Here is a 144,179-nt window from a genome sequence, read left to right as displayed (position 1 = left end):
ATGGCGGTGATCAACTGGTCCCTAAAGGTCACACCTATAGGATGTGTTTGAGAAATATGGTTATAGAAATATAATCACATTGATGCCTAATATGACTAAACAGTTAGTCAATGTGTTGATGAGACAATTATTTAATAAAGATTAAATAATATTAGTTGAGACGAATTAAATGTCAATTCGTAAATTGAATATAATAAGTTATATTTAATTAAATGTATGTAATGTTAGCTTGGACGAATTAATCTGTTAATTCGTAATTAAATGTAATCAGTTATATTTAATATCAACAAGATGAATGTGTCATAGTGGTAATAGTGAGGGTACACAAACCAAGAGGTCATGGGTTCGATCCTCACTAAATGACAATTTAACACATTTTATACATTTTTGGAATAACCAAAAATAAGGAGATTACACTCCTTATTTCGGTTATATGGCCCGAAATTAGGGAAGATTATATCTTCCTAATTGACTCCCATATTTCGGTGAGAATAAGAAGAAAAAGGGACATCATTATTCTACCCTAATTCCTTTTTAACCTAGCCTCCTCTCTCTCATCAGAAAAATACAAAAACAACATAATTTTATAGAAAATTTTAGATCGATTCTAGCATAATCAGAAGGGCATCTCTCATATCGTCTTGGGTGCAACTGATAGGCGAATATCTACTTTGATATTGTTCTTAGGCCATATTTGCTAGGACTGAAGGTTATTTCTGAATCCTTTATTTTGTTTATGTATTTTATTTATGACTAGTGATCGTCTTAATTAAATTCGTTATAATCCTTCAATTTTAAGGGAAGTATACAGATTATTTCCCACAAATAGCCATAAAATTTTATTAGAACAAATAAAAATATACTTATAGTCTAAACAATCATAAGCAGTACATTTGCAGAATGCAATACCTGAATACCTTAGTTGTCTCTTTGAGCAGTACGAGTTTCAAAACATTGCAGTCGTTTATTCCTGCCAAAACCTTCTTCAGTTGGAAAAACTCGTCAGTATCAAGATAAACAGGTAGCGCAAATAAACTCGTCAGTATCAAGAAAAACTAGAAGTTTCAAAACGAGTCTAGTTCGCCATTCAATTTGAACTTTCTCAAACTTGGAGCATCAATCAAAACATCGCACAAACTGCAGCAATCATTTAAGCGAATATGCTTTTTCTGAGTACTTGATAGTATGATACTCGTCAGCTTGTGACAGCCCCAAAACACCAAATTCTCTAGCGAGGTGAGTTCAGGTCGTAGTTCAGCAAAAGTCTCGTATGTGATATCAACAGTAGCGATGTTTATAAACCTCAAATTTCTCAACGAACCACCTTAAGACTAGAAGTTTTGAGAATGACTTTCCCATCTGTAGGTAAAGTTTCAGATATGTCGCGCAACTCCAGCTTACTAGTACTTGCTTATACAACAAATCGGTACCACCAATCTAATAGTGCTTATCAGTATACAATCTCAGATAAATCACAAATAATAACCAACCAAACAATCAGATCTTAAAAGGACAATCATACCCCCTATTAAGCTAAGCTACATAACAAATTTATTAACTTAAATCCTATTAATCTCTTATGCATCAATACAGGAGAGAGAGATAAGATCTTACCTGGAATTCATTAAGCTCCACAAGATAAATCTGAGCCGGACAGATAAATAATCTATCGTTCTTTCTCCACCGTACCAGTTTGGGGAACATAAATCAGCTCAATTCATGTTTTTCATATAAGCAAATCGTTTTTTTTTTTTTTTTTGTTGATTTCAACTCAAACCAGAAAGATAAAGACACAAATTTGAGAATGATAAAGAAATTTAATAGTGCAACCGATTGACGGAATGAGATTTTGAGCGTTGAGGTTGGTGGAATTAATTGGGTTATTTTGGGGGTAAGTAAAGAGAAGTGGCAGTGGGATTTGCAGGTAAGAGGAAAAGACAAGTCAAAGACGTAAGAAAAATAAGAATTGGGTAGTATTGAAATCATATGTATTTGATAGTAGGATATTACACAAATACGTATTATAATGATAGTATTTTTATACTATTTGAGTTATAACAAGATGTGAGATATTGATGAGATATTGAATTTATCGCGAGATCTTGGTTGGAGATGGAGAGGGTTTTACTTCACCTAGTATGAAAGTTAAGGGGGTGAAATACTACAAAACAAAGTTAAGGGGGTGAATTTCACTAGTAAGCAAAGTAGAGGAGGTTATCTACCACTTTTGCCAGGTTTGTAATTTAAACCCTGACTAGTTTTAAACCCGTGCAAAATTGCACGGGTATGTATTTGGGCCGGTATTAATACTTTTGGATGTATTTTTGTTTTTTTTTGCATTTCTATTGTACTTATCTAGTTGGTCTAAATAAACATCTACATAATTAATGTTTAAACTTGTTATAAATACGTGTTCACATGCAATAGTTTAAGAGGAAATAACAAAGGATATTTTTTTAAAAATATATATCGTACTATCTAGTTTTTAAAAATTATGCATGTAATTTATTTGCATTATATGTAATTCAATCCCGTTATTAAATGTAATTCCTTCTCGTAATTATGTAATTTTATTATTTATTTTTTTTAAAATTATGTAATTCATTTATTTGTAATTAGTTTCATTTATTCTGATTTGTAATTCATTTCGCTTATATGCCATTAATTTCATTTATTCGAAATGTATAAAATTATTTCATAGTATTATTTCATAGTATTATTTCATAGTATTTGTTCTAAGACGCAATTTGTCGCATGTTTGTATAGCCGAAATTCTGAAGAAATAAATACATTGCACACTAACGGATCCCACCATAACATGTATTTCCAAAAAAATAAAAGGTTAAATTAATGATGTGGCACGCCCTGGATTGAGTATTGTCTTCTGAATTAATAAAGATAAGATTGTAAAAAAAAAAAAAAAAAAAATATTGTTGGTAAGATGGAGAAATTACGTGTGATATGTACGAGTTACGATCGATAATTGTTGAACTATTAACGAATTGGTTTGATTTTGAGAAGGAAGAAGGAGAAAACTATTTTAATTTTTTGGGTTATTCTACATGGTAACCCTGTATTTTTTCAAATTCTACATGGTAACCCTGTATTTAAAGCTTAATAATTGTGTTTTTGTTATTCTTATAGGTGAAGAATTTGAAGATGAGTTAGGTGACTCATATGTTGTTGAAGATGAAGAGTAATTTTAGGTTTTAGAAGCTTTCTCAAGTTATTACATGTCTCTTTGCTAGCTTAAGGTAACTATTCCAAGTTACTCGACGAATTAATGTCACATTAGTAGTTGTATTTGTTGTTTGTTGTTGTTTGTTGTTGTTTGTTGTTGTTTGTTGTTGTTTGAGACGATCTTATTGATAAATGAATGAATGGAGTAAGATGAGTATGCTTATGTTTAATTTATGTTACCCATTTGTATATTATTGTTTGGAACAAATTTGGATGAGGAATTATGTGTTGTGACAAGTCCGTGTTTTGGCTGGAACGCATCAGTACCGGACCGAGATGGTTTCCAATGTTTTCAAAAATATGACCGATTGAATGGCATCGAAAAATTAGGTGGTTTAGCCACTTGAATCACTCAATTCGGAGTCCGTATGAGTAAATGGCATCGTTTTATCGATTAAAAATTTATAGAAAAGTTTACCCTTGTGTGAGACGGTTATTTATGCTATTTTATTATGCGAGAATTTTGTGGAATTAGTTATTTTGTAAGTTGGAATATATTTCCTTATGTTAATAGTTTTTCACATGATAGAAATTGGAAATGGTATGAGAATGATATTGTGATGAATTTTGTGATTTGGGCCAAAGTAGGCCAAGACTCTGAGCTGGGCCAGATTGACCGAACGAGTTTTGTCAAACTAGGTTTAAACCGGTCAGCCTCGATTTGACCGATGACCCGTCGCGGGACTCGGGTCAAGGGTTTGTCTTTGAGGTGAGATTGGTTGTTATTGGATGTTTTATGTTATGCCTTGATATTTGTAATTATCATTTCACTTGTTGGTTGTTGGATGCTTTGGATGCCTTATGCTTGAGTCTTGTTGCCTCTCTGCCATTTTAGCTTCTTCTCATGGATTATGGTACTGTTGGTTAGCTGGAATTTAGATTATTATTGATATTGGAGATATTGTTGGATTGTCAGCTGAATATGCTCTTGCGTAGTTTTTCATATGCTAGGGTGTGTATGATCATTTGTGTGTGTACAAGTTTGGACTCTTTGCCCCTCTTATGGTTAATTGGGTGTCCTACTTGTCTTGTGTGGTGTGGGCTAAAGTATTCAAGCTGGGACTAGGTCCTAGGTGAGTATTTCGGCCTTCGTCATAGATAGGCCCTTATAGTCTTTGACGAGTGTCATTCTGACTTAATAGCCTTTGTGTCTTAGCTTGGTGGGCTTATATCCAAGTTAGGGCATGACCTCCTGACATACTCTTAGAAGTATGTGGTCAGCTTACGTACTAGCCAACCCTTTGGTGGACTCCTTAGGGGTACTCATGTGTGTGATCATGGGTCTTGGGTGCGGTACTTTCCGCATGTCGCTAGGTCTGCGCAGGTTTAGGACTAGGGTGTTTACCTTACCTCGTGGTATAGACTCGAGTTACAGAGTGACTATTGACTGTACTAGGAACTTATGCCTGTCTCTAGATATATTGTCCTTTCTTGTTGATGATTCTATGAATCATAGAAGGTGAGATGCAAGCCGGCTATGGTTGATAGAGTTTGGATTCCTGGATGTTATGTGATTCACATGATAGTGTAGTATGAGTCTGGCTAGTATTCACATGCTAGGACTATGTGTTGTTATATTATTGTTCACATGATGAGTACGATTGTCTAGCATCTATATGCTAAGGCTATGTGTTATTCATATTCATATTCTTATGTTTACATGTTATATTAATTATGACATTTCGTGGCTGGGAGAACTCGGAGTTACTCCCCACTGACTGTGGCTTTCGTATTTGTATAAAATGCGATTGACAGGTAGGTGATGCATATATGGGGTACATGGACGAGCTAGCGAGCAAAGTAACCTTGGGACCTAGATTGGCTTTATTTTATTGTAACCCTTAAACACTTTTTATGTTATATACTTTTTAGGGACATATGTCTCCCTTTATCATATTTGGGTTGTATAACTTTGTTTCGCGACTTTAGCGATGTTTTATTATGAGATTTATTTTAGACCTTGCATGTTTGACACCTTCCCATTTGGATACTTTTATAAAAAGTTCAGGTTTTAAAAATTACAGGTTTTTACCCAAATGAACCTATTACAAACATATCCATGCAATTTTATTCTAGAATTACGTGTTTATTTTTCCGCAATGAATGAGGGTGTCACAGTTGGTATTAGAGCATATTTGCTCCCGACGCACGTTTGTGCACCCCCAATATAAATAACTTGACCTTAAAATAATAAACTTGAGAGATGGGTAGGATGGGTAGACTTAGGACCTTATGTTGTAGTCTCTTTGTGTATGCTTCGTGGTAGGTTCTAACATGTTTGTTGATTGTCAATTATTTTTGTACCCTTGGATCAATGACCGCGAGCTTACCTACATGAAGATCAAGATTTGGTGCCTATGGCCGAGGACTGAAGATTTGTTCACCTTTGAAGAATGCTTCTACTTCCTCGAAGATGTTTCTCATTCTTTGTGTATCTTGCCTTATTTTTTCTATCTCTTGGCGCCTATTCTTCTTCTAAACTCCCTCTTCTCTTTCCTTGAAAGTTACTCTTGTACCCTCCTAACTTGTCCATTGTTCCATGCTTATCCTCCCTTAACGCCTTTTGATAGTACTCTTTCTTTTGAGAAATGTTGGCCTTGGTTGGAAAATTCGACTTTTGAGGAGATTGTTTGTGGTTGACCCATAACCCTGGTTTTGAGAGGTTGTGATGTTAGGAAGACTGAGGTAGGATGATGAGACACACTTGGTGATTCCTATACCTAGTTCCTTGATAAAGTGAGTATTCTTGATTGGTGGATTTTGTGTTTTCAAGTGTGAGTTGCGTTTGTTCCTAAGGCTATAGAACTTGGCTTTGTTGTTTAGGTTTGGGATTTGAGAGCCTTGGGGAGTGTAGTGAGACATGTCTTGGGATACTAGTGCTTGGTACTTGACTTTAAATGGATGGAATTGAATGGTAGAATATTTGAGGAACCCTTTCTGGGAATTTATAGCTTGGTATTCGGATCTTTGATTGAGGATTTTACTATTTTGAGAAACCCATGGTTGACACTAGTTGGATATGAGTATAGCTTTGTTGAAACTTTGACCTTGATCTTGTGGAAGTTGTTTGTGGGTGTTTAAGGTTTTGGAGTGGTGAAATCACACTTATAGTGGAGTACCCTGTTTCAGGGAATAGATTAGGATGAAGTAACATGAGCGTTTTGAGGAAATCCTTGGGAGTGATGTGGTTATAAGTTTTGTTGCTAAGAAGTTTTCGGAACCGCTTAGGTTGATGTTGTGTGAGATTTGAGTACCTGGTGTTTCCTTGTTGTCTAATTTCCTTTCTTCTTTGACCATAAGCGTTACCGTTCACACCTTCTTTCCTCGCTTCATCTTGCTCATGATCTTAAATTAGCCGCCGTGGTACATGCCTTGAAGACATGGAGGCATTACCTTATTGGAGTTCATTGCCGCATTTATACCGATCATAAGAGTTTGAGGTGTATCTTCACCCAGAAAGAATTGAATATGAGGCAAAGAAGATGGCTAGAGTTGGTGAATGATTATGATGCCGAGTTGATTTATCATGAAGGAAAAGCAAATGTGGTGGCCGATGCTTTGAGTAGGAAGACTACTCACTCTTTGAGCACTATGCGTGTGTTACCTGACGAACTTACCACGGAATTTCAAAAGTTAGGGATAAGCCTTGTTGGGAAGGGCTTTGACTATCTTAGTGCCTTGAGTGCAGAACCCGATTTTTACCGTGAGATCCATACTTGCCTACCTGAGGATGCTACTTTCAAGTCCATTCAAGCAAAAATCCAACTTGGGCAAGCTAAGGATTGTGTGGTGGATAGTGATGGATACCTTCGTTACCAAGGTAGGATGTATGTTCCGAGAGTAGCCGAGTTGAGGAAGAAGATCCTTGATGAAGCTCACCTTTCTCCTTACTCTATTCATCCTAGTGGTGACAAGATGTATAAAGACTTGAGATTACAGTTTTGGTGGCCTAGGATGAAGATTGATGTCCTAGAGTATGTTAGCAAGTGTCTTACCTGTCAGAAAGTGAAGATTGAGCATCAGAAACCCGGGGGTTTGCTACAACCTTTGGATGTTCCCCTTTGGAAATGGGAGTCCATCTCCATGGACTTTGTGATGGCTTTACCTAAGACTGCTAGCGGAAAAGATGCGGTTTGGGTGGTTGTAGATCGATTGACCAAATGTGCTAGGTTTATACCTATCAAGGAGACATGGAAATTAGATGTCCTAGCTGGTGCCTACGTGAAAGAGATAGTACGCTACCATGGAGTGCCTAAGGATATAGTTTTAGATCGTGACCCTAGATTCTGTTCCCGTTTCTAGACTGCTTTGCAAGAAGCCATGGGTTGTAAGCTACTGATGTGTACCGCTTTTCATGCCGCTACAGATGGGCAGACTGAGAGGACTATCCAGACTTTAGAGGACCTCCTCCGTGCTTATGCTTTAGACTTCCACACTTCTTGGGAGAAATGTTTACCTCTTGTTGAATTCTCCTACAACAATAGCTATCATACTTCTATGAAGATGTCACCTTATGAAGCTTTGTATGGTAGGAAGTGCCGTAGTCCGGTCTGTTGGGATCAGGTCCAAGATGCTCATGTGTTGGGACCCGATTTGGTGACTGAGACCATCAATCAGGTTCAGATCATTCGAGAGCGTATGAAAACCGCTCAAGACCGACAGAAATCTTATGCCGATGTCCGTCGTCGACCACTTGCCTTTGAAGTTGATGATCGAGTGTTCCTTAAGGTATCACCTATGAAAGGGGTGAAACGGTTTGGTGTAAAAGGAAAGCTGAGTCCCAAATACATTGGACCTTTCCGTGTGCTTGAGAAGATTGGTCCCGTTGCTTACCGTTTGGAGTTGCCCCCGAATTTGAGCAAGGTTCATAATGTCTTCCATGTATCTCAGTTGAGGAAGTACATTAGTGATCCGAGCCATGTTATTCAAGAAGAAATCCCAGATTTGGAACCCAACTTGGCTTTGGAAGAAAGGCCGATCCGAATCCTCGAAAGGGCAAACAAGCAACTTAGAAACAAAGTGGTGCCCCTAGTTCGTATCCTTTGGCGTTGTGGAAATGTCGAAGAAGAAACTTGGGAGCCTGAATCCTCTATGTTAGCTAAATATCCCGAACTTTTCTCGTGAGGTAATCCTCTTTCCTTTATCTAATTCTTGTGAGTTTTAGCTACCCTTTCGAGTGTTCCTCTCATTCTCTTAAATACCCTCCGCGTTAGTAGTCCTTGCTTAGTTGTTTAAAAGTCGTAGTTAGAGTTTGGTCATAGCTAGTGGAGTTATTATCCTTTTTATAGAGTTTCGAACTAAAGATTTTTGAAAATGTTTTCTTGTTTTCCCTTTGGTTTTAACGTCAATGAGTGGTAAAGCTCGTTATTGGAGACGTCCGATAATTGGTTTTCTCATTTGTTGGTGTAAAAATATATATTTTTATGTTTTTGATTTGGAATGTTGATGTTCTTGAACGGTAGCGTGAGAATATTCTGTTCCATTGAAAAGACACTTATATTTCATACGTTCATATTTTGAAGACTTTGTTTACTTGATTTTAAAGAGATAGACCTACATATATACAATGTTCCTTCTTCTAAGTTTTGGGGACGAAACTTCTTAAAAGGAGGGATGATTGTAACATCCCGTAAATTTGAAGACCTTTATTATATTTTAAAAGTAATATTTTAATCTATTTTAATTTTATATTAATTTATTTGAAATAAAATTTATTTGATAAAATATAATGTTATTTTATTTTGAAGAAATGTAATTATTTTTGATAGTTTAGAAATGTTTAAAAGTGATTTAAACTATATTTAAACCTTTTCCCTTGATAAAATAGATTTCGGATAAAAGTCGTAAAATTGTGATTTTCCCATTTCTTACGGCCGTTGGGTAAACGAGTTTGGATATTGGGCATATGAGTACTTAATCTTTTAGTAAAATCGTGTTTAAGAACTTTAATTTTCTCGGAAATCGCGTTCGACGAATATTTTAATTTCCGTTAAACGAACCAAAACGTAAACAATTGAAACTCACCCAAACACCCTACCCCAAACCATGCACCCTCCATCCTCCATGGGTCTCCTCTTCATCTTTCATTTCCTCCATAATTCACTCTCTCTCTTCCTTTCATCAAACACCAAAAATCTATCAAAATAACCTCCTTACAATCCCTAAATCCTTCATAAATCCTTCATTTTCCACCAAATCTCATAAAAATTATATGTTTGTAATCCTCTCTTCAATCCTTATCTACTAGTAAGATTTATTTTCATTTCCCCCAATTTTGTTTTAAGACTTATCTTTTAGGGCTTCGAATTTAAAGCTTAATAATTGTGTTTTTGTTGTTCTTATAGGTGAAGAATTTGAAGATGAGTTAGGTGACTCATATGTTGTTGAAGATGAAGAGTAATTTTGGGTTTTAGAAGCTTTCTCAAGTTATTACTTGTCTCTTTGCTAGCTTAAGGTAACTATTCCGAGTTACTCGACGAATTAATGTGACATTAGTAGTTGTATTTGTTGTTTCTTGTTGTTTGTTGTTGTTTGAGACGATCTTGTTGATAAATGAATGAATGGAGTAAGATGAGTATGCTTATATTTAATTTATATTACCCATTTGTATATTATTGTTTGGAACAAATTTGGATGAAGAATTATGTGTTGTGACAAGTCCGTGTTTTGGCTGGAACGCATCAGTACCGGACCGAGACGGTTTCCAATGTTTCCAAAAATATGACAGATTGAACGGCATCGAAAAATTAGGTGGTTTAGCCACTTGAATCACTCAATTCGGAGTCCGTATGAGTAAATGACATCGTTTTATCGATTAAAAATTTATAGAAAAGTTTACCCTTGTGTGAGACGGTTATTTATGCTATTTTACTATGCGAGAATTTTGTAAGTTGGAATATATTTCCTTATGTTAATAGTTTTTCACATGATAGAAATTGGAAATGGTATGAGAATGATATTGTGATGAATTTTGTGATTTGGGCCAAAGTAGGCCAAGACTCTGAGCTGGGCCAGATTGACCGAATGAGTTTGGTCAAACTAGGTTTAAACTGGTCAGCCTCGATTTGACCGATGACCCGTCGCGGGACTCGGGTCGAGGGTTTGTCTTTGAGGTGAGATTGGTTGTTATTGGATGTTTTATGTTATGTTTTGATATTTGTAATTATCATTTCACATGTTGGTTGTTGGATGCTTTGGATGCCTTATGCTTGAGTCTTGTTGCCTCTCTGCCATTTTAGCTTGTTCTCATGGATTATGGTACTGTTGGTTAGCTGGAATTTAGATTATTATTGATATTGGAGATATTGTTGGATTGTGAGCTGAATATGCTCTTGCGTAGTTTTTCATATGCTAGGGTGTGTATGATCATTTGTGTGTGTACAAGTTTGGACTCTTTGCCCCTCTTATGGTTAATTGGGTGTCCTACTTGTCTTGTGTGGTGTGGGCTAAAGTATTCAAGCTGGGACTAGGTCCTAGGTGAGTATTTCGGCCTTCGTCATAGATAGGCCTTATAGTCTTTGACGAGTGTCTGTTCACAGCTTAATAGCCTTTGTGTCTTAGCTTGGTGGGCTTATATCCAAGTTAGGGCATGACCTCCTGACATACTCTTAGAAGTATGTGGTCAGCTTACGTACTAGCCAACCCTTTGGTGGACTCCTTAGGGGTACTCATGTGTGTGATCATGGGTCTTGGGTGCGGTACTTTCCGCATGTCGCTAGGTCTGCGCAGGTTTAGGACTAGGGTGTTTACCTTACCTCGTGGTATAGACTCGAGTTCTGAGTGACTATTGATCGTACTAGGAACTTATGCCTGTCTCTAGATATATTGTCCTTTCTTGTTGATGATTCTATGAATCATAGAAGGTGAGATGCAAGCCGGCTATGGTTGATAGAGTTTGGATTCCTGGATGTTATGTGATTCACATGATAGTGTAGTATGAGTCTGTCTAGTATTCACATGCTAGGACTATGTGTTGTTATATTATTGTTCACATGATGAGTACGATTGTCTAGCATCTATATGCTAAGGCTATGTGTTATTCATATTCATATTCTTATGTTTACATGTTATATTAATTATGACATTTCGTGGCTGGGAGAACTCGGAGTTACTCCCCACTGACTGTGGCTTTCGTATTTGTATAAAATGCGATTGACAGGTAGGTGATGCATATATGGGGTACATGGACGAGCTAGCGAGCAAAGTAACCTTGGGACCTAGATTGGCTTTATTTTATTGTGACCCTTAAACACTTTTTATGTTATATACTTTTTAGGGACATATGTCTCTCTTTATCATATTTGGGTTGTATAACTTTGTTTCGCGACTTTAGCGATGTTTTATTATGAGATTTATTTTAGACCTTGCATGTTTGACACCTTCCCATTTGGATACTTTTATAAAAAGTTCAGGTTTTAAAAATTACAGGTTTTTACCCAAATGAACCTATTACAAACATATCCATGCAATTTTATTCTAGAATTACGTGTTTATTTTTCCGCAATGAATGAGGGTGTCACAGTTGGTATCAGAGCATATTTGCTCCCGACGCACGTTTGTGCACCCCCAATATAAATAACTTGACCTTAAAATAATAAACTTGAGAGATGGGTAGGATGGGTAGACTTAGGACCTTATGTTGTAGTCTCTTTGTGTATGCTTCGTGGTAGGTTCTAACATGTTTGTTGATTGTCAATTATTTTTGTACCCTTGGATCAATGACCGCGAGCTTACCTACATGAAGATCAAGATTTGGTGCCTATGGCCGAGGACTGAAGATTTGTTCACCTTTGAAGAATGCTTCTACTTCCTCGAAGATGTTTCTCATTCTTTGTGTATCTTGCCTTATTTTTTCTATCTCTTGGCGCCTATTCTTCTTCTAAACTCCCTCTTCTCTTTCCTTGAAAGTTACTCTTGTACCCTCCTAACTTGTCCATTGTTCCATGCTTATCCTCCCTTAACGCCTTTTGATAGTACTCTTTCTTTTGAGAAATGTTGGCCTTGGTTGGAAAATTCGACTTTTGAGGAGATTGTTTGTGGTTGACCCATAACCCTGGTTTTGAGAGGTTGTGATGTTAGGAAGACTGAGGTAGGATGATGAGACACACTTGGTGATTCCTATACCTAGTTCCTTGATAAAGTGAGTATTCTTGATTGGTGGATTTTGTGTTTTCAAGTGTGAGTTGCGTTTGTTCCTAAGGCTATAGAACTTGGCTTTGTTGTTTAGGTTTGGGATTTGAGTGCCTTGGGGAGTGTAGTGAGACATGTCTTGGGATACTAGCGCTTGGTACTTGACTTTAAATGGATGGAATTGAATGGTAGAATATTTGAGGAACCCTTTCTGGGAATTTATAGCTTGGTATTCGGATCTTTGATTGAGGATTTTACTATTTTGAGAAACCCATGGTTGACACTAGTTGGATATGAGTATAGCTTTGTTGGAACTTTGACCTTGATCTTGTGGAAGTTGTTTGTGGGTGTTTAAGGTTTTGGAGTGGTGAAATCACACTTATAGTGGAGTACCCTGTTTCAGGGAATAGATTAGGATGAAGTAACATGAGCGTTTTGAGGAAATCCTTGGGAGTGATGTGGTTATAAGTTTTGTTGCTAAGAAGTTTTCGGAACCGCTTAGGTTGATGTTGTGTGAGATTTGAGTACCTGGTGTTTCCTTGTTGTCTAATTTCCTTTCTTCTTTGACCATAAGCGTTACCGTTCACACCTTCTTTCCTCGCTTCATCTTGCTCATGATCTTAAATTAGCCGCCGTGGTACATGCCTTGAAGACATGGAGGCATTACCTTATTGGAGTTCATTGCCGCATTTATACCGATCATAAGATTTTGAGGTGTATCTTCACCCAGAAAGAATTGAATATGAGGCAAAGAAGATGGCTAGAGTTGGTGAATGATTATGATGCCGAGTTGATTTATCATGAAGGAAAAGCAAATGTGGTGGCCGATGCTTTGAGTAGGAAGACTACTCACTCTTTGAGCACTATCCGTGTGTTACCTGACGAACTTACCACGGAATTTCAAAAGTTAGGGATAAGCCTTGTTGGGAAGGGCTTTGACTATCTTAGTGCCTTGAGTGCAGAACCCGATTTTTACCGTGAGATCCATACTTGCCTACCTGAGGATGCTACTTTCAAGTCCATTCAAGCAAAAATCCAACTTGGGCAAGCTAAGGATTGTGTGGTGGATAGTGATGGATACCTTCGTTACCAAGGTAGGATGTATGTTCCGAGAGTAGCCGAGTTGAGGAAGAAGATCCTTGATGAAGCTCACCTTTCTCCTTACTCTATTCATCCTGGTGGTGACAAGATGTATAAAGACTTGAGATTACAGTTTTGGTGGCCTAGGATGAAGATTGATGTCCTAGAGTATGTTAGCAAGTGTCTTACTGTCGAGAAAGTGAAGATTGAGCATCGAAACCCGGGGTTTGCTACAACCTTTGGATGTTCCCCTTTGGAAATGGGAGTCCATCTCCATGGACTTTGTGATGGCTTTACCTAAGACTGCTAGCGGAAAAGATGCGGTTTGGGTGGTTGTAGATCGATTGACCAAATGTGCTAGGTTTATACCTATCAAGGAGACATGGAAATTAGATGTCCTAGCTGGTGCCTACGTGAAAGAGATAGTACGCTACCATGGAGTGCCTAAGGATATAGTTTCAGATCGTGACCCTAGATTCTGTTCCCGTTTCTGGACTGCTTTGCAAGAAGCCATGGGTTATAAGCTACTGATGTGTACCGCTTTTCATGCCGCTACAGATGGGCAGACTGAGAGGACTATCCAGACTTTAGAGGACCTCCTCCGTGCTTATGCTTTAGACTTCCACACTTCTTGGGAGAAATGTTTACCTCTTGTTGAATTCTCCTACAACAATAGCTATCATACTTCTATCAAGATGTCACCTTATGAAGCTTTGTATGGTAGGAAGTGCCGTAGTCCGGTCTGTTGGGATCAGGTCCAAGATGCTCATGTGTTGGGACCCGATTTGGTGACTGAGACCATCAATCAGGTTCAGATCATTCGAGAGCGTATGAAAACCGCTCAAGACCGACAGAAATCTTATGCCGATGTCCGTCGTCGACCACTTGCCTTTGAAGTTGATGATCGAGTGTTCCTTAAGGTATCACCTATGAAAGGGGTGAAACGGTTTGGTGTAAAAGGAAAGCTGAGTCCCAAATACATTGGACCTTTCCGTGTACTTGAGAAGATTGGCCCCGTTGCTTACCGTTTGGAGTTACCCCCGAATTTGAGCAAGGTTCATAATGTCTTCCATGTATCTCAGTTGAGGAAGTACATTAGTGATCCGAGCCATGTTATTCAAGAAGAAATCCCAGATTTGGAACTCAACTTGGCTTTGGAAGAAAGGCCGATCCGAATCCTCGAAAGGGCAAACAAGCAACTTAGAAACAAAGTGGTGCCCCTAGTTCGTATCCTTTGGCGTTGTGGAAATGTCGAAGAAGAAACTTGGGAGCCTGAATCCTCTATGTTAGCTAAATATCCCGAACTTTTCTCGTGAGGTAATCCTCTTTCCTTTATCTAATTCTTGTGAGTTTTAGCTACCCTTTCGAGTGTTCCTCTCATTCTCTTAAATACCCTCCGCGTTAGTAGTCCTTGCTTAGTTGTTTAAAAGTCGTAGTTAGAGTTTGGTCATAGCTAGTGGAGTTATTATCCTTTTTATAGAGTTTCGAACTAAAGATTTTTGAAAATGTTTTACTGTTTTCCACTGGTTTTAACGTCAATGAGTGGTAAAGCTCGTTATTGGAGACGTCCGATAATTGGTTTTCTCATTTGTTGGTGTAAAAATATATATTTTTATGTTTTTGATTTGGAATGTTGATGTTCTTGAACGGCCGGCGAGAATATTCTGTTCCATTGAAAAGACACTTATATTTCATACGTTCATATTTTGAAGACTTTGTTTACTTGATTTTAAAGAGATAGACCTACATATATACAATGTTCCTTCTTCTAAGTTTCGGGGACGAAACTTCTTAAAAGGAGGGATGATTGTAACATCCCGTAAATTTGAAGACCTTTATTATATTTTAAAAGTAATATTTTAATCTATTTTAATTTTATATTAATTTATTTGAAATAAAATTTATTTGATAAAATATAATGTTATTTTATTTTGAAGAAATGTAATTATTTTTGATAGTTTAGAAATGTTTAAAAGTGATTTAAACTATATTTAAACCTTTTCCCTTGATAAAATAGATTTCGGATAAAAGTCGTAAAATTGTGATTTTCCCATTTCTTACGGCCGTTGGGTAAACGAGTTTGGATATTGGGCATATGAGTACTTAATCTTTTAGTAAAATCGTGTTTAAGAACTTTAATTTTCTCGGAAATCGCGTTCGACGAATATTTCTAATTTCCGTCGAAACGAACCAAAACGTAAACAATTGAAACTCACCCAAACACCCTACCCCAAACCATGCACCCTCCATCCTCCATGGGTCTCCTCTTCATCTTTCATTTCCTCCATAATTCACTCTCTCTCTTCCTTTCATCAAACACCAAAAATCTATCAAAATAACCTCCTTACAATCCCTAAATCCTTCATAAATCCTTCATTTTCCACCAAATCTCATAAAAATTATATGTTTGTAATCCTCTCTTCAATCCTTATCTACTAGTAAGATTTATTTTCATTTCCCCCAATTTTGTTTTAAGACTTATCTTTTAGGGCTTCGAATTTAAAGCTTAATAATTGTGTTTTTGTTGTTCTTATAGGTGAAGAATTTGAAGATGAGTTAGGTGACTCATATGTTGTTGAAGATGAAGAGTAATTTTGGGTTTTAGAAGCTTTCTCAAGTTATTACTTGTCTCTTTGCTAGCTTAAGGTAACTATTCCGAGTTACTCGACGAATTAATGTGACATTAGTAGTTGTATTTGTTGTTTCTTGTTGTTTGTTGTTGTTTGAGACGATCTTGTTGATAAATGAATGAATGGAGTAAGATGAGTATGCTTATATTTAATTTATATTACCCATTTGTATATTATTGTTTGGAACAAATTTGGATGAAGAATTATGTGTTGTGACAAGTCCGTGTTTTGGCTGGAACGCATCAGTACCGGACCGAGACGGTTTCCAATGTTTCCAAAAATATGACAGATTGAACGGCATCGAAAAATTAGGTGGTTTAGCCACTTGAATCACTCAATTCGGAGTCCGTATGAGTAAATGGCATCGTTTTATCGATTAAAAATTTATAGAAAAGTTTACCCTTGTGTGAGACGGTTATTTATGCTATTTTATTATGCGAGAATTTTGTAAGTTGGAATATATTTCCTTATGTTAATAGTTTTTCACATGATAGAAATTGGAAATGGTATGAGAATGATATTGTGATGAATTTTGTGATTTGGGCCAAAGTAGGCCAAGACTCGAAAGTGGGCAGATTGACCGAACGAGTTTGGTCAAACTAGGTTTAAACCGGTCAGCCTCGATTTGACTGATGACCCGTCGCGGGACTCGGGTCGAGGGTTTGTCTTTGAGGTGAGATTGGTTGTTATTGGATGTTTTATGTTATGTTTTGATATTTGTAATTATCATTTCACATGTTGGTTGTTGGATGCTTTGGATGCCTTATGCTTGAGTCTTGTTGCCTCTCTGCCATTTTAGCTTGTTCTCATGGATTATGGTACTGTTGGTTAGCTGGAATTTGGATTATTATTGATATTGGAGATATTGTTGGATTGTCAGCTGAATATGCTCTTGCGTAGTCTTTCATATGCTAGGGTGTGTATGATCATTTGTGTGTGTGCAAGTTTGGACTCTTCGCCCCTCTTATGGTTAATTGGGTGTCCTACTTGTCTTGTGTGGTGTGGGCTAAAGTATTCAAGCTGGGACTAGGTCGTAGGTGAGTATTTCGGCCTTCGTCATAGATAGGCCCTTATAGTCTTTGACGAGTGTATCTTCACAGCTTAATAGCCTTTGTGTCTTAGCTTGGTGGGCTTATATCCAAGTTAGGGCATGACCTCCTGACGTACTCTTAGAAGTATGTGGTCAGCTTAAGTACTAGCCAACCCTTTGGTGGACTCCTTAGGGGTACTCATGTGTGTGATCATGGGTCTTGGATGCGGTACTTTCCGCATGTCGCTAGGTTTGCACAGGTTTAGGACTAGGGTGTTTACCTTACCTCGTGGTATAGACTCGTGTTACAGAGTGACTATTGACTGTACTAGGAACTTATGCCTGTCTCTAGATATATTGTCCTTTCTTGTTGATGATTCTATGAATCATAGAAGGTGAGATGCAAGCCGGCTATGGTTGATAGAGTTTGGATTCCTGGATGTTATGTGATTCACATGATAGTGTAGTATGAGTCGGTCTAGTATTCACATGCTATGACTATGTGTTGTTATATTGTTGTTCACATGATGAGTACGATTGTCTAGCATCTATATGCTAAGGCTATGTGTTATTCATATTCATATTCTTATGTTTACATGTTATATTAATTATGACATTTCGTGGCAGGGAGAACTCGGAGTTACTCCCCAATGACTGTGGCTTTCGTATTTGTATAAAATGCGATTGACAGGTAGGTGATGCATATATGGGGTACATGGACGAGCTACCGAGCAAAGTAACCTTGGGACCTAGATTGGCTTTATGTTATTATGACCCTTAAACACTTTTTATGTTATATACCTTTTAGGGACATATGTTTCACTTTATCATATTTGGGTTGTATAACTTTGTTTCGCGACTTTAGCGATGTTTTATTATGAGATTTATTTTAGACCTTGCATGTTTGACACCTTCCCATTTGGATACTTTTATAACAGGTTCAGGTTTTAAAAATTACAGGTTTTTACCCAAATAAACCTATTACAAACATATCCATGCAATTTTATTCTAGAATTACGTGTTTATTTTTCCGCAATGAATGAGGGTGTCACAGTCAATTTTGCCCGTTATGTATGTGACGTGGCCAATTAAATTTTGAGATTTTTCTACAAGGTAACCCTCTGTTTTTTTAAATCCTACAAAATAACCTTATTTTTTTTTTACAAGAGAAACACTCTTAAAAATACTCCCTTAGTTCATAAGTTTATCATTCTTAGTACATTTTTCACTCGATTACTCCAAAAAACGTCAACTCTTAATATCATCATCTCTTTAATCATTACCATAAATTTCCAAAAATCGGGTTCAATAATTAACAAAGAAATCCATTATTAAGTCCAATGTTTACAAATGAGTATCACTCCTTAATTTTACCTAACTTTATTGTGTCAATTTGTCGAATAATTGAAGTAAGTTATTATTGTGTTTACAACATTTTCAATTTTGTCGTATTTCATGAGGTTTTGAAAACAAAAGTTTATTAATTAGATTAACCCTATGAATCAAATTTGGGATTGATTATTATAATGCTCAGAATAGAGTACTTTAACTTGGTATTTAGAATATCTTATTGGAAATTTTTTGATATCGAACAAAGTTCTTATTGGATTTTTCTTTAAAAACTCGGTTAATTAAAGGGTAATGAGGGTGGACCTGACAAATTGGGAGTAATCGAGTAAAATTGTGACAAAAAGATTGATTAAGGGATTATATTTTTATGCACATGTGATATGTAGAAAAATAGGGTTAACTTATAGAATTTTTAAAAATATAAGGTTACGTTGTAGAAAATCTCAAAATTCAATTGGCCACGTCACATACTTAACGGACAAAACTGACGGAAAAAAAGTTAAGGGTCACGACATTGCGTATTAACAGAGTTGAGGGTTACCATGTGTGTTCTCTGAAAAGTAGGGTTATCACGTAGAATTTGAAAAAATATAGGGTTACCATGTAGAAAAACCCAATATAAGATGGAGGGCATTTATGGAATATTAGGAGCAAAGAGCGCGGGATATAGTAAACTTATTCGCGGGACTTAGCAAATACATATGATTATTTCAAAGTGATTAACATCTTATTATCTTAATAAGTTACGAAGTTATACATCTAAGAATCCTAGTTTACTTTAACTTCATAACCACATTACAAAATATAGGAAAATTGAGCATAAAACAATTCAAGGCGTTTTAACTATTAAGTTAGACTAAAGGAATTTCTCTCTCTAAAAATTGAGAGCATTTCTCCCAAGAAAAAGGGGAGCTTTTTTACTATCTTCCTTCGTCCTCTTCCAATCATTGGGTAAAATCCAAACTTTTTCTGAAAAATCTATCCTACCATAAATCATTCCTCTTGCTATTTTTTTTTTCTAGGGTTTTCTTGTGGAATATCTGATTAATGATTGCAAAAGGGGGCATTTAATTGGTTTTTTTGGGAGAAAATCTTCTAGCTCCTTGCTTTTTCTGGGAATCATCCTCAAATCGTTTTACATTCCTTCATCATTCCTCTGTCACCAATTTAATTGGGCCTTTAATTTTGGGTGGCTCGAGTAAATCTCTGCAACTCCCTCTCAACTGTCATTCAGCTGGGATTGTAGAGAAACGCCTTGTTTCTTGGGAACCATTACTACATATAAATGGTACGATGGGTTTCCTCTCTGATGTGGAGCGATGTCGTCGGGTCACATCCAATCAAACACATTTATAATACTCAACATACGACTAGTTAGCGGTAAGTCGAGGTCGATCCATGGGACGGTGTGCTTTGGGTTCTAAGTCTATCTATCTCAATTTATGCTAGTGTCACAATTGATTTGGGTTTGTAGTTGTGTTCTAGACTAATGAAAGCAATAAAGTGAAACAAGCAATAAAAGAAGGATGTAAACAAATGATTAAAAGTGCTAGGATATCATGGGGTCATAGGGGATTCATGGTGTTGATCATACAAACATGTTTACAAGGTTGCAAGCAATTAATGTTGTGGAGGAACCGAGTTGGGTTATATCTTACGGTTCTTAGGAAGAGTTGAGTCCCGGAGCCGAATCGATTAGATTGTACAACACCTACAAGTCGACTTACTTTCCTCCTAATCAACTTCTATGCATGGTCTAACAAGACTCGAGTTGGTTTATATCTTACGAGTCAAGTTGAGTAGATAAGAGATGGTAAAAATGCAAGGATTCATAGGCTTAGCATTTCATCAAACATAACATGTGCATAAAGTTGACATCACAACAAGCAAGCAATTTGATTATGAAAACACATTAGATTAAGCATGAATCAATCCCATGTTGGTTTCCCCTAATTACCCATTAATCCTAGCTAAAGAAACTACTCACTTATTATCAAGTTTAACATGGTAATAAGGGTGTCAATCATCACAACAAGTATAAACATGATAATAGAATGAAGAAATTAACAATAAAGATTAAAGAGTAAAGGAATTATACCAACTTAAGATGATCCAAATAATAAAGCAAAGAATAATAGAAGAACTTGATGATTGATGGAAGGTTGTCAATCTCCCAATAATAACCCAATAATCTTCAATTACCCAATAATAAACTTGAATAATAAACTTGAACAATAATTAAGGAGAGATTAATGTGTAATTTGTGGAAAGATTAAAGAGTAATCTATTCTAATCTACTCCTAATCTAATCTAAGAGAAGGATTTTCTAGCTAAAAAGATGTGTACAAAGGATTATTACAAATGGGGTATTTATAGTGGAAATTAGGTGGATGCATTAGGGTTAACTAAGGGCTAAACTAGTAATTACACTTTTTAGATTGAGCAAGGAGGAGCCGGTATTTTTCGAACGAAGGGCTTCTTTCTTTGTAGCTTGGAGAAGACGAAATTTCGCTGTACTGGAATCCGGGCGGAATAAGGTCGGGACGGGCGGATTCTGGTGATGGGGTCCGAGCGGATTCGAGGGAATCCGGCGGATTGTGGAGGTGGAATCCGAGCGGATTAGAGCAAAGCCGCACGGATTGTAGTTCACGAAGAAAGGAAAAGTTTCCTGTCCAGGAATACGCCCGTCCCGAGCGAAATATGGGCGTCCTGAGCTTCAACCCGAGCGGGTTGAATTTGACCCGATCGGGTTGAGTTGTATCTTGAGCTCGGATTGTAAAACGGACGTTATTTTCTCATCCGGACTCCTATTCGAGTGATTCAAAAGCCTAGATCACTTGATTTTTCGATTCCGTTCCATCTAGCATACTTTCAGAGCCAAAGGAGCAACCCTTGGATCAGTTTTCGAGCGATTTCTTCTTGTAATGCCTTCCCTCTCGTCATTCTTACTTTTAACCCTTTGATCCTTCTATATACACTTTATTCCTACGTCTTTGGCCATCATTCTTGCCTCCTCTTCATACTAGTCCATCTAATATCATCAATAAGCTTCCAAATATGCATGAAAGACGGGAATTTCCGCCTTATTATCTCCTTTTCTACAAAACATATGAAATGCGATAGAAAAGCAAATAGGAAGGTTTTGACGGATAAAATGGCCATGAAATGCTATAATAGTATGCAAAATAGGCTCTTAGGGGACTAAATGTGCGCAAATAATGTTCACATCAAATATCCCCAAACCGAACCTTTACTCGTCCCGAGTAAAGAGGTGACTAAAACTAGACCTTTATTTAAACTAACCTAATAACATAACCGATATGAGACAATTAGCGGGTCTCACTCCGCCCCTTCAACTCACAAAAAGACAACCATGAGGTAGGATGCCTTCTTGCAAGGCAAGGTGGTTCTTGCCAAAATGGCGACACATCCAATCATTAAGCACACAAAATCAAGTAATGGATGCATCTACAAAAGAATAGCCACTTTCCTCATCTAAGTGGCGGAAATTATCTACAAGGGAAGCAATTCAAGGGTACACACTCCTTCATAGATACAATTTCTTCAAACTACTAAGCCTAGAAGGATACCAATAAATCACCTCCAAGTTGTGTCAAGCTAGGGTACCTTTGTCCTCAATCGTTAAACGCTTTTGTCAAGAATAGACTCCCTATGGTGTTAGAAACACTGGAGGATCGCGGAATTCCCCCTCTTGCCTAGACAAGAAGAAGGGTCGTCCCCTCTCTACCATGCACAAAAATGGATACGATGGATAAAGGGATCAATAGATATTTGAGTTTCATTTTGGGAGTTTGCTTTTGTTTTTGTTTTTCCCCCCAATTTCTTGTGGTATATAACATTTGAAAACACTTTCTTGCCATTTCTTTTTTATTTTTGGCATTTCAACACTTGACAACTTTCAACTTTTTGCATTTTTCTTTTTGAACATTTTCAAAGTCACCCCATATGTAGTGAGGGTGGCTTATATTTGAAGCTTTAGGAGTTCTATTTTTGCTCCTCTTTTCATTTGATGCATTTTTGCAAACTTTCTTTTCACTTTTCATTTCATTGAACTCAAATCAATTTCTTTTTGTGCCCATTCCCTTTGATGACAAAAATGTGGTAGAACATGGATGATGGATGGATGCATGGTTTCAAGGGTCACCTTGGAATAAACGGTAGCCAAGGAGTTATCACACCACAAGGTACTCTTGACTAGGCCTTAATCCATGGGTCAAAGAATACTAGCATGACACATCCTAGGGTGTTTTACAAGTATTCTAACAAACAAAGTCTTAAGAAGAAAAAGCATCTACTAGGGCCTATATACACTTGTCAAGCTTCCCAAGTAGACGGTTTCGCAAAATTTTTCTAACATGCAACTACATGCCATGATGCAACTATCATATAAACATCCTAATGCAAATGTTTCTACCAACTAATATGCCAAATAATCTAAATACAAGTCCTAAATTCACATTATTTATACCGCATCAATCAAAATAAAGCCACATAGTCATCAACATAAAGAGGAAAAAGGAGATTGGAAAGATCATACCATGCGGTCTTCAATATCCTCATGTCTCGGATGTGGCGTAGTCAATCAATGTGAACAAGGATAGACAAACATAATATATACAATAATATATATAAGACTACACTATAAAGGAAATGAACATGTTTTTGGATTTTTCAATTTTTCAATTTTTACGGTTTTTGATTTTATGAAATTAAAGGACATATTTTTGTGATTTTTCGAAATTTTTCAATTTTTATGTATTTTTGGAATATAAATTCACATCCCCCACTTTATTTTGGACATTGTCCTCAATGTACATGTGGGAGTAGGAATAAAAAGGAAATACATGTTTTTGGATTTTTTTGATTTTTTTGAAATAAAGTACAAATGCAATGATATGATATGAATGAATGCATGCTCTAACTAAATGCAATTCTATATGACATATATAACAATGAATGCAAACTAAACTATATTAAATGATACATGTTTTCTATTAAGCTATGGTCACCTATGATCAAACCTCCCCAAACCGATTTAGACACTATCTCTAGTGTAGAAAAGAATAGGATTGGTCATTAGTGACTATGCATGAATTCTAATCTATATGCAACTATCTACATGAATCATGTGAGATAAATACAATGCAACTATACTATATGAACTAACTAATTTAAATGCAATCTGAAATATAATACAAATGCAAGCTAAATGTATATGTAAATAACTAAATGCAAGTGGAAATGTAATGCAAAGTGAAAGGAAATGATATCTTACAAATGGTGGTTTGAGGGAGGACTCCACCAAACTCATTCCTTCTTACCATGATTATTGATGTTGTCCATGTTGCTTAATGCTCTCAACAACCGGTCAAAGGCTTTTGAATGGGCTTCATGTAAGACTAAATAGGAGATTGGTGATGTCAAAACGTAGTTTACCCATCTTGGCTTGGAATAGAACTTGCCAAACACTCTCCCATTTGTTTTGCCCTTGGCACTTGACTTCTTCCAATGCTTCAAACCAACAAGCACATGATTCTTGTCAATACAATGTATGAAGTATTGCCCATATTCATCCGGAGGCTTCCACTCTTTACCATCTCTTTCAAATTCTATGATGATAGAGCATTGATTCATCAATCCTTCAATAGTAGAAGGAGAGTTCTCATTTCTTTGATGAGGGGATAGTTGAAGGATAAGATGTGGAGGAGTCAACTTCTCACCATTGAGGTCATTCATGCTTTCATTGTCCTCACTTTCTTCTTGACCCTCCTTAGAACTTGAACCATTTCCAAAGAAAAGAGCTTCAATTTCTTCCAAACTATGATCAAAGATGCCAACATCATAGTTTTCCTCTTGACCTCTCAATTCCCCAAAGATTGCAAGTTCAAATTCATCAACCTCTTCTTTCAAAGTTTTACCTCCACTCCCATAAGTGTCAAGGGAACACACTTCCTCTACATGGGTCATAAAGGGAAATTGTGGTAGGAGGTCTTCCTCATCATCATCATAGGTATCCCAAATTGGAGAAGCAAGGCTAGTGTGTGAGCTAGATTCATTAGACAATTTAGACAAAGTGCTTGTCTCATAATTGGGCTTCAACTCACATTCATCATTGCTCTCCACCCCGACATCATGCTTCAATTCATCATCCACTCTTGGTCCATAATCAATCAAACACTCCCCTTCCTCAAAAGTTACATCTTCATATTCACATCCATCATGAATGTTTGTAAAGTTGGGTACACGTTGGAATATGAAATGTTCAAAACTTATGAATTTAGGAGGTGGTGGGGTATTCACAAGAGTAGCTTCATAATGCCATCCAAATTCTTCTTCACCCTCGTTATCTACCCCTTCTTCTTCATTTAGCATTTGGGTGGCTTCCAATTGGGCAATTTGATTTGCCAACTTCTCACCATTAGTAACAATGTTTTTGGGAACATTGTCCCTAGCTTGGCTCTCTTCTAGCATTTTCATGAAGAGATTTTGTTGGCACCTTAACATTTGGAGAACCACACTTTGCATGTCAAGATTATGCTCATTCTCTTGTTGTGGGTACATGGGAATTTGGTGGTATGGGTGTTCATTGTAGGATGACATTTGGCATTGATTGTAAAGTGGGTTTTGGGTGGGTGGTTGTTGTGGATGTTGGATGTGGGGGCTTTGGTAAGAAAAGTTGGGATAGTGGTTAGGATTTTCATTGTATGAGGTGTAAGGTAGGTTTGTGTTGACTTGCTCCTAAAACTCCCCATACCCATAGTCATACTCAAAAGATCCACCACATACTCCATGCGCCAAGCCTTCGGTCATTATCATAGCTAGGACAAAGATATAACTACAAACATGGAAACTACAAGAAAACGGTAAAAACGATCCTTGAGGAACAAGTTCCTCAAGGTGAGAGCAAAATCAAAATAGACAAACAAGTAAGAACTTAATCACATAGCACCGTCCCCGGCAACGGCGCCATTTTGATGTGGAGCGATGTCGTCGGGTCACATCCAATCAAACACATTTATAATACTCAACATACAACTAGTTAGCGGTAAGTCGAGGTCGATCCATGGGACGGTGTGCTTTGGGTTCTAAGTCTATCTATCTCAATTTATGCTAGTGTCACAATTGATTTGGGTTTGTAGTTGTGTTCTAGACTAATGAAAGCAATAAAGTGAAACAACCAATAAAAGAAGGATGTAAACAAATGATTAAAAGTGCTAGGATATCATGGGGTCATAGGGGATTCATGGTGTTGATCATACAAACATGTTTACAAGGTTGCAAGCAATTAATGTTGTGGAGGAACCGAGTTGGGTTATATCTTACGGTTCTTAGGAAGAGTTGAGTCCCGGAGCCGAATCGATTAGATTGTACAACACCTACAAGTCGACTTACTTTCCTCCTAATCAACTTTTATGCATGGTCTAACAAGACTTGAGTTGGTTTATATCTTACGAGTCAAGTTGAGTAGATAAGAGATGGTAAAAATGCAAGGATTCATAGGCTTAGCATTTCATCAAACATAACATGTGCATAAAGTTGACATCACAACAAGCAAGCAATTTGATTATGAAAACATATTAGATTAAGCATGAATCAATCCCATGTTGGTTTTCCCTAATTACCCATTAATCCTAGCTAAAGAAACTACTCACTCATTATCAAGTTTAACATGTTAATAAGGGTGTCAATCATCACAACAAGTATAAACATGATAATAGAATGAAGAAATTAACAATAAAGATTAAAGAGTAAAGGAATTATACCAACTTAAGATGATCCAAATAATAAAGCAAAGAATAATAGAAGAACTTGATGATTGATGGAAGGTTGTCAATCTCCCAATAATAACCCAATAATCTTCAATTACCCAATAATAAACTTGAATAATAAACTTGAACAATAATTAAGGAGAGATTAATGTGTAATTTGTGGAAAGATTAAAGAGTAATCTATTCTAATCTACTCCTAATCTAATCTAAGAGAAGGATTTTCTAGCTAAAAAGATGTGTACAAAGGATTATTACAAATGGGGTATTTATAGTGGAAATTAGGTGGATGCATTAGGGTTAACTAAGGGCTAAACTAGTAATTACACTTTTTAGATTGAGCAAGGAGGAGCCGATATTTTTCGAAGGAAGGGCTTCTTTCTTTGTAGCTTGGAGAAGACGAAATTTCGCTGTACTGGAATCCGGGCGGAATAAGGTCGGGACGGGCGGATTCTGGTGATAGGGTCCGAGCGGATTCGAGGGAATCCGGGCGGATTGTGGAGGTGGAATCCGAGCGGATTAGAGCAAAGCCGCACGGATTGTAGTTCACGAAGAAAGGAAAAGTTTCCTGTCCAGGAATACGCCCGTCCCGAGCGAAATATGGGCGTCCTGGGCTTCAACCCGAGCGGGTTGAATTTGACCCGAGCGGGTTGAGCTGTATCTTGAGCTCGGATTGTAAAACGGACGTTATTTTCTCATCCGGACTCTTATTGGAGTGATTCAAAAGCCTAGATCACTTGATTTTTCGATGCCGTTCCATCTAGCATACTTTCAGATCCAAAGGAGCAACCCTTGGATCGGTTTTCGAGCGATTTCTTCTCGTAATGCCTTCCCTCTCGTAATTCTTACTTTTAACCCTTTGATCCTTCTATATACACTTTATTCCTACGTCTTTGGTCATCATTCTTGCCTCCTCTTCATACTAGTCCATCTAATATCATCAATAAGCTTCCAAATATGCACGAAAGACGGGAATTTCCGCCTAATTATCTCCTTTTCTACAAAACATATGAAATGCGATAGAAAAGCAAATAGGAAGGTTTTGACGGATAAAATGGCCATGAAATGCTATAATAGTATGCAAAATAGGCTCTTAGGGGACTAAATGTGCGCAAATAATGTTCACATCAAATATTCCCAAACCGAACCTTTACTCGTCCCGAGTAAAGAGGTGACTAAAACTAGACCTTTATTTAAACTAACCTAATAACATAACCGATATGAGACAATTAGCGGGTCTCACTCCGCCCCTTCAACTCACAAAAAGACAACCATGAGGTAGGATGCCTTCTTGCAAGGCAAGCTGGGTCTTGCCAAAATGGCGACACATCCAATCATTAAGCACACAAAATCAAGTAATGGATGCATCTACAAAAGAATAGCCACTTTCCTCATCTAAGTGGCGGAAATTATCTACAAGGGAAGCAATTCAAGGGTACACACTCCTTCATAGATACAATTTCTTCAAACTACTAAGCCTAGAAGGATACCAATAAATCACCTCCAAGTTGTGTCAAGCTAGGGTACCTTTGTCCTCAATCGTTAAACGCTTTTGTCAAGAATAGACTCCCTATGGTGTTAGAAACACTGGAGGATCGCGGAATTCCCCCTCTTGCCTAGACAAGAAGAAGGGTCGTCCCCTCTCTATCATGCACAAAAATGGATACGATGGATAAAGGGATCAATAGATATTTGAGTTTCATTTTGGGAGTTTGCTTTTGTTTTTGTTTTTCCCCCCAATTTCTTGTGGTATATAACATTTGAAAACACTTTCTTGCCATTTCTTTTTGATTTTTGGCATTTCAACACTTGACAACTTTCAACTTTTTGCATTTTTCTTTTTGAATATTTTCAAAGTCACCCCATATGTAGTGAGGGTGGCTTATATTTGAAGCTTTAGGAGTTCTATTTTTGCTCCTCTTTTCATTTGATGCATTTTTGCAAACTTTCTTTTCACTTTTCATTTCATTGAACTCAAATCAATTTCTTTTTGTGCCCATTCCCTTTGATGACAAAAATGTGGTAGAACATGGATGATGGATGGATGCATGGTTTCAAGGGTCACCTTGGAATAAACGGTAGCCAAGGAGTTATCACACCACAAGGTACTCTTGACTAGGCCTTAATCCATGGGTCAAAGGATACTAGCATGACACATCCTAGGGTGTTTTACAAGTATTCTAACAAGCAAAGTCTTAAGAAGAAAAAGCATCTACTAGGGCCTATATACACTTGTCAAGCTTCCCAAGTAGATGGTTTCGCAAAATTTTTCTAACATGCAACTACATGCCATGATGCAACTATCATATAAACATCCTAATGCAAATGTTTCTACCAACTAATATGCCAAATAATCTAAATACAAGTCCTAAATTCACATTATTTATACCGCATCAATCAAAATAAAGCCACATAGTCATCAACATAAAGAGGAAAAAGGAGATTGGAAAGATCATACCATGCGGTCTTCAATATCCTCATGTCTCGGATGTGGCGTAGTCAATCAATGTGAACAAGGATAGAGAAACATAATATATACAATAATATATATAAGACACACTATAAAGGAAATGAACATGTTTTTGGATTTTTCAATTTTTCAATTTTTACGGTTTTTGATTTTATGAAATTAAAGGACATATTTTTGTGATTTTTCGAAAATTTTCAATTTTTATGTATTTTTGGAATATAAATTCTCATCCCCCACTTTATTTTGGACATTATCCTCAATGTACATGTGGGAGTAGGAATAAAAAGGAAATACATGTTTTTGGATTTTTTTGATTTTTTTTGAAATAAAGTACAAATGCAATGATATGATATGAATGAATGCATGCTCTAACTAAATGCAATTCTATATGACATATATAACAATGAATGCAAGCTAAACTATATTAAATGATGCATGTTTTCTATTAAGCTATGGTCACCTATGATCAAACCTCCCCAAACCGATTTAAACACTATCTCTAGTGTAGAAAAGAATAGGATTGGTCATTAGTGACTATGCATGAATTCTAATCTATATGCAACTATCTACATGAATCATGTGAGATAAATACAATGCAACTATACTATATGAACTAACTAATTTAAATGCAATCTGAAATATAATATAAATGCAAGCTAAATGTATATGTAAATAACTAAATGCAAGTGGAAATGTAATGCAAAGTGAAAGGAAATGATATCTTACAAATGGTGGTTTGAGGGAGGACTCCACCAAACTCATTCCTTCTTACCATGATTATTGATGTTGTCCATGTTGCTTAATGCTCTCAACAACCGGTCAAAGGCTTTTGAATGGGCTTCATGTAAGCATAAATAGGAGATTGGTGATGTCAAAACGTAGTTTACCCATCTTGGCTTGGAATAGAACTTGCCAAACACTCTCCCATTTGTTTTGCCCTTGGCACTTGACTTCTTCCAATGCTTCAAACCAACAAGCACATGATTCTTGTCAATACAATGTATGAAGTATTGCCCATATTCATCCGGAGGCTTCCACTCTTTACCATCTCTTTCAAATTCTATGATGATAGAGCATTGATTCATCAATCCTTCAATAGTAGAAGGAGAGTTCTCATTTCTTTGATGAGGGGATAGTTGAAGGATAAGATGTGGAGGAGTCAACTTCTCACCATTGAGGTCATTCATGCTTTCATTGTCCTCACTTTCTTCTTGACCCTCCTTAGAACTTGAACCATTTCCAAAGAAAAGAGCTTCAATTTCTTCCAAACTATGATCAAAGATGCCAACATCATAGTTTTCCTCTTGACCTCTCAATTCCCCAAAGATTGCAAGTTCAAATTCATCAACCTCTTCTTTCAAAGTTTTACCTCCACTCCCATAAGTGTCAAGGGAACACACTTCCTCTACATGGGTCATAAAGGGAAATTGTGGTAGGAGGTCTTCCTCATCATCATCATAGGTATCCCAAATTGGAGAAGCAAGGCTAGTGTGTGAGCTAGATTCATTAGACAATTTAGACAAAGTGCTTGTCTCATAATTGGGCTTCAACTCACATTCATCATTGCTCTCCACCCCGACATCATGCTTCAATTCATCATCCACTCTTGGTCCATAATCAATCAAGCACTCCCCTTCCTCAAAAGTTACATCTTCATATTCACATCCATCATGAATGTTTGTAAAGTTGGGTACACGTTGGAATATGAAATGTTCAAAACTTATGAATTTAGGAGGTGGTGGGGTATTCACAAGAGTAGCTTCATAATGCCATCCAAATTCTTCTTCACCCTCGTTATCTACCCCTTCTTCTTCATTTAGCATTTGGGTGGCTTCCAATTGGGCAATTTGATTTGCCAACTTCTCACCATTAGTAACAATGTTTTTGGGAACATTGTCCCTAGCTTGGCTCTCTTCTAGCATTTTCATGAAGAGATTTTGTTGGCACCTTAACATTTGGAGAACCACACTTTGCATGTCAAGATTATGCTCATTCTCTTGTTGTGGGTACATGGGAATTTGGTGGTATGGGTGTTCATTGTAGGATGACATTTGGCATTGATTGTAAAGTGGGTTTTGGGTGTGTGGTTGTTGTGGATGTTGGATGTGGGGGCTTTGGTAAGAAAAGTTGGGATAGTGGTTAAGATTTTCATTGTATGAGGTGTAAGGTAGGTTTGTGTTGACTTGCTCCTAAAACTCCCCATACCCATAGTCATACTCAAAAGATCCACCACATACTCCATGCGCCAAGCCTTCGGTCATTATCATAGCTAGGACAAAGATATAACTACAAACATGGAAACTACAAGAAAACGGTAAAAACGATCCTTGAGGAACAAGTTCCTCAAGGTGAGAGCAAAATCAAAATAGACAAACAAGTAAGAACTTAATCACATAGCACCGTCCCCGGCAACAGCGCCATTTTGATGTGGAGCGATGTCGTCGGGTCACATCCAATCAAACACATTTATAATACTCAACATACAACTAGTTAGCGGTAAGTCGAGGTCGATCCATGGGACGGTGTGCTTTGGGTTCTAAGTCTATCTATCTCAATTTATGCTAGTGTCACAATTGATTTGGGTTTGTAGTTGTGTTCTAGACTAATGAAAGCAATAAAGTGAAACAACCAATAAAAGAAGGATGTAAACAAATGATTAAAAGTGCTAGGATATCATGGGGTCATAGGGGATTCATGGTGTTGATCATACAAACATGTTTACAAGGTTGCAAGCAATTAATGTTGTGGAGGAACCGAGTTGGGTTATATCTTACGGTTCTTAGGAAGAGTTGAGTCCTGAGCCGAATCGATTAGATTGTACAACACCTACAAGTCGACTTACTTTCCTCCTAATCAACTTTTATGCATGGTCTAACAAGACTTGAGTTGGTTTATATCTTACGAGTCAAGTTGAGTAGATAAGAGATGGTAAAAATGCAAGGATTCATAGGCTTAGCATTTCATCAAACATAACATGTGCATAAAGTTGACATCACAACAAGCAAGCAATTTGATTATGAAAACATATTAGATTAAGCATGAATCAATCCCATGTTGGTTTTCCCTAATTACCCATTAATCCTAGCTAAAGAAACTACTCACTCATTATCAAGTTTAACATGTTAATAAGGGTGTCAATCATCACAACAAGTATAAACATGATAATAGAATGAAGAAATTAACAATAAAGATTAAAGAGTAAAGGAATTATACCAACTTAAGATGATCCAAATAATAAAGCAAAGAATAATAGAAGAACTTGATGATTGATGGAAGGTTGTCAATCTCCCAATAATAACCCAATAATCTTCAATTACCCAATAATAAACTTGAATAATAAACTTGAACAATAATTAAGGAGAGATTAATGTGTAATTTGTGGAAAGATTAAAGAGTAATCTATTCTAATCTACTCCTAATCTAATCTAAGAGAAGGATTTTCTAGCTAAAAAGATGTGTACAAAGGATTATTACAAATGGGGTATTTATAGTGGAAATTAGGTGGATGCATTAGGGTTAACTAAGGGCTAAACTAGTAATTACACTTTTTAGATTGAGCAAGGAGGAGCCGATATTTTTCGAAGGAAGGGCTTCTTTCTTTGTAGCTTGGAGAAGACGAAATTTATTTTGTCTTTGGAATCCGGGCGGAATAAGGTCGGGACGGGCGGATTCTGGTGATGGGGTCCGAGCGGATTCGAGGGAATCCGGGCGGATTGTGGAGGTGGAATCCGAGCGGATTAGAGCAAAGCCGCACGGATTGTAGTTCACGAAGAAAGGAAAAGTTTCCTGTCCAGGAATACGCCCGTCCCGAGCGAAATATGGGCGTCCTGGGCTTCAACCCGAGCGGGTTGAGCTGTATCTTGAGCTCGGATTGTAAAACGGACGTTATTTTCTCATCCGGACTCTTATTGGAGTGATTCAAAAGCCTAGATCACTTGATTTTTCGATGCCGTTCCATCTAGCATACTTTCAGAGCCAAAGGAGCAACCCTTGGATCGGTTTTCGAGCGATTTCTTCTTGTAATGCCTTCCCTCTCGTCATTCTTACTTTTAACCCTTTGATCCTTCTATATACACTTTATTCCTACGTCTTTGGTCATCATTCTTGCCTCCTCTTCATACTAGTCCATCTAATATCATCAATAAGCTTCCAAATATGCACGAAAGACGGGAATTTCCGCCTAATTATCTCCTTTTCTACAAAACATATGAAATGCGATAGAAAAGCAAATAGGAAGGTTTTGACGGATAAAATGGCCATGAAATGCTATAATAGTATGCAAAATAGGCTCTTAGGGGACTAAATGTGCGCAAATAATGTTCACATCTAATATTCCCAAACCGAACCTTTACTCGTCCCGAGTAAAGAGGTGACTAAAACTAGACCTTTATTTAAACTAACCTAATAACATAACCGATATGAGACAATTAGCGGGTCTCACTCCGCCCCTTCAACTCACAAAAAGACAACCATGAGGTAGGATGCCTTCTTGCAAGGCAAGCTGGGTCTTGCCAAAATGGCGACACATCCAATCATTAAGCACACAAAATCAAGTAATGGATGCATCTACAAAAGAATAGCCACTTTCCTCATCTAAGTGGCGGAAATTATCTACAAGGGAAGCAATTTAAGGGTACACACTCCTTCATAGATACAATTTCTTCAAACTACTAAGCCTAGAAGGATACCAATAAATCACCTCCAAGTTGTGTCAAGCTAGGGTACCTTTGTCCTCAATCGTTAAACGCTTTTGTCAAGAATAGACTCCCTATGGTGTTAGAAACACTGGAGGATCGCGGAATTCCCCCTCTTGCCTAGACAAGAAGAAGGGTCGTCCCCTCTCTATCATGCACAAAAATGGATACGATGGATAAAGGGATCAATAGATATTTGAGTTTCATTTTGGGAGTTTGCTTTTGTTTTTGTTTTTCCCCCCAATTTCTTGTGGTATATAACATTTGAAAACACTTTCTTGCCATTTCTTTTTGATTTTTGGCATTTCAACACTTGACAACTTTCAACTTTTTGCATTTTTCTTTTTGAATATTTTCAAAGTCACCCCATATGTAGTGAGGGTGGCTTATATTTGAAGCTTTAGGAGTTCTATTTTTGCTCCTCTTTTCATTTGATGCATTTTTGCAAACTTTCTTTTCACTTTTCATTTCATTGAACTCAAATCAATTTCTTTTTGTGCCCATTCCCTTTGATGACAAAAATGTGGTAGAACATGGATGATGGATGGATGCATGGTTTCAAGGGTCACCTTGGAATAAACGGTAGCCAAGGAGTTATCACACCACAAGGTACTCTTGACTAGGCCTTAATCCATGGGTCAAAGGATACTAGCATGACACATCCTAGGGTGTTTTACAAGTATTCTAACAAGCAAAGTCTTAAGAAGAAAAAGCATCTACTAGGGCCTATATACACTTGTCAAGCTTCCCAAGTAGATGGTTTCGCAAAATTTTTCTAACATGCAACTACATGCCATGATGCAACTATCATATAAACATCCTAATGCAAATGTTTCTACCAACTAATATGCCAAATAATCTAAATACAAGTCCTAAATTCACATTATTTATACCGCATCAATCAAAATAAAGCCACATAGTCATAAACATAAAGAGGAAAAAGGAGATTGGAAAGATCATACCATGCGGTCTTCAATATCCTCATGTCTCGGATGTCGCGTAGTCAATCAATGTGAACAAGGATAGACAAACATAATATATACAATAATATATATAAGACACACTATAAAGGAAATGAACATGTTTTTGGATTTTTCAATTTTTCAATTTTTACGGTTTTTGATTTTATGAAATTAAAGGACATATTTTTGTGATTTTTCGAAATTTTTCAATTTTTATGTATTTTTGGAATATAAATTCTCATCCCCCACTTTATTTTGGACATTATCCTCAATGTACATGTGGGAGTAGGAATAAAAAGGAAATACATGTTTTTGGATTTTTTTGATTTTTTTTGAAATAAAGTACAAATGCAATGATATGATATGAATGAATGCATGCTCTAACTAAATGCAATTCTATATGACATATATAACAATGAATGCAAGCTAAACTATATTAAATGATGCATGTTTTCTATTAAGCTATGGTCACCTATGATCAAACCTCCCCAAACCGATTTAAACACTATCTCTAGTGTAGAAAAGAATAGGATTGGTCATTAGTGACTATGCATGAATTCTAATCTATATGCAACTATCTACATGAATCATGTGAGATAAATACAATGCAACTATACTATATGAACTAACTAATTTAAATGCAATATGAAATACAATACAAATGCAAGCTAAATGTATATGTAAATAACTAAATGCAAGTGAAAATGTAATGCAAAGTGAAAGGAAAGGATATCTTACAAATGGTGGTTTGAGGGAGGACTCTACCAAACTCATTCCTTCTTACCATGATTATTGATGTTGTCCATGTTGCTTAATGCTCTCAACAACCGGTCAAAGGCTTTTGAATGGGCTTCATGTAAGCATAAATAGGAGATTGGTGATGTCAAAACGTAGTTTACCCATCTTGGCTTGGAATAGAACTTGCCAAACACTCTCCCATTTGTTTTGCCCTTGGCACTTGACTTCTTCCAATGCTTCAAACCAACAAGCACATGATTCTTGTCAATACAATGTATGAAGTATTGCCCATATTCATCCGGAGGCTTCCACTCTTTACCATCTCTTTCAAATTCTATGATGATAGAGCATTGATTCATCAATCCTTCAATAGTAGAAGGAGAGTTCTCATTTCTTTGATGAGGGGATAGTTGAAGGATAAGATGTGGAGGAGTCAACTTCTCACCATTGAGGTCATTCATGCTTTCATTGTCCTCACTTTCTTCTTGACCCTCCTTAGAACTTGAACCATTTCCAAAGAAAAGAGCTTCAATTTCTTCCAAACTATGATCAAAGATGCCAACATCATAGTTTTCCTCTTGACCTCTCAATTCCCCAAAGATTGCAAGTTCAATTTCATCAACCTCTTCTTTCAAAGTTTTACCTCCACTCCCATAAGTGTCAAGGGAACACACTTCCTCTACATGGGTCATAGAGGGAAATTGTGGTGGGAGGTCTTCCTCATCATCATCATAGGTATCCCAAATTGGAGAAGCAAGGCTAGTGTGTGAGCTAGATTCATTAGACAATTTAGACAAAGTGCTTGTCTCATAATTGGCCTTCAACTCACATTCATCATTGCTCTCCACCCCAACATCATGCTTCAATTCATCATCCACTCTTGGTCCATAATCAATCAAGCACTCCCCTTCCTCAAAAGTTACATCTTCATATTCACATCCATCATGAATGTTTGTAAAGTTGGGTACAAGTTGGAATATGGGATGTTCAATACTTATGAATTTAGGAGGTGGTGGGGTATTCACAAGAGTATCTTCATAATGCCATCCAAATTCTTCTTCACCCTCGTTATCTACCCCTTCTTCTTCATTTAGCATTTGGGTGGCTTCCAATTGGGCAATTTGATTTGCCAACTTCTCACCATTTGTAACAATCTTTTTTAGAACATTGTCCCTAGCTTAGCTCTCTTCTAGCATTTTCATGAAGAGATTTTGTTGGCACCTTAACATTTGGAGAACCACACTTTGCATGTCAAGATTATGCTCATTCTCTTGTTGTGGGTACATGGGAATTTGGTGGTATGGGTGTTCATTGTAGGATGACATTTGGCATTGATTGTAAAGTGGGTTTTGGGTGGGTGGTTGTTGTGCATGTTGGATGTGGGGGCTTTGGTAAGAAAAGTTGGGGTAGTGGTTAGGATTTTCATTGTATGAGGTGTAAGGTAGGTTTGTGTTGACTTGCTCCTCAAACTCCCCATACCCATAGTCATACTCAAAAGATCCACCACATACTCCATGCGCCAAGCCTTCGGTCATTATCATAGCTAGGACAAAGATATAACTACAAACATGGAAACTACAAGAAAACGGTAAAAACGATCCTTGAGGAACAAGTTCCTCAAGGTGAGAGCAAAATCAAAATAGACAAACAAGTAAGAACTTAATCACATAGCACCGTCCCCGGCAACGGCGCCATTTTGATGTGGAGCGATGTCGTCGGGTCACATCCAATCAAACACATTTATAATACTCAACATACAACTAGATAGCGGTAAGTCGAGGTCGATCCATGGGACGGTGTGCTTTGGGTTCTAAGTCTATCTATCTCAATTTATGCTAGTGTCATAATTGATTTGGGTTTGTAGTTGTGTTCTAGACTAATGAAAGCAATAAAGTGAAACAACCAATAAAAGAAGGATGTAAACAAATGATTAAAAGTGCTAGGATATCATGGGGTCATAGGGGATTCATGGTGTTGATCATACAAACATGTTTACAAGGTTGCAAGCAATTAATGTTGTGGAGGAACCGAGTTGGGTTATATCTTACGGTTCTTAGGAAGAGTTGAGTCCCGGAGCCGAATCGATTAGATTGTACAACACCTACAGGTCGACTTACTTTCCTCCTAATCAACTTCTATGCATGGTCTAACAAGACTTGAGTTGGTTTATATCTTACGAGTCAAGTTGAGTAGATAAGAGATGGTAAAAATGCAAGGATTCATAGGCTTAGCATTTCATCAAACATAACATGTGCATAAAGTTGACATCACAACAAGCAAGCAATTTGATTATGAAAACATATTAGATTAAGCATGAATCAATCCCATGTTGGTTTCCCCTAATTACCCATTAATCCTAGCTAAAGAAACTACTCACTCATTATCAAGTTTAACATGTTAATAAGGGTGTCAATCATCACAACAAGTATAAACATGATAATAGAATGAAGAAATTAACAATAAAGATTAAAGAGTAAAGGAATTATACCAACTTAAGATGATCCAAATAATAAAGCAAAGAATAATAGAAGAACTTGATGATTGATGGAAGGTTGTCAATCTCCCAATAATAACCCAATAATCTTCAATTACCCAATAATAAACTTGAATAATAAACTTGAACAATAATTAAGGAGAGATTAATGTGTAATTTGTGGAAAGATTAAAGAGTAATCTATTCTAATCTACTCCTAATCTAATCTAAGAGAAGGATTTTCTAGCTAAAAAGATGTGTACAAAGGATTATTACAAATGGGGTATTTATAGTGGAAATTAGGTGGATGCATTAGGGTTAACTAAGGGCTAAACTAGTAATTACACTTTTTAGATTGAGCAAGGAGGAGCCGGTATTTTTCGAAGGAAGGGCTTCTTTCTTTGTAGCTTGGAGAAGACGAAATTTCGCTGTACTGGAATCCGGGCGGAATAAGGTCGGGACGGGCGGATTCTGGTGATGGGGTCCGAGCGGATTCGAGGGAATCCGGGCGGATTGTGGAGGTGGAATCCGAGCGGATTAGAGCAAAGCCGCACGGATTGTAGTTCACGAAGAAAGGAAAAGTTTCCTGTCCAGGAATACGCCCGTCCCGAGCGAAATATGGGCGTCCTGGGCTTCAACCCGAGCGGGTTGAGCTGTATCTTGAGCTCGGATTGTAAAACGGACGTTATTTTCTCATCCGGACTCCTATTGGAGTGATTCAAAAGCCTAGATCACTTGATTTTTCGATGCCGTTCCATCTAGCATACTTTCAGAGCCAAAGGAGCAACCCTTGGATCAGTTTTCGAGCGATTTCTTCTTGTAATGCCTTCCCTCTCGTCATTCTTACTTTTAACCCTTTGATCCTTCTATATACACTTTATTCCTACGTCTTTGGTCATCATTCTTGCCTCCTCTTCATACTAGTCCATCTAATATCATCAATAAGCTTCCAAATATGCACGAAAGACGGGAATTTCCGCCTTATTATCTCCTTTTCTACAAAACATATGAAATGCGATAGAAAAGCAAATAGGAAGGTTTTGACGGATAAAATGGCCATGAAATGCTATAATAGTATGCAAAATAGGCTCAATTAGGGGACTAAATGTGCGCAAATAATGTTCACATCACTCTCACAATCATCCTCTTCTTCTTCTACAATCACTACTCATAAAGCATATATTCAATCACTACTTCTCAAATACCTTCAACAATCTCAATCAAATAAAATGGATTTCGAAAATCAATTTGGGCGTTTTGGAAACCCATCTGAGAATATCAATGGAGATATGCATCAGAACATCTACAATCACCAAAATTATCATCAGACACATCCAAATACGGATTTCCAGCCTCTGAACCCACAACACATTAACCTCTGGCGTTTCCCTTGGTCTGGGGGGGTGGTGAATGTTGATCCCTCGCATCTTGGGAAGTCCAGGGAGTTCTGGGGAAAGTGCATTCTGGGTTTTCTCGTTGATTACCGACTCTTTGAAGCAGAGTTGGTAAATGATATCATAAGGAAGAAATGGAGAACTAAAGGACGAGTTAAAGCATATAAAATGGGAGAGATTTACGTTCTCTTTTGTGAGGACGATAAAGACAGGGAGGGGCTCTTGACAAGAAGTACTGCAACTATTGAGGGAGCCATAATGGTTTTTGCCCGCTGGTATGCTGACACTGTCCCAAGAACTGTTAGATTCCCTTATGCTGAAGTTTGGGTTCGCGTTTGCGGACTTCCTTTTGAGTACCTTACTATGGAGGTAGCTAGCATAGCGGGTAAGCTTCTGAGTCAGAGTTTCTTTGTTGAACCTTTCGATGTAATTTCTGAGAACGACTATCTTAGACTTAAGGTGGGTATCAAATTGAATGAGCCCCTAATGCCTGGGTTTTTCCTGGCAATGGAGGGGGGGGGGGGGTACCTGCTCTGGGTTCAATTTCGTTACGAGGAAATTTTCAAATACTGTATAAAATACGGGAAGGTGGGGCACAAAGGGTCCCAATGCAGAAAGAGTGTGGCTACCATTGTTTCAAATGTAAATGGTATGCTGGATAGAGTGGAGCATAAAGGTTTCGTTGTATTTCAGTCTCATAGTAACCATACTATGTTTAATCTCGATTTAAGGGCTACCCCTCCCACTACTAGGTTCATCAATTCCAGAATTCGTTTGAGAAATGGTGTTGATAGGAGTAATAGACAGGGTAGGGAGTCTCCTGAACGTGTCATTGATTTCGATTTAGGAATTACTCCTGGTGGTAGGGTTCTACCAGGAATGATTTTTGCTGTTACGGCCCAGCCTTTTGCCGGGCCTGTTGTCTTTGAAGTGGGGAATGTGGATGCAGGAACTCATGGGCAGGCTCAGGCACAGGAACAAGATCAAGTGATTGGGCAGGTGGGAGATACTGCAATGACTGAAGCTCAGGAGGGGGTTTTTGTTGCTGAGGCTACGGATAAGGCTAATGCTTTGGCACAACTAGACTTGGATATGAATGAAGCTTCTCAGGATGATAACTTAAATCAGGTAGAAGAACTTACTGGTCATGAGGAGCCTGATGGAATTGGAAATCCTTCCCAAACTGGGGTTAATCCTGGAATGGGGGGTTGGCTAGATGAAGATCGCAACCAGAATCAAAATGTTGATGAAGACTACCATAGCGCGGGGGATGAGTTTGATAATCAGGGGGATGTGCATATGGCTTATCTGGATCAACTACATCAACTCCAACAAAATGATCCGTACCTGATTTATGCTGGACAGGGTTCTTTTAGTGGTGCTCTAGACAGGGATCTACGCATCCAAGAAAAGATTCTTAACAGGGTGGAGGGGGACATTGAATGGGCAAGAATGGATGATGATCACAAAGGTTATAATCAAACCTTTGACCCCCCTCCTGGTGGTCTGCCTATACGCTACCATCAACCTGATGGCTCTGTAATTCAAATTGCTACCACGGAACAGACTGAGCATCAGATTATGGCAGTAGCAAATAATGTGGCTGCCCAGGAAGCTTCTGCTGCTGCTGCTACCCAACGTGATCACATGGATAAGGTTAATGGTGCCCCTGCTGGTGGGCTTTCTGCTGCTGTACTTGTTGAGACTGGAAACCCAGATTCTGTGCCTCTTACTGCTGCAAACTCGGATGCATTCAATCAAGCAGATCAATTCCTTAATGATGTTATCTATATAAGTGATTCTGAAGCTGCAACTGCCAGTCCTATACCTGAGGACTCATCTTCTAAAAGCTTTCTTAATTGGGACACAGCAACTCAGGATTCATCTGGGTATAGTCATGCTATCAACTTGATTTCTGAAGAAACTAATAACAATGTATCTAAAGCTGACCTTGGTCCAATAAAGGGATCAACAAGTAAGGTGAATACTGAACTTGTCCTCACTGTGGGATATGATGGTGTGTTCAAGACTGATGGGCCTCTTGATCTCCCGTAACTCAAGCCTCCTAGTTGTGCCCTATCCTCCACAACAATCACCAACAAGGGCAAGGAGCTGGAACTGGGCTCCTCATCTCTACTACCTTTGAAGGATCTCCTTCAAAAATCTGAACTTCAGACAGCTGAACCAAATGCTGCTGCTGTTACGGGTGACCCTAATGGGCTTTCAGGTGATAATTTCTTCACTATTCCTTCTGTTGGGAATAAAGCTCTCTTAATATCAAACATTGAAATTCATGGCTTGTCTGATGGATGTATGGGCCTGGCTGATCTATATTGTCACTCTGAAATGAGTTCTAGCCTAAAGACTGCTGTCAGATTGGCTAAGAAACGCAAGTGTTACACTGAAGTTGCTGATGACCTCATGCACTCTGATTATGTGAGTTTCTTGGGAAGGGCAAAGGATTTTCTGGGGCATCTGGCCAAGAAGAGCTGCGTGAAGAAAGGGACTGGACAGGAAGGTAAGACTATGGCTATCCAAGGCAAGATGGCTAGCTTTTGCATAAAAATTACTGATGATGAGGAAATGATGGATTCGGACTCTTCTGTGAACTTTGATGGCGGCTTTGCGGAGGTTGGGCCTACACAACCTCCTCTCTCGCCATGAATGGACTGATTTGGAATTGTAGGGGTCTAAATAATGCGCTCGCCCCTACAATTCCTAAAATTAGAGCGCTTACTTGTAGTAGTTATTATGATTTTATTTTCCTTATCGAAACTAAGTGTAATGTAAATAATGTTAGTCCTTTATTTCGCCCTTTTGGTTTTGTTATGACCGCCGGCATTGATGCAAATGTTGTAGCGGGTGGGCTATGGGTCGGATGGAAGAAAGAAGCTAAAATGAGTCTTGTGGAGACATGTAATAATTTTATGGTTTTCCTAGTGGAGAAAATGAATGGGCGTTTATGGTATCTTGTGTTGTTCTATGGTGCATCAAAATTCGAGCTAAGGGAGTTGGTCTTTGAGACTTTAGAAGCCTACTTACACAAGCTTAATCGTCCATTTCTCATTGTGGGAGATTTTAACCAAGTGGACTATAAGTGTGATAAATTAAGTGCTTGTAATTCTCACATACGAGGTGCTTGTTCTTTCAATAACTGGAAGCTACGGAATGAGTTTATTGATATCCCTTTCAAGGGGCCTCGATTTACTTGGTGTAACAATAGAAAAGGAAACCACAGAGTTTATGAACGACTAGACAAGGCACTAGGATCTAAGGAGTGGTTTACCCTCTTTCCTGAAATGGGTATTAAGCACCACCCGATTCAGATCTCGGATCATGCACCTATTGAGCTTGATCTTCACCTTACTAAATCTGCTGGCAGTAAGCCCTATAAGTTGGATGCCTGGACTTTGGATTATCCAGAATGCATTCAAATTATTAAGGACGTTTGGACTTTACCTGATTTTGGATCTCCTACATTCCGAGTTGCTCGGAAGCTTGCAAGGGTTCGGCAGCATGTCAAGAGGTGGGCCTTAGATAAAAAGAATGACTGGTCTGATAAATGGGATGAATTTGATAAACGGTTGGAACAGGGTATGGAACTTGCTACTTCGGGTGGTGGAGAGGAAGAATATGAACTTGTGAATATGGAGGTTAGGGAGTTTGCAAGGGCGGTGGCAATTTACTGGAAGCAGAGAGCGAAAATGAAATGGTTGGTTGATGGAGACACTTGTACTAAGTATTTCTTTAACTGGGTCAAGGGGCGCGCGGGCAGAAACTATATTCTTGGCATTAAAAAATCTGATGGAAATTGGACTTATGATCATGAGGAGATTAGCAACTGCTTTCAAGATTCTTTTATCAAGCTTTATTCTAGACCGCACCAAGATCAACAAGTTCAGGGAATCACTCCTTCATCCTTCGATCAAGTACTAAGAAACATTCATAAAAGGGTAATGAATGATGATGCGGACTCGTTGGCTAAGCCCTTTACTGCTAAGGAGGTCCGACAGGCTATTTTCCAAATGGGGCCGATGAAGTCTCCTGGCCCTGATGGTATTCCGGCCGTCTTCTACCAACGTTGCTGACATCTTGTGAAAAAGGATTGTACAAAGGCTATTCTTTCAATCCTCAACTCTGGTGCTGTTTTGAAGGAAATGAATCGTACTTTCATTGTCTTGATTCCCAAATGTGATAGTCCCGAAGCTGTCAAGGACTACAGGCCAATCAGTCTCTGTAATGTATTTATGAGGATTAAAACGAAATGCATTACAAACCGCATGCAGAAAGTCATGGGATATTTAGTAGGGGACTATCAAAATGCTTTTCTGGCTGGAAGAAGTATAAGTGACAATATATTGCTGGCTCATGAAGCGATTCATAAGGTTAACACTCACAAGCACGGAAAATTTGGTAAAGTCGCTTTCAAAGCTGATATGAGCAAAGCTTTTGATCGGGTCAGGTGGGATTTCCTTCAGGCTGTTTTACTTACGTTTGGCTTCCCCTCAAGGTTGGTTAACCTGATCATGAATTGTGTCACGACGGTGAGCTATGAAATTTTATTGAATGGGGCTCCCCTTCATCCTTTCAAGCCGCAATGTGGCCTCCGGTAAGGCGATCCTCTATCGCCATATATTTTCATCCTTTGTATGGAAGTCTTATCCTGCAATATCGAGAGTGCCCAAAGGGAGGGCAAACTCCAGGGTACTCGCCTGTGCCGTGGAGTGTCTCCTTTAACGCATCTTTTCTTTGCAGATGACTCGGTTTTCTTCTTTCACAACAAAGGAATGGCGGTACGCCATCTCAAACGTCTCCTTGTAAATTACTGTGAGGCTTCTTGTCAAGTAATAAATGAAGACAAGTCGGGAATCATTTTCAGCCCAAATACCACCCTTCGGAAGGTAAGATTTTGTCTAAAATCGCTCAATATCAAGCACAACATAGGATTTGGGAAGTACCTTGGCCTTCAAACTGAATTTCAGCAATCAAAAAAGGAGATCTTCATGGGCCTTGTGGAATCTGTAATGAAACGCATATCTTCGTGGATTGGGATCTTTCTTTCTCCAGCTGGGATACTTACCTTAATCTCCTCCGTCCTATCCAATCTCTCCATTTTCTTTCTATCGGCATTTAAAATTCCGGTAAGTGTGACCAAGAAGATTAATGCTCTCTTGTCACAATTTTGGTGGGCTGGAAGTAAAACAGGTAAGTGCCTTCACTGGTGTAGTAGGAATTTCACTAGTCTACCGAAGTGTGAAGGGGGCCTTGGTATTAGGAATGTGGCCTGTCTCAATCAAGCATTATTGACAAAACATGTGTGGCGACTCGTGTCAAATGAGACATCGCTTTTCTGCTCAGTTTTCCGAGAAAAGATTATGGGGCCATTAGGATTAGAAAATCACTCATGGATTTGCAGTAAAAATTCTTTTTCTTGGGGAGCTCGGAGCATCGCCCATGGGTTAAAACTTATTAAGGAACACATTGGCTGGAAACCTGGAATTGACTCTAATCTAAATGTGTGGGATAGGAAGTGGGTAAATGGACGAACACCGGAGCCTAAGGATTGCCTTCTTGAGGAAGGCTTGATTTTCTTAAAAGATCTTCGTGTAAAGGATATCTGCATCAATAATGGAGGGTGGAATGAAGACCTAATCAACTTACTTTTTGCGGAAGAAAGTGTGAACCACATTTTGGCTATCCCCCTTCATTCTTCACAGCCACGGGATGAGATTTTTTTGCCCTTCACTAGCAGTGGCATTTACACTGTTAAGAGCGGATATGGTATTCTTTTCCGCGATTATTTCAATCAACATGGATCTAGAAAGGACAAAGCTCGGCTCCATGCAAATTGGAAGCTCTTCTGCAGAAAGAAATTATGGAATCTGCCGGGACCTCAGACATGGAAAATCCTTCTCTGGAAAATTTTTGCTAGTTCCCTACCGATTGGTAGTGAGTTTGTTAAAAGGGATATGACCTGGGCTTCCTCTTGTGCCCTGTGTAACAATGAAGGTGATTCCGTGGAAACCCTTGATCATCTTTTCCGTGACTGTCCTCTTAGCTCAAGAATCTGAGCCGGATCGGGGTTGGGTATTACTATCAGTCATGCACCTATTATTGATGTTCGTGACTGGATTGTTAACTAGATTCTTTACCTGTCCAAGCTTGAGGATGGGCTTAATCTAGTTTTACACTTTCTAGCGACCTTGGTTAGTCTCTGGACTTTAAGGAATGACATCCGATTTAGGGGTCAAACCTTTAACCCGGGTGTCTTTTACTCCAAGACCCGCCAACTTTTTAAGGAAGTTCTTCAAGCCAACGATAAAATTAATAATGATCCTCTACATCCGCCTGGTTTTGAGCCTGGTGTCTTGGTTTCTTCCTCGGAAGATGATATCGACTATCAGATGCTCCGCGCGGGACGACCGTTTTATTGTATTGGAAGTTCCCCGTCTTGCGCTATGGTACGTATCTATGTTGACGCCATCTAGAATAACTCGTGTCTTGCGGGCTTTGGATGGGTTGCATTTGGACCAGATGGAGAAACCAGATATGAAGGCTTTCTTCGTGGCCGGGCTGAATCTCCTCTTCAAGCTGAAGCACTAGGATTAAAGGAAGCAATCTCTTGGGCACGTCAGGCAGGAGTTCTGCACATTGAAGTTTCCTCTGATTGCCTTTCGCTTTTGACGCAATGGATGGGAAAGCAGGCCAAGCATCACCATATTAGGAACATCTTGCAGGATATTACTCTTCTTTCATCTGTCTTTCATTGTTTGTATTTTAGTTATTGATACGTGCATTTTATATAGTCTTTTTAGCCTATTTTATGCACGCATCTCTATGCTTTTACCGTGGTTTTATGCTACGAAATGTCCCGAATATGCTACTTTGGGTTATTTTGTCTTATTTGCAGGAATGAGCCCAAAAGGAGTGAAAACAAGCCTAAAACATGTCCCTACGCATGAATTTAGGAGATGAGTTGAGTCGGAGCTTGGAAAGTACTATTTTGAGATGCGCATTGGAGTAAGGAAGTTAGGCGAGCCAAGAGAGCGCTTCAATTTGCTAGTTCCTGCTTGTAAGAGCCATATCTCGAGTTCTACAACAGTTATTAAGGTGATTCCAGTTGTAGGTGAAAGCTTATCCTCTTAGCTTTCCAACGCCACCAACCACGCCCTATTTGTCCAAGTAACGAAGGAATGGCAGCCGTTTGAAGTTCAGTGCGCGAAGCAGGAATTACGCGCTGAGAAGTGCTCGATCGAGAACTATTTCTATTCGATCGAGAGCCCATTTGCTCGATCGAGAGCCACTTCTTCTCGATCGAGTGGTTTTAGGATGAATAAGTACTCGATCGACTATTTTTCCTTTCGATCGACCAGTTCCTTTTATGCCTTTGCTCGATCGAGTGATTTAGTTACTCGATCGAGTGGATTTTGCAGACGGGCTGGGCTTTTTAGTTATTTTCCGTCATTAGGTTTAATTAAACTCCTAATTTCTTATAAATAGGAGTGAGTTCGTCAGTTTATGTATGCTTTTTATCCGGGAGGACTGCACGTTACTCTTTTCCCTTCTTTATACACTGTTACTTTTATTCTTGCTCATTTTTCCGGATCATTTATATCAGTAATTTCTTCTCTCCTTTCTCTCTTTTTATTCAATGTTTATTGTTCCCTCTCCTTCTTTATTTATTGTTCTTATTTATTCCATGTCTAGCTAAATCCCCGTAGTATGTTAGGATTAGGGAAGCCGTGGTGGCGATGTTTTAATTGACTTATATAGATTAGTCTTGCGATAGGAATTGTATTAGGCAATTTAATTGTTATCCGGTCGAATGAATGCATGCAGGAGACCATAAATTTAGTTAACCCCGACCTAGATCGAAAGATTGGAAGGGAAGGCTTGCTTAATTACAATAGGGTATTGCAGTGAGAGCGAAAGTTAAGCTGTTTACGCTCTAGGGCGGTTTAAGGACCGAAAGGTGACGACCATAGCTCTTCTTATCAATAGTCTAATCGCCTTAGTATTCCCGATAGTATAAGATCTGATAGCTGCCACGATAGACCGACTCCTAGCATACTTCCTTTCTCTTATTTTTAATTTCCTTTATTCCCTTCTCTTGCCTTTACTTTCAGTAGTTTAGTTAGTTTACAATCAATTCAAAACCCCCATTTCGTGACACCGACGGATCGAATTAAACAGATAGATAGCAACTTAGCCTCCTGTGGAGATCGACCCTACTTACCGACTTCTGTTAGTAGTAACTTAGGTATTTATTTTTGGTACGAAACGACAAGTATCAAATTTTGCGCGCCGTTGCGGGGAGGCGACGCTTTTTATCTGTTTTATTTTGGTTGTCCTTTCGCCTCAAGGGAAGACTAAGTACCTTGAGGCCGTCTTATCTTTTTCGTTAGTCTTTGTTTTGATAGGCCTACGGGAGTATTAAACAGGCTACTGAGGGAGATTATCGAAGGGAAGGCTTGAGTACCTTCGATCCCTCTTGCCAAGATGACATCTGTCTCCCGACTAATTGCTCGGTTTGAAGCCCAAGCTGAGAAACCCGCTAGTTGGGAAAGGAAGAAATCTTGGGGATGTGGTCTTCTTGAGCACAATGCGGTATGTAGTTGTGCCGCCACATCCACCCCATCAATGGCCACCGCAACAAGATCCTCGTGATATACAGAAAAAAGAAATCGCGGAGTCAAGTCCTTAATTCTAGAATATGATAGATATATGGGTGCTCAAGTCACCGAGTTGCAATCTGAAATTGCTCGGTTAACATCACCGGGTTGAATGATCGGCAACGAGAAGAGGTGTACTTGACCAAGAGCGGTTTTTCCCATGAAGAACCGCGTTGCCTAATCTTGAAAATGATTTCTATATTTCGGATGACGACTTTCTATCGTATTTCCAAAGTGTATGCGAGGATATCGGCACAGACGGGAAGAAAGTCCTCGATCGAGTAATATCTCTTCTCGATCGAGTGACATGCGGGAGGATAGTTCTCGATCGAGTGATTTAGTTACTCGATCGAGTGAGATGCGGGAGGAAAGTGGTCGATCGAGTGATTAGTCTGCTCGATCGACTGAGTTGGCCATTGGGAGCTTAAATTCGTCACTTGGGTTCATTTTGGATGACGAGTTTGACGATGATGAAGGTTACGGTGAACCTCCCTTATTCACGCCGTAAGTCGGATACACTTGAAGCTGCGATTTACGGGGTGGATTTCGAGGAGGTTGATGAAGAAGCGGTGAGACGGTAATTGCTCCTAGCACGGATGAGGTAATCCATTCCTTTGTCAGTGACTCCGTCGTTGAGAGCGACCAACCCGAGGTAGTAAGCGATAATTTCATTATTGTTTGTTTTACCAATATATTGCCTCGTTTAATTTGTGCTCCTTCTTTTAATGCTACACCCTCTCATATGTGGACGCATAATTTAACAAATTTTCACCGTCCTTATCATTTCAAGTTTGCTAATCTGAATCGGGACCCTTATATATTGACAATTGCTCCCGCGCTCCTTTATTTTGTGGATAAATTTAGGAGCGCCCATAGGAAATTTGTTCGGCTTAAAAAGTTAAACATTTTTATTTCCTATTTCTGTATTCCACTTTGGTGCTACTTATCTTTGTTGTGTAGCACATGCGCAGCCTATTTGATTCTTTGCGCGCTTTGAATTTGTTTTGATCGTGATTAATTATAGAGCCTCGAAGAAAAGAAGGTCGAGCTGGGACCTGACTGAAGCTAGCGCTACCCGGGAGGCAACCCGGAGATTTTTTTTGCATTTTAATTCATTTCAGTTGTAATAAATGGTTCTTATACCATAGACGGTCTCAGTTAAGCTTGTTTTGGTTAGTTGCGGGCTGTTTTTATCGCGTTTTGCAGGAATTACACCGAGGATCACTCGATCGAGTAGTCATTCTACTCGATCGAGCACTTTTGCTGATGAATTCACTCGATCGAGTGGCAATTGTACTCGATCGACCACCTGCAGATTAGAGAACCACTCGATCGACCACTATTCCAGTCGATCGAGCAGTTTTTGCATGCCCATTCATGTATTGACTTGGATTAGCTTCCTGAGACGGTTTTCCGGGCCCTTAGAAACCTCCCATTTCATGGTCGGTTTGGGGAGGTCCCCTTATTCGCGCATTTTGTGAGTTTTTCCGCTTTTACTTCTTTTTCTCTTTTAGTTTGCGTCTCCTTTCCATGTTTTGGTACAATGGGGGCATTGTACGGTTTGGTTTGGGGAGGTTTTGCATCCATATCTGTGTCTGCATATTGTTTTTTATTGCATTTCAGTTATCACATTTAATTTATGTTTGCATTGTTGTTTATTTTTGTTAAAATTCAAAAAATTCAATAAAAATTTGAAAAATTAAAAAATTCAAAAAAATTCACGTTTATTTTAGCATATAGGTTGAGTCGGAACGGTAGATTTCAATGATGAAATTGCACTGCGTTTGTCTTTTTGCTTAGGCCTTGCATTGAATTAATTATCTTATTAGCTTTGTCTCTTTGCATATCTACGAGTTAATGTTTAATTTAGCTGAACGAATAGACTTGACCTGAATTTTTGGCAACCTACTTATAATTTCTAAGATTTAGAGCCTTATAAGCTGGTGTCATTTATGACCAGTTTCATGTAGGATTGTGAGTAGTTACTCCTTGCATAACATGTTCATCAATTTGCACGTATATGAAATTCAATTGCTTTTTACCGTCATACATTCGGGATAGTGGTTGGTGTCACATGCAGGGAGGTGCTTACATTTTCCCTTTCTTTCATTTTAACCCATTTAACTCCACATTAGCCAAATTTGCCAGTTGCCCCTTAGCTACATCCAAATTTAGCCTGCCTTGTCAAGCTAGTTTAGATTGTTTTGCGGTATATTCTCTATTGCATCAAATTTTGGCGCATATTCTGTTGATTCGGAGTTGGTAACTTATGAAGAAAAGGAGGATGATGAAAAAGACATGAAAAAGAAAAAAAAAAGTTGAAAAAAAAAGGAATTCGAAAATGAAAAAGAGAAAAAATTCGAAGAAAAGAGAAAGAAACCGAAAAAAATAGAAATAGAAAAAGAAAGAAAAAAAAAGATGTTGTTTGTTGACGGTTTCTGCTCCTATGTTCTATCTTATATCATTTGAGGAGTTTTTCTGGTTTGGTTTGGTGAGATTTTATGCCAAGTAAGGGCATGTGTTTATTTCATAATTGAGTTGGAAATGGATGTTGATATATGGTTCAATTTAGGTACTAGCTTGATCACCTATACCTCCACATTCCCATAATTGTTTTGCCTTTTCCTACCCATTGCCTCACTTTACCATATTTTTGTAAGCCCTCGGCTGTGACAGGACCTTGTTTGGTTGGAATGTGTTTACGGTAGTTAGAATTGTCTATCATATGAGTTGCATGCATGTTTATGTGGGTCGTAGTTTAGGTGAGCGACTATTTTTCTTTCTCTCTTACATATATATGTTCACCCTTTGCTTCATGAGAGAAAGAGTGACCCGTGAGAGTCCATTATCAAAGGTCTTGCAAGGTCGACGGTTCAGCTTTATTATAAACATCTTATAATTCGTTTGCATTTGACTGTCTGCTATAAGTGTTAGTTTGCTTGCATTAAATTGGCTTAAGTGGGCATTTGTAGCTAGCTCTGAGTTATCTTTTTCCGTTCCTTTAGTTGCATTTTAGTTTACTCGGGGACGAGTAAAGGTTTGGTTTGGGGAGATTTGATACGTGCATTTTATATAGTCTTTTTAGCCTATTTTATGCACGCATCTCTATGCTTTTACCGTGGTTTTATGCTACGAAATGCCCCGAATATGCTACTTTGGGTTATTTTGTCTTATTTGCAGGAATGAGCCCGAAAGGAGGGAAAACAAGCCTAAAACATGTCCCTACGCATGCATTTAGGAGATGAGTTGAGTCGGAGCTTGGAAAGTACTATTTTGAGATGCGCATTGGAGTAAGGAAGTTAGGCGAGCCAAGAAAGTGCTTCAATTTTCTAGTTCCTGCTTGTAAGAGCCATATCTCGAGTTCTACAACAGTTATTAAGGTGATTCCAGTTGTAGATGAAAGCTTATCCTCTTAGCTTTCCAACGCCATCAACCACGCCCTATTTTTCCAAGTAACGAAGGAATGGCAGCCGTTTGAAGTTCAGTGCGCGAAGCAGGAATTACGCGCTGAGAAGTGCTCGATCGAGAACTATTTCTATTCGATCGAGAGCCCATTTGCTCGATCGAGAGCCACTTCTTCTCGATCGAGTGGTTTTAGGATGAATAAGTACTCGATCGACTATTTTTCCTTTCGATCGACCAGTTCCTTTTATGCCTTTGCTCGATCGAGTGATTTAGTTACTCGATCGAGTGGATTTTGCAGACGGGCTGGGCTTTTTAGTTATTTTCCGTCATTAGGTTTAATTAAACTCCTAATTTCTTATAAATAGGAGTGAGTTCGTCAGTTTATGTATGCTTTTTATCCGGGAGGACTGCACGTTACTCTTTTCCCTTCTTTATACACTGTTACTTTTATTCTTGCTCATTTTTCCGGATCATTTATATCAGTAATTTCTTCTCTCCTTTCTCTCTTTTTATTCAATGTTTATTGTTCCCTCTCCTTCTTTATTTATTGTTCTTATTTATTCCATGTCTAGCTAAATCCCCGTAGTATGTTAGGATTAGGGAAGCCGTGGTGGCGATGTTTTAATTGACTTATATAGATTAGTCTTGCGATAGGAATTGTATTAGGCAATTTAATTGTTATCCGGTCGAATGAATGCATGCAGGAGACCATAAATTTAGTTAACCCCGACCTAGATCGAAAGATTGGAAGGGAAGGCTTGCTTAATTACAATAGGGTATTGCGGTGAGAGCGAAAGTTAAGTCATTTTACGCTCTAGGGCGGTTTAAGGACCGAAAGGTGACGACCATAGCTCTTCTTATCAATAGTCTAATCGCCTTAGTATTCCCGATAGTATAAGATCTGATAGCTGCCACGATAGACCGACTCCTAGCATACTTCCTTTCTCTTATTTTTAATTTCCTTTATTCCCTTCTCTTGCCTTTACTTTCAGTAGTTTAGTTAGTTTACAATCAATTCAAAACCCCCATTTCTGTGACACCCTGACAGATCGAATTAAACAGATAGATAGCAACTTAGCCTCCCTGTGGAGATCGACCCTACTTACCGCTGACTTCTGTTAGTAGTAACTTAGGTATTTATTTTTGGTACAAAACGACAGTATCAGTTATGTTCGCAGGGACTGTAACTTTAGAGCTCATGCCTTGGCACAACAGGCTATGAGCTTGCACTAGGAACCTTTCTTTCCAGCTGCCAAAAAAAAAAAACAATTCAAGGCATTCATGCCTATCTTAGATGGCATTAAACTTGCCACAACAACAAAAATCAATGTCAAAGCATACACCATCAACACCCACGCCGAATTTGGAGCAAGCCTTGACACAACTTTGGCCCTGTTTTTTTGGACTGAAACTTATCTGATCTGAACTGAACTGAACTTATAGGATCTGAACTTAACTTAGAGGATCTGAACTGAACTTATTGGATCTGAACTGAACTAAACTTATAGGATCTCGAATCGAATCGAACTTATAGGATCGAATCGAACTTTATAGGATCGAATCGAATCGAATCGAACTTATAGGATCGAATCGAACTTAAATTAAGTGAGGTGCGGGATCTCGAATCGAACTTATAGTATCTCGAATCGAATCGAATCGAACTTATAGGATCTCGAATCGAACTTATAAGATCTCGAATCGAAATCGAACTTATAGGATTCGAATCGAATCGAACTTATAGAATATGAATCGAACGTATAGGATCGAATCAATCAATCGAACTTATAGGATCTAAAGTGAACTTATATTAAGTGACTTTAAGTCCAAAAGAACAGGGCCTTTTGTTTTGTACATCCAACAAGCTTGAAAGGTGGTGGATTGCATGTTGGTTGAGTGGGCAGTGGCACCGGTGAGTCTCCGTATAATCTCGCCAAAGTTCCTAGTCATAATGAATCAATCATTGCACTTTCAATGATAAATGAGTATAACTAGTTAATTTGCGTAAATTCGTTGTATAATAGTACAATATAGTTATTATAACTACACAAAATTTCATTGAAGACGACACGTATCCGTCACTTTGAAGTGACGGATACCATTTTCTTTCACAAATGACCCAAATAGAGGAGAGAGGGAAGCACATGGGGTGCCCCCACTTTGTTCCCCCTATCCGTTTTGTGAGTGGCATTACCCGTCACTTGCTCCGACCCGTCTTCAGCAAGACTAACTCATATAACTATATTGAGGGGCACTTTTAGCTCATTTCATTGTTTATGTTTTAATTTTATTTCGAGACATCTTAATAACATAGCACATGGCCTGGCCCGCCAGGCCATGAGACTGTAAAACTTTTCTTTACAGTTGTAAAAAAAAAAAAAAAATTATAACTATCACCAAATAATGCACATAATGTGAATTAATTATTTCTATGTTGTCCAAATTTTTTTTTTTGGGTAAATTGATTATTACTCCTGTTCCGGGTGTAATTCCAGAGCAAGTATCGTTACCACCCGTGGCTTGTAGAATAATGTCTTGGGTTGAACCCTTCTTGCCTTTATCGTCCCTCTCGGCCTCTCCTGCAACAATGAACGAACTGAGGGCTTGGCTTTGTGCCAAGCGTACTCACTCCGACGCTCAAGTCAGTAAACTTAAAGGATTAAGCTGTGTTACTTGGCTAGATATATATTGTAGAGAGATAAGGGAGATATTACCAGATGAATAGTGTATTTAGGTTAAGTTCTTGGATCCTTTCCTCAATGAAGGTTGAGGAGTATTTATAGACTTTCACCTTTTGTCACGTAGTGGCCAAGTGGCCAAGTGGCTAGCAGGTGGAAAGACCGTTCTACCCTCGGCCGATGGACCTATGGCAGGCCGGCCGACGGGTCTTGGATATGAGTACGCGGGTATGTGTCCGGCGGCTAGGTGCCGGCCGGGACCCAGTGTGGCAGCCGATGGATTGCGTCGGCTAGGTCATCGATATGTTGACTTTCTTTGTGGATGTCCTTGACCTTGCTCAGTGTGTTGACTTGGTCGACGGTGCAGAATATGCCCCATCAATTTGCCCCCAGCGTAGTCTATGCCGTGGTATGGGCTCCAATGTATGCTGAGCATATATTCTGCACTAAGTAAATTTCGCAAATTTTTCTGTATCGGCTTCTTCTTGTGCATCGGCGTGGCTCTTGTTAGGCCTTACCATATACCATATCCCCCCTCCACATGGATGCGTAAAGGGTATCCGATGTGGAAAAGAACATGACGCTGGCCGAGACCAGTGAGAGTCTTAGGTTGATTTTGATTGCCCCCGGCCGTGCTTCCTAGCTTGGTTGATCGGGTGGCGGCGGAGACTAGATACCTAGGAATTTGTTGAGGAAGATGAACAGTCGAAGAGATGTGAATGGGCGTGTTGAAGACGCTTGGTCACGGTTGCATTGATTGACGTTTAAGCGTTGCGACGATTGACATTCCGTGGTTGCATGCTCGACACGTGTACGCTCGCCGATTGGCCGCCGCTTCATGGGTGTGCTCGATTGGTCCTTCTTCATGGGCTTTTTCCCTATAAATAGGGCGTTTTTAAAGTGATTTTGGCCACCAATTTCGTTTTCTCAAATTTTCTCCAAAATCTTCATCTTTCTAAACTTTCAAGGGCTTCCTTTTCTTCCAATCTTCAGAGTCTTTCATCCGGCGAGTGTTTTTTTCTCTTTTAAGGTAAACAAACGAATTTTTCTTTTATCTTGCTAGTAATTTGTTGTGAACATGTCTTCTGCTGATGCCGGGACTAGCACTTCTGCGCCGGGGGGTTCCCCGTCGCGTCTTGACGAGGAGGGGATACTAGATGCCATCCCGCTAAGGTTTGGGGGCCCTAGGTCTCCTTCTCACGTAGTTGGCCTGTCCATTCCGGAGGAAGGGGAGGATGAGGATGATGCTGATGATGATGGTGGGAGGGCTCCTGTTGATGGCGAGAGGACGACCATCCCGGATCATGGTGAGGCCTGCAGGACTGGCCTCGACCGTGCCTGGACAAACAAATTCGCAAGTAGTTCCGGAGGGACTCTTTTCGGAGATCATTTCTCCTTCGGTGAGGGGTATAAAATTGTTATCCCTGAGGAGGGTCAGGTGGTCTGTTGCCCTCCCCCGGGGCATATCGGCGTGTACATCAGGCATTTGGAGTATGGGCTCCGGTTTCCTTTGAACGAACACGTCATGGCCATCATCAAAGCTATGAATCTTGCCGTGGCCCAACTGCATCCGTTGGCCATGAGGACGATAATCGGCTTTGTGTGGCTCTGTCTCTTTAAAGGGGAGGTCCCTACGGTCAACTTATTCCGCCGACTTCATAGTCTTCGGCCGTCAATCGCCCGAAAGGTGGGGTGGTACAGTGTGCAGACGGAGCCAGGATATGTCTCCGTAAACAAGCTTACTTCCTGCAAAGACTGGAAAGAGCGATGGGTGTAAATTTAAATGCGTCGAATGTGCAGGAAGCAAAGAATTCCACTCGAGTGGAATGAAAATGGATGGACACTGTCAAGATGAGACATTTTATATGTTGCAGATGAACACACCCAACTAAGTCAAATGGCAGACCGGGCTTCCTTGTTGATATAGGTTTTTTGTTATGCAAGTACACTCTTATCATGGGTGCTCTCGCAAGTTCAAGATATCAGATGCTAACCAATTTTCTTATTTGTGCGTAAGCAGTCCATGGTTCTATTTTTCTAAGGCCTAGAAAGTAGAGACGAAGGCCGAGGAAATCATCGCATTAGGTCTTAGTTCGAATAGTCATTTGTTGTAGTTATATTTGTACAATATATATTATAGTATGGAAGTTTTATATAGTAATTCAAAGAAGTGTATCTAGATAGCCAAAAGTATGTATCTAGCAACTTAAATGAGCGTATCTAACAACTAAATGTGATCAAACAAAGGGGACTTATATTCTAAATGGGAGTCATGGCTTCTCTCAATTTATTTATCTTTCATCCATCTTTAAATCACCATTTCTTCAATCGAATCGCTTAAAATCTTCGTCGTTTTTTTCACCCTTTCTTTTTCATTCTTCAACTATTGCAAAAAACATTTAAACTCTTCAAGTAATAGGTGCCCAACCAATTGTTTCATCTCACTTTTAATGCTCATCATCTGTTGCACAACTTCTTAATTTATTACTAAGCTAATGAGTGTATCTAGCTTGCTAAACATGTGTATCTATCAAGGTAAGTGTATCTAACAGGTAAGTGAGTATATCTACCAAGGTAAATGAGTGTATCTAACAATCTAAAGGCGTGTATTTAACAAGATAAAGAAGTGTATCTAACAATCTAAAGGAGTGTATCTAGTACGCTGGAGATGTGACGACTATCTTTTTAAGTAGAACATGAAGTTTATGTTTATTTAACTTTAAATTAAGGTTCAATTCAGTTTATATTATTGTATCGTGACTTGGCAACTTTGAACCAAGGGTGCATTGACAATTTTGACACTCTGCCCCTCTAGGCCTCCACCAAGTCAGCTTTATCACCAGAGTAAGTCTTGCTTAAAACGGGTTGGATTTTAAGACGGGTTGTTGTGTGAGAGGAAATGGGTAGAGGGGACAAAGGTGGGACCTCCCATGTGCTCTCCACTCACCCTAAATGGGTATTTTGTGAGAGAATATGGTATCCGTCTTATTAATAAGACGGATACCTTGGTCTGAAATAAGAATTGGTGTTATCACCATCGTGACTCGGCAACTTTGAACCAAGGATTGTCATATCATGTGAATCTTTTGACAACGTGATAATTAAATTCAATCAAGTTACATAAAAACATGCCATAGAATCTTATTTTACATGTCCAATATTATCACCATCATAAAGTGGGTACATTATCTAATTTAGAAGGTTAATTTTATTCATACAAAAATCACAAAAATGAGTAAAGTCTCCCAAACGTGTACAATATTTAAGGTCACAAGTTTTGAAATGGCAAATCAATTCCAGTTAAATTCCAGGGAATTATTTTGAAGTAATAATGTTAAAAATTAAAATAATTAAGAAAATATTATCTAATAAGGTAAAGGAGTGTATCTAGTAAGGTAAAGACATGTATCTAGCTTGTAAGAGATGTGTATCTAACAAGGTAAAAGAGTGTATCTAGCAATCTAGAGGAGTGTATCTCGTGTGCCAAAGATGTGCATCTAGCAAGGTAAACGAGTGTATTTAGCAAGGTATAAGACTGTATCTAACAATTTAAAGGAGCCTACCTATGTTGCAGAGATGTATATCTAGCAAGGTAAACGATTGTATCTAGTAATCTAAAGGAGTGTATCTGGCTTGCCAAAGACGCGCATCTAGCAAGGGAAAGAAGTGTATCTAGCAAGGTAAAAGAGTGTATCTAACTTGTCAGAGATGTGCATCTAGCAAGCTTAAAGAGTGTATCTACTATCTAGCAATTTAAAATAGTGTATTTAACATGCTAAGTTGGTGGCACATAAATAAAGTTCAGTGGTCTAAAAAACCGTTCCCATAAAACCCATCTGAGGTCCTTTGGGGATCACTTAACAAAGTATCCCAAATACGAAGGCTGTCTTTGAAGCTGAAATTCTTTAATTTGGATTAGAAACCCATTTGAAAGAAACCGTTCACAGATTAAATAACCGATATCTCAAAATTATTTAAAACTCATAGATTATTCTCTAATACAATTTGAGCAATAACTTATTAGGATGAGTTAATGAATGCAACAAACTGATCCATGAGAATAATAACATTAGCTGAAACAGGATCGAACAAGTGAAACAGATGATTCTCACCATGTGTTTCAACAACTTGTATATCTCCTTTCAACCCACTCTTCACCAACATTTCTTTGTAATGGAATCCCATGTCCCTCAATTCATCTTGTTCCGCCACCAAAACTAATATCTTCTCTCCAACCAGCTCCCCTAACCCGGTATCCATTCCCGGATTAATCAATGGGTCATCGGACCCAATACTAGCCGGGTGTGCAAATTTCCACAGCAACTTATCTTTAGTAGTGAAGACCGTTCCCATTACTGTAACTACCTTTGACATGATCGTTGTAAGCTCCGTTAGTGCCGGATACACACATCATACATGTATCTAGTAGTATCTCCGTTAGTGCCGGATACACACATCATACTGTAACCACCTCACTCACCACCACCACCTCAGTCCGAACAACTAATTGAACCTATTGCCAGCACCACCATGGCCACCTCAGCCCCAACGGCAATCCAGGCCCACCAACACTCGCGACATGACACACCACCACACCTTCACCCCACGGACACCACCAAATTAGCGCCATTTCCCCGACTAGCACAAACCCTTTACGCCGAAGCCCATCAACAAGCGACCACTCCCAACGACAACCACCTTAAATGCCGACCACATTAGCTAAGTCCGGCGAGAACATTTTACCGTCCTGAATTCTCCGACATAAAGCCTGACAAACTTGAATTTTCGAACTTGCTATTCATTTGCGGTGTACCTACAATTTAAATCGCAATCTCAGTTTTCATTACTATTCAAACACGCTCCGATTGAATTTAATAGAACGATTCAGGTATTGCGAGGTTCGTGGCCCAGTTCCACCCCACGCCGACAACTACTCCTTGGTGAACGGCGTCGGACAACCATCACACGCCGACTACTTCATAAAATGCCTCCACAACCACTAGAGCTTGTTTAGCGATTGATTTGAGTTTTGATCAGGTTTTTTTGGTTGGTTAATTGCTTCAATTGAAGTAAATTCGCGCTTCAATTTCGCTCCGGCGACGGTAATTTTTGAAGCTTGATTAGAATAATTAGGAGTCTATTATGTAAAACAATCAAAAAATTATGTAGAGTTGTCGAGTATTTCGTCCGGTGCTGAAGAATCGTCGAAGGCTCGAATCATGGTGATGGGAGGACGATGAAGATGACAGGGTGAGTCGGACCGGGGGCAACTGGGAAAGTTGTCGAATTCATCGGTAGTGTCGAGTTCGTCGTCGCCGGAGCCTTCAAAGTGTTGGGTAGTTTAGGCTGTTGATTCTGTGCAGGTGGAGAGAGAAAAGGAGAATTAAAGAGAAAAGGATGGAGAAGATGAAATTACATGGCGAAATGGTCATTGATGCGAACTTGATGAGATGTGAAATGGGGATATTATTGATTATTAGTATTTGTAAATTATATAACCAAAAGTCAATGACTCACTACTCAGTACTAGCATTTGTGCATTATGTATTCAGAGCACTTGTGGGGCTGGTAAGTGGCTTAATTCTGGCGACGATTTCTTAAGTATGTTCAGGGTTACTTTTTGGGCATTGAGTCCAATTATATACATGTATCTAGATCTCGTATATGTGTATTTAGTATAATATTTTGTATATTTAAGTTTTTGTAATGATGTATCTAAATTGGATATTTGTGTATCTACGATAATATTTTGTGTATCTAGGATAGTCTAAAGCGTATCCGAAATTTCGTAAAAAATAAAAATGTATATAAGATATATTTAAATGTATCTAGTGGCGATAACCATATATAAAAATAGATAAAAAATTATATCTACACTTTCAAAAAAATGTATCTAGAAATCATGTAAAAAGTGTATCTATAATTTGGTAAAAAAAAAAAAGTGTATCTAGATCCATTAAATATATGTGAGATACCCTTTAATTATATATGTGAGATACACTTTTTAACGGTGAAAACGCACTAGATACATTAAATATATGTGAGATACACTTTTTAACAAATCTTAGATACACTTTACAGTATGGTAGGTACACCTTTTATACGGATTCTCCATACATTTTATCACAATGTAGGTACATTTTTTTTTTCATATTTTTGTATATACACTTACAACCACTAGGTACATTAAAATATATGTTAGATACATTTTTGTTTTTTTACCAAATCTGATACATTTTGTCAAACTGTAGGTACATTTTTTACATAATTATAGATACATTTTATAACAATGCATATACACTTTTTTCTATCCTAAGTACATTTTCCCCAACATGCGATACAAAAAATACGAACTACCTAGATACACAAAATATTATTTCGTATACACAAATATATGATCGGGATACACTCTAATACACAAAAGACAAACCTATATTACAAAATCCAAAATTCAATAAAAATCCCCAAATTACAAACCCTAATTAAAAAAAAAAAGAAAAATTTAGAAACAAAACTACCGCAACTTTGAAATCATCTACAAAGTTCATCACCCAAACTCAACTCTTAAACAGTATACGATCAACAATTAATAACAAAACAAGTTAATGCCCCATTCCACTAAAGAATGCACAAATTTATGATTAAAAAAACAAAAAACTACACCTGAATAAAGGACGAACAACAAAATTCATTGCACAGTAAGTATACTAAGAAATTCACACTATGAAATGATATACTAAGAAATTCACACTATGAAATGATAATTAATAATGATTATGACCTAAATAAATACGATTTCGCTTCGTCGAATTACAATGAAGATGCAAAAAAGACAATATTCGAGACGAACCAGGACGAGAACTCAAACTAATTAATTGCAACGAAGAAATGGAGGAATGAGCGGGGGAGAATAAAAAGGCGTTGGTCGGAAAAATACGCGAGAAGAAAGGCCACGTTTGGTAGACGGAGTTGAGATGAAGAAGAAAAAGAGTGGAAATGGTAGAATGAGGCTTGTAAAGAGAAGAAGAGAATGACGATGGCTGACCTCGCCAGTAGTTTCGATGAGCGACGTTAGAGTGACTAGTTGTCGTTGATGTTGTCAGTGCTAATGGCGGACGATATTTAATTGGTGAGAAGGAGAAGTTGGCAGGGGATGGTTAAATGAGTAAGTTATGTTGAGTGAATTTGGAAATGACGGGGGTAGTTTATATGCGTGAGTTTTTGTACAGCTAGTTTGTTCTCACCGTTTGCACCGAGTGGTCGTTTGCACCGAATCTTGACTATATATATATATATATATATGTATATATATATATATGTATGTTGAGTGAATTTGGAAATGACGGGGGTAGTTTATATGCGTGAGTTTTTGTACAGCTAGTTTGTTCTCACCGTTTGCACCGAGTGGTCGTTTGCACCGAATCTTGACTATATATATATATATATATATGTATATATATATATATATATATATATATATGTATATATATATATATATATATATATATGTTCCGGGTGTAATTCCAGAGCAAGTATCGTTACCACCCGTGGCTTGTAGAATAATGTCTTGAGTTGAATCCTTCTTGCTTCTATCGTTCCTTTAGGCCTCTCTGCAACAATGAAGGCGAGGGCTTGGCTTTGTGCCAAGCGTACTCACTCCGACGCTCAAGTCAGTAAACTTAGAGGATTAAGTTGTATTACTTGGCTAGATGTGTATTGTAGAGAGATAAGGGAGATATTACCAGATGAATAGTGTATTTAGGTTAAGTTGTGGGATCCTTTCCTCAATGAAGGTTGAGGAGTATTTATAGGCTTTCACCTTTTGTCACGTAGTGGCCAAGTGGCCAAGTGGCTAGCAGGTGGAAAGACCGTTCTACCCTCGGCCGATGGACCTATGGCAGGCCGGCCGACGGGTCTTGGATATGAGTACGCGGGTATGTGTCCCGGGCGGGGTTGTCGCGCCGAGACCCAGGCTAACAGCCGATGGGTGCATCGGCTAATTTGTCTAAGTCGTTGACTTGCTGTGGATATCTTTGACCTTGCTCAGTGTGTTGACTTGGTCAGCGGTGCAGAATATGCCCCATCAATTTGCCCCCAGCGTAGTCTATGCCGTGGTATGGGCTCCGATGTATGTTGAGCGTATATTCATATCCCCCCTCCACATGGATGTGTAAAGGGCATTCGATGTGGAAAAGAAAGTGACGCTGGCCGAGACCAGGGTTGAGAGTGCCGGTTGTTTTTGATTGCCCCCAGACCGGTGCTTCCTAGCTTGGTTGACCATGTGGCCGGCGGAGAGCAGTTACATAGGAATTCGTTGAGGAAGATGAACAGGTGAAGAGATGTGAATGGGCGTGTTGAAGACGCTTGGTCACTGTTGCATTGATTGACATTCAACTGTTGCAACGATTGACATTCCGCGGTTGCATGTCTGACACGTGTATGTTCGCTGATTGGTTGACGCTTCATGGGCTGTGCCCTGATTGGTCCTTTTTCATGGGCTTTTCTCTATAAATAGGGCAGTTATTCCGTGATTTTGGCCTCCATTTTATTTTCTCAAATTTTCTCCAAAATCTTCATCTCTCTTAAACTTTCAAGGACTGCCTTTGTCTTCCCAATCTTCCGAGTATTTGATCCGGCGAGTGTTTTTCTTCGAGGTAAACAAACAACTTCTCACTTCTTATTTCGTTAGTAATTCTTTGTGAACATGTCTCGCGATGCCGGGATCAGTACTTACGCCGGGGTTCCCGTCGCGTCTTGATGAGGAGGAGGGACTGGAGGCCATCCCGCTAAGGTTTGGGGGCCCTAGGTCTCCTTCTCCCGTAGCTGATCTGCCCCTCCTGGAGGAGTTGGAGGATGAGGATGATGCTGATGATGATGAGGGGGCTCCCGGTGATGGTGGGAGGATTACTACTCCGGATCATGGTGAGGGGGCTCCCGTTGATGGTGGGAGGATTACTATTCCGGATCATGGTGAGGCCTGCACGACTGGCCTCGACCGTGTCTGGACAAATAAATTCGCAAGCAGCTCCGGAGAAACTCTTTTCGGAGATCACTTCTTCCTTGGTGAGGGGTATAAAATTGTTATCCCTGGGGAGGGTCAGGCGGTCTCTTTGTCCTCCCCGGGTCATATCGGCGTGCATCTTAGGCATCTGGAGTATGGGCTCCGGTTTCCTTTAAATGAACACGTCATGGCCATCATTAAAGCTATGAACGTTGCCGTGGCCCAACTGCATCCGTTGGCCATGAGGACGATAGTCGGCTTTGTATGGCTCTGTGTTTTTAAGGGGGATACCCCTACGGTCAATCTATTCCGCCGACTCCATAGTCTTCGGCCGTCAAAATCCGGCAAAGTGGGATGGTATAGCGTACAGACGGAGCCAGGCTATGTCTCCGTGAACAAACTTACTTCTTGCAAAGACTGGCAAGGGCGATGGGTGTACGTCCGAGTGCCGGAGGATTACCCCTTGCCTCGGTCCTTCCAGAGCCCCGTTTACTTACGGTGTGAGACCCGGGAAGAGTATGAGAAACACGTCTCCCGGGGTAGCAAGGTTAAGATGGACGCTTCGTTTGTCCCCCTTACTGCGGATGAGAAGCGGGCAATGCAGCTATTTGATGCTGAGGAGGGATGGCTGCCCCCGACTCAGATTATTCTTCAGGATGAGCTGTTATGCCGCGTCGGCCTCATACCGGCCCTCAACTGGGGTGAGTGGGGTCGGTGTGAGGCCCACCTTTGCTTGTCATGTTCCTTTTTCAGAGCTTTGTTTTACTTCCTTTATGTAACTCTTGTTTGATTCCTTGCAGATCGGTTTGGTCAGGATCTGTCAGAGAAAGACTTGGAGAGGCTGGGGCTTGATAAGGACGGGAAGGTTCTCATCCGTCATCCTACGGCTGAAACGCGTGATCGCCGACTGTTCCCTAACGAACTCATGGACAAACAGACGAGGGCGTTGGATCAGGAGACGGCTCAAGCACGGGTTCTTGGTGGTGTGCCGAAGAGATCAAAGAAGGCAGCGTCTAAGACGGCGGCGGCGTCTGTGCCAGTTCCCTCTTCGACCCCAGTGGTTCAAGAGTCTGTGGAGGTCATCGAAGTCGCTGATGAGGCGGTGACCGTTGCTAAGGCCTTTTCTTCTCCTTCGAAGAGGAAAGAGCCTCCGTCTGCTTCCATCGCTGCCGGGGAGAAGACTGACTCAGCCGGCCCTCGAACGAAGAGGGTCCGAACTGGTACGGATCTAACTTGTGGTTCGGATTTAGCTGGTTCGTTGGACATCCCAGACGACCGGCTTTCTGATGTGTCAATGCATGGTGACATGGATGCTTTGTGTAAATTTTTTGTAGATCCTCCTTCGGCGGCCGCCGTTCTCACTGAACGGCAATTAGGGAAACAGCCTGAGAATGTTGTTGAGAAAGCGGGTGACAGAAATGTCGTCGTTGACTCCTCGGCTCAGAAGATTTCTCCCTCCGAGCTTGTGGCAGAGGGTGTGAAATTATATAAGAGGATGGCCAAATGGACCCAACAAGCCGGCTCCTACATCTTGGAGCAGGAGAAAACCATGGGCCAAGCTGCGCCGCTGATCGCAAAGCTTAAACTCGATCTCTCTGCCGCAAAGGGGGAAGCCGCGAAGGCTAAACATGATCTCTTTGCTGCCAGCCGGCGTGTGGAGGAGGTTGAGAAACTGCTAGGGGCCGAGAGGGCCAAGGTGGAGGAAGCTGATGCCGCCACTGCCAGGATGATGGGAGAGCGGGACAAGTACAAGGATACTTATGACGCCGTGGCTGCCAAGGGAGAAAAGTGGAAGGATCTGTTCCACAACCAGGCCGAGGCGCTCAGGGACGCGCAGGCTGCCCTTGGTCAAAAGGAGAAGGATATCGAAATGCTTCAAGATGTTCTTCTCCCTAAAATGTGCGCCCAATTCCGGGACCGGGCCGAGGAGGCGGCCAGGGAGGCAATAAGAAGACTCGTCCCCGAGGGCTCTTTCCCGTGGGATAAATTTGAACAGCTTCTAGACGAGATGGCTGATGCTGAGGAGGCAGCGGCTGCAGAGAAGGCAGAGGCAGCGAAGGCGGCTCAGATAGCTGAGGCCAAGGCGGCCTATGATGCGAAAGTGAAGGAGGGTGAGAGGCTGAAGTTGCTTGAAGATGTTCAGCCTTCCTCAAAGCCGGCCACCGAAGATGTTGTTGCTACTGACGGAGAGCAACAACATGCATAGGGAGACGGGCGGTCGTCACCAGACTCACCCGGCGTCTCGGATAGCTTTAGCTGTTCGGGGGCCAATTATTGAGCCTTCTCTCCCTGCCATCCTTTTGGCGCTTCAAATCCCAAGTCTGTGACCTTTTGTTTTTTGTTTCTTCGCTTTTTGTAAAGCTTTGGTAGGTAGAGTTTAGGCTATCCTCATGGGGACGGCCGTCGTTTGTACTCTCCTTGCAACCATCTTTTTTAATAAAGTTATCTTATCGGCCTTTGGCTTGGCCGGGGCTTCGATCACAATTCCTCGTTTGTCTTTTTGCGCTATTAATTGAGTGCCTTCGCTTTTACACTCGGCATGACCGAGGCAGTTTGAACGCATGCCTCAACTGTGTTTAACGTCTTTAGCGTTCGTAACTGTGTAGGCACATCGACCGCTGGATTGGCGTCTCAATTGCGCTGAGTATACGTTTCTTTTTAGCGTATCGGCCGGCGTGTTCCCCGTCACTCTCGGCTTTGACCGAGGTAATCGAGGTTGCGGCTTCGATAGCGTTCGTAACTGTGTAGGCAAATTGACCGCTGGGTTGGCGTCTCAATTGCGCTGAGTATACGTTTCTTTTTTAGCGTATCGGCCGGCGTGTTCCCCGTCGCTCTCGGTTTTGACCGAGGTAATCGGGGTTGCGGCTTCGATAGCGTTCAGAATGTGTAGGCATATTGACGCTGGATTGGCGTCTCAATTGCGCTGAGTATACGTTTCTTTTTTAGCGTATCGGCCGGCGTGTTCCCCGTCGCTCTCGGTTTTGACCGAGGTAATCGGGGTTGCGGCTTCGTTAGCGTTCGTAACTGTGTAGGCATATTGACCGCTGGGTTGGCGTCTCAATTGCGCTGAGTATACGTTTCTTTTTTAGCGTATCGGCCGGCGTGTTCCCCGTCGCTCTCGGTTTTGACCGAGGTAATCGGGGTTGCGGCTTCAACAGCGTTCGTAACTGTGTAGGCATATTGACCGCTGGATTGGCGTCTCAATTGCGCTGAGTATACGTTTCTTTTTAGCGTATCGGCCGGCGTGTTCCCCGTCGCTCTCGGTTTTGACCGAGGTAATCAGGGTTGCGGCTCCGATAGCGATTCTTCTCTTTGAGTTCCTGCCTGGTGGCAATTTGCGGAGGGGACAAACACTTTGACGGGGAACTTGGGCGATTTATTTGTTCATGATCGTGCGTTGGGGTGTCCACAATGGGTTTGGACACCTCCGCCGCTATACAAAGTATTTCCTCAAGTTATCGGTGTTCCAATGGCTCATCAAAGGCACGCCTCCCATGTCTGTCAGCCGGTATGTACCCGGCCTCATCTCTTCGACCACTTTGTAGGGACCCTCCCAGTTGGCCGCCAGTTTACCATGAATATTTCCTTTGTTGGTGGCAGCCGACTTCCTTAGGACTAGGTCTCCCACTTTTAAGTCCCTTTTGTGGACCCTGCGGTTGTAGGCTCTCTTCATCCAGTTCTGATATACGGCCAAGTTGAGGCGTGCCGTATCTCGGCTTTCTTCGACCAGGTCTAGGGAAGCTCTTAGGCCCTCCTCGTTTTCAACTGGGTCAAAGGTGGCCGTTCTGAACGTCGGCACCGTCGCTTCGATTGGCAGGACCGCTTCGGAGCCGTAGACTAGGTGGAAGGGGGTGTAACCCGTTGCTTCTTTCTCCGTGGTTCGAAGGGACCACAGGACGCCGGGTAGTTCATCGGCCCACCTTCCCTTAAGGTCTTCAACTGTCTTCTTCAAACCGTTGAGGATGGTCTTGTTGGCTTCCGCCTCCACTTTGCCGTTACTCTGCGGGTGGCAGACGGAGGAATACGCAAACTTGATGCCAAGCTCCTCTAACCAGTTCATTATCAATTCGCTCCAAAACTCTCGGCCGTGGTCAAATACCATAACTTGGGGTAATCCGAAGCGAGTTATAACATTTTCCCAGATTACCTTTTCGACGCCTTTGTGGTCTTGGCTGGTCGCTACGGCTTCAACCCATTTGGTGAAGTAGTCAACGGCGACGATTAAGAACTTCCTTCCTCCGGAGGCCGTTGGGAACGGCCCTAGCATGTCCATCCCCCATTGTGCAAAAGGAAGGGGACTAAGCACCGGTTGTAGGTCTCTGGAGGGAGCGTGTATCACCGGGGCATGCATCTGACAGTTCGTGCACTTCTTGGTCTTCGTTCTGGAATCTTGCAGCATGGTGGGCCAGAAGTAGCCAGCTCGGAGAGCTTTGTGGGCTAGTGTTCTTGCCCCCATGTGATGTCCGCAGATGCCTTCGTGAATTTCTGTCGATGTTCGATTCTGCGTTACTGGACCGACACACTTCAAGAGTGGTCTTATTACGGATCTTCGTACGAGTTCCCCATCGAACACCAAGTATCCGCGGCGATCCTTTTTATTTTGGCCGAGGGATTGCGGCCCTCCGGTAATTCACCTGTAAGCTTGTATTTCATTATCGGAGTCATCCACGTTGTCTCGGTCTCTATGTTACCCACCATGCCGACGGTCTCAGTGATGCTTTTCGCATTCCTGATATCTACCAAACACGGTTGGTGACATTCTTGATGGTTGAGTGGCGGTTTGGAGAGAGCGTCGGCCCGGTTGTTCTCGGATGCGGGAACGACTGGATTTGGAAGGATTTCAACTTTGCTACGTCGGCTTTTACCCTTTCTAGGTACCTTACCATTCCGTCGTCCCGAGCCTCATACTCCCCTCTGATTTGGTTGGTAACCAACGGTGAGTCATTTTCAACACAATGTGTTCTCGCTCCGTGAGCCCTAGCTAGCTCGACTCGGTTATCACCGCCTCGTATTCGGATTCATTGTTCGAGGCCGAGAAGGTGAATTTCAAGGCGTACTCAAACTCGTCCCCGTTTGGGCTGATGATAAGGATCGGCTCTGAGCTATTCGTCGTGGAGGAGCCGTCGGTGTAGACCTCCCATATGCCTGGGTTTGGCTCTTCCCGATACGTGCATTCGGCCAGGAAATCTGCAAGCGCTTGCCCCTTTATCGAAGGCCTTGGTTTGTATTGAATGCCGAAACCAGAGAGTTCCACTGCCCATTTGATGAGCTGCGGATTGTTCGAATTTTTCCAAAGCTTTCTCCAACGGCTGATCGGTTAGGACCGTCACGGGGTGTGCATCGAAGTAGGGTTTTAACTTCCTTGCGGCGACGACAACGGCGAAGGCTGCTTTTTCAATTAGTGGGTAATTTATCTCGGCGGGCAACAGTGTATGGCTGACGAAGTAGATTGGGTGTTCTTTGTTTGTCTTCTTCCGACGATCACGGCGCTGACCGTGGCCGAGGTAACTGCTATGTATAGGTATAGCGTCTCCCCCAGTATGGGCCTGGACAGAGTTGGGAGAGTCTGAAGGTGAGCTTTCAGTTGCTTGAAAGCCGTGCTCTGTTCCTCCCCCCAGCCGAAGTCTTTATTTCCTTTCAACACCTTGAAGAATGGGGTGCTCTTGTCGGCTGACCGAGAGATGAAACGGGCGAGAGCCGCCATTCTCCCGGTCAGCATCATAACCTCTTTTCGATTCCTTGGTTCCGGCAGGTCTAGGATTGCTCGGACTTTGTCTGGATTGGCATCTATGCCCCTGGCACTGACAAGTACACCTAGGAATTTACCTGCCCGGACACCGAAGTTGCATTTCATTGGGTTGAGCTTCATCTTGTATTTCCTTAGTGAACAGAATGTCTCGTGTAAATCGGCCAGATGCTCGCTGTCGGACTTGCTTTTTACGATAGCATCGTCGACGTAAGCCTCAATGTTTCGCCCTTTTTGGTTTTGGAACACTTTGTCCACCAGCCTCGTGTACGTTGCTCCGGCGTTCTTCAAACCAAACGGCATCATTTTGTACATGTATGTGCCGTTGGCGGTGATAAATGCGCATTTAGGCATGTCTTCTTTGGCCATAAACACTTGGTGATACCCTGAGAAGGCGTCCAGCAGGCTCAAGCATGGTGTAGCCGCCGTGGCGTCGATCAAACTATCTATTCGAGGCAAGGGATAACAATCTTTGGGGCATGCTTTATTAAGGTTGGTAAAGTCTACACACATTCTCCATGCCCCGATGACTTCTTCACCATTACAACATTGGCTAACCACTCAGGATAAGTACAAGGCATGATGAAACCCGCCGCTAGTAATTTATCTACTTCGGCTTTGATGGCCTCGTCCTTCTCGGCGGAGGAGTTCCTCATTCTCTCGCTTGATCGGGCGGCGGTGGAGAGTACGTTCGGCTTGTGAACGATCACCTCCCGGCTCACGCTGGTATCTCGGCCGCCGAGTATGCGAAAACATCTTTATTCTTCCTCGCGAGATCCAGGAGGTCGGCTCGAATTTTGGTTCCGAGGTTGACACCGACGGTTACGGTGCGGCCGGATCGATCTCTACCTCCTCGGTCTCTGCTCCTTCGACCATGCCGATGGTCCGGTCGTTCCGGACTGGGGTGTCTTTGTATCGGAAGGATTTTAGTTACGAAGCGACGGCTCTCACCCTCACTAGATACCTTATCGTCCCGTAGTCCTGGGCTTCGCACTCTCCTTTGATCTGGCTGGTCACTAAGAGTGAGTCTGTCGTCACCATGATACGCTCTGCTCCGGCGGTTTCAGCTAGCTTAACTCCGGTTATTATCGCCTCGTATTTGGATTCATTGTTTGAGGCCAATGAGGTAGGCTTTAAGGCGTGCTCAAACACGTCTCCGTTTGGGCTGATAATAACGATGTCGGCTTTCGAGCTATTCGTCGCGGAGGGGCCATTAGCGTAAACCTCCCATAAATCGGGATCCTCCTCGTTCTTTGAGATGAGCTTCTGCGCCTCCCCCCGGTCCGAGACATATATCAGTGTCAGGGCCCTGATGGATATCACAGCGTCGATTTCGCTCAAAGTGACCCGGCCTATGAGAACGTTGTAGGCAGACGTGCCGTCGATGACTACGAATTCAGACATGACACTCTTGGCTGCACCCCCCTCGCCGAACCTCACCGGCAATCTGACCGACCCCAGGGGTACCAGGCCGTCCCCAGAAAAGCTGTACAACGGGTTGGTGCGGGGCTCAAATCTTCAATCCTCGGCCGAGGCCGAAAGCATTCTCTGTACATAACGTTTGTGTAGGCGCCTGTGTCAATCAGGCACCTCTTCACCAAGTGGTTGGCTATGTCCAGGCGGACTGTAAGTGGGTCGCTATGAAGAGCGACGACTCCATCGTAGTCCCCTTGTCCGATGGTCATGTCTGGGATGCTGGGAGCGGGGGTTTCTGTGTTGGGCACAAAGTTGATGGCCGGATAAGGTTCATCCAGGGGCCGTTTGTGCTCATGAGTGGACCCACAGCTCTCGTTGTCCCTGATGACGACATTGACTACTCCTACCCGCTCAGAGGCGGACTTGCTATTCGATCCGCCGGCATCTGGTTTTTGGCCTCTGGCTACATATTTGCCGAGGCTCCCCTTTCGGATCAGTTCTTCAATGGCGTCCTTCAGGTGTCGGCAATCGTTGGTTAAGTGTCCGGTGTGGCCGTGGTACTCACAGTACTGGCTCGTGTCACCGTCACTCCTTGGCCTAGGGGGTCTTTCCCATTTCTGGCCCTCGTTCTTGCTCAAAGCGAAAACCTCGGCGGCCGATACGACCAGGGGGGTGTGGTCACCGTGCCGTTTTTTGTAGTACGTTCCCGAGCTCCACCCGACATCCGCCGAGCTTTGTTTCCGGGCGGATCTCTCCGACCGTGACCTATTATTCTCACGGCGTTTTTCATCGGTCCGTGACCCGTTGTTGCCACGGCGTCTTTCATCCTGGTCGTCCTCCCGGCGGCTCTTCTTTTCTGAGTGCTCGGCCTCACTGGGGCCTACCCAGGTCTTGTGATAGTCCTCTACCTTGATGGCTTGGTCAGCCAACTGCCTGGCGGCGTCCAAGCCCAGGCCACCGCTCTTGATAAGCTCATTTTTTAAGGCTCCCCTTGGGAGGCCCTTCATCAGCGCGAAGGCCGCCAGCTCGGGATTAATTTCTCGAATCTGCTGGACCTTTCCATCAAACCTCTTCACATAGCTCCGGAGAGACTCGCCTCCCTCCTATCTGATAGTCAGGAGGTCAGATGTCTCTACGGCTCTTCTCTTGTTGCAAGAGTACTGGGCTAGAAAGGCGTCCCTTAGGTCGGCGTAATAGTATACCGAACCGTCGGGAAGCCCCTTGTACCAACTTTGGGCCATCCCATGCAGAGTTGTTGGGAAAATTCGGCACCAGACCTCATCGGGCTGCTCCCATACCGACATGTAAGACTCGAAAGCCTCAGCGTGGTCGGCTGGGTCACCATCTCCTTTGTACGATAGAGGTGGTAACTTGAGCTTGGTTGGCACCCGGATTTCTAGGACGTAGGCGTTGAGAGGCTGCCTGACCACGTGCCGAACGACACGCGGCGATCGGCTCCTCGCATTCCTAATCCGGCTCCTTTCCTCGTAGCGGGAAGGACTCCTTCTTCGGCTTGGGCTTCTCCTCCAACTCTGTTGAGTCGGACTCCTCTGGCTCCTTTGGGGTAAGCCTCGTTCGTGCGGCGGGGACGCTGTCCTCCCACGGGTGTGGGAAGGACTCAGGTCTACCACGCCCACTTTGGGCTCCCCCGGCGTCTTGACTGGGTCGGCTTCTCCCAGCGCTCCGTTCAAATTTCTCGGAGTCACGTTTTGGGCCCTGGTCTCCTGGACGATTTCCGCCGCTCTTGTCGGCGTGACAGTGTGAGCGGGCGTATTACTGATTAGGTCCAGGAGCATTTTCAGCTTTGCTACGTCAACCACATGTCCCATGATGGTGACCTGGTTGGTGCACCTTGGCGTGTCGGGTATTATTGGCATCCCGAACTCGGTTGGATTACTCCACGGTGGAGGGCACGACTCCAGAATTGTTGAAAGTATCATCTTGGTAGAAAGCGGTTTCGTCGGTCACGACTGCGTCTTGTTGTTTCGACATTTTCTTAGCTTTTTGGGTGGGTTTTTTTGTTTTTTTTTTTTTTTTGTTTGGGAATGAATGTGACTAGCTTCTAGTGTCTTTCCCCACAGACGGCGCCAATTGTTCCGGGTGTAATTCCAGAGCAAGTATCGTTACCACCCGTGGCTTGTAGAATAATGTCTTGGGTTGAACCCTTCTTGCCTTTATCGTCCCTCTCGGCCTCTCTCGCAACAATGAACGAGGCGAGGGCTTGGCTTTGTGCCAAGCGTACTCACTCCGACGCTCAAGTCAGTAAACTTAAAGGATTAAGCTGTGTTACTTGGCTAGATATATATTGTAGAGAGATAAGGGAGATATTACCAGATGAATAGTGTATTTAGGTTAAGTTCTTGGATCCTTTCCTCAATGAAGGTTGAGGAGTATTTATAGACTTTCACCTTTTGTCACGTAGTGGCAAAGTGGCCAAGTGGCTAGCAGGTGGAAAGACCGTTCTACCCTCGGCCGATGGACCTATGGCAGGCCGGCCGACGGGTCTTGGATATGAGTACGCGGGTATGTGTCCCGGCTGGCTAGGTGCCAGGCCGGGACCCAGGTGGCAGGCCGATGGATTGCGTCGGCTAGGCTGTCTGATATGTTGACTTTGCTGTGGATGTCCTTGAACTTGCTCAGTGTGTTGACTTGGTCAACGGTGCAGAATATGCCCCATCAACTCCCTTATATAGTTCACATTTTGAAATTTACTCTCTTATATAAATTTTTTTGAAAGTTAATCCCACTACATGTAAGTTTTATCAAATATTGCTCCCATTTATATATTCCGATCACAAAAAAGAGAATATTTTGTCCAAAATTTAAAATTTGATACTAATTTTTGTTTCTTATGATTGTATTGTTCTTTGCCTTATTATATGACTAATTTAAATTAATCTCCATATTCCCAAATTCGTTAAACAGTGATAGATAGTTTAAGGGATTTAACAAATTTGGGAGGAAGAAAGTTGATTTAAATTGGTCATGTAATAAGGCAAAAGGCAATACAATCCTAAGCAACAAGAATTAGGACTAAATTTCAAATTTTGGATTGAAAATTCTCTTTTTTGTTACCGAAATATTTAAATGGGATCAATATTTGAAGAATGTTATATGTGGTGAAAGTAAGTTTCAAAGAAAAATTATACTCCCTCCTATTCAATATAAACATCCCTATTTTCTTTTCCGTCTATTCACAATAATTTCCTTATTTCCTTTTTTTGGTAAGTGTTTGTGTGGTCCAAACTTAATTTTATGGTGGGATAGTAAATTAGTATGGTCCAAATTTATTTTTATGGTGGGGTAGTGTGTTTCCTTAACATTTGTGTCAAAATGAAAGGGAAAGCTTATTGTGAATAGAAGAAGTATAAGGGAGTAAATTTCAAAAAGTGTATTATATAAGGGACTAATAATCAATTTATCATTTTTTTTTAATATTCTATACATATATAAAAGCAATAATACACGTCTCCTCTACAAATTTCCATTTTCCAATAAACACATCACTATAACTTTTTTCTTTTTCAATAATGAGGGAACCCGCAAACATTATCTATGGTGCTCATAAGATAAATCCCCGAGTATATGTGATAGCGTACAAACCATGTATACCAGGTCAACCACCCTTTTTACGAGGTGACGGCCCTAAAGTTATAAGAGAATGCTCTTGGTGAGACATGAATTTGAGATCCCTATGAATTTCACCAACGTTTTAATAAATACACTTCACCCATGGATAATATTGGAACATGAAATTAATTTCACTTCTTGCGTTTACATTTTACTGCCACTATTGATTTGTAGTTAAAATAATCATGCAATTCATTTGGTTTATTGATTTTTCTTGTTATACTTATTATCAGTCAGTGGGATATTATAATTGACATTCACTATATAAAATCTTACAAAGTTTGTTGCTTTTATATGTTTTTTTATTTGTCGCAGGCAATGATACTTATTTTATTTCGTCATCTTACCAAATCATATATTCATCCCTTCAAGGTCATTATCTGCCTTCTTACTTTAATAGTTTATGGTTTAGTAGGAAAAATATATTTAATTTTGATATTGACGAATTACCAATTATAGTATCAGACAAAATAAAAAAAAACGGAAAATTCACGTGGTACCCTCGAACTTTGTCATTTTGCACGTGGTATCCAACTTTTTAAGTTTATGCACAAAACATCCTTGACATTTGATTTTCAAGCATAACGTGCCCTTTTTATCGTTCTTAAAATTTTCAGTTGAGCATAAATCATAGAACAAAAATTGGAATTGATTAATTTTTTTTTTCAAATTGATTACCTCTTCGAGATCTATAAATTGGTAAAACAAAAATGGCCATTCGGAAATTTAAGATCGAAGATATGGTTAATTTGAGATTTTCGTTAAAAAAAATCCTATAAAATGTCAGTCGACAACTTTTTTTCTCAAAATCCTAAATTATGACGAGATAATCATTTCAGGAAAAAAAGTTGGCCAATTCTGAATTTCGGTCTATGAATTATGCGCATTTGAGTTTTTTTATAGTGACAAAAATGGCATGTTGTGCATGAAAATCAAACATGAAGGGTATCATGTACACAAACTTAAAAAGTTGGATACCACGTGCAAAATGACAAAGTTCGAGGGCACCAAGTGAATTTTCCGTAAAAAAAATAAAAAGATAAGTGGCAAGCATATTGTTTCTTTTTAAAATTTGTATATTGAATTATAATTAATTTTACAATTAATAACTAACTTCGTAAATTTTTTTTGAATAAATAACTTCTTAATTTTTTACAATGTTGGGATCAAGGTAATATGTACATGATTTTACAATCTCTTAATTGTAAAACGGTTCCAGAAGAGACTTACCCTAATCAGTAATGGTACTCCGCAAATAGGTATATACATCCAGTTGTACCATAAGCATTGTACAACCAAGGTATAAGAATCCGAGCTTATATGTATTTTTTCTGAGCTAATTCAAAGTTCATATTTTTAATGTATAAATGGATGAGCTCAATACTTTCTAATAAAGCTCATATTCTTTAACATAAAGTTCGGATACTTTATCACAAAGCTCAGATTGTACACTGTACAATATATACAACTGGTTGTATAGTCCATAAATTGGTACTCTTTTTGTGCTAAAAGTAGGTTTTGGTAGCAAGTTTTGGGCAGAAATAAATATCTACACGATTGATGTTTTTAAATGCGTACTTTTTTTTTTTATTTCTGAAATCACATTTTGTTAAATGTGTGGAAGATATGTTCATATAAGGTAGAAGTTTAGAAAGAAGTTTTTATGCGATATAAGTTTTTAAAAAGTGGTATATAAAAGATATTTTTTAAGAAGTGGTTTTTATACGATATATTCATTAATACAATTCTGCTTCATAAACAAATAAATTTTAAAGATAAATATTGATGGCTGGGGAGAGACCTGACACCAAAACTAGTTCTTTTGAAAATAAGAGATATTGTTTCTAAAATATAATGTAAATACTAAATTTCATAAAAAAAATGCATGAATTTATGGTGAAACAGTTTGCTACAATAATTAGCAAAATGCATAATAATATAAAGAGTTAAATAAGACTATTTTTCGTATAAAATTTCCCCATAAAGTTAAAGATATGACCAAAAACCAACTAAAGCATAATAAACTAAAGACATGACCAAAAGAGATAAAAGAAGTGAAAATGAAATGAAATATGGTACATCAATACACAAGTCGAAAACTTACCAAGTAAAAATAGTATTAAAAGAAGTGACTTTAGGGTGAGGGACATGTTCTTCTTTAGACAATGAACTCTACAAGTTAGAGATTGGTATTAAAAGTGAACTACTAACTTTGTTTGATTTATCACAATTTCGAAGATTGATATTTATAAGAAAAATACTTTGATTTCATAATTGTAATTCCCATAAAAGAAATATTTGACATTGAAAATATCTACAAGAATCAGTAATAATAGGAATACAATTATGCGATATTCTATTTCATTGAACTATTTTATTTCACACTGCAAATATGTACAATAATATTAGGAACACAATTATGCGGCATTCTGTTTCAAAAAAACTATTTTATTTTTTATATACTGCACAAATCACATTGTTATTATTCTATTTACACAAATTCTTATTTCAGACCGCCATATCCGTTTGAAATTGTCAGACGGATACCATTTCCTCTCATAAAAAACCCATTTAGGGTGTGAGTGGGAAAGCACATGGGGTGTCCCACCACCCATGTGCTTTTCACTTGTGAGAGGTCTTATTGCAATCTGAAATAAGGCAGTCTAAAGTAAGACGGACTGTTATATTTATTTGTGCTATGATCTTGTATCCAAATGGTCCAAATGACCTTCCCGTTTCACGTTTGTCGTTTGTCCAAAGCCATTTATACCCTAAAACAGGCGCCCTATGCTTGGTAAACTGAACTCACTATTTATCTCCTTTCTTATGAGCTTCGACAATCACGCTCGAATCCTTCATTGTTTTTTTATCAGTCTTGTACATCTCTTATCTATCTACTACTCTACGTATTTTTTTTTTGGTAAAATTTAAGTATATATATAATTAATGAGAAAACGTAACCCTACAAGGAATAGATCGGATCCAAAACCGAATGACAACCATCCCCGTGACTTAATTGGGCCAGACAAGACTTAGCCCAACTGATACATTCGAAAACCAGTACGCAATTGACGAACAATACAACAAAAACCGAAGAGAAGCATGTCTAGTCTATTATCGTCCAACCACTTCATCTTCAACATTTCCTCTTCACCTATCAACTCCAGTTTCCAATCAATCTCTGAATCAGAGATTTATCACAAGCTTCCATTGGTTCTTTAATGGTAGCACTAATCCTTAGTCTCACCTCTTGTATGATCATCTAGGCAAGTATATTCGGTCTAATCAAACGAAGTTTCATTTTGCTAGTATCGATGTCTCCACACATGGTACAAAAGAGCATTAACCACTGTAATAATCTTTTCTTCATTAATCACTCATTTCCTCATCTTCGAGCCTCTTCTGTGTAATCTCCAAGAGGGAGGAGATGTTAGAATCGTATATGGGCCTGGGCCACACCCGTCGAGGAGGAGAGAGTGTCTGCTTTACAAGTCGAAGGAGGTTCCATCCCAAAACCAATTGGCAATAGAAGGAGTAGCCCCTTGGATTATAAGCTGGATCACTCTTTTCTATTTCTCCGATGTGGGAGACCTACATGTGATTCTTCACAGGAGATCACTGTGGGGGATTGTCACTCAAGCCAAGAAACAATAAAGTGTAGATACCCGTATCTATCGATATTGGAATTTATAGAAATTCCGCCAGCCATCCGATGATGATAGGACACATGTATTCTCAAGTGACGTGCTCATGTTATGGATATGTAACATGGATGTCAAGCAAGGTTACGACAATGGTTTTAGTTTGTTAGGAATTTGTGCCTTGAATTTGTGTCGAAGACGGGTTAAATTAAGACAAGAAGAAAAAGGAGCAAATATGTCGTTTCAAATGCAAGTTGCGTACATATCTGATGCTAAGGATAATTTCGTAGCATGCATGTTGGTGTACATGGAGCGTGTGCATTAATTGCTACGTATCAAATTTTATTTTAATTATTAAGTCTTATAACTTTGTATTGGTGTCTTAGCTTTTGGTAATACGTGTGTTTGTACGTAATTTGGATTAGGAAATTAGTTATTAATTTCCTAATAGTCTTTGTTTCCTGATTAGTTTAGATCTCTTATTTAGGGTGGAATAAATCTATATATAAAGACCCATGTATTAGTCTAGGTTAATTAAGGAGGTGGAGATAGTATTTGTGAGCACAATTTTATGAGAGTCGATTTGTGAGGTTCCCTCCGGAGAGGAAGTTTCAGTTTGTTTCGGGCTGACGTAGATTGGCGTTCGTCTGAATTTGGAGATCGAAGGAGTCTGTTTGGATCTTACTGACCTCAAGATCGTTTGTCCTTCATCTCGTTTGGGGTAGTCTCTTTTGTTCCTTTGAGATTACTATTTTGTTGGTAGAATAGGGTATACTTTTGGCTCATATTGAGCGCGTGTATACCGGTCTACTTTTGTACTATTATCTCCACAATAGTAAATTTGCTCTCCTTCAGGGTAGACGTAGCTAGTTATTTTACCGGTGAACCACGTATATATGTGTGTCACTTTATTTACATTCGCTATTATTTTGTTCTTATCGCCCTAATCAACTAACTATTTGGTAACGGGACGCCTCCGTTACAACAATTGGTATCAGAGCTAGAGTTCTGATTTGGGATCTGCTTCCGCTGTAATTGTCTTTTAGGCGTTAATTTGGGTTTGTTGACATATGGGTGGAAAGATTTGGAAGCAAATATTTTTTAAAGTTGACATACTTTTGGGTTTGGTTATTTTGTGTAAGGATGGTAGTGTTGGCGGTAAGGTGGAGTTTGCTACTATACAGGTCAAGCTAATGGATCCTTCAAGAGAAACTTACAGCTGTTTTTGCGTCTCAGTGAGACAATTTGAGTTCCAGGTGGAGCTATTTGGGTTCTTGAAAAAGAGCCGTTGGGATCTCGTAAGGGGTCATTTGAAATTTCGACGGGAGTTTATTCTTTGGAGCTTTTGGATTGGACTATCTTGTCTAACAATTCGTACCTTTGACGGAGGTAATTTGTGCTCACTTAGAATGTTTGTTTTGTTTGGTTTCGACTTGAGTTTTGTTGCCTTGGTGTAGGCATTTTTGTGGTGGTCATGACACCTAGTATACTCAAGTGAGACATTTGTTTTGTTCATGGCGTTTGTGTTCTTTTTGGGACAGTTTGGTACGACGGTACATTTGGCAATGATATTTTGGAGGAGAATTTTGTTTGGAGTCTTGTGTGTGTTGTTTTGGTACACTGTTCCATCATAGTGACATTGGGTATCTCATATATTTGTGTTGGTGTTTGGTAGCTTTTGTCCTTCTTTGGAGTTTGCTACGTTTGGCCTTCCTATTGGTATGAAGATATGTTATTGGGTACTAAGTACAATTCCTTGTTTGACTTGCTACATTGGGTACTTCCGGGCGGATCTAGGGGGCCGGGTGGGCACGTGCCCACCATGAGATCCGAAAAATCAATAATAAGTATTTAACATAGGCTTTAATATCAACAAGGTAAAATGGCACAATACTGTGTTTGTCTGTGTTCGACTCCCCTTGCCAGTAATTTTTTGATACATTATCAAAGAGGAAGAGGTTTAAAGTTAAATGTTTATGCTGTGGTGGGAATCGAACCACCACTTTCTTAACAACATTTTCAAGGCAGTACCACTTTTACCACTCTCATTCTTGTTTGTAAGAGGAATTTTAAAATTGATAAACCAGAAATTTAAAGTTATTTCTATTACATTTAAATTATACTCCCTCCGTACCACACCAAAGGTAATACTTACTATAAACGGATGTATCACACCAAAGTTAACATTCCTTATTTGGCCCACAACATTACCAAATTATCCTTACACCCATTTCACATTTACACAAAATGTCATTACATACCCCACCTACCAACCCACAATTAAACCCACAATTACATACCCCACCTATTTTTTTTCCTCTTTACCCTTACTTTTTCCACTTTTTTCTTAAATACTCCATTTTACCCTACGTTACCTTTGGTGTGGTACGGAGGGAGTAATTTCTTTTCATTTGAGTTTGTATAATTACTTTAATTATGTTTTATTTTTCGAAAATTCATTCAAAATTTACTAATTTTCATCAAGGATGTTAAAAAACCACCGTGAAATTCCATTGTTTGATAATCGATTTTTCCGAGTTTATCGCAACCATATTTTTAAAAGATATTTTCCGCGACGGAAAAAAAAAAATGTGCACCCCTTAAAGGAAAATCCTGCGTCCGCCCCTGGGTACTTCGTATATTGGTCACATTTGTTCCACACTTGGTTTGTTTGTCCGTTTTGTGGGTTGGGTTCAAGTCAAAGTAGAGACTACTGAGACAGGTAGTGACTTGAGGATTGACTCAATTGAAGCTGATTTGGGTTTAGTTCGTTTTTGGATAATTCAAGTCAAGGTGGAGATTATTAGGAATTTGTGCCTTGAATTTGTGTCGAAAACGGAATAAGAGACAAGAAGAAAAAGGAGAAAATATGTCGTATCAAATGCAAGTTGCGTGTATCGCAACCGTCTTTCCTTTGGTCTGGTATTTGTCGTGCAGTGGACTCAATTTCCTCGGGAATTTGCTGGAAAATTGGACATGGTAGAAGCATATGTCTACTGGATGATCGTTGGGTACAGGGTACTATTCCTATTAGACGACCAAGTAACGTGACGGACTTCCCTTCTTCCTTAGCTGACTTGTTGCTGCCTTCTGGTGACTGGAACTCGGTTGCAATTTTACGTTTTTTGGACTCTTTGACTGCAAAGTTAATCATTCAGATGGAACCTCCAGCCACAGATATAGACGACTACCTCTATTGGAAATATACAGAAGATGGCGCCTATTCTGTAAAGACGGGTTATTCGCTCCTTTGGAATAACACCTTTGCATCTTCTTCCACCTTGTTGCCTAATTTTCCATGGTCTTATACATGGAAGATACCAGGTTCACCAAAATTTCCATTACTGTTTTGGCGCCTGGCACATGATATTATGCCAACAAATACTTCTCTTGCGGAACGTCGGGTGCCCGTTGACCTATTATGTCAGTTGTGTGGTTCATCTGATGAAACTACAGAGCATTTATTCCGATCTTGTTCCATTGCCCAGCATGTATGGAAATCTTCTGCTCTTGGTATTAACACACAGGCAAATGTTGGAATAGCCTTTACTAGTTGGCTTGCTGATATGGTCACCTATTTATATCATCATGCATCAGGTTCGTTCAATTCTCTCCTTTACTTTGGTTGTGTCCTACAAGCAATCTGGACCACTCGAAACTCCGTAATTTTTAACCACTGCTCTGTGGTGCCTTCGCGAATATGCAAGCTTGCAAACTACCTTTTTTCTTCACACCAACAGTTCACAGAAACCTGGCGTAACTTATTGGATTCCGTTCAACTAGTTCAGGCTCCGATGAAGACTGCCCCCCAACCGCACATCCCATCTGAAACACTATATTTTTACGTTTTGGCTGGAAAATTTAGCTTGAAGACCCCTTGTCAAGTCTCCATTTCAGACTCTTTCACTGGCGACTCTGTTACGACCTATTTTCGCGCTGAGTCCGTTTTACTAGTCTCTGCACGAGCTCCACTTTATGCAATGCGACGTGCCCACTCAGCGTGCTATATTTATGTTTCTTTTGTCATTTCCTGTCGAAAATTATCTTCTGTTATGGCAAAATTACAGCCAGTACCAATAGGTGTGCGCAATTCAGTTTCTGAAATTCGCCACCTTTTTGTAATTCACCCTTACTGGTCTGTTAGTTTGGCTACTGGATAATTTAATGTACTACCTATGATATTTTCTAATATAATTAGTTTATTGTTGTAAAAAAAAATGCAAGTTGCGTACATATCTGATGCTAAGGATAATTTCGTAGCATGCATGTTGGTGTACATGGAGCGTGTGCATTAATTGCTACGTACCAAATTTTATTTTAGTTATTAAGTAACTTTGCATTGGTGTCTTAGCTTTTCGTAATACGTGTGTTTGTACGTAATTTGGATTAGGAAATTAGTTATTAATTTCCTAATAGTCTTTGTTTCCTAATTAGTTTAGATCTCTTATTTCGGGTGGAATAAATTTATATATAAAGACTCTTGTATTAGTTTAGGTTAATTAAGGAGTGGAGATAGTATTTGTGAGCACAATCTTGTGAGAGTCGATTTGTGAGGTTCCCTACGGAGAGGAAGCTTCAGTTTGTTCCGGGCTCAAGTAGATTGGCGTTCGTATGAATTTAGAGATCGAAGGAGTCTGTTTGGATCTTACTGACCTCAAGATCGGTTGTCCTTCATCTCGTTTGGGGTAGTCTCTTTTGTTCCTTTGAGATTACTATTTTGTTGGTAGAATAGGGTATACTTTTGGCTCATATTGAGCGCTTGTATACCGGTCTACTTTTGTACTATTATCTCCACAATAGTAAATTTGCTCTCCTTCAGGGTGGACGTAGCCAGTTATTTTACTGGTGAACCACGTATATATGTGTGTCACTTTATTTGCATTCGCTATTATTTTGTTCTTATCGCCCTAATCAACTAACTATTTGGTAACGGGACGCCTCCGTTACAACATAGTTAATTTAAATAGTTATTTAAATTGACATTTTGAATGTTTTGAAATAAATAGTTATTTGTTTCTTTGCATTTTGGTTTCGATAATTTATGAAATATAAGTTTTTATTTCATTTATTTACATTTTAATGATTTTTGAAATAAATGAAATTTATTTCATTCGATTTGAATTTAATTCAAGTTTCAAGCTTTTATTTACGATTTATCGTTATAAATTGTTTTGAAAGTTTGAATTTGAATTTTAATTCGAAAGTTTTTTATTTTGATTGGGAAAAAAAAAAATTTGTGACGGTTTTTATTTATCGTTTTATTTAATTTGAAGTATCGGGTTTTTAAAGTGGCTTTTAAACCCGTTTTTGAAACGATTTGTTAAGCGATTTTGATGCGAGTTTTGGGCCATGTTTGGCACGAGTCTTAAGGCACTTTCGAGCCCATTACCTTCCTCTACGATCCCGTGTTCGAACCTCTCCATAGCCTGCCCAAACACCTCCTTTAACTCGTCCTTTCCGAAGCCCAAAATAGCCCGCAACACCCGTGTATACTCTGTTTTTCAGCAGCTATTTGGAGCACCAAACCCACGTCAAACTCCAACCACCATGACCCAAATCACATCCTGACCATGCCCTAGCCGTACCCCAACCTAACCCGCCCTAACCCAGCCTAGCTAGCCTATATATATATGACCCGTGAACTAAGCCCCAACGAGCCAACCTCAGCCCCTTTTCCTACTTTGTGTTTCGTGACTCTTTGGAGCTCGTTTCTTGAGCTCCAAGATCACATCGACTTCCCTTACCTTGCCCACAAATAAAGATATCTCCTATATCTTCAATCCTTTCATTGCCATCTATAGAGGATCGAGAAAAGATAGAGAAACGAGTAAGAAATAAGTTTGAAAGATTATTTCCAAAAACCCGTCTCGAAATCTTTCCTATTCTCTAAGTGTGAGTGAGTGATTGATTGAAGGAAGGAGTCCTTCAATCAAACTTGCTTGAACATGGATAATGCCTTTTGGTATTTTACGTGCACTTTTACGTGAACTAATACGTCCATTTCTACGTGAACTAATTTTTGGTATAGGTTTTCCCATATTTTATCATTTCATAAATATGCGTCAGAGATATATGGATATATCCATTTCGTGTCAAAACAAATTCGTTATTTTTTTACATTATATTACTCAAGACAGCACCTTTTAATACTTTAATTAAAATTAAAGTATTATCCCTGTCGTTTATGTTTTGGGTTAGAACAAATTACTATAATTCGTCCCCGTCTGCGGATCAGACGACACTTTTCACAAATTTTACGAACAGAAGCCCTTATTTTCATATTTGTCATTCCTTACTTTTAATTTTGAATCTAGTTCGTGGAAGAAAATAAGTTTCTTGATATTTGAAATCTTGAATTGTACGCTCGAGAGAAGGAGTGTTGATGTTGAAAAACCACTTAATCGTGTGAATCCTTAGTGCAGAGTTTTTAAAATTTATCTATGACCTCTGGTTCAATCATAAAGGCTTATTTCAATTTTAACCCTACCAAGGGATAGGTTTTTCCATATAGAATTACGTCGTATCCTTTATGATTTATGAAATGAAATAAATATAATTTATAATTATAATCCGATCTTCATTATCTAAACGAATGCAGAACATACCGTTAGTGAGTGATTTTGTTCTTTCATTCCAGGCAAAACTTTCTTAACGTATCAACTAATAGAGCAGAGATATTAGATAACCTGGCTTTTGTCTTTTTTGTTCACAATTATAGTCCATTTTTGATTTAATTTAGATATTAGAGGGATTACCATATATAACATAAAATTTCTCCCCCAACTCCTTCTCGTCGAGCCTCCCGATCTGTCATTATACCGTGAGAGGTAGAAAGAATTACAATTCCTATTCCGCCTAAAATTCTAGGAATTCCTTGAGAGTTAGAATAGATTCGTAGACCAGGTCGACTGACTCTTTTTAAATATAAAGTATTTCGATATGGGCCTTTCCTATTTCTTCTATGTCGCAGAGTTAAAACCAAAAAGTATTTGTTTCCTTCTTGATGTTTTCTCACGTTTTCAATAAAGCCTTCTCGTAAAAGTATTTTTACAATGTTTTCGGTGATGTTAGTCGATGCTATTCGAACTGTTCCTTTTCTATTCATGTCAGCATTTCGTATCGAGGTTATTATATCAGCAATAGTGTCTCTACCCATAATGAACTAAAATCCGCGGTGTCTCCAAATTTTTATATAATCAACATGTTTTTTATTACTTTTTTCTTTTATTTTCTGTTATGAATTACAAAATGAAAAATTTTTAAACGAAAGATATATACGTGATAGATAGTCTACTATCTCATTCAAATATTATGTTTCTTGGTCTTATAATACCTCAGGAGCTAATGAAACTATTTTAGTAAAGTTTTGTCTCAATTCGCGGGCAATTGCGCCAAAAACTCGAGTTCCTTTTGGATTTCCTTCTTGATCAATGATAACTGCAGCGTTGTCATCATATCTTATTATCATACCGTTGTCTCGTTTGAGTTCTTTACAGGTACGTACAATTACAGCTCTTATTACTTCTGATCTTTCTAAGGGCGAATTGGGTATTGCTTCTTTGATCACAGCAACAATAACATCGCCAATACGAGCATATCGACGATTGCTAGCTCCTATGATTCGAATACACATCAATTTTTTAGCTCCACTGTTGTCTGCTACAGTCAAATAGGTCTGAGGTTGAATCATATTTTTTTATCTGTTCTTTCAATGCAAAAATAACTGCAAAGGACTAAAAAGAAATATTGTTTGTCAAAAATAAGATCGATTTCCTTTGGTTCTACATTCCTATCCTGAAATAATAAATTGAGTTCGTATAGGCATTTTAGATGCCGCTATTGAGATAGCCCTTCGGGCTATATTTTCTGCTACCCCGCTTATTTCATAAAGTATTCGACCTGGTTTGACAACAGCTACCCAATATTCGGGAGATCCTTTCCCCGAACCCATACGGGTTTCCGCAGGCCTTAGTGTAACCGGTTTGTCTGGAAAAATCCGTACCCATATTTTTCCCCCACGGCGCGCATTTCGTGTCATTGCTCGCCTCCCTGCTTCTATTTGTCTGGATGTGATCCAAGAGGGTTCGAGTGCCTGAAGAGCATATCTTCCAAAACAAATTTTATTTCCGCGATAAGATATCCCCTTCAGTCTTCCTCGATGTTGTTTGCGGAATCTGGTTCTTTTTGGGTTATAGTTGATGGTTATTTTAGTAATTCCATCTCTACTACAGAACTGGACATGAGATTTTCTTCTCATCCGGCTCCTCGCGAAGTAAAAATTTTAAATTAAGAAGAGATATAATTAAGATATACACGGAATAATCCACTGAATCAAGCGATTTTTAGGGATTAATTTTAGTAAATATTTTATATATATATGATCTAAAATATATTTTCGCGGGCGAATATTTACTCTTTCAGTCTCTTTTTCAATTGTAGAGTTAGTTTATAATTTTTCAGAAAATATGAATTGATTTATGGTTCGTTCCGCCATCCTTCCCACTGAATAATCAGGATTCATTTTAAATTTAATCTTATGTATTCATGGGTTCCGTCGTTCCCACCGCTTCTTGATTAATGCTTAGGACTGAATTCGACAACGGAGCTCTTACTGAAAGTAGTTCTTAAGCCAACCCTCTTAGTCTTTTTTGGCTTGAAGCTCATATGATTTTTATTATTTTTCTATGAAAAGATTCATCTCATAGAATATTAATGCTTTATTACATTATTGTCGTTTATGAGATGTTTCAAAGACCTTACATAACATATTATATCAGAATTATATATCTTTTATATTCCTTTTTTTTCTTTCTCTCACCTTTCCATTTATCCGTATCCTTTTTTTCTTAAAATTCATCAGATTTTTTTATGCTAAAAAAATTCAGTTGCTGCAACGATAGGATTAAAAAAGCATATCTTGACCGTTTATTTGGATCCAGATAATGTGATGCGATGAGTTGGTTATTAATTTTTATAGTTAATTCAGTATTCATTATTAGTTCATACTTCATATTACGGGTTCTTAGCTTATTTAGGCTTAATTATAGTAAAAACCAACGAGTCACACACTAAGCATAGCAATTTGATCAAAAAAAGATGAATTAAATTTTTATTTAACCTTGTGAAATTTTAAATTAGAACTAGTTTGATGTAAAAAAGGGAAAAAGTTGTTATTTTGTGTTCCATTCTTAAATCTTAAACCGAAAAAGAAAGACAAGTAAAGTCCTATTATTATTTTGCGTCTATAAATATCCAAATTTTGATACCTAATACCCCATAAATAGTTCGAACGGTATAGGCACAATAATCAATTTTCGCGCGAATGGTTTGTAGGGGAACTCTTCCCTCTCTTATCCATTCAATACGTGCAATTTCTTTTCCATCGATCCGGCCTGCTATTTGTATTTGAATTCCTTTTGTATCCGCTTGTTCGGTTAATTCGATAGCCTTTTTCATGGCTTTTCTAAATGATACCCTATTCTTTAATTGGCCAGCTATAAATTCAGCAAGAATATTAGGGTGCCCATAAGGTTTTGCAATTCGTGAAATAGCAATGTTGAGTTTTCGGCTCACACAATTTAATTCTTTTTGTAAATTTATTTTTAGGTCTTCGATTCCTCGTGGTCTATTTTCTATTAATAACTTTGGGAATCCCATATAGATTATTACCTGTATAAGATCGATTCTTTTTTGAATTTCTATGCGTGCAATTCCTTCGACACCCGACGATGCTCTTGTATTTTTTTGTACAAAATTTTTTATATAATCCCGTATTTTTTGATCTTCTTGTAGACCTTCAGAATAGTTTTTTGGTTGTGCAAACCAAAGGGAATAATGACTTTGGGTTGTACCAAGTCGGAAACCAAGTGGATTTATTTTTTGTCCCATATTACCCCATCATACTTACTTTAAAAAAAATCCAGGTATTCGACAAATGCTGGATTGAGCAAGACTTTGTGTTGATTAGTTTTAGATAAACTTCGTATACATTCTTCTATGTCTCCATAGTAGGTTATATCTTTTAATACAATAGTTATGTGACAAGTTGGTCTTTTTATCAGATAACTACGTCCTCGAGCTTGAGGTTTTAATTTTTTCATGGTAGTTCCTTTGTTAACTTCGGCTTTAAAAATGACTAAATCGGCTTTGTTGAAACCTTTATTGTGACTAGCATTTGATGCTGCAGAATAAATCAATTTAAAAATGGGATAACATGCACGATAGGGCATGAGTTCTAATATCATAAGTGTTTCTTCGTAGGAACGCCCGCGGATCTGGTCAATTACTCTTCTTGCTTTGTGAGCCGACATAGATATATATTGGCCTAAAGCATATACATCATCTTTTCTCTTTTTTCTTTTCATAAAGTTTACCTCCGATTAAAAAATGATAAGCATTTATTATATTATTTTATTTTTATTAAAAATTCGTTTATTAATAATTAATAAAATTAACGGCGCGATTTATTATCGTTTTTTGCATGTCCCCTAAAATTTAGAGTTGGTGCGAATTCTCCTAATTTATGACCTACCATACGATCCGTTATGTAAATAGGTAAGTGTTCCCTACCATTATGGATAGCGATTGTATGTCCAATCATGGTGGGTATAATGGTAGATGCCCGAGACCAAGTTACTATTATTTCTTTTTCCGCTTTTGTGTTAAGCTTATCAATTTTTCGTAATAAATGATTGGCTACAAAAGGATTTTTTTTTAGTGACCGTGTCACAGTTAATTACTCCTAAAAATTTTTTTATGTAAAGACGAAGAGACTAATTCTATTTACTACGTCGACGAATAATAAAATTATCACTATATTTATTTCTTTTTCTACTTCTTTTTCCAAGTGCAGGATAACCCCAAGGGGTTGTGGGGTTTTTTCTACCAATTGGAGCCCTCCCTTCACCACCCCCATGGGGATGGTCTACAGGGTTCATAACGACTCCTCTTACTACAGGACGCTTACCTAGCCAACGCTTAGATCCGGCTCTACCCAAACTTTTCTGGTTCACTCCAACATTCCCCACTTGTCCGACTGTTGCTGAGCAGTTTTTGGATATCAAACGGACCTCCCCAGAAGGTAATTTTAATGTGGCCGATTTCCCCTCTTTTGCAATCAGTTTCGCTACAGCACCCGCTGCTCTAGCTAATTGTCCACCCTTTCCAAGTGTGATTTCTATGTTATGTATGGCCGTGCCTAAGGGCATATCGGTCAAAGGTAGGACATTTCCCATTTTTATAGGAACTTCTGTACCAGAAACAATGGTATCTCCAATTATAGCCCCTCTGGGATGTAAAATATATCTTTTTTCACCATCCCCATAGTGTATGAGACAAATGTATGCATTTCGATTAGGGTCATATTCTATGGTTACGATTCTACCATATATGTCTTTTTCATTCCGTCGAAAATCTATTTTACGGTATAGACGCTTATGACCTCCCCCCCCTATGCCTTGCGGTAATGATTCCTCTGGCATTACGGCCTTTACCACAACGACGCTGTCCATAGATCAAATTATTTCGTGGATTGGATTTCACTTGATTGTCTACGGCTCCATTGCGTGTGCTCGGGGTAGAAGTTTTGTATAAATGTATCGCCATGTTATTAAGTATTTTTATTGAAGTTATTTTCTTTCTAAGAGGTGGAATAGAATAACCCGATTGAAGCGTAATGATCATACGTCTGTAATGCATTGTATGTTCCATAATAGGTCCCATTCTTCTACCCTTTCGGAGGAGTCGATGACTATTCATAACTATTACCTTGACACCAAAGAAGAGTTCGACCCAATACTTTATTTCCGTCCTAGTTGATTCGAATTCGACATTAGAAGTATATTGCTTTTTCCCCAATAACCGAATACTTTTGTCCGTAAATACTGCCTATTTGATTCCATCCATAAATAAAATTTCTTCCCTATGAGTTCGAGTCTCAATAAGAATGCTAGTTTTTACTGTTTATATGTTATGATATGAATATACCACACCAATTCCTTATGTATGGATGATGAGATTCCATTGATACAGAGCCAGACTTATTGGAGGGTCCCATTGGCGTGCATCCAGTAGGAATTGAACCTACGAATTCGCCAATTATGAGTTGGGCGCTTTAACCATTCAGCCATGGATGCTTAGCGGGGATCCTCGTATATGGTGAATAACCAAATTCCAATTGAAAAATCAATGAAAGGACATCAATTCAAATTCTGGATTTTCGAATTGAGAGAGATTAAAAATTCTCACTATTTCTCAGATTCATGGACCCAATTCAATTCAGTGGGATCTTTCATTCACATTTTTTTCCACCAAGAACGTTTTATAAAACTCTTTGACCCCCGAATTTGGAGTATCCTACTTTCACCCAATTCACGGGGTTCAACAAGCAATCGATATTTTTAATATAAAATTAAAATAGATTAAAATATTACTTTTATAAATTTATTTGATAAAATATAATCTTATTTTATTTTGAAGAAATGTAATTATTTTTGATAGTTTAGAAATGTTTAAAAGTGATTTAAACTATATTTAAACCTTTTCCCTTGATAAAATAGATTTCGGATAAAAGTCGTAAAATTGGGATTTTCCCATTTCTTACAGCCGTTGGGTAAACGAGTTTGGATATTGGGCATATGAGTACTTAATCTTTTAGTAAAATCGTGTTTAAGAACTTTAATTTTCTCGGAAATCGCGTTCGACGAATATTTCTAATTTCCGTCCAAACGAACCAAAACGTAAACAATTGAAACTCACCCAAACACCCTACCCCAAACCATGCAACCTCCATCCTCCATGGGTCTCCTCTTCATCTTTCATTTCCTCTATAATTCACTCTCTCTCTTCCTTTCATCAAACACCAAAAATCTATCAAAATAACCTCCTTACAATCCCTAAATCCTTCATAAATCCTTCATTTTCCACCAAATCTCATAAAAATTATATGTTTGGAATCCTCTCTTCAATCCTCATCTACTAGTAAGATTTATTTTCATTTCCCCCAATTTTGTTTTAAGACTTATCTTTTAGGGCTTCGAATTTAAAGCTTAATAATTGTGTTTTTGTTGTTCTTATAGGTGAAGAATTTGAAGATGAGTTAGGTGACTCATATGTTGTTGAAGATGAAGAGTAATTTTGGGTTTTAGAAGCTTTCTCAAGTTATTACTTGTCTCTTTGCTAGCTTAAGGTAACTATTCCGAGTTACTCGACGAATTAATGTGACATTAGTAGTTGTATTTGTTGTTTCTTGTTGTTTGTTGTTGTTTGAGACGATCTTGTTGATAAATGAATGAATGGAGTAAGATGAGTATGCTTATGTTTAATTTATATTACCCATTTGTATATTATTGTTTGGAACAAATTTGGATGAAGAATTATGTGTTGTGACAAGTCCGTGTTTTGGCTGGAACGCATCAGTACCGGACCGAGACGGTTTTCAATGTTTCCAAAAATATGACAGATTGAACGGCATCGAAAAATTAGGTGGTTTAGCCACTTGAATCACTCAATTTGGAGTCCGTATGAGTAAATGGCATCGTTTTATCGATTAAAAATTTATAGAAAAGTTTACCCTTGTGTGAGACGGTTATTTATGCTATTTTATTATGCGAGAATTTTGTGGAATTAGTTATTTTGTAAGTTGGAATATATTTCCTTATGTTAATAGTTTTTCACATGATAGAAATTGGAAATGGTATGAGAATGATATTGTGATGAATTTTGTGATTTGGGCCAAAGTAGGCCAAGACTCGAGTGGGCAGATTGACCGAACGAGTTTGGTCAAACTAGGTTTAAACCGGTCAGCCTCGATTTGACCGATGACCCGTCGCGGGACTCGGGTCGAGGGTTTGTCTTTGAGGTGAGATTGGTTGTTATTGGATGTTTTATGTTATGTTTTGATATTTGTAATTATCATTTCACATGTTGGTTGTTGGATGCTTTGGATGCCTTATGCTTGAGTCTTGTTGCCTCTCTCCCATTTTAGCTTGTTCTCATGGATTATGGCTTGTTGGTTAGCTGGAATTTGGATTATTATTGATATTGGAGATATTGTTGGATTGTCAGCTGAATATGCTCTTGCGTAGTCTTTCATATGCTAGGGTGTGTATGATCATTTGTGTGTGTGCAAGTTTGGACTCTTTGCCCCTCTTATGGTTAATTGGGTGTCCTACTTGTCTTGTGTGGTGTGGGCTAAAGTATTCAAGCTGGGACTAGGTCCTAGGTGAGTATTTCGGCCTTCGTCATAGATAGGCCCTTATAGTCTTTGACGAGTGTATCTTCACAGCTTAATAGCCTTTGTGTCTTAGCTTGGTGGGCTTATATCCAAGTTAGGGCATGACCTCCTGACGTACTCTTAGAAGTATGTGGTCAGCTTAAGTACTAGCCAACCCTTTGGTGGACTCCTTAGGGGTACTCATGTGTGTGATCACGGGTCTTGGATGCGGTACTTTCCGCATGTCGCTAGGTCTGCACAGGTTTAGGACTAGGGTGTTTACCTTACCTCGTGGTATAGACTCGAGTTACAGAGTGACTATTGACTGTACTAGGAACTTATGCCTGTCTCTAGATATATTGTCCTTTCTTGTTGATGATTCTATGAATCATAGAAGGTGAGATGCAAGCCGGCTATGGTTGATAGAGTTTGGATTCCTGGATGTTATGTGATTCACATGATAGTGTAGTATGAGTCGGTCTAGTATTCACATGCTAGGACTATGTGTTGTTATATTGTTGTTCACATGATGAGTACGATTGTCTAGCATCAATATGCTAAGGCTATGTGTTATTTATATTCATATTCTTATGTTTACATGTTATATTAATTATGACATTTCGTGGCTGAGAGAACTCGGAGTTACTCCCCACTGACTGTGGCTTTCGTATTTGTATAAAATGCGATTGTGTGTAGGTGATGCATATATGGGGTACATGGACGAGCTAGCGAGCAAAGTAACCTTGGGACCTAGATTGGCTTTATTTTATTATGACCCTTAAACACTTTTTATGTTATATACCTTTTAGGGACATATGTCTCACTTTATCATATTTGGGTTGTATAACTTTGTTTCGCGACTTTAGCGATGTTTTATTATGAGATTTATTTTAGACATTGCATGTTTGACACCTTCCCATTTGGATACTTTTATAACAGGTTCAGGTTTTAAAAATTACAGGTTTTTACCCAAATGAACCTATTACAAACATATCCATGCAATTTTATTCTAGAATTACGTGTTTATTTTTCCGCAATGAATGAGGGTGTCACAGTCAATTTTGCCCGTTATGTATGTGACGTGGCCAATTAAATTTTGAGATTTTTCTACAAGGTAACCCTCTGTTTTTTTAAATCCTACAAAATAACCTTATTTATTTTTTTTTACAAGAGAAACACTCTTAAAAATACTCCCTTAGTTCATAAATTTATCATTCTTAGTACATTTTTCACTCGATTACTCCAAAAAACGTCAACTCTTAATATCATCATCTCTTTAATCATTACCATAAATTTCCAAAAACCGGGTTCAATAATTAACAAAGAAATCCATTATTAAGTCCAATGTTTACAAATGAGTATCACTCCTTAATTTTACCTAATTTTATTGTGTCAATTTGTCGAATAATTGAAGTAAGTTATTATTGTGTTTACAACATTTTCAATTTTGTCGTATTTCATGAGGTTTTGAAAACAAAAGTTTATTAATTAGATTAACCCTATGAATCAAATTTGGGATTGATTATTATAATGCTCATAATAGAGTACTTTAACTTGGTATTTAGAATATCTTATTGGAAATTTTTTGATATCGAACAAAGTTCTTATTGGATTTTTCTTTTAAAACTCGGTTAATTAAAGGGTAATGAGGGTGGACCTGACAAATTGGGAGTAATCGAGTAAAATTGTGACAAAAAGATTGATTAAGGGATTATATTTTTATGCACATGTGATATGTAGAAAAAATAGGGTTAACTTATAGAATTTTTAAAAATATAAGGTTACGTTGTAGAAAATCTCAAAATTCAATTGGCCACGTCACATACTTAACGGACAAAACTGACGGAAAAAAAGTTAAGGGTCACGACATTGCGTATTAACAGAGTTGAGGGTTACCATGTGTGTTCTCTGAAAAGTAGGGTTATCACGTAGAATTTGAAAAAATATAGGGTTACCATGTAGAAAAACCCAATATAAGATGGAAGGCATTTATGGAATATTAGGAGCAAAGAGCGCGGGATATAGTAAACTTATTCGCGGGACTTAGCAAATACATATGATTATTTCAAAGTGATTAACATCTTATTATCTTAATAAGTTACGAAGTTATACATCTAAGAATCCTAGTTTACTTTAACTTCATAACCACATTAGAAAATATAGGAAAATTGAGCATAAAACAATTCAAGGCGTTTTAACTATTAAGTTAGACTAAAGGAATTTCTCTCTCTAAAAATTAAGAGCATTTCTCCCAAGAAAAAGGGGAGCTTTTTTACTATCTTCCTTCGTCCTCTTCCAATCATTGGGTAAAATCCAAACTTTTTCTGAAAAGTCTATCCTACCATAAATCATTCCTCTTGCTATTTTTTTTTCTAGGGTTTTCTTGTGGAATATCTGATTAATGATTGCAAAAGGGGGCATTTAATTGGTTTTTTTTGGGAGAAAATCTTCTAGCTCCTTGCTTTTTCTGGGAATCATCCTCAAATCGTTTTACATTCCTTCATCATTCCTCTGTCACCAATTTAATTGGGCCTTTAATTTTGGGTGGCTCGAGTAAATCTCTGCAACTCCCTCTCAACTGTCATTCAGCTGGGATTGTAGAGAAACGCCTTGTTTCCTGGGAACCATTACTACCTATAAATGGTAAGATGGGTTTCCTCTCTGATGTGGAGCGATGTCGTCGGGTCACATCCAATCAAACACATTTATAATACTCAACATACAACTAGTTAGCGGTAAGTCGAGGTCGATCCATGGGACGGTGTGCTTTGGGTTTTAAGTCTATCTATCTCAATTTATGCTAGTGTCACAATTGATTTGGGTTTGTAGTTGTGTTCTAGACTAATGAAAACAATAAAGTGAAACAAGCAATAAAAGAAGGATGTAAACAAATGATTAAAAGTGCTAGGATATCATGGGGTCATAGGGGATTCAAGGTGTTGATCATACAAACATGTTTACAAGGTTGCAAGCAATTAATGTTGTGGAGGAACCGAGTTGGGTTATATCTTACGGTTCTTAGGAAGAGTTGAGTCCCGGAGCCGAATCGATTAGATTGTAAAACACCTACAAGTAGACTTACTTTCCTCCTAATCAACTTCTATGCATGGTCTAACAAGACTCGAGTTGGTTTATATCTTACGAGTCAAGTTGAGTAGATAAGAGATGGTAAAAATGCAAGGATTCATAGGCTTAGCATTTCATCAAACATAACATGTGCATAAAGTTGACATCACAACAAGCAAGCAATTTGATTATGAAAATATATTAGATTAAGCATGAATCAATCCCATGTTGGTTTCCCCTAATTACCCATTAATCCTAGCTAAAGAAACTACTCACTCATTATCAAGTTTAACATGTTAATAAGGGTGTCAATCATCACAACAAGTATAAACATGATAATAGAATGAAGAAATTAACAATAAAGATTAAAGAGTAAAGGAATTATACCAACTTAAGATGATCCAAATAATAAAGCAAAGAATAATAGAAGAACTTGATGATTGATGGAAGGTTGTCAATCTCCCAATAATAACCCAATAATCTTCAATTAGCCAATAATAAACTTGAACAATAATTAAGGAGAGATTAATGTGTAATTTGTGGAAAGATTAAAGAGTTATCTATTCTAATCTACTCCTAATCTAATCTAAGAGAAGGATTTTCTAGCTAAAAAGATGTGTACAAAGGATTATTAAGAATAGGGTATTTATAGTGGAAATTAGGTGGATGCATTAGGGTTAACTAAGGGCTAAACTAGTAATTACACTTTTTAGATTGAGCAAGTAGGAGCCGGTATTTTTCGAAGGAAGGGCTTCTTTCTTTGTAGCTTGGAGAAGACGAAATTTCGCTGTACCGGAATCCGGGCGGAATAAGGTCGGGACGGGCGGATTCTGGTGATGGGGTCCGAGCGGATTCGAGGGAATCCGGGCGGATTGTGGAGGTGGAATCCGAGCGGATTAGAGCAAAGCCGCGCGGATTGTAGTTCACGAAGAAAGGAAAAGTTTCCTGTCCAGGAATACGCCCGTCCCGAGCGAAATATGGGCGTCCTGGGCTTCAACCCGAGCGGGTTGAATTTGACCCGAGCGGGTTGAGCTGTATCTTGAGCTCGGATTGTAAAACGGAAGTTATTTTCTCATCCGGACTCCTATTGGAGTGATTCAAAAGCCTAGATCACTTGAGTTTTCGATGCCGTTCCATCTAGCATACTTTCAGAGCCAAAGGAGCAACCCTTGGATCGGTTTTCGAGCGATTTCTTCTTGTAATGCCTTCCCTCTCGTCATTCTTACTTTTAACCCTTTGATCCTTCTATATACACTTTATTCCTACGTCTTTGGTCATCATTCTTGCCTCTTCTTCATACTAGTCCATCTAATATCATCAATAAGCTTCCAAATATGCATGAAAGACGGGAATTTCCGCCTTATTATCTCCTTTTCTACAAAACATATGAAATGCGATAGAAAAGCAAATAGGAAGGTTTTGACAGATAAAATGGCCATGAAATGCTATAATAATATGCAAAATAGGCTCAATTAGGGGACTAAATGTGCGCAAATAATGTTCACATCACTCTCACAATCATCCTCTTCTTCTTCTACAATCACTACTCATAAAGCATATATTCAATCACTACTTCTCAAATACCTTCAACAATCTCAATCAAATAAAATGGATTTCGAAAATCAATTTGGGCGTTTTGGAAACCCATCTGAGAATATCAATGGAGATGTGCATCAGAACATCTACAATCACCAAAATTATCATCAGACACATCCAAATACGGATTTCTAGCCTCTGAACCCACAACACATTAACCTCTGGCGTTTCCCTTGGTCTGGGGGGGTGGTGAATGTTGATCCCTCGCATCTTGGGAAGTCCGGGAGTTCGGGGAAAGTGCATTCTGGGTTTTTCGTTGATTACCGACTCTTTGAAGCAGAGTTGGTAAATGATATCATAAGGAAGAAATGGAGAACTAAAGGACGAGTTAAAGCATATAAAATGGGAGAGATTTACGTTCTCTTTTGTGAGGACGATAAAGACAGGGAGGGGCTCTTGACAAGAAGTACTGCAACTATTGAGGGAGCCATAATGGTTTTTGCCCGCTGGTATGCTGACACTGTCCCAAGAACTGTTAGATTCCCTTATGCTGAAGTTTGGGTTCGCGTTTGCGGACTTCCTTTTGAGTACCTTACTATGGAGGTAGCTAACATAGCGGGTAAGCTTCTGAGTCAGAGTTTCTTTGTTGAACCTTTCGATGTAATTCCTGAGAACGACTATCTTAGACTTAAGGTGGGTATCAAATTGAATGACCCCTAATGCCTGGGTTTTTCCTGGCAATGGAGGGGGGGGGGGGGGTACCTGCTCTGGGTTCAATTTCGTTACGAGGAAATTTTCAAATACTGTATAAAATGCGGGAAGGTGGGGCACAAAGGGTCCCAATGCAGAAAGAGTGTGGCTACCATTGTTTCAAATGTAAATGGTATGCTGGATAGAGTGGAGCATAAAGGTTTCGTTGTATTTTAGTCTCATAGTAACCATACTATGTTTAATCTCGATTTAAGGGCTACCCCTCCCACTACTAGGTTCATCAATTCCAGAATTCGTTTGAGAAATGGTGTTGATAGGAGTAATAGACAGGGTAGGGAGTCTCCTGAACGTGTCATTGATTTCAATTTAGGAATTACTCCTGGTGGTAGGGTTCTACCAGGAATGATTTTTGCTGTTACGGCCCAGCCTTTTGTTGGGCCTGTTGTCTTTGAAGTGGGGAATGTGGATGCAGGAACTCATGGGCAGGCTCAGGCACAGGAACAAGATCAAGTGATTGGGCAGGTGGGAGATACTGCAATGACTGAAGCTCAGGAGGGGGTTTTGTTGCTGAGGCTACGGATGAGGCTAATGCTTTGGCACAACTAGACTTGGATATGAATGAAGCTTCTCAGGATGATAACTTAAATCAGGTAGAAGAACTTACTGGTCATGAGGAGCCTGATGGAATTGGAAATCCTTCCCAAACTGGGGTTAATCCTGGAATGGGGGGTTGGCTAGATGAAGATCGCAACCATAATCAAAATGTTGATGAAGACTACCATAGCGCGGGGGATGAGTTTGATAATCAGGGGGATGTGCATATGGCTTATCTGGATCAACTACATCAACTCCAACAAAATGATCCGTACCTGATTTATGCTGGAAAGGGTTCTTTAAGTGGTGCTCTAGACAGGGATCTACGCATCCAAGAAAAGATTCTTAACAGGGTGGAGGGGGACATTGAATGGGCAAGAATGGATGATGATCACAAAGGTTATAATCAAACCTTTGACCCCCCTCCTGGTGGTCTGCCTATACGCTACCATCAACCTGATGGCTCTGTAATTCAAATTGCTACCACGGAACAGACTGAGCATCAGATTATGGCAGTAGCAAACAATGTGGCTGCCCAGGAAGCTTCTGCTGCTGCTGCTACCCAACGTGATCACATGGATAAGGTTAATGGTGCCCCTGCTGGTGGGCTTTCTGCTGCTGTACTTGTTGAGACTGGCAACCCAGATTCTGTGCCTCTTACTGCTGCAAACTCGGATGCATTCAATCAAGCAGATCAATTCCTTAATGATGTTATCTATATAAGTGATTCTGAAGCTGCAACTGCCAGTCCTATACCTGAGGACTCATCTTCTAAAAGCTTTCTCAATTGGGACACAGCAACTCAGGATTCATCTGGGTATAGTCATGCTATCAACTTGATTTCTGAAGAAACTAATAACAATGTATCTAAAGCTGACCTTGGTCCAATAAAGGGATCAACAAGTAAGGTGAATACTGAACTTGTCCTCACTGTGGGATATGATGGTGTATTCAAGACTGATGGGCCTCTTGATCTCCCGCAACTCAAGCCTCCTAGTTGTGCCCTATCCTCCACAGCAATCACCAACAAGGGCAAGGAGCTGGAACTAGGCTCCTCATCTCTACTACCTTTGAAGGATCTCCTTCAAAAATCTGAACTTCAGACAGCTGAACCAAATGCTGCTGCTGTTACGGGTGACCCTAATGGGCTTTCAGGTGATAATTTCTTCACTATTCCTTCTGTTGGGAATAAAGCTCTCTTAATATCAAACATTGAAATTCATGGCTTGTCTGATGGATGTATGGGCCTGGCTGATCTATATTGTCACTCTGAAATGAGTTCTAGCCTAAAGACTGCTGTCAGATTGGCTAAGAAACGCAAGTGTTGCACTGAAGTTGCTGATGACCTCGTGCACTCTGATTATGTGAGTTTCTTGGGAAGGGCAAAGGATTTTCTTGGGCATCTGGCCAAGAAGAGCTGCGTGAAGAAACGGACTGGACAGGAAGGTAAGACTACGGCTATCCAAGGCAAGATGGCTAGCTTTTGCATAAAAATTACTGATGATGAGGAAATGATGGATTCAGACTCTTCTGTGAACTTTGATGGCGGCTTTGCGGAGGTTGGGCCTACACAACCTCCTCTCTCGCCATGAATGGACTGATTTGGAATTGTAGGGGTCTAAATAATGCGCTCGCCCCTACAATTCCTAAAATTAGAGCGCTTACTTGTAGTAGTTATTATGATTTTATTTTCCTTATCGAAACTAAGTGTAATGTAAATAATGTTAGTCCTTTATTTCGCCCTTTTGGTTTTGTTATGACCGCCGGCATTGATGCAAATGTTGTAACGGGTGGGCTATGGGTCGGATGGAAGAAAGAAGCTAAAATGAGCCTTGTGGAGACATGTAATAATTTTATGGTTTTTCTAGTGGAGAAAATGAATGGGCGTTTATGGTATCTTGTGTTGTTCTATGGTGCATCAAAATTCGAGCTAAGGGAGTTGGTCTTTGGGACTTTAGAAGCCTACTTACACAAGCTTAATCGTCCATTTCTCATTGTGGGAGATTTTAACCAAGTGGACTATAAGTGTGATAAATTAAGTGCTTGTAATTCTCACATACGAGGTGCTTGTTCTTTCAATAACTGGAAGCTACGGAATGAGTTTATTGATATCCCTTTCAAGGGGCCTCGATTTACTTGGTGTAACAATAGAAAAGGAAACCACATAGTTTATGACCGACTAGACAAGGCACTAAGATCTAAGGAGTGGTTTACCCTCTTTCCTGAAACGGGTATTAAGCACCACCCGATTCAGATCTCGGATCATGCACCTATTGAGCTTGATCTTCACCTTACTAAATCCGCTGGCAGTAAGCCCTATAAGTTGGATGCCTGGACTTTGGATTATCCAGAATGCATTCAAATTATTAAGGACGTTTGGACTTTACCTGATTTTGGATCTCCTACATTCCGAGTTGCTCGGAAGCTTGCAAGGGTTCGGCAGCATGTCAAGAGGTGGGCCTTAGATAAAAAGAATGACTGGTCTGATAAATGGGATGAATTTGATAAACGGTTGGAACAGGGTGTGGAACTTGCTACTTCGGGTGGTGGAGAGGAAGAATATGAACTTGTGAATATGGAGGTTAGGGATTTTGCACGGGCGGTTGTAATACTCCGTATTTATAAGTCTTGGGGTACTCTATCGAGTAGCCCTTACTCTGTCGAGTAAGGGTAAGTTGCGAAATAAAATAGTTTCTGACCTGTTGGGTACTCGATCGAGTAGCTGGGGTACTCGATCGAGTAAGGGGGTACTCGATCGAGTACCTTGGGTACTCGATCGAGTGTCCGGTTTTACGGGGAGTTTTCTCGGGTTTTGTTAATTATGCGATTAAGGTATTTAAACATAATCGTCATTGTTTTAAATCACTTTTACAAAACCTAAAACCCTGTTTAAGAGAGAAAGCAGCCACTTCATCTTCCTAATCGCATTCTTAGCAATTCCCGGAGTTCAGACGGTCAGTTCTTGTCGTAATTCGTATCGTTGAGTTCCTTGCGTCAAGGGTAAGCTTTTAACATAATTTTTATAATGCTTTGTTAAGATTTGTTAAACCCTAATATAGGGATTGGGGGTTTTGTGTGTAGTATGTGATGTGTAGTCTCTATGTGTTATGTGATAGGAGGAGGATTCGTAGAAGAGGCGTTTTGATACAGCTGTAGATACCGTCTGCTTGTTGTGCTTTCTAGGTAGGATTTCCTACTCGTATTAGTCCCATAATGGGATATTGGTGATGTCTTTGTAGTTAGTTGTTTGATATGATGATTGTCTTGTGTTTGTGGTTGTGATTCTTTGTTGACGGTTCTCGAGATGCGTTCTCGGTGAGTGGGGTCAGTTGCGGGAGTGACTTCACGCCCTAGTTTCGCCCTTCGTGGAACCCGCCACGGAAGGGGATGTGCACATTAATGGGACGGGGTTATCGCTCGGTATGATGAGCGGGGCTTAGGTGGGAACGGTGCGGTCCCCCATCGGGTGGTCGGGTCCAAAGTGGGATGGACGGTCAAGATTGAGATGATGGGAGTTGGTGGTGTGTGTGTGTGTGACAGTTCAGTTGTCTGTGTATCTTATTATTGTTATCTATATTGATTGTGTGATTTATCGACCCGGTGTTGTTTTGTAAACCTGCGGTGATCCATTCGGGGATGGTGAGCAGATATTGAGCAGGTATTGAGATGAGTACTGGGATAGCTGGGGATGCCACGACATGACGATAGGAGTCTTCCGTTGTAGCCTTAGTTTATTTACTTTTCAGTTAGACAGTCATTTGAGAATAATGTATCGCACTTTTAGTTGGTTTCATGGATTGTAACTATTCGTTAAACTATTTATAATAAATGTTGTTTCTTTATTATTGTTTGATTATCATTGCCTCGGGTAACCGAGAAGGTAATGTCTTCATACCTGAGTGGTCCTGGTAAGGCACTTGGAGTATGGGGGTGTTACAAATGGTATCAGAGCCAGGTTCCTGAAACCTGTAACCAATGAACTTAATGAACATAGGGAGTCAATTAAAATGAACCCGGGGTAAAAGTTGTAGGAGCTAGTGCAAAGGCTTGGGAGACGTCCTAAAGTCGCGGGGGTCGCCCTACAACTTTGAACCGGTCACATGGGGGAAGTGTTTGTCGAGTCGTATGTGTGTTTGGTTGACTTGTTTACAAATGTGACGGAATGTGTGATTGTTGGATGTTCGAATTGGAAGTTGAGGAGGTGAAAGAAAAGTGACGATATATATAGAAACTGTTGATGAAATGATAGCATGTTGAATGTTTTACAACGTGGCAATTAATAGCATGATTGTTATGATATAATATGTGATTTATAAAGTTAGCATGTTAGCATATGACGTAACATGCGGGTAGCTTTTACGAATTAGTGTTACTCGATCGAGTGAGACTGACTCGATCGGGTGGGTTTTTGGCGATTTTGAGTCCAGAATCGAGTTTTGGGGCACTCGATCGAGTAACTAGGGGTACTCGATCGAGTAGGGGGTCACTCGATCGAGTAGCCTAGATACTCGATCGAGTAGGTAAGAGATCAGAAGGTCTGTTTGGGTCTGGAGTTTGGGTACTCGATCGAGTACGTGGGGGCACTCGATCGAGTAGCCCGTTACTCGATCGAGTAGATTTGGGAACTCGATCGAGTAGGTTCTGGGGGTCGCGTCTTCGTGTTTTGAAGATTAGTACGTATGTTCATATCTACCCCTTTTCTTATATATGTATAGTTTCAAGATGCCGCCCAAGAGAACTACTTTGTACGCGAGAGCTGAGCTTATGACCGTGGATGACATCGTTAAGATGTTAGAGCACCAGGATGCTCTTACTGAGACCCTGAAGAGAGTGAATGAGGACAAGGATAAGAGTAAGGAGAAGGAGGTTGATCATTCAAAAATCAGCCTCTACATTGCGAGGTTTAACCCGAAGGAATACAAGGGGGTTGGGGAACCTAACCTTCTTGATAGTTGGCTGAGAGAGATGGAGAACATCTTAGACTTGGTTCATTGTCCTGATGAGATGAGAGTGGAACAGCCGCGTTCTATCCGAGGGAGGCGAGGCAAGTGGTGGGATTCGGTGAAGGTGAGTGCTAAGGAGATATACACCAACCAAGGCTTACCCGCTATACCTTGGGAGGAGTTTCGTAGGGTCGTGTGAGGAAGGAGTTAAACGGAGCGTGTAAGGAGTAAGTTGAGGGAAGAGTTTGATAAGTTTAAGATGACCACTGAGATGTCGGTAGCCGAGTACTACAGACAGTTCAATGAGAAGTCCAGGTATGCTGAGGATATGGGTTTGAGTGAGGAGAACCTGGCATTGAGGTTTGAAAGAGGGTTGACTACCACGATTATGGATAAGTTACCCGTGGGGATCCTTACCGATGTTAAGGAAGCTTATGAGAGGGCTGGAAGAGCCGAGAGGTTGGTGGAGATGGCTCGGGAGAGGTCGTGGTGAGAAGAGGAAGTCCGAGAGCGAGGGTGGTGGCCAATCGAATCACAAGAAAGGCAACCACAATCAGTCTAAGGGATTTTCTGCTGGGTCTGGGTTTAGCGCTGGGGCTTCCTTTGGGCGTGGCCGTGGGAGTGTGAGTAATAGTTGGGGAGTGACCTGCTTTGGTTGTGGTGGTGTAGGCCACAAGAGACATGAGTGCACGAGTGCACCGGGATCTTTCAGAGACTCCGCACAGCTTCGCAAGCAAATGACCGGGCTGGATCATGGCCAAACCGGGAAGTCGAGTTACAGAGTGGAGGCAACCGCAACGGCGGTAATTCTTATCAGAAGACACCGACGAACAACAACAACAATCAAGGGTCGGGTGCCAAGCCGACCGCATCAGCCAGTACTGTCTTGGGAGGTGGGCAGAAGACCAGTGGCAAGTTATTCATGATGGAGAAGAAAGCAGCTGAGGAAGATGCGCATGTTATCACCGGTACATTCCTTGTTAATGGTATTCCTACCTTTGTTTTGTTTGATTCGGGGGCTTCTCAGTCGTTTGTGTCTTCGAGTCATGTAAAACAGTTGGGTTTGAGAGTATATGAGTCTGTTAGTGAGCAAGTTTTCATAGCTTCGGGTGAGTCTGTATCGTGTGGGAGGTTGTTTAGAGATGTATCTTTGATAGTTGGGCAAGTTTATTTCCCTGTAGACTTGCTAGAGTTTCCTTTTAACGGTTTTGAGATGATAGTTGAGATGGATTGGTTAGGAAAGTATAAAGCTAAGATAGACTGTCATCAAAAGAAAGTGTCCTTAAGAGGTCCAAAGGGTGTTAGTGTGTCTTACCGTGGGTTTCTAGTCAAACCCAAAGTTAAGTTGATTGCAGCTGTCACCTTGAAGTCTTATCTGAGGAAGGGATGTCCTCTGATCTTGTGCCATGTGAGAGATGACCGGATAGAGATTCCGACATTTGATGAGATACCAGTGGTGGGAGAGTTTGCAGATGTTTTTCCAGAGGAGATTCCGGGGTTGCCACCGAAGAGGGAGATAGATTTCACCGTAGAGTTGAAGCCAGGGACGGGGCCAATCTCTAAGGCACGTGCATCGTATGGGTCCTAAGGAGATGGAGGAACTTAGGAAGCAGTTGGATGATTTGATATAGAAGGGATACATTAGACCAAGTGTATCGCCTTGGGGAGCACCCGATTCTGTTCGTGAAGAAGAAAGATGGGAGCTTGAGGTCGTGCATAGATTACAGTGGAGTGAAACGTGTGACGATAAAGAACAAGTATCCTTTGCCAAGGATAGATGACCTGTTTGATCAGTTGAGCGGTGCAACAGTCTTTTCTAAGATTGATTTGAGGTCGGGGTACCATCAGGTGAATATTAGAGAGGTGGACATACCAAAGACAGCTTTCACGTCAAGGTATGGCCATTATGAGTATGTGGTGATGCCGTTTGGGTTGTCTAATGCGCCGGCAGTGTTTATGGATTTGATGAATAGAATCTTGACGCAGTTCTTGGACCGTTTGTAGTAGTGTTTATCGATGATATCTTAGTCTACTCTAAGACTAAGAAGGAGCATGAGGAGCATCTGAGGATCGTGTTGCAGACTTTGAGGGATCATGAGTTGTATGCTAAGCTGTCCAAGTGTGAGTTCTGGTTAGAGAAAGTTGCTTTTCTGGGGCATGTAATCTCTAAAGATGGGGTAGCTGTGGATCCGGCGAAGATTGAGGCAGTGACAAAGTGGGAAGCACCGAAGAATGTTGCTGAGGTTAGGAGTTTCTTGGGTTTAGCTGGATACTACAGACGGTTCGTAAAAGATTTCTCCAAGATAGCTAGACCGATGACAGCGTTGATGAGGAAAGAGAACAGGTTTCGTTGGGATGAGAGTTGTGAGACGGGTTTCCAAACATTAAAGGAGCGTTTGACCACAGCTCCTGTCCTCGCATTGGCTGAAGGGAGCGAGAATTTTGAGGTTTATATGGATGCCTCGAAGAATGGGTTGGGATGTGTGTTGATGCAGAATGGTAAAGTGATTGCCTATGTTTCTAGGCAATTGAAGCCTTATGAGGAGAACTACCCTACCCATGATCTGGAGTTGGGTGCAGTGGTGTTTGCTCTCAAGATTTGGAGACATTACCTTTATGGAGCAATGTTTAAGGTATTTTCTGATCACAAGAGTCTTAAGTACATCTTCACGCAGAAGGAGTTGAACATGAGACAGAGGAGGTGGATGGAGTTGATTGGCGATTACGACATGGAAATCATCTACCATGAAGGAAAGGCCAACGTTGTAGCTGATGCTTTGAGTAAGAAGAGTGTACATTCCTTGTGTACAGCTCTATCTTTGATGAGGCTGAGGGATGAGGTAGCGAGCTTTGGGATACATATGATGCAGAAAGGAGATGCCATGGGCGATATGACAGTACAGCTTGAGTTTTATGATGATATTCGGGATAAACAGGCCTTGGATCCTAAGATAGTTGAGTGGAGAGCTGGAGTAGAGAAAGGGACAGTGTCCCGGTTTTCTATTCATACAGATGGTAGTTTGAGGTTTGTTGGTAGGTGGTGTGTGCCTAATGATGAGGAGTTGAAAAAGACGATCATGACAGAAGCGCATTGCACACCATATTCAGTTCATCCAGGTGGAGACAAGCTATACAAGGATTTGAAGAAAACGTTTTGGTGGCCTGGGATGAAGAAAGAGACAGCTGAGTTTGTGTCCCGTTGTTTGACATGCCAAAGAGTTAAAGGGGAACAGAGAAGACCACAAGGTAAGATTCAGTCTTTAGAGGTGCCTGAGTGGAAGTGGGAATCCATTTCCATGGATTTCATTGTGGGTTTGCCTAAGAGTCAACAAGGTAACAACATGATTTGGGTGATAGTGGATCGTCTGACCAAGTCAGCTCACTTTGCTCCAATGAAAGATACATGGACTAAGGCACAATTGGCTATGGCCTATCGAAAGAACGTGCTTAAGTTACATGGAGTCCCTAAGGACATAGTGTCTAACAGAGATGCGAGGTTTATATCGAGGTTTTGGAAGGAGTTGCAGGAATCGTTGGGAACAACTTTGAAGATGAGTACAAACATTTCATCCTGATGACGGCGGGCGGACCGAGAGAACAATCAAGACTATTGAGGATATGTTGCGAGCTTGTGTGATGGATTTTGGTGGTAGCTGGGAGCAGAGGTTGGACTTGATAGAGTTTTCTTACAACAACGACTATCACACCAAAGTATTGGTATGGCACCGTTTGAGGCTTTGTATGGGAGGAGATGTAGGAGTCCAATCTGTTGGGACGATAGTCCGAGGCAAAGTGGTTTTAGGACCAGAGATGGTGCATGAGATGGTGGAACAGATTAAGATGATCAGGGAACGGATGAGAGCAGCCCAGGATCGACAAAAGAGTTATGCAGATCTACATCGTCGGGACATAGAGTTTCAAGTTGGGGACAAGGTTCTTCTGAAAGTGTCTCCGATGCGTGGAGTTATGAGATTTGGGAAGAAAGGCAAGTTAAGTCAGAAGTTTATAGGGCCTTATGAGATCTTAGAGCGAGTTGGGGAAGTTTCTTATCGTTTGGCTTTACCAGCTGCGTTGGAGAGAGTGCATAATGTGTTTCATGTATCGCAGCTGCGGAAGTATGTGAGTGACCCGTCACATGTGTTGGAGGCAGAGAGCTTAGAGCTAGATGAGTCTTTATCATATCTGGAGGTGCCTAAGCAGATTCTAGACCGAAAGGTTAGGAAGACTAGGAGTGGTGAGACAGTTTTGCTTAATATCCTCTGGTCTAACCACGAGACTGAGGAAGCTACATGGGAGGCAGAGGATATCATGAAAGAGCGTTACCCTTTCCGCTTTGATCAGGTATGTATGGTTACGGGGACGTAACCTTGTTTCTTTTAGGGGGGTAGTAGATGATCGCTAGAGTTTTTAAGAGTTTTATACACCTTTTATATGTTGTGTCGGGATATTTGTCGGGATAAGTTGGGTTAGTATCATGTTTTATGTTCGGTTGCTGAGTCGGGAATGTTAGGGGAGTACCTTTGTTTAGTAGTGGTTTGAACTTTGGGGACGAAGTTCCTTTTAAGGAGGGAAGACTGTAATACTCCGTATTTATAAGTCTTGGGGTACTCTATCGAGTAGCCCTTACTCTGTCGAGTAAGGGTAAGTTGCGAAATAAAATAGTTTCTGACCTGTTGGGTACTCGATCGAGTAGCTGAGGTACTCGATCGAGTAAGGGGGTACTCGATCGAGTACCTTGGGTACTCGATCGAGTGTCCGGTTTTACGGGGAGTTTTCTCGGGTTTTGTTAATTATGCGATTAAGGTATTTAAACATAATCGTCATTGTTTTAAATCACTTTTACAAAACCTAAAACCCCGTTTAAGAGAGAAAGCAACCAGTTCATCTTCCTAATCGCATTCTTAGCAATTCCGGAGTTCGACGGTCGGTTCTTGTCGTAATTCGTATCGTTGAGTTCCTTGCGTCAAGGGTAAGCTTTTAACATAATTTTTATAATGCTTTGTTAAGATTGGTTAAACCCTAATTTAGGGATTGGGGGTTTTGTGTGTAGTATGTGATGTGTAGTCTCTATGTGTTATGTGATAGGAGGAGGATTCGTAGAAGAGGCGTTTTGATACAGCTGTAGATACCGTCTGCTTGTTGTGCTTTCCAGGTAGGATTTCCTACTCGGTATTAGTCCCATAATGGGATATTGGTGATGTCTTTGTAGTTAGTTGTTTGATATGATGATTGTCTTGTGTTTGTGGTTGTGATTGCTGTTGACGGTTCTCGAGATGCGTTCTCGGCTGAGTGGGGTCACTTGCGGGAGTGACTTCACGCCCTAGTTTCGCCCTTCGTGGAACCCGCCACGGAAGGGGATGTGCACATTAATGGGATATGGTTATCGCTCGGTATGATGAGCGGGGCTTAGGTGGGAACGGATGCGGTCCCCTTTGGTGGCGGGTCCGGTGGACGGTCAAGATTGAGATGATGGGAGTTGGTGGTGTGTGTGTGTGTGTGTGATTCAAATTGTCTGTGTATCTTATTATTGTTATCTATATTGATTGTGTGATTAGTACTGACCCCGGTGTTGTTTTGTAAACCTGCGGTGATCCATTCGGGGATGGTGAGCAGATATTGAGCAGGTATTGAGATGAGTACTGGGATAGCTGGGGATGCCACGACATGACGATAGGAGTCTTCCGCTGTAGCCTTAGTTTATTTACTTTTCAGTTAGACAGTCATTTGAGAATAATGTATCGCACTTTTAGTTGGTTTCATGGATTGTAACTATTCGTTAAACTATTTATAATAAATGTTGTTTCTTTATTGTTGTTTGATTATCATTGCCTCGGGTAACCGAGATGGTAATGTCTTCATACCTGAGTGGTCCTGGTAAGGAACTTGGAGTATGGGGGTGTTACAGCGGTGGCAATTTATTGGAAGCAGAGAGCGAAAATGAAATGGTTGGTTGATGGAGACACTTGTACTAAGTATTTCTTTAACTGGGTCAAGGGGCGCGCGGGCAGAAACTATATTCTTGGCATTAAAAAATCTGATGGAAATTGGACTTATGATCATAAGGAGATTAGCAACTGCTTTCAAGATTCTTTTATCAAGCTTTATTCTAGACCGCACCAAGATCAACAAGTTCAGGGAATCACTCCTTCATCCTTCGATCAAGTACTAAGAAACATTCATAAAAGGGTAATGAATGATGATGCGGACTTGTTGGCTAAGCCCTTTACTGCAAAGGAGGTCCGACAGGCTATTTTCCAAATGGGGCCGATGAAGTCTCCTGGCCCTGATGGTATTCCGGCCGTCTTCTACCAACGTTGCTGACATCTTGTGAAAAAGGATTGTACAAAGGCTATTCTTTCAATCCTCAACTCTGGTGCTGTTTTGAAGGAAATGAATCGTACTTTCATTATCTTGATTCCCAAATGTGATAGTCCCGAAGCTGTCAAGGACTACAGGCCAATCAGTCTCTGTAATGTATTTATGAGGATTATAACGAAATGCATTACAAACCGCATGCAGAAAGTCATGGGATATTTAGTAGGGGACTATCAAAATGCTTTTCTGGCTGGAAGAAGTATAAGTGACAATATATTGCTGGCTCATGAAGCGATTCATAAGGTTAACACTCACAAGCACGGAAAATTTGGTAAAGTCGCTTTCAAAGCTGATATGAGCAAAGCTTTTGATCGGGTCAGGTGGGATTTCCTTCAAGCTGTTTTACTTACGTTTGGCTTCCCCTCAAGGTTGGTTAACCTGATCATGAATTGTGTCACGACGGTGAGCTATGAAATTTTATTGAATGGTGCTCCCCTTCATCCTTTCAAGCCGCAATGTGGCCTCCGGCAAGGCGATCCTCTATCGCCATATCTTTTCATCCTTTGTATGGAAGTCTTATCCTGCAATATCGAGAGTGCCCAAAGGGAGGGCAAACTCCAGGGTTTTCGCCTGTGCCGTGGAGTGTCTCTTTTAACGCATCTTTTCTTTGCAGATGACTCGGTTTTCTTCTTTCACAACAAAGGAATGGCGGTACGCCATCTCAAACGTCTCCTTGTAAATTACTGTGAGGCTTCGGGTCAAGTAATAAATGAAGACAAGTCGGGAATCATTTTCAGCCCAAATACCAACCTTCGGAAGGTAAGATTTTGTCTAAAATCGCTCAATATCAAGCACAACATAGGATTTGGGAAGTACCTTGGCCTTCCAACTGAATTTCAGCAATCAAAAAAGGAGATCTTCATGGGCCTTGTGGAATCTGTAATAAAACGCATATCTTCGTGGAATGGGATCTTTCTTTCTCCAGCTGGGAGACTTACCTTAATCTCCTCCGTCCTATCCAATCTCTCCATTTTCTTTCTATCGGCATTTAAAATTCCGGTAAGTGTGACCAAGAAGATTAATGCTCTCTTGTCACAATTTTGGTGGGCTGGAAGTAAAACAGGTAAGTGCCTTCACTGGTGTAGTAGGAATTTCACTAGTCTACCGAAGTGTGAAGGGGGCCTTGGTATTAGGAATGTGGCCTGTCTCAATCAAGCATTATTGACAAAACATGTGTGGCGACTCGTGTCAAATGAGACATCGCTTTTCTGCTCAGTTTTCCGAGAAAAGATTATGGGGCCATTAGGATTAGAAAATCACTCATGGATTTGCAGTAAAAATTCTTTTTCTTGGGGAGCTCGGAGCATCGCCCATGGGTTAAAACTTATTAAGGAACACATTGGCTGGAAACCTGGAATTGACTCTAATCTAAATGTGTGGGATAGGAAGTGGGTAAATGGACGAACACCGGAGCCTAAGGATTGCCTTCTTGAGGAAGGCTTTATTTTCTTAAAAGATCTTCATGTAAAGGATATCTGCATCAATAATGGAGGGTGGAATGAAGACCTAATCAACTTACTTTTTGCGGAAGAAAGTGTGAACCACATTTTGGCTATCCCCCTTCATTCTTCACAGCCACGGGATGAGATTTTTTTGCCCTTCACTAGCAGTGGCATTTACACTGTTAAGAGCGGATATGGTATTCTTTTCCGCGATTATTTCAATGAACATGGATCTAGAAAGGACAAAGCTCGGCTCCATGCAAATTGGAAGCTCTTCTGCGGGAAGAAATTATGGAATCTGCCGGGACCTCAGACATGGAAAATCCTTCTCTGGAAAATTTTTGCTAGTTCCCTACCGATTGGTAGTGAGTTTGTTAAAAGGGATATGACCTGGGCTTCCTCTTGTGCCCTGTGTAACAATGCAGGTGATTCCGTGGAAACCCTTGATCATCTTTTCCGTGACTGTCCTCTTAGCTCAAGAATCTGAGCCGGATCGGGGTTGGGTATTACTATCAGTCATGCACCTATTATTGATGTTCGTGACTGGATTGTTAACTAGATTCTTTACCTGTCCAAGCTTGAGGATGGGCTTAATCTAGTTTTACACTTTCTAGTGACCTTGGTTAGTCTCTGGACTTTAAGGAATGACATCCGGTTTAGGGGTCAAACCTTTAACCCGGGTGTCTTTTACTCCAAGACCCGCCAACTTTTTAAGGAAGTTCTTCAAGCCAACGATAAAATTAATAATGATCCTCTACATCCGCCTGGTTTTGAGCCTGGTGTCTCGGTTTCTTCCTCGGAAGATGATATCGACTATCAGATGCTCCGCGCGGGACGACCGTTTTATTGTATTGGAAGTTCCCCGTCTTGTGCTATGGTACGTATCTATGTTGACGCCAGCTAGAAGAACTCGTGTCTTGCGGGCTTTGGATGGGTTGCATTTGGACCAGATGGAGAAACCAGATATGAAGGCTTTCTTCGTGGCCGGGCTGAATCTCCTCTTCAAGCTGAAGCACTAGGATTAAAGGAAGCAATCTCTTGGGCACGTCAGGCAGGAGTTCTGCACATTGAAGTTTCCTCTGATTGCCTTTCGCTTTTGACGCAATGGATGGGAAAGCAGGCCAAGCATCACCATATTAGGAACATCTTGCAGGATATTACTCTTCTTTCATCTGTCTTTCATTGTTTGTGTTTTAGTTATGTTCGCAGGGACTGTAACTTTAGAGCTCATGCCTTGGCACAACAGGCTATGAGCTTGCACTAGGAACCTTTCTTTCCAGCTGCCAAAAAAAAAAAAACAATTCAAGGCATTCATGCCTATCTTAGATGGCATTAAACTTGCCACAACAACAAAAATCAATGTCAAAGCATACACCATCAACACCCACGCCGAATTTGGAGCAAGCCTTGACACAACTTTGGCCTTGTTTTTTTGGACTGAAACTTATCTGATCTGAACTGAACTGAACTTATAGGATCTGAACTTAACTTATAGGATCTGAACTGAACTTATTGGATCTCGAATCGAATCGAACTTATAGGATCTCGAATCGAATCGAACTTATAGGATCTCGAATCGAATCGAACTTATAGGATCTCGAATCGAACTTTATAGGATCTCGAATCGAATCGAATCGAACTTATAGGATCTCGAATCGAACTTAAATTAAGTGAGGTACGGGATCGAATCGAACTTATAGTATCTCGAATCGAATCGAATCGAACTTATAGGATTCGAATCAATTTATAAGATCGAATCGAATCGAACTTATAGGATCGAATCGAATCGAACTTATAGAATATGAATCGAACGTATAGGATCCGAATTGAATCGAATCGAACTTATAGGATCGAAGTGAACTTATATTAAATGACTTTAAGTCCAAAAAAGAACAGGCGCTTTTGTTTTGTACATCCAACAAGCTTGAAAGGTGGTGGATTGCATGTTGGTTGAGTGGGCAGTGGCACCGGTGAGTCTCCGTATAATCTCGCCAAAGTTCCTAGTCATAATGAATCAATCATTGCACTTTCCATGATAAATGAGTATAACTAGTTAATTTGCGTAAATTCGTTGTATAATAGTACAATATAGTTATTATAACTACACAAAATTTCATTGAAGACGACACGTATCCGTCACTTTGAAGTGACGGATACCATTTTCTTTCACAAATGACCCAAATAGAGGAGAGAGGGAAGCACATGGGGTGCCCCCACTTTGTTCCCCCTATCCGTTTTGTGAGTGGCATTACCCGTCACTTGCTCCGACCCGTCTTCAGCAAGACTAACTCATATAACTATATTGAGGGGCACTTTTAGCTCATTTCATTGTTTATGTTTTAATTTTATTCCGAGACATCTTAATAACATAGCACATGGCCTGGCCTGCCAGGCCATGAGACTGTAAAACTTTTCTTTACAGTTGTCAAAAAAAAAAAAAATTATAACTATCACCAAATAATGCACATAATGTGAATTAATTATTTCTATGTTGTCCAAATTTTTTTTTTTGGGTAAATTGATTATTACTCCCTTATATAGTTCACATTTTGAAATTTACTCTCTTATATAAATTTTTTTGAAAGTTAATCCCACCACATGAAAGTTTTATCAAATATTGCTCCCATTTATATATTCCGATCACAAAAAAGAGAATATTTTGTCCAAAATTTGAAATTTGATACTAATTTTTGTTTCTTATGATTGTATTGTTCTTTGCCTTATTATATGACTAATTTAAATTAATCTCCATATTCCCAAATTCGTTAAACAGTGATAGATAGTTTAAGGGATTTAACAAATTTGGGAGGAAGAAAGTTGATTTAAATTGGTCATGTAATAAGGCAAAAGGCAATACAATCCTAAGCAACAAGAATTAGGACTAAATTTCAAATTTTGGATTGAAAATTCTCTTTTTTGTTACCGGAATATTTAAATGGGATCAATATTTGAAGAAAGTTATATGTGGTGAAAGTAAGTTTCAAAGAAAAATTATACTCCCTCCTATTCAATATAAACATCCCTATTTTCTTTTCCGTCTATTCACAATAATTTCCTTATTTCCTTTTTTTGGTAAGTGTTTGTGTGGTCCAAATTTAATTTTATGGTGGGATAGTAAATTAGTATGGTCCAAATTTATTTTTATGGTGGGGTAGTGTGTTTCCTTAACATTTGTGTCAAAATGAAAGGGAATGCTTATTGTGAATAGAAGTATAAGAGAGTAAATTTCAAAAACTGTATTATATAAGGGACTAATAATCAATTTATCATTTTTTTTTAATATTCTATACATATATAAAAGCAATAATACACGTCTCCTCTACAAATTTGCATTTTCCAATAAACACATCACTATAACTTTTTTCTTTTTCAATAATGAGGGAACCCGCAAACATTATCTATGGTGCTCATAAGATAAATCCCCGAGTATATGTGATAGCGTACAAACCATGTATACCAGGTCAACCACCCTTTTTACGAGGTGACGGCCCTAAAGTTATAAGAGAATGCTCTTGGTGAGACATGAATTTGAGACCCCTATGAATTTCACCAACGTTTTAATAAATACACTTCACCCATGGATAATATTGGAACATGAAATTAATTTCACTTCTTGCGTTTACATTTTACTGCCACTATTGATTTGTAGTTAAAATAATCATGCAATTCTTTTGGTTTATTGATTTTTCTTGTTATACTTATTATCAGTCAGTGGGATATTATAATTGACATTCACTATATAAAATCTTACAAAGTTTGTTGCTTTTATATGTTTTTTTATTTGTCGCAGGCAATGATACTTATTTTATTTCGTCATCTTACCAAATCATATATTCATCCCTTCAAGGTCATTATCTGCCTTCTTACTTCAATAGTTTATGGTTTAGTAGGAAAAATATATTTAATTTTGATATTGACGAATTACCAATTATAGTATCAGACAAAATAAAAAAAAAGGAAAATTCACGTGGTACCCTCGAACTTTGTCATTTTGCACGTGGTATCCAGCTTTTTAAGTTTATGCACAAAACATCCTTGACATTTGATTTTCAAGCATAACGTGCCCTTTTTATCGTTCTTAAAATTTTCAGTTGAGCATAAATCATAGACCAAAAATTGGAATTGACTAATTTTTTTTTTCAAATTGATTACCTCTTCGAGATCTATAAATTGGTAAAACAAAAATGGCCATTCGGAAATTTAAGATCGAAGATATGGTTAATTTGAGATTTTCGGTAAAAAAATCCTATAAAATGTCAGTCGACAACTTTTTTTCTCAAAATCCTAAATTATGACGAGATAATCATTTCAGGAAAAAAAGTTGGCCAATTCTGAATTTCGGTCTATGAATTATGCGCATTTGAGTTTTTTTATAGTGACAAAAATGGCATGTTGTGCATGAAAATCAAACATGAAGGGTATCATGTACACAAACTTAAAAAGTTGGATACCACGTGCAAAATGACAAAGTTCGAGGGCACCAAGTGAATTTTCCGTAAAAAAAATAAAAAGATAAGTGGCAAGCATATTGTTTCTTTTTAAAATTTGTATATTGAATTATAATTAATTTTACAATTAATAACTAACTTCGTAAATTTTTTTTGAATAAATAACTTCTTAATTTTTTACAATGTTGGGATCAAGGTAATATGTACATGATTTTACAATCTCTTAATTGTAAAACGGTTCCAGAAGAGACTTACCCTAATTAGTAATGGTACTCCGCAAATAGGTATATACATCCAGTTGTACCATAAGCATTGTACAACCAAGGTATAGGAATCCGAGCTTATATGTATTTTTTCTGAGCTAATTCAAAGTTCATATTTTTAATGTATAAATGGATGAGCTCAATACTTTCTAATAAAGCTCATATTCTTTAACATAAAGTTCGGATACTTTATCACAAAGCTCAGATTGTACACTGTACAATATATACAACTGGTTGTATAGTCCATAAATTGGTACTCTTTTTGTGCTAAAAGTAGGTTTTGGTAGCAAGTTTTGGGCAGAAATAAATATCTACATGATTGATGTTTTTAAATGCGTACTTTTTTTTTATTTCTGAAATCACATTTTGTTAAATGTGTGGAAGATATGTTCATATAAGGTAGAAGTTTAGAAAGAAGTTTTTATGCGATATAAGTTTTTAAAAAGTGGTATATAAAAGATATTTTTTAAGAAGTGGTTTTTATACGATATATTCATTAATACAATTCTGCTTCATAAACAAATAAATTTTAAAGATAAATATTGATTGCTGGGGAGAGACTTGACACCAAAACTAGTTCTTTTGAAAATAAGAGATATTGTTTCTAAAATATAATGTAAATACTAAATTTCATAAAAAAAATGCATGAATTTATGGTGAAACAGTTTGCTACAATAATTAGCAAAATGCATAATAATATAAAGAGTTAAATAAGACTATTTTTCGTATAAAATTTCCCCATAAAGTTAAAGATATGACCAAAAACCAACTAAAGCATAATAAACTAAAGACATGACCAAAAGAGATAAAAGAAGTGAAAATGAAATGAAATATGGTACATCAATACACAAGTCGAAAACTTACCAAGTAAAAATAGTATTAAAAGAAGTGACTTTAGGGTGAGGGACATGTTCTTCTTTAGACAATGAACTCTACAAGTTAGAGATTGGTATTAAAAGTGAACTACTAACTTTGTTTGATTTATCACAATTTCGAAGATTGATATTTATAAGAAAAATACTTTGATTTCATAATTGTAATTCCCATAAAAGAAATATTTGACATTGAAAATATCTACAAGAATCAGTAATAATAGGAATACAATTATGCGATATTCTATTTCATTGAACTATTTTATTTCACACTGGAAATATGTACAATAATATTAGGAACACAATTATGCGGCATTCTATTTCAAAAAAACTATTTTATTTTTTATATACTGCACAAATCACATTGTTATTATTCTATTTACACAAATTCTTATTTCAGACCGTCATATTCGTTTGAAATTGTCAGACGGATACCATTTTCTCTCATAAAAAACCCATTTAGGGTGTGAGTGGGAAAGCACATAGGGTGTCCCACCACCCATGTGCTTTTCACTTGTGAGAGGTCTTATTACAATCTGAAATAAGGCAGTCTAAAGTAAGACGGACTGTTCTATTTATTTGTGCTATGATCTTGTATCCAAATGGTCCAAATGACCTTCCCGTTTCACGTTTGTCATTTGTCCAAAGCCATTTATACCCTAAAACAGGCGCCCTATGCTTGGTAAACTGAACTCACTATTTATCTCCTTTCTTATGAGCTTCGACAATCACGCTCGAATCCTTCATTGTTTTTTTATCAGTCTTGTACATCTCTTATCTATCTACTACTCTATGTATTTTTTTTTGGGTGCTGATTTTCGCAGTACACATTTTACTCATCATAGTACATTGTGACAATTATACCCCTCTCATTTTCCATCTCATTTTCTCTCTCTAGCTTCTCTGTAGTTTATTGTCTCTAATTTACACACCCATAAACATGAAATTTATTCATTCGTACTGCATTGGAGAAGATTAAAAAAAAAGAATGAAGAAAAATCTAGCAATTACTAAGCAGTCTACCCACAATCGTACGGTACTACACTTGGAAAAGAGGAAAAAAAATGAAAAATATAAATTCCAATGAAACTACTACGCTGATTCCTGTACTACCACACTAACCATTAACAACACCACCACCGGTTGCCACGGTACCTGACCAACACTCGCCGACCAACCAAACTAATACCACCATCACCGTTAGCCTGCGCCGGCTACCGGCCATCAATCGCCGGCCAACCTCTCCCTCTCGCAAATGTCTCTCATCCTTCTCGCCCGCCTGTTGAACGGAATCCGGCGACCAACTGCGTCCTTCTCGCCGGCGGCACCGACCCATGTTGTCGGCGACATTCAACTACACCAATAGCTTCACCATCCCACACCAATTAACAATATATAAGTTGAACATAATCCCTAATTAAAAAAGATACGGAGTACAAAACTATAACAAAGGTTCAATTTAATCATTAGTAATCGATTAATGAATTAAATACTTGTTTAATTTTTGAATAATCATTTATAATTGAATAATTTGAAGAAAGTTAAATGAAGTTAAGGATGTAACAAAGAGAGAAGGTAGAGGGAATTAGGTTTAGTGTTTTTTAGTCAAGGGTAGAGAAATGGAAAGTTTGGTACAAAATGTACTGAAGTGAGTAAAATGTGTACTGCGAAAATAAATTACGTTTTTTTTTGGTAAAATTTAAGTATATATATAATTAATGAGAAAACGTAACCCTACAAGGAATAGATCGGATCCAAAACCGAATGACAACCATCCCCGTGACTTAATTGGGCCAGACAAGACTAAGCCCAACTGATACACTTGAAAACCAGTACGCAATTGACGAACAATACAACAAAAACCGAAGAGAAGCATGTCTAGTCTATTATCGTCCAACCACTTCATCTTCAACATTTCCTCTTCACCTATCAACTCCAGTTTCCAATCAATCTCTGAATCAGAGATTTATCACAAGCTTCCATTGGTTCTTTAATGGTAGCACTAATCCTTAGTCTCACCTCTTGTATGATCATCTAGGCAAGTATATTCGGTCTAATCAAACGAAGTTTCATTTTGCTAGTATCGTTGTCTCCACACATGGTACAAAAGAGCATTAACCACTGTAATAATCTTTTCTTCATTAATCACTCATTTCCTCATCTTCGAGCCTCTTCTGTGTAATCTCCAAGAAGAGGGAGATGTTAGAATCGTATATGGGCCTGGGCCACACCCGTCGAGGAGGAGAGAGTGTCTGCTTTACAAGTCGAAGGAGGTTCCATCCCAAAACCAATTGGCAATGGAAGGAGTAGCCCCTTGGATTATAAGCTGGATCACTCTTTTCTATTTCTCCGATGTGGGAGACCTACATGTGATTCTTCACAGGAGATCACTGTGGGGGATTGTCACTCAAGCCAAGAAACAATCAAGTGTAGATACCCGTATCTATCGATATTGGAATTTATAGAAATTCCGCCAGCCATCCGACGACGATAGGACACATGTATTCTCAAGTGACGTGCTCATGTTATGGATATGTAACATGGATGTCAAGCAAGGTTACGACAATGGTTTTAGTTTGTTAGGAATTTGTGCCTTGAATTTGTGTCGAAGACGGGTTAAATTAAGACAAGAAGAAAAAGGAGCAAATATGTCGTTTCAAATGCAAGTTGCGTACATATCTGATGCTAAGGATAATTTCGTAGCATGCATGTTGGTGTACATGGAGCGTGTGCATTAATTGCTACGTATCAAATTTTATTTTTATTATTAAGTCTTATAACTTTGTATTGGTGTCTTAGCTTTTGGTAATACGTGTGTTTGTACGTAATTTGGATTAGGAAATTAGTTATTAATTTCCTAATAGTCTTTGTTTCCTGATTAGTTTAGATCTCTTATTTAGGGTGGAATAAATCTATATATAAAGACCCTTGTATTAGTCTAGGTTAATTAAGGAGGTGGAGATAGTATTTGTGAGCACAATCTTATGAGAGTCGATTTGTGAGGTTCCCTCCGGAGAGGAAGTTTCAGTTTGTTTCGGGCTCACGTAGATTGGCGTTCGTCTGAATTTGGAGATCGAAGGAGTCTGTTTGGATCTTACTGACCTCAAGATCGTTTGTCCTTCATCTCGTTTGGGGTAGTCTCTTTTGTTCCTTTGAGATTACTATTTTGTTGGTAGAATAGGGTATATTTTTTGCTCATATTGAGCGCGTGTATACCGGTCTACTTTTGTACTATTATCTCCACAATAGTAAATTTGCTCTCCTTCAGGGTAGACGTAGCTAGTTATTTTACCGGTGAAACACGTATATATGTGTGTCACTTTATTTACATTCGCTATTATTTTGTTCTTATCGCCCTAATCAACTAACTATTTGGTAACGGGACGCCTCCGTTACAACAATTGGTATCAGAGCTAGAGTTCTGATTTGGGATCTGCTTCCGCTGTAATTGTCTTTTAGGCGTTAATTTGGGTTTGTTGACATATGGGTGGAAAGATTTGGAAGCGAATATTTTTTAAAGTTGACATACTTTTGGGTTTGGTTATTTTGTGTAAGGATGGTAGTGTTGGCGGTAAGGTGGAGTTTGCTACTATACAGGTCAAGCTAATGGATCCTTCAAGAGAAACTTACAGCTGTTTTTGCGTCTCAGTGAGACAATTTGAGTTCCAGGTGGAGCTATTTGGGTTCTTGAAAAAGAGCCGTTGGGATCTCGTAAGGGGTCATTTGAAACTTCGACGGGAGTTTATTCTTTGGAGCTTTTGGATTGGACTATCTTGTCTAACAATTCGTACCTTTGACGGAGGTAATTTGTGCTCACTTAGAATGTTTGTTTTGTTTGGTTTCGACTTGAGTTTTGTTGCCTTGGTGTAGGCATTTTTGTGGTGGTCATGACACCTAGTATACTCAAGTGAGACATTTGTTTTGTTCATGGCGTTTGTTGTGTTCTTTTTGGGACAGTTTGGTACGACGGTACATTTGGCAATGATATTTTGGAGGAGAATTTTGTTTGGAGTCTTGTGTGTGTTGTTTTGGTACACTGTTCCATCATAGTGACATTGGGTATCTCATATATTTGTGTTGGTGTTTGGTAGCTTTTGTCCTTCTTTGGAGTTTGCTACGTTTGGCCTTCCTATTGGTATGAAGATATGTTATTGGGTACTAAGTACAATTCCTAGTTTCAGCTTGCTACATTGGGTACTTCCAGGGGCGGATCTAGGGGGCCCGGGTGGGCACGTGCCCACCATGAGATCCGAAAAATCAATAATAAGTATTTAACATAGGCTTTAATATCAACAAGGTAAAATGGCACAATACTGTGTTTGTCTGTGTTCGACTCCCCTTGCCAGCAATTTTTTGATACATTATCAAAGAGGAAGAGGTTTAAAGTTAAATGTTTATGCTGTGGTGGGAATCGAACCACCACTTTCTTAACAACATTTTCAAGGCAGTACCACTTTTACCACTCTCATTCTTGTTTGTAAGAGGAATTTTAAAATTGATAAACCAGAAATTTAAAGTTATTTCTATTACATTTAAATTATACTCCCTCCGTACCACACCAAAGGTAATACTTACTATAAACGGACGTATCACACCAAAGGTAACATTCCTTATTTGGCCCACAACATTACCAAATTATCCTTACACCCATTTCACATTTACACAAAATGTCATTACATACCCCACCTACCAACCCACAATTAAACCCACAATTACATACCCCACCTATTTTTTTTCCTCTTTACCCTTACTTTTTCCACTTTTTCTTAAATACTCCATTTTACCCTACGTTACCTTTGGTGTGGTACGGAGGGAGTAATTTCTTTTCATTTGAGTTTGTATAATTACTTTAATTATGTTTTATTTTTCGAAAATTCATTTAAAATTTACTAATTTTCATCAAGGATGTTAAAAAACCACCGTGAAATTCCATTGTTTGATAATCGCTTTTTCCGAGTTTATCGCAACCATATTTTTAAAAGATATTTTCCGCGACGGAAAAAAAAATGTGCACCCCTTAAAGGAAAATCCTGCGTCCGCCCCTGGGTACTTCGTATATTGGTCACATTTGTTCCACACTTGGTTTGTTTGTCCGTTTTGTGGGTTGGGTTCAAGTCAAAGTAGAGACTATTGAGACAGGTAGTGACTTGAGGATTGACTCAATTGAAGCTGATTTGGGTTTAGTTCGTTTTTGGATAATTCAAGTCAAGGTGGAGATTGTTAGGAATTTGTGCCTTGAATTTGTGTCGAAAACGGAATAAGAGACAAGAAGAAAAAGGAGCAAATATGTCGTATCAAATGCAAGTTGCGTGTATCGCAACCGTCTTTCCTTTGGTCTGGTATTTGTCGTGCAGTGGACTCAATTTCCTCGGGAATTTGCTGGAAAATTGGACATGGTAGAAGCATATGTCTACTGGATGATCGTTGGGTACAGGGTACTATTCCTATTAGACGACCAAGTAACGTGACGGACTTCCCTTCTTCCTTAGCTGACTTGCTGCTGCCTTCTGGTGACTGGAACTCGGTTGCAATTTTCCGTTTTTTGGACTCTTTGACTGCAAAGTTAATCATTCAGATGGAACCTCCAGCCACAGATATAGACGACTACCTCTATTGGAAATATACAGAAGATGGCGCCTATTCTGTAAAGACGGGTTATTCGCTCCTTTGGAATAACACCTTTGCATCTTCTTCCGCCTTGTTGCCTAATTTTCCATGGTCTTATATATGGAAGATACCAGGTTTACCAAAATTTCCATTACTGTTTTGGCGCCTGGCACATGATATTATGCCAACAAATACTTCTCTTGCGGAACGTTGGGTGCCCGTTGACCTATTATGTCAGTTGTGTGGTTCATCTGATGAAACTACAGAGCATTTATTCTGATCTTGTTCCATTGCCCAGCATGTATGGAAATCTTCTGCTCTTGGTATTAACACACAGGCAAATGTTGGAATAGCCTTTACTAGTTGGCTTGCTGATATGGTCACCTATTTATATCATCATGCATCAGGTTCGTTCAATTCTCTCCTTTACTTTGGTTGTGTCCTACAAGCAATCTGGACCACTCGAAACTCCGTAATTTTTAACCACTGCTCTGTGGTGCCTTCGCGAATATACAAGCTTGCAAACTACCTTTTTTCTTCACACCAACAGTTCACAGAAACCTGGCGTAACTTATTGGATTCCGTTCAACTAGTTCAGGCTCCGATGAAGACTGCCCCCCAACCGCACATCCCATCTAAAACACTATATTTTTACGTTTTGGTTGGAAAATTTAGCTTGAAGACCCCTTGTCAAGTCTCCATTTCAGACTCTTTCACTGGCGACTCTGTTACGACCTATTTTCGCGCTGAGTCCGTTTTACTAGTCTCTGCACGAGCTCTACTTTATGCAATGCGACGTGCCCACTCAGCGTGCTATATTTATGTTTCTTTTGTCATTTCCTGTCGAAAATTATCTTCTGTTATGGCAAAATTACAGCCAGTACCAATAGGTGTGCGCAATTCAGTTTCTGAAATTCGCCACCTTTTTGTAATTCACCCTTACTGGTCTGTTAGTTTGGCTACTGGATAATTTAATGTACTACCTATGATATTTTCTAATATAATTAGTTTATTGTTGTCAAAAAAAAAAATGCAAGTTGCGTACATATCTGATGCTAAGGATAATTTCGTAGCATGCATGTTGGTGTACATGGAGCGTGTGCATTAATTGCTACGTACCAAATTTTATTTTAATTATTAAGTAACTTTGCATTGGTGTCTTAGCTTTTGGTAATACGTGTGTTTGTACGTAATTTGGATTAGGAAATTAGTTATTAATTTCCTAATAGTCTTTGTTTCCTAATTAGTTTAGATCTCTTATTTCGGGTGGAATAAATCTATATATAAAGACTCTTGTATTAGTTTAGGTTAATTAAGGAGTGGAGATAGTATTTGTGAGCACAATCTTGTGAGAGTCGATTTGTGAGGTTCCCTACGGAGAGGAAGCTTCAGTTTGTTCCGGGCTCAAGTAGATTGGCGTTCGTATGAATTTAGAGATCGAAGGAGTCTGTTTGGATCTTACTGACCTCAAGATCGTTTGTCCTTCATCTCGTTTGGGGTAGTCTCTTTTGTTCCTTTGAGATTACTATTTTGTTGGTAGAATAGGGTATACTTTTGGCTCATATTGAGCGCTTGTATACCGTTCTACTTTTGTACTATTATCTCCACAATAGTAAATTTGCTCTCCTTCAGGGTGGACGTAGCCAGTTATTTTACTGGTGAACCACGTATATATGTGTGTCACTTTATTTGCATTCGCTATTATTTTGTTCTTATCGCCCTAATCAACTAACTATTTGGTAACGGGACGCCTCCGTTACAACATAGTTAATTTAAATAGTTATTTAAATTGACATTTTGAATGTTTTGAAATAAATAGTTATTTGTTTCTTTGCATTTTGGTTTCGATAATTTATGAAATATAAGTTTTTATTTCATTTATTTACATTTTAATGATTTTTGAAATAAATGAAATTTATTTCATTCGATTTGAATTTAATTCAAGTTTCAAGCTTTTATTTACGATTTATCGTTATAAATTGTTTTGAAAGTTTGAATTTGAATTTTAATTCGAAAGTTGTTTATTTTGATTGGGAAAAAAAAAAAATTTGTGACGGTTTTTATTTATCGTTTTATTTAATTTGAAGTATCGGGTTTTTAAAGTGGTTTTTAAACCCGTTTTTGAAACGATTTGTTAAGCGATTTTGATGCGAGTTTTGGGCCATGTTTGGCACGAGTCTTAAGGCACTTTCGAGCCCATTACCTTCCTCTACGATCCCGTGTTCGAACCTCTCCATAGCCTGCCCAAACACCTCCTTTAACTCGTCCTTTCCGAAGCCCAAAATAGCCCGCAACACCCGTGTATACTCTGTTTTTCAGCAGCTATTTGGAGCACCAAACCCACGTCAAACTCCAACCACCATGACCCAAATCACATCCTGACCATGCCCTAGCCGTACCCCAACCTAACCCGCCCTAACCCAGCCTAGCTAGCCTATATATATATGACCCGTGAACTAAGCCCCAACGAGCCAACCTCGGCCCCTTTTCCTACTTTGTGTTTCGTGACTCTTTGGAGCTCGTTTCTTGAGCTCCAAGCACACACATCGACTTCCCTTACCTTGCCCACAAATAAAGATATCTCCTATATCTTCAATCCTTTCATTGCCATCTATAGAGGATCGAGAAAAGATAGAGAAACGAGTAAGAAATAAGTTTGAAAGATTATTTCCAAAAACCCGTCTCGAAATCTTTCCTATTCTCTAAGTGTGAGTCAGTGATTGATTGAAGGAAGGAGTCCTTTCTTGCAAGTCTATAAAACAGTTGTGGACTGAGATTAAGGAAAGATATGGTAAGAGCAATGGTCCGATGCTTTATCAGCTTAAGAAAGAATTGAGGAATATTACTCAAGATAATAACTCTGTTGTTGAGTACTTCAACAAATTGAAGAGGCACTGGGATGATATCGAGGAGTTGGAGAGCTATCCAAATGGTACCTGTGGAGCCATGGCAAGATGCACCTGTAATCTACTCAAGAAGATTCTGGATAATGCTTCGAAGGAAAAAGCTCTTACCTTTCTGATGGGATTAGGAGATACTTACGATTCTTTGAGGACAAATGTTCTGTCCCTTGACCCTTTGCCTCCAGTCAATAAGGTATACTCTATAATTCACCAATCTGAGTCTCAGAAGTTGATTTCAAGTTCCATGACACATGCACAAGAAGTCAGTGCTCTTGTTGTCAACAAGGCGAACTTTCAGGGCAATCACTTTCAAGGTAATCAAGCTTAGAACGCCTGGAATGTGTGGCGAAGGGATGGAAAGAAACCTAAGACATGTGAATCTCCTAAGACAAATAAGACACGTTGGTGTAATCGCTATGTCAAAGGAGGTCATACAACAGAAAATTGTTTCATTCACCATCCTGAGAAGAAGGCACAGTATTTTGCTAGAATTGCTTCCAAGAGATTTTCTAATAATGCTGAAATACAACCTGGTATTTCTGGTGAAATGGATACACCCTTGGAATTCTCTAGTACTCCCGTTCAGAACACTGGTATTCCGGAAGCTAGTAGCAGTGGGCTTGCTCGTTTTGACCCAGATGTGGTGACTGCAGTCTATCAAGAGATGATGCAGATGATATAAACCAAGCAATCTGATCAATCAATGGCTAATTCTGCAGCCAATATGAACTTTGCAGGTAAAGTTCATTCCTCTGGCTCTTTTAATACTAATCCTTGTTATGCTAAGAATGAATGGATAGTAGATTCTGGTGCCAGTGACCACATGAGTGGGTACAAAGATATATTCATCAGTCTTCTGCCTTTAACTAGACCTATTTTAGTTGGTTTACCTGATGGATCCACTAAGTTAGTTGTATTTTCTGGTAGTGTTTGCATTTTGCCTACATTAATCATTCATAATGTGCTATACGTTCCTGAATTTAAGTATAATTTGCTTTTTGTAGGGCGGTTATTAAGTACTTCTCAGCTACTAATACAATTTTCTGTTGAAAATTGTGTGATACAGGACCCTGCTTCTAATCTCACTGTTGCAGTGTGTCCAAGAGTGGCTGGATTATACAGACTTAGAGGAAGTCATAGTCATGCTCAAGTAGTGCAGAAATGTGTTGATAGCCACAAGTGTAATAAAGTTATAGTTCCTGAATTAAATAAGGGTCTGAACGGCAACAAGAGTTGTAATAAGGGTTTGAACTGTAGTTCTAGTGTTGATTCACAGAATTTAAGGAATACTCATGTGGATCTGTTATATGCTAGGTTAGGGCATACATCTCTTGTAAAGATGCAACACATTTCTGTAGTACCTTGCAATAGAATGAAAGATTATTTTTGTGATACTTGTGTAATGTCCAAAATACACAAGAAACCTTTTTTCTAGGAGTAACTCTAGAGCATTACACATTTTTTATTTAATTCTTGTTGACCTCTGGGGTCCATATAAGGTGCCCACTTTCACAGGGGCACATTATTTTCTCACCATTATGGAAGATCACAACAGGGTAACTTGGACTTTTTTGATGAGATACAAAACACAAGTTATCACCACTCTCACTACATTCTTGGTTCAAATAGAGACACAGTTTGAAAGATATGTGAAAATTATTAGAAGTGACAATGGTACTGAGATCTTTCAGCAAGAATGTGTTTCTTTGTTCAATAAAAAAGGCATTATACATTAGAAGAGTGTTCCAGGGGTTCCTTAGCAAAATAGGAGAGTAGAGATGAAGCATAGACACCCAGTAGAAACAGCCAGGGCAATGTTACTATTTTCAAGACTACCTAAGAAATTCTGGGGTGAAAGTCTCCTTGCTGCTACCTATGTCATAAACAAATTGCCAATTGTTGTACTAGGATGGAAAACCCCCCTGGAAGTTTTATTGGGAGCTAAGACAAGTTATGATGAACTGAAAGTTTTTGGCTGTCTTTGTTATGCCCCCATAAATAGCATTCACAAAGATAAGTTTTCAGCTAAAGGTAGAAGGTGTGTATTCATAGGCTATCCATATGGGCAAAAAGCTTACTAATTATATGATCCTGATAATCACAAGTTGTTTGTTAGTAGGGATGTCATATTTCAAAAAACCACCTTTCCTTACAAACAAAATAATATTTCACCTCATTCGTAGTCTAGTAGTCAGAGTTTGTTCCCTTCTATACCTGACACTGTTGATGAAGGTGATTTTCCTTTCACCATCCTCACAAACAATAATTCTCAAACTACATCTGTCATAGAACAAGAAAGGAGTGATACTACAGTTGAGACAACTGTAATCAATCCAGATACTAATGCTTCAATACCAGATGAATCTACTGATACACAACATCAGACAGAAAGGAGATCTATTAGACACAGGCAAATACCTCCAAGACTTCAGGACTATGTTTGTCCAACTTTGAAGAATACTTCCGATGCTTTCTCTGTGTTTGACATGCAATCTTATTCTTCTGAATATATTGCTTCTCTCAACAATGTCCTTAGCACAGGAGAACCCTCTACCTACTCACAAGCTAAAACTGATCCTCAGTGGGTCACCGCAATGGAGAAGGAACTTCAGGCTCTTGAGAGCAATGGAACCTGGAAATTGACCTCTCTGGTTCCTAGTTTTTTACCAATTGGATCCAAGTGGGTGTACAAAGTAAAGTTCAACCCAGATGGAACTGTTGAACGTTACAAAGCTCGGTTAGTTGCGAAGGGATGTAGCCAAGTTGAGGGAAAGGATTACAAGAATATTTTTTCTCCAGTAGCCAAATTCTGTACTGTCAGAATATTATTGGCGGTTGCTGCAATTAAAGGGTGGCCAATTAATCAATTGGACATCAATAATACTTTTTTGCACGGTTTCATAGAAGAAGAAGTATATATGCGGCCACCAGAAGGTTATTTCAAGGCAAAGCCACATCAAGTTTGCAAACTTAAGAGATCTTTGTATGGTTTAAAATAGGCCTCTAGGTAGTGGAATTTAGAACTGACAAAGCTTCTACAATCACAAGGATACATGCAATCTAAAAATGATTATTCCTTGTTCAAGAGAGTTTCTGGAAACAAGATTGTTATGGTCTTGGTGTATGTTGATGATCTTTTGATCACAGGGAATGATCCAGAAGGAATCTCACATCTCAAGCATGCTCTTCACACTGCTTTTACTATTAAGGACTTGGGATTAATCAAGTACTTTTTAGGGCTGGAAGTTCTAAGAAGTGATCAGGGAATCCTAGTTAATCAACGCAAATATGTGTTGGATATCTTGAAAAACACTGGGATGAAAGGCTGTCAAGAAGCTTCCTTTCCGCTTCCCAGGGGTATGAAGCTATCTACTGAAGAAGGGGAGTTAGTCAAGGACCCTGAATCATATAGACGGTTGGTAGGCAAGCTGTTATATTTGAACCTCACAAGACCAGATTTATCCTATGCAGTTCAGCACTTGATTCAATTCTTAAGTGCCCCTAGAGTTCCTCATATGCAAGCAGCCACACATGTGGTAAGATATTTGAAAGAACCTCAGATGCAGCATTGTTCTATTCTGCCCATTCGGCTCTACATTTGAAGGCATACTGTGATGCGGATTGGGGAACATGTCATTACAGCTGCAGATCTTTAACTGGACATTGCATATTTTTAGGTGATTAATTGGTTTCCTGGAAAACAAAGAAATAAAAAACCGTTTCTAAGTCTTCAGCAGAATCAGAATACAGAGCAATGTCATATACTTCAAGTGAACTACTGTGGATACACATGCTATTAGAGGACTTTGGAGTTCATGTACCTCTACCTGTACAATTGAACTGTGATAATAAGACGGCCCAACACATTGCAACAAATCCTGTCTTTCACGAACGAACCAAGCACCTGGATATTGACTGCCATTTTGTGAGGGAGAAGATTCAGGAAGGACTGATAGTCACGGCCCATGTAAAGTCAAGTATGCAATTGGTTGATTTAATGACCAAGCCATTGGGGCAACAACAACATTTTTTCTTATCCTCCAAAGTTGGGATTAGTGTTTGATCTGAGATATGGGAAATCCAACTTGAGAGGGGGCTGTGAGTCACTTGAACCAAGTTGATGTCACTGCCAGCTAAGACAAGCAAGTAGCTGTAGATATTCCTTACTCAATATAGAATCTTGTATATATACACTCACTTGTACAGTTGACATAATTATCAATATACAACACATTTTATTTAGCTTTCTTTCTTTAGAACTTTCTACAAACTATTACCTTCCTCACTAAGCTTTCATTCAATCAACAATGGCTTCCATGACCATCTCAATCTCTGTTACCTCTTTTCACACTAAGCAACCAAACCCTACATCCTAAGCCTATATAAGCCTTCATTTCCTTCCTCAATAAAAACCTAGTGCTCACCTAATAAAACTCGAAGAAGACCTTCATCTTCTTCCTCGAACAACCAACCCAGATAAACAGAGCACCTTGCTGCCCCTTCGAAAAACCCACTCGAAACCCCATCCAAAGACCATTACAATTAACCAAATTTGACATACACAATCTATGTAGTGCCCTTGATTGATTCGTGCCTTAGAGAAACGAACTTGGTAATATTTTGAGCGTTAAATTGCTCAATACTTTACCTTGCGCGATTTTTAGAAGTTTCTGACCAGCACTGTTGTGCTTCATTTTTAATCATTTTAAAGCGTTTTCATTTTGATTTTTTTGCTAAAGTTTTCAACTTTGGAGTTTGAGGATTACAAAACATCTTTTGGATTGAAAACTAATTGAGTATTGAAATCGTGGTGATCGTTTGAAGTTCGTTGCGCAAAATCGGGTTAAACACGTGAAACGTGTTTGTTGTTTGAGTTTGATTTCAATTGTTGATTTGAAAACCGTCGTAGACGTACCAATAAGCTTACATCCGAGATACATGTAAGCTGAGGGTGCCAAAATACTCTCTTTCTCCTTTTTAATTATTATTTTTGTCGTTTTTAATTTAATTATCGTATTAATTACGGTAATTATTATATTGTTAGTGATGAATGGAGGATGGGATTATTATTGTTGAATATCGATGGATGGCTTTATTATTGTGGAATTATTTTCTGATAGGATAACAAGTCAATTATTGCTACCATATGATTTGTTTAAACATGTTTGTTCTTATTTATGTCAGATTTGAATTCACGTGTTTATCGTTAATTAGCATTATAGCTGTTCATGGGCCATCTCGCCCATTAGGCCCGCCCGTCCAGCCCACTTATTACGTGGGCTAGGACAAGTATTTTTGTCCCGAAAAATTAAGAGGGCGGGCCAAGCCTAGCCCGCCAAGTTAAATGGGCGGGTATGGAAAACAAGAAAATCATGTGGGCCGGCCCATTAGGCCCGTTTACTATTTAAATCCTTTACTTTTACTCTTAAAGAAAGACATTTTCAAAGAAAATTATATCAATTTTATATGGATGTGGAACACTAAAATAATACGTAAATTATAAAGGTTCAAATATAACGAAAATATTTATATATTGGGTACCCTTATATATTTTAATTAATAAAACAACTAAATTGAAGTTTCGTGTTACGGCCCATTAGCCCATGGGCGCCCGACTTTTGACTAAAGGGCGGGCATGGGCAAGGATAATTGTCCATAAATAAGGCCCAGCCCGCCCATTAAAGTCTTAAAGGGCAACTTTTTTCTTCACAGTCGGCACATGTCCGGCCCAAGCCCGCAGTTGAACAGCTTTAATTAGCATATTGTTATTGCAATTATGAAATAATTGTCATATGTTTCGAAGGTTAGATATAATCAATGAAATTGATTTAGTTTAATTTTCACATGAATTGTTCACATGTTAGTTTAACTAGATTTCATGCCCGTGCGTTGCACGGAAATTACTTATTGTTTTGCTTTACGTGAGGTTATAAAAATGTATGTTCTTACTTGTTAGGAGTTACCTCCTATTTGCTGGAATTATTTGAAAATATCTTCAACAAATGATATGAATTTTTACTCCGTATTTATATAATTATTTGAAAAGTTATTATAAATATTGTTTTCTAATAAAATTCTTATCTTTTGAATTTCCTATGTTAAGAGATCAAATATATTATCCTTTGAATTTTTTATGTTAAAATATCAGTTTTAAAATAAAAATAGGAAAATTTAATTCTATTTAAGTATTTTTAAAAAGTTAAAGTCACACTTTCCATTTTTTAATGGTATTTGTGACATTTTTAATAGGTACCAATTTTTATGAGACCATATTATGACTTGTGGGTATAAGCATAGTGAGCTGTTATGATAAATTTGAATTTCAAACACCATATACTTCATGTAAGTTAAGTGGATGATTTACTTTTTAATCGGTAAATCGTCTTTTAGCATGATTCGATTAATTTGTGTAGGGTTAATGTCATTTCATAATATTGAATATTCTTATAGTTGTAGGGTGGATGAATTATTAGAGCATGTGAATATGTGATAGTTGCCCAGCGAAATAAATCAATAGATTATTATCTTTGTAGGAGGAACTAAGGAAGAGTTTGTACATATATAAACATACAATGATTACAGTACAATGATCCATGAGTCCAATTAAAATTAATATTGCATTGGAGATATACCAATTGAAAAGTTAATCTTTTGTACTCCATAATAGATTAGGAAGATGAGACAAATTCATCCACATAAAATAGTAGAGTTGATTAATGAATTAAAAAATGGGAAATCGTCCTAAAATAAAAAGTAAGAGAATAAAAAAATGGATTGGTCTCCCTTGTGACGGGTTACCATTTGTGGCGGATATTTTGTGAGTTAAAATGGTAACAAAATGGGTTAGTGGATAAAGGGGACCACATGAATAGTGTTGCAGAGAGAGAAAAAGTGGATACTTTGTGAGGTAAAATGGTATCCGTCACTCAAGAGTGACGGATATGTCCCGTCACAAACAAGAATTTGTGTAAAAAAATTAAGGGAGTATTATTCTATGACATTTTTTCTTCTTATTTTTTAATTGTTATTGTTATAGGGTGATATATATGTAATATATTTTGATGAGTTTTAGTGTTACCGAGTTTCTTAATACCGAGCTGCAACCTAAATACATTAAAATTTGAGAGAGCTGCAAACACACTAAATAATAAACTTTTAGTCATTGATTTGTGTTTTGAGCATATTAATTTTGTGAAAGTTATTTGTAGGATACCGAAAATTAATGAAGGGTGAGTACCCTAGCAAGCATATGATCTTATTCTTCGTGTAATATTTGTATATATGTATCATATTTGTCTTTATCTACTGGAGCCAAATATGTGTCTATCTGATTCCAATAAATATAGGCATTGCTTGTATAGTTGTATTAATTGCGTATGATGGACTCAGTCCATAGAGATTCTGTTGGATGTTAATTAACTAATTAAGCTTATGGGCTCATATTTCATGTAAATATGTATGATACAAGTTTTAAAACAATGCAATCTTTATATACCTTTATATTTAGGAATTTTGATAATAGAAAATCAATTTTAGTCCATTATTCAATTTAAAAAAAAAATTAAATATTTTCTAGGTAAATCATAAAAGTTGGAGAATTTAAAATGACTCGAAAAATATGCACAAAAGTAAAATTGTTTCACAATAGGATGCCGTATTTACCTTTATCCAATACTCTTAATTATTTAAAATTATTTAAATGACTTATCCTAACCCTATTATTATTAATTTAATTTCTCTTCCTTTTTTCCTAAAACTACTGGTACATAATCGTGTATCAAGAGGTAAATAGTAATTTGCAAGCCACATAATAGCATAAAACTCGTTCTCGGATTGAAATCCTAATGTAGTGACAAAAACACGCTTCATTCAAATGTGCACAGCTAGGCCTTCATTTGTGTACAGCAAGCCGTTCATTTGTGCCCTGCTACGCCTCCTAAACGTACTCAGCTTTTAATTGCAAGTGAATAGCTAGAAAGGCTTGAAATGAGAACACTTCCTACACAGACGCTCGTTTTTTATCATTCAAAAATTTCTCCTCAGACACAACTAATCTATTTCTACCAAAGATGGCAACATGCTAAGATTGAGACTTGATAGCCTCACAATTTCTAAAAAGCATGCTTCTTGTGAATCTACAAAAGAAAAGCAACACGAGAATCCATATCGCTTTACTTGACAAAAGTCACATTGATATAGCTTATCTTCAATAATAGGAAATATTGTACTATTAAACCACATCTGATTGCCTATGATCTACCCAAATATGGTACCTCAGCCATAATCATCAGTCCAATTCAGTAATCAGACATAATAAGTACCTATGTACCTGGAAAACGTAACAATTTCAGTAATCAAACGTAATGAAAACTTTAAAAATTCACAAATTCTAGAATAAGACTGCCTCAAAGACGGCCCTTTTCTGGAAAAAATCATTCATTTACTGCTATCAATAAAATAGTGATACAAATGGACCGTTTTACACTCTTGACACCGTCTCACACGATAATTACAGTTAAAAATTACTTCTCCTTGGACATCGCTAAGCATTATAGACCGAACCTCGTGAAGCGGAACATGGAGCAAATGATCACTCATAGGAAAACCAAATGTCATCTTTAAACACCTTATCCGCACTTCCAGGGGTGTAATTTTGTATATTAACGTCACTTGCAGAAATTCACAGCACAATTAAAAAAGAAAACGGAATAATAATAACAAAAATAATGTACAATAATAATACAATTAAAGTGAAAGAAAGATGGTGGCCGCTATCGGTTTACAATTAAATTTGCACCAAATATACGCAAAATTGTTGACGTATAAAAATTATACGGAGTAGTATGTTATGTTCTTAAGCCTTCAGGAGTGCAGCCCATGTAACAACCCCAGGAAACTCATAATCCAATCTGCACATGAAAACACAAAAGATTGAAACTTTCGCACACAAATCGATCAAACAACCCAATAAAGTTGTCAACTTTGAGTAACAAATAACAGCAGAATCAAAACTCTATGCGTAAATTAAACAACCCAACAAAGTAATGAACTTGAAGTATCATAAAAGTATAAATCCATCACAAAAATGAAGGAAAGTAAATAGCTTTGAAAAATAGCAGACCTTTAGCTAGAAGATGGGATCGTAGAGATTAATTTGCATAATAAAAAACAGGTAAAGTGGTCAACATTGATGAACTGTTTTTGTCTTTCAATTTTTGGTTGAATTAGAGTATATATAGGCTAACAATTTATCAGATGATATTTATAACCAATGCAACTCTATCATCTCAATAAGATAAAATTTGTTTTGTTTTGATAAAAATTTGTTTTGTTTTGATAAATAAATAAATATATAGTTGTTGAGATATAATTATAGATATTAATATCGAAAAATTAAATAAGTGATTTAATAAAGTTGGAGTCTCTCACAATGCCTGAAAAAAGCCTCTTTTATATATATACTAGATTTAATGCCCATGCAATGCACGGGCCTAAATGTAATACGTCTTATGGAAATGTTCTTTTAAGAATGACAGTAAATTATATCATGAAGTAAAATGGTTGTTTGGTGTTTTTTTTATTAAAATCATGTTTTTATATTAAAAGAATGAGTTTTGTAGCTCGAAACCAAATGTATTTTCGAATTTTGATTAAAATGTTGGTAGCTAAATTCAAAGTGAAGACTCGTGTTTGAGCTTGTAAAAATAACTTTTTTTACTCTTACTTTCATAATTGTGACCTCGCTTATTTTTTAGTCTACTTCTGCTACTTATCATAGTTGTACTCGTCCCTCTTACTCATCCTAAGTCGCCTTAAACATATGAGCATGTACATCGAACAAAGGATTATTATAAAGATTTTAAATGTATGTATAAGACTTTATAATTGTACTTTTTTTAAGCTACATGTGTACTCCGTATAATCTCGATTAATCCTTACCCGTATGTCAAACTTTATAATTGAATTGCATGAGAAAGTTATGATGAGTCCTACTCAAATTCAAACGTATATATCAAAACTGTCACGCAAGAAAACCTACATGAAAATCAAAATTTATTTACTCACAATATTATACTCTTTTATAGTCTCTTATTGCAACCCTTTCATATAATCTGCAGGATTCATCATTCATATCTTTCACCGACATACTCACTTCATGCTTATTTATACAACTTCAATATAGAATAAACCATAAAATATATATAATTATCACATGAATACATGATTATCTACATATCTAGGGATCTACCTCTTCCGATTCCAATCGTTTCATGCACCTTGCCTAATATGAAAGCACTTTTACGTACTTCCTTTAAATAAATATGTGGAGTCGTAGAGATTTATAGTTAACTGAAATTTGGTTAGAACTCCACCCTTCTGAAAGTTATTATCGTAGACAAAGACTTGGATGACGATGTTGCTTTTTTTTTTCCCTCCATATTACATATTTCTCCGATATATCTTCCACGGCATTTCTCCGATATACTCCCTCCATTCCAATCGTTTATATGCTTTTAATTCAAAAATATTTATTTACAAATAACATTGAAAAGGTAAACAATTAATAAGACGGATGTAGCATATTTTAACTCAAGATTTATTCCATAACTCTTGAAATTGTAAAACGATATGGGTTATCGAGCAGTAGAGCTATTTGAATATTTGTGATGTTATGAACTACACGTAATAATATTGTGTGGAATAGTAAGAAAACAACAATAATTCAAATCTCTCCATTAACGATTGATAATGATTATTATTATTTGAGATAACCTAAAATTAATTTGGAATTAATTAACCTAAAATTAATTTGGAATTAACACTTTGTTATGACTTGCGTCCTACACTCCTACACTCCAACCAAATTTAAGAGTTGCTTGCTTATTAAGAAAGAAAATACATAGTCATTCAAAGATGTTTATGAACTCTCACGTAAAACAAACCTCCTCATAACGATTATACCTTGTCTATATAATCGGCACTTTTTAGGATATACTCCCTCCATTCTGGTCATTTGTTTACCATTTTTATTTTTGAGTATTTATCCATTAGTTCAGCTTTCTATATTAGGCATGCCTCTAAATTAATCATTCAATTTCATTATTGTCCACCTGTCATCTAGACCGGGAAAAAGGGAGTACTATATATCACGAAGTATCCTACAATTCCCACTGCAATTGACCTTTTTTTACACACAAAATAATATGTTAAGTTTTTGTCTTTGGTTTTAGGTAGATGAAGTATGTAACAACATAATAAAATGCTTTTATACTGTTAAGTTGGTACTACTGATCTCCGTATATACAAATTGATAGGATTTTCATTAAAAAAAAAAGTCAACTAATCCAAACTTTCTCCGGAAAGCAATTTTAAATGGAAAATTTGTTATATCATTAGTAATCTCAATTAATAACCGTCATCCAAACAAACGGAAATCGGTGTACTATCATAAAAAAATCAACGTCAGCCAAAAAAATATGTAAGAGGGAGAAATAAATGGAGAGCACATACTTGCGAAATACCGCGGAAGATATATCAGATTTGTTGGGTTTGTGCCTTGATTCTGTTTAGGGGTTCGGGGACGCAACGTGGTCCCCGATGGGGGTTCGGGGGCAACGCCCAAACTTAAACTTAAACGGTATCCGTATCTGTTATTGGGCTAGGTCTGTCTTGGGCCTTTATTAGGTAATTCTCAGATTAGGTTTAGAGAGTATTATATAAACTCTCTAATCCTCTACCTAGCGATTATGCTTATCATACCGTCTCGAATCAGAATCAAAACTCCTCACATATCAATAAAACTCTCTCCTTCGCCTGTGGACGTAGCTAACACACCGTTAGTGAACCACGTAAATCGTGCGTTTGTCTTTTATTGTTCTTTATTTGTTCTTTCTTGCTTCGTTATAACAAACGGTATCGAGCCTTCGGGTTCCCGACCGGCGAGAAAGATGTCGGCGATGAACATAAAGATCGATCGCTTTACCGGGAGGAATAGTTTTAGTCTGTGGCAAATCAAGATGCGGGCTCTGTTAAAGCAGCAAGGGTTGTGGGCGCCGCTCTCGGATCGAAGACGGAAAGCGCAATCGCTGCGCTCGCCATTGCTACCGCCGAGATGGCGATCTGGAGGAGAAGACACATTCAACGATTATGTTGTGTCTTGCTGATGATATCATCACTGAAGTCGCGGAGGAAACTACCGCAATGGTCCGTGGAAAAAGCTTGAGAGTCTTTATATGACCAAGTCTTTGACCAATAAGTTGCTTCAAGCAACGTCCGTTTAGTCCGAGAATGCGGGAAGGTATGCCTCTTCGAGATCATTTAGATTAGTTAAACACAATTTTACTAGAATTACGTAATATTGATGTTAAGGTAGAAGATGAGGATGCCGCATTAATTATTTTAGTTTCTTTACCGTTATCGTATGAGAATTTCGTACGAGTCTTTTATTGTGGGTAAAGATATCATTGTTACTCTAGAAGATGTTAGGTCGTCTCTTCATACTAGAGAATGCGCCATAAGGCGGCCGTGCAGTACAGATAATCAATCGGTGCAGGGTTAGCGACCAGTGGGGGTTATGGACAGGGAAATTCGGGAAGAAAAAGTATAAGAAGCCTTCTTATTCGGGTTCTTCTAATTCTCGCTTGGTACTTACGGTAATTCAGTAATTCTGGTTCTTATGTTTCTAGAGGTCCTAAACCTAGTGATGTCTGTTACTACTGTAAAGGGAAGGGGCATTGGAAATTCGATTGTCCCAAGAAAGATAAAAATGAACAAGTCTAGTATCGCTGCTCATCGCCGGTGTAGCAGATGCGAGTTCCGAGGAAGATGATTATGCTCTAGTTACGGGTAGGGTCACGCATCACACTGATGTGTGGATTCTGGATTCTGGAGCATCTTACCATATATGTCCGCGCAGGGAGTGGTTTACAACTTATGAACAGGTAGATGGAGGCACTATTTCTATGGCGAATAGTGTTGTTTTGCAGAGATAGTTGGAATCGGCTCGAGTAAGGGTAAGGACACATGATGGTAAATTCGTACATTGAACGAGGTTAGACATGTTCCACTAATGACAAAGAATCTGATCTCCTTAAGCACGTTAGACAAGAAGGGTTTCACTTTCAAGGTGTAGGTGGAGTTCGAACGTCGCAAAGGTTCGAATGTAGTTCGAGGGGTATCAAGCATGGTACTCTATATTATCTTCAGGGATCTACTCTGTCGGGTTCTGTTCTTTGTTGCATCCTCAGATGTTGATAAAGAAGATTTGACTAAGTTGTGGCATATGAGACTTGGTCATATGAGTGAAAGGGGGATGCAGACTCTGTCAAAAGAAGATCTTCTGTGTGGTCACAAGGTCAAGAATCTGGATTTCTGTGAGCATTGTGTATTTGGGAAGCTACATCGCAGCAAGTTTCCTAAAGCAGTGCATAGGACCAAGGGCACACTTGATTACATCCATTCTGATTGTTGGGGTCCTTCTAAGGTGGAGTCTTTGGGAGGTCACAGGTATTTTGTGTCAATCATTGATGATTATTCCAGGAAGACTTGGATTTATTTGATGAAGCACAAAAACGAAGCCTTTACTCACTTTAAGTAGTGGAAGGCATTAATGGAGAATCAAACTGGGAAGAAGGTCAAGAGGTGCATGAACCGATAACGGCCTAGAGTTTTGTTGTTCGAGTTCGACGAGTTCGTAAGAATGAAGGGATTGCTAGACATCGTACGGTCCGAGATACACCTCAAAGCAAAATGGTGTAGCGAACGAATGAACCAGACACTTCGGAGAGGGCAAGGTGCATGCTCTCTAATCTTTGGACTAACAAGAAGATTTAAGGCGCGAGGCGATTAGTACAAAGATGCTATCTCGATAAATCGGGGACCTCACACGAGTCCGAATCTCAAAACTCCATTTGAGATGTGGTCCAGTAAGTCGCCGACTATTCTATTTTAAGGGCTTTTGGTAGTACTGCTTATTATCATGTTAGTGAAGGTAAGCTTGAGCCACGAGCTAAAAAGGGAGTATTCGTGGGCTATGGGGATGGTGTCAAGGGATACCGTATCTGGTCTCCATCTGAGGGTAGGGTTATTTTGAGTAGAAATGTTGTCTTTGATGAAAATTCTATTGTTAATCCTACTGTGAAGTCTTATATGTTGTCAGATAGTAGTAGTAGTGTTGATAAACAGGTGGAGCAACAAGACACTCCCGATGAGAGTGTACCACGGGAAGAAGATCAACCACTACGGTCCGAATCCGAATCTGTTCCATCGATTCTTCATTACCGATTCCGAATCGCAGAGTTTGGCCCGTGAACGGTCAATCAGGCCTAATTTTGGGAAGCCTCCGAATAGACTTGGTTTTGAAGATATGGTGGGTTATGCACTTCAGGTTGCTGAGGAGGTGGATCCTGACTTACATGAGCCATCCACTTTCAAAGAAGCAAGAACATGTTCGACCGCCTGGCTTGGCTTCTTTGCCATGGGAGATGAGATGGAGTCCCTTCAAAAGAATCAGACCTGGGAATTATCCAAGAAGCCTCAAGGGAGAAAGATTGTTACTTGTAAATGGGTCTTCAAGAAGAAAGAGGGAGAGACTGCTGCTGAGGGTATAAGGTATAAAGCTCGATTGGTAGCTCGTGGGTTCAGTCAGAAAGAGGGGGTAGACTACAATGAAATATTTTCGCCAGTGGTCAGACATACTTCCATCAGAGTGTTGCTAGCAATAGTTGCACATCAGGATTTAGAACTCGAACAACTAGATGTGAAGACAGCTTTCCTACATGGAGAGTTGGAAGAAGAGATATACATGACTCACCTGGACGGTTTCAGATTCGGGTAAAGAAGACTATGTTTGCAAGTGAAGAAGTCCTTATATGGGCTAAAACAGTCTCCGAGGCAATGGTATAAAAGGTTTGTGACTACATGTTGGAGATTGGCTACACTAGAGTCCGTATGATTGTTGTGTTTATTACAACAAGTCAAGAATGAGTCTCTCATTTATATGATCCTATATGTAGACGATATGTTGATAGCTGCAGAGAGCAAGTCCGATGTTCGAAATTGAAGGGTCTTCTCGATCTTGAATTTGAGATGAAAGATTTGGGTGCAAAGCAAGAAAAATTCTCGGGGAATAGAGATCTACTGGGGATAGGAGCAAGAAGAAGCTTTTCTTATCTCGTAAAGGCTATATTCGAAGGTGCTAGCAAGGTTTGGCATGTCTACCGCTAAATCCATAGATACTCCTAGTGCATCGAATGCACATCTGTCTATTGCTTTCTCACCCAAGTCACCAAGAAAGGGAGTACATGTCCCGAGTTCCGTACTCTAGTGCAGTGGGTAGTCTGATGTATGCTATGGTCCGCACTAGACCCGATTTTAGATCGATCAGTGTGGTGAGCCGGTTTATGGGTGATCCAGGTAAAGAGCATTGGCAAGTTGTGAAGAGAATTTTTCGGTACCTTAAGGGTACATCTGATGTTGGTCTCATTTATGGAGGTGATAGAGAGTGCCTTGTGTCATGGTACTCAGATTCGATTATGCGGGAGATGTCGACAAGCAGACGATCAATGATCGGTTATGTTTTCACTCTTGGTGGTTCATCGTCGGTTGGAAGGCTACATTGCAGCCTACGATTACTTTGTCACTACCGGCGAGTATATGGCGTTGACCGCAGCAGCTAAAGAGGGAATCTGGTTAAAAGGACTGGTCAGTGATTTGGGTCACATCGGGAGCAAGCTATTGTATTCTCAGTGTGAGTCTTAGTGCAATATGCTTGGCTAAAGATCAAGTCCATCATGAGAGGACTAAGCATATAGATGTGAGATATCACTTTCTGAGAAATGAGAAGAGGATTAAGGTGAACAAAGTGGGTACTGCGATAACCCGGTGACATGTTCACTAAGCGATTCCGCATAGCAAGTTCCAACATTGTTTGGACTTGCTAAATATCTCTAGATCTGTAATTGCCCTCTTGGGGGCAATATCTGAGGGGGAAGGGAGAAGAGCTTTCTGGTACATCTGGCATTTATGGGAATGCATCTGGTACATCTGTCTGTTTGTGAGAGAATTCAAGTCAAGGTGGAGATTTGTTGGGTTTGTGCCTTGATTCTGTTAACCGCCGCTTCGATTCTGTAAGACGGAGAAATAAATGGAGAGCACATACTTGCGAAATACCGCGGAAGATATATCAGATTTGTTGGGTTTGTGCCTTGATTCTGTTTAGGGGTTCGGGGACGCAACGTGGTCCCCGATGGGGGTTCGGGGGCAACGCCCCCGAAACTTAAACGGTATCCGTATCTGTTATTGGGCTAGGTCTGTCTTGGGCCTTTATTAGGTCATTTCAGATTAGGTTTAGAGAGTATTATATAAACTCTCTAATCCTCTACCTAGCAGTTATGCTTATCATACCGTCGAATCAGAATCAAAACTCCTCACATATCAATAAAACTCTCTCCCTTCTGCCCTGTGGACGTAGCTAACACACCGTTAGTGAACCACGTAAATCTGTGCGTTTGTCTTTTATTGTTCTTTATTTGTTCTTTCTTGCTTCTGTTATAACAAGAGAAATATGTAATATGGAGAAATAAATACTCAATGTAACTGAAGAATTAACAAAGCAAAAGCAAAGCCATAAAATTACATGGAAGAGAGAAAGCGGACGCAACAATCTAGCACCGCAATATGCCAACAATTATATATTTATATGTTAAATTCTTGGCAGGGGCACTCAAGGTAGATATTGAGCTCAAATTGCACGTAAGTGTATATATAGTATTTAGAATATGATGTTTAGTCAATGATAAACTCTATTTTTATATTTAGTTTAATTCTAATTTTAATCTTTAGTCGTTTAATTCTACCATATGATATAAGTAAATTGTATTTTTAATTATTATTAAGTATTTCACTAAAGTTGGACTCCGTATAATCTCTCGAAAAAAGTTTACTTTATTAATATAGATAGATAGATATATATTGATTGACTAGTTGGAAAGCCCGTGCGATGCACGGGACTCTCATTAGGATCATTTTCAACAATATGCATGTTGAACATCCTAAAAATTTTGCACTTTTCTTTAAACAAAACCTATACTTGAGTTTTTGTGGTATGAGAAAATGAATTTTTCATGAGATTTTGGGTAAGGGGCTTAATTTCACCTTTTTCATGAGATTTTAGGTTTAGATTTCACCTAAGGGGCGTAATCTCACAATTAGCCAAAGTAATGGGGCTCAATGGCCACTTTCGCGCTTTATAATTTGCTTAACGATCATTATTGATTGAACATATGATTTTATAAGGTAAACTAATTGATATTTCGATAACACTTTTTTTTCCCTTTACATAGTAGTTTTTAGGTTTTATTGATAAAACAAAACAAAAATGACAAATCATTTGTGTTTTAATTAATTTAACACGGCGTGTTTTACATACAATATTTACATAGTACGCGTCTTCTCTTTGCATCTTTCTAACTAAAGTATGATAGTGACTAATATATATTTGGTACATTGTATACCCTTGGACTTCTTAGATTCCTTCTTTTTGGACTTCTCCTCCCCCACCTTAAAAACGTGTTTGACGTCCTCCATTATAGTCAATGACTCTTAGAACGTTTATGACAATGAGTTTAACCTGTGCTTCTTCAAAAGTTTCTCATTAGGCCTCTCTTATTCCAAAGAGTCCTCTTACCCTTATTATGACATAGCAAAACTAAATCGACCCTAAACTTGATCTGAACCCGAATTGAGGACCCAAATATGACCAAAACTACATCATCTTAACATAACACTTTAATAAATAAATTCATCTTTTATCTGCCAGCTTCTTGAATTTTGATGCGAGAATACAAACTAAAAATGTATGAGACCATAAGTGGGGGAAAATAAATGCGATAACTTGAACTATTATGATCGAATTTCTATTATCTATTTGATAATTTTAATCTACTTAAATTAGGATAATTTTATTAAATTATATTTGATCTACTTATATTAGGATAATTTTATTAAAATTTGTTTTAAATACTAAGAAATCTATTTTATTAGGATAATTTTTTTTATTTAACTTTTTTCGAAATATACTCTTGTTAGGAATTTTAAAAAAATTGGACTCTCTAATATCGCTCGAAAAGTTCCTGCTTTATATATATGTATTGATTAATTGGATATGAGTAATTAGAATTGCTTGAAATCACACGAATAGTAATTGTTTGTGTCGATTTGCTTATCTCACATGTATGTCGTGTATGAGTACTACATGTCATGTTTTTCCATGTTGAATTAGGGTTTGGTATGAATCCTATGCTTTGCTCTTTCACAAGTTTAATTTAGTTATGAAATAATTAAATTAGAATTGCATATTTCACTAGTAGAATAATATTTTTTTGCGGCGTCATAATAAGGCCTAATTGCGGAGTTTTTGGCGTAGCAGCAAATAAGGGGGCTGCAAATAAAAAATACATTTGAGGTGGAAAAAAAACGCCGCAATTAAGAAGCTATTTGAGGCATTTTTCCTAAAAAACGCAGCAAATAGGACATAGTATTTGAGGCGTTTTTCCTAAAAAACGCAGCAAATAGGCACGCAAAATTATTTTAAACTTTTTTTGTTTTTTTTTTTACGAAAAAATGATCCAAACAAATGATTTACATATAGTAACTTCTAGATTTCATGCCCGTGCGTTGCACGGATACTAAAATAATTTGTTACAATAATGTGTTACACTACTTCATATTCTAGTTGCAATATAACAACATGCATACACTAAAACTATTCTACCGATATGAGAATATGAGGTTAGACTTTTAATACAATTATTAGTACTAATAATATAGGATAGAAGTTCGGTAGACATGATAGAAATTCTCTTACTTGTTTTTGTTAACAAATTGTGTTTCAAAAAGATAAGAAAATTTACAAATTATTTCTATCCAATCGTTATAAAATTTAAGATTTTTAAAACTGATTGTGTCCTAACATTCCACAGACTTTACTTATTAACAGACTTTAGGGTAAAATAAAAAAAGGAATTATTTATAGCACATTAACTTGGTTAAATATTTAAATTTAAATTTTAAGTGTTTTTAAATAGTTGGAGTCATGATGACTTAACTAAATGAATACATGTGATCGTAAATATCTTTTTCATCTCAACTTATTGAAAATAAGAATCTTTTTCATCTCAACTTATTGAAAATAAGATTAGAAAAAAAGTATAAGAGTTAAAAACTACATAATAGAAATAGAAAGGTCGCCCCAAGCCCCTTCTCATTAAGTTAATTCACTTTCGTGATCGTAAATATATGTATATGAATCTTCATCTTAGTGTAATGTAATGCGTTTTTATCACGAATCTTCAAATATTGACCGGTGGAAAATTATCATTGCCCTCCTCTCATCACAACATTCATTCACATTATGTAACTTAATGTGGTCATAAATTTTTAAATAAGACGGTCTTGTGGCTATAAATATTATGACCATTACGTAACTTAACATGGAGATATAGTAATTCTCACGTCGAATTGATGCTTACCAATAAATAATATGTTGATGAAGAACAATTACCCTTCTTCCCTCGTAATGTTGCACGAGTTACTCGACATTATGATATCGCTAAGTGAGTTTTGACCTACATCGAAATTGTAGATTCTAATCCATGATTCGCCAACCCCATATCTCAGCATCATCCATACATCGACATAACAACTGTTATGTTTCCAATTCCATCGTTGATGGAAAACACTCAAGTTTTGCTCTATGGCCAATCAAGATGTCATCGTAAGTAATGTCTCTGATCATCGTCGAAACAGTGTTCTGTCTTCCACATAACTGAGGAAATGATAGTACGTGTGATACCTCATTGAATGTTTCATCAGCTAAATCAAAGCAAGAGTACATAAAGCATACCCACATCTGTATCCTGTTTTCGTCTTTATAATCCAATGCGTCTTCCGATTAACAATGTGCCTTGCCTATATCATCAAGGAAAATACCATCTTCAAATAAAAATTTGTACTCATCAGTAGTTCCCGAGTATCCAAACGCTGC

At 38.9% G+C, this 144,179-nt stretch overlaps 3 protein-coding genes and 1 non-coding gene across 4 annotated transcripts; 3 read left to right on the top strand and 1 right to left on the bottom strand.

The window, feature by feature from the left end:
* Positions 1 to 89,223: 89,223 nt before the first annotated feature.
* Positions 89,224 to 89,297, bottom strand: TRNAM-CAU (transfer RNA methionine (anticodon CAU)). Its single transcript has one exon. It is a non-coding gene; the product is annotated as a tRNA-Met (tRNA).
* Positions 89,298 to 99,038: 9,741 nt separating this feature from the next.
* LOC141601838 (uncharacterized) lies at positions 99,039 to 108,546 on the top strand. The gene is made up of 2 exons (XM_074422144.1): positions 99,039 to 99,863; positions 108,220 to 108,546. Exons 1-2 carry the CDS (start codon positions 99,039 to 99,041, stop codon positions 108,544 to 108,546), a joined length of 1,152 nt encoding a protein of 383 aa, XP_074278245.1.
* Positions 108,547 to 108,750: 204 nt separating this feature from the next.
* On the top strand, positions 108,751 to 111,306 carry LOC141601837 (uncharacterized). Its single transcript, XM_074422143.1, has 2 exons — positions 108,751 to 110,467; positions 110,993 to 111,306. Exons 1-2 carry the CDS (start codon positions 108,751 to 108,753, stop codon positions 111,304 to 111,306), a joined length of 2,031 nt encoding a protein of 676 aa, XP_074278244.1.
* A 13,532-nt stretch (positions 111,307 to 124,838) lies between these two features.
* Positions 124,839 to 127,134, top strand: LOC141601836 (uncharacterized). Its single transcript, XM_074422142.1, has 3 exons — positions 124,839 to 125,534; positions 125,635 to 125,691; positions 126,319 to 127,134. The coding sequence occupies exons 1-3, from the start codon at positions 124,839 to 124,841 to the stop codon at positions 127,132 to 127,134; spliced, it is 1,569 nt and encodes a 522-aa protein (XP_074278243.1).
* The last annotated feature ends 17,045 nt before the right edge of the window (positions 127,135 to 144,179 follow it).

This window comes from Silene latifolia, chromosome 9, assembly GCF_048544455.1.
Source record: "Silene latifolia isolate original U9 population chromosome 9, ASM4854445v1, whole genome shotgun sequence".
In the NCBI taxonomy this organism is placed as follows: Eukaryota; Viridiplantae; Streptophyta; class Magnoliopsida; order Caryophyllales; family Caryophyllaceae; genus Silene; species Silene latifolia.
Note: the sequence above shows the minus strand (reverse complement) of the source record. Positions and strands in the feature narration are given on the sequence as shown.

What these genes read in the sequence shown, in the direction of transcription:
- LOC141601838 (XM_074422144.1), top strand. Translation starts at nt 99,039, where the DNA reads ATGACCGCCGGCATTGATGCAAATGTTGTAACGGGTGGGCTATGGGTC. An exon ending in ATGAACTTGTGAATATGGAG is followed by an intron (nt 99,864 to 108,219) that starts GTTAGGGATTTT and finishes AACTGGGTCAAG; the next exon opens with GGGCGCGCGGGCAGAAACTA.
- LOC141601837 (XM_074422143.1), top strand. Translation starts at nt 108,751, where the DNA reads ATGGGATATTTAGTAGGGGACTATCAAAATGCTTTTCTGGCTGGAAGA. An exon ending in TGCCCTGTGTAACAATGCAG is followed by an intron (nt 110,468 to 110,992) that starts GTGATTCCGTGG and finishes CATTTGGACCAG; the next exon opens with ATGGAGAAACCAGATATGAA.
- LOC141601836 (XM_074422142.1), top strand. Translation starts at nt 124,839, where the DNA reads ATGGCTAATTCTGCAGCCAATATGAACTTTGCAGGTAAAGTTCATTCC. An exon ending in ATTATTTTTGTGATACTTGT is followed by an intron (nt 125,535 to 125,634) that starts GTAATGTCCAAA and finishes GGTCCATATAAG; the next exon opens with GTGCCCACTTTCACAGGGGC. An exon ending in TTATGGAAGATCACAACAGG is followed by an intron (nt 125,692 to 126,318) that starts GTAACTTGGACT and finishes CCTCATTCGTAG; the next exon opens with TCTAGTAGTCAGAGTTTGTT.